General features: G+C 33.3%; 1 protein-coding gene and 2 long non-coding RNA genes across 5 annotated transcripts; 2 read left to right on the top strand and 1 right to left on the bottom strand.

Annotated features, from left to right (window-relative positions):
• Nucleotides 1–28,687: 28,687 nt before the first annotated feature.
• On the top strand, nt 28,688–32,986 carry LOC117682413 (putative nuclease HARBI1). Its single transcript, XM_066066508.1, has 5 exons — nt 28,688–29,379; nt 31,442–31,554; nt 32,321–32,432; nt 32,519–32,642; nt 32,728–32,986. Exons 1-5 carry the CDS (start codon nt 28,962–28,964, stop codon nt 32,984–32,986), a joined length of 1,026 nt encoding a protein of 341 aa, XP_065922580.1. The 5' UTR covers nt 28,688–28,961.
• On the bottom strand, nt 32,685–73,705 carry LOC136270083 (uncharacterized). 3 transcript variants are annotated; one of them, XR_010707755.1, is made up of 5 exons: nt 73,503–73,705; nt 36,486–36,581; nt 35,213–35,370; nt 33,818–33,898; nt 32,685–33,097 (listed from the first exon to the last, which is right to left on the bottom strand). It is a non-coding gene; the product is annotated as an uncharacterized lncRNA (long non-coding RNA). The 3 variants fall into 3 exon arrangements; XR_010707756.1 differs by lacking the exon at nt 73,503–73,705 and adding an exon at nt 37,136–37,199; XR_010707757.1 differs by lacking the exon at nt 73,503–73,705 and adding an exon at nt 36,672–37,082.
• Nucleotides 73,706–84,587: 10,882 nt separating this feature from the next.
• On the top strand, nt 84,588–128,278 carry LOC117687039 (uncharacterized). The gene is made up of 5 exons (XR_010707753.1): nt 84,588–84,687; nt 86,475–86,570; nt 110,109–110,738; nt 112,664–112,711; nt 127,244–128,278. It is a non-coding gene; the product is annotated as an uncharacterized lncRNA (long non-coding RNA).
• The last annotated feature ends 15,901 nt before the right edge of the window (nt 128,279–144,179 follow it).

The raw sequence follows: 144,179 nt of genomic DNA, 5'->3' as shown, positions 1-144,179 counted from the left end.
CCTTGATGTTGTCACGACAAAATTATATATGCACATCCATGGTCCAACCTTTAAAGCCACCCTGATGCGGAATGTAGCAACCTCATGGAGACTTAAAGTAGGTTTTGATGTAGATGATCATATTGAGAAGGAAACAAAACGTTGGGAGGAAATGCATATTGAACAACTATATCAGGAAAATGTTGTAAAGAAACTTCATGAAAAGTTGCAAAACATATGTGGACCTTTGGCGGAATATTTGATGAAGGGATTTAAAGTCCCTTTCGATCTTGATAACAAAATTGCTAAAGGAGTTCTTCGAAGTGCAGCTTCAATTGCTGGCGGCATTGCAATAAGGGTATTACTACTTGAACCCAAAATAGCTTTGGGCGTTGCTGCTACTGGATTAGTTTTCACTGGTTTAGTAACATTTGGTTACATCAACGACTTTGAAACTGTTTGCGAAAATGCAGTTGACGTGAGAATAGAAAATCTTACTGAAGAAAATATTAGAAACCATCTAAGAGCCAGATATTCAGGAGTGATAAGGCAAAACATGAATAAAGCTTTGACACAAATGAAATTCAAACTTGATGATCTCCAACAGCAAAAACAAAAAATGGAAAATGAAGATACCGCTAACCGATCGGCGATGAATACTTTTATTACCTTGGATGAAATGTTATCTAAGTGCAAAAAAGATGTAAAGGTTATTAAGAAAAAATGGAGAAAAAAAAAATTAATTGAACATTGAACATAATAATATATTTTCAAGATATAGTAATTCACTTGATTGGGAAAGTCTGGTTTAAAAATTTTCCATTTCACAAAATACAAGAGAAAAATGGTCAGCTGTGATTTGCAAAAAAGCCCTTTTTTTTAAATAGATGTAAACTAAACGTAATCGATGGTTGCATTGTTTACCTTGTATACTGTTGTTGATTTCAATAAGCTTTTATTAGGGTCTTCCGTCTACAGCGGAAGACCCTTCTATTATTGTAATGTTTCTTTTTCACTTTTCTTCTTCTTATTAGGGTCTTCCGTCTTCAGCGGAAGACCCTTCTATTATTGTAATGTTTCTTTTTCACTTTTCTTATTATTATTATTATTATTCTTTTTTTGTCTTACAAATTTTGTGCAGGCGATTTCTCGGAGATGACTCGTTCGATTTCCTTCAAATTTTCAGGGCTGATGCCTAGTCATATGAATTTTATACCGCAGGAACAATTTTTAAAAATTCACTTCCGGTCGGAAGTTAACGTCGTTTTACGATTTTTAAAAGTCAATTTTGTTGGCGATGTTTCTCAAAAACAAGTAAAGATAGAGAATTGAAATTTTCAGAGATGATAGATCTAGCAATATCCTCGTGCACCTCGGTCAAGAGAATGTTGGCCGTCACTTCCGGTCGTCACCGGAAGCAAATTTAAAAAATGAAAATTTTCAACTTTTTGTTTAGATATATTTTTTCAAATTAGATGATAATGACCCTTTTACTGATTCAGAATATGTAATTTGTTTTAAAATCGATCAAGGCATTCTCGAGAAATTAAGCGTCAAAGTTCTGAAGCGGAGTCCGAGTAGCTCAGTCGTTATAGTCGTGGACATGGCCCAGGCGACCCGGGTTCAAGCCTCGAGTGCCGCAAAATTTATTTCTCTTTTTTTCGCTTAGATCTATGATTTTATCTTTGAATTGATAAGTTTAATCTTATCTATTCAAAAATTGGACGGAAGACCCACTCGTTGCTCGCAACGAGATCGAATCTAGTTATTATTCTTTTTTTGTCTTACAAATTTTGTGCAGGCGATTTCTCGGAGATGAATCGTTAGATTTCCTTCAAATTTTCAGAGCTGATGCCTAGTCATATGAATTTTATACCGCCGGAACAATTTTAAAAAATTCACTTCCAGTCGGAAGTTATCGTCGTTTTACCATTTTTAAAAGTCAATTTTGTCGGCGATGTTTCTCAAAAACGAGTAAAGATAGAGATCTGAAATTTTCAGAGATGATAGATCTAGCAATATCCTCGTGTACCTCGGTCAAGAAAATGTTGGCCGTCACTTCCGGTCGTCACCGGAAGCAGATTTAAAAAATGAAAATTTTTAACTTTTTGTTTTAATAATTTTTTTCCAATAACATGATAGTGACCCTTTTACTGATTCAGAATATGTTATTTATTTTAAAATCGATCAAGAGGTTCTCGAGAAATCAAGCGTCAAAGTCCTGAAGCGAGAGTCCGAGTAGCTCAGTCGATATAGTCGTGGACATGGCCTAGGCGACCCGGGTTCAAGCCTCGAGTGCCGCAAAATTTTTTTCTCTTTTTTTCGCTTAAATCTATGATTTTATCTTTTAATTGATAAGTTTAATCTTATCTATTCAAAAATTGGACGGAAGACCCACTCGTTGCTCGCAACGAGATCGAATCTAGTTATTATTCTTTTTTTGTCTTACAAATTTTGTGCAGGCGATTTCTCGGAGATGACTCGTTTGATTTCCTTTAAATTTTCAGGGCTGATGCCTAGTTATATGAATTTTATACCGCCGGTACAATTTTTTAAAATTCACTTCCGGTCGGAAGTTATCGTCGTTTTACCATTTTTAAAAGTCAATTTTGTCGGCGATGTTTCTCAAAAACGAGTAAAGATACAGAACTGAAATTTTCAGAGATGATAGATCTAGCAATATCCTCGTGAACCTCGGTCAAGAAAATGTTGTCCGTCACTTCCGGTCGTCACCGGAAGCAGATTTAAAAAATGAAAATTTTTCAACTTTTTGTTTTAATATATTTTTTCCAATTAGATAATAGTGACCCTTTTACTGATTCAGAATATGTAATTTGTTTTAAAATCGATCAAGGCATTCTCGCGAAATCAAGCGTCAAAGTCCTGAAGCGAGAGTCCGAGTAGCTCAGTCGATATAGTCGTGGACATGGGCCAGGCGACCCGGGTTCAAGCCCCGAGTGCCGCAAATTTTTTTTCTCTTTTTTTCGATTAGATCTACGATTTTATCTTTAAATTGATAAGTTTAATCTAATCTATTCGAAAATCGGACGGAAGACCCACTCGTTGCTCGCAACGAGATCGAATCTAGTTATTTTTATTTTTTTTTCCTACTTTGAAACAATAACATTTGTCATTTTTTCATTTGTGCATCTTTATAAAAAAAAAATCGCGACTTCTTCAGATATTGTGTACGTGTAAACTATATATATATATATATATATATATATATATATATATATATATATATATATATATATATATATATATATATATATATATATATATATATTTAATCAATTCTATAACATGATGAAAACAGTGAAAAAATCCAATTACTGTTTTGATATAAATGTCTTTATATTTTTTAATACAATATGATTTTTCAACTATGTAATATCGGTTTTTATTAGTTTTCTATGAGTATTTACATATGAAAAACAACTTCAGTGTGTCGATTTTGTCGATTTTTAAACTGCAAGTAGTTTAGCCATAAAGAAGTTAATTATGATGACAAATATACATTTACTCTAAATATTTGAAACATATGACATAATAATGTGCATTATAATATTATTTTGTCAATTGCGAAACAAATTTAAATTGCTAGATATAACGATACAACATGATATGATCCAATTTTAAATTCCCTAATGCTTTGCTATAGCATACATGATATATTAAAGTTGTTTAAATGAAACAAGTATTTATGGTTTATGGTATGATGTCATAAGATATTGCATTAAAGTATGATACATGTATAATGTGTTTTAGTCCTTTTTTTTCAACTTTGAATTTTCTCATACTTGTCACAAGCTATACAGCTTGTATAATGCACGACAAAGCATGACTACGCTTCAGTATTTTATATGAAACGATAAAATTTTACAATGATATGCTCGCTCCCTATACACTTTCCATACAATTTGTATGGCTTTTCTGTAATTTGTTTTTTAAAATAATATTTATATCATTCGATGACCATTTTACAGTTATATATGCGATACTGACATGTATATCATAAGAATAAGAAATTTCAAAGTATTTCATTGAATATGGATAGATAGATAGATAGATAGATAGATAGATAGATAGATAGATAGATAGATAGATAGATAGATAGATAGATGATAGATAGATAGATAGATAGATAGATAGATAGATAGATAGATAGATAGATAGATAGATAGATAGATAGATAGATAGAATTCACCATATTGGAGCTCCACCTCCGCCCCGACCGGTCATTCGGCCATCGAAACACACACACACACACACACACACACACACACACACACACACACACACACACACACACACACACACACACACACGCGACTTTTTGTAATGTTACTTTAAAGCTGATGTATTAGTTAGCTGATAAACATGACCTTATATGTACATGTTTATATCTACAGGAAACATAATTACCGTGTTTCTGTAAAACTTACCTTAAAGGTTTAACATCAATATGCTCCTCTTTATAAATCACAGAATGGTAAGGTAACTTCCGCGCCTCCTTAATACCAAAGAAACGATAGGCCGGCTCAATATGGTAAACCGTGTCTCCCGGGATACGAACCGTGCCACGGAAAATTCCAAGAACTACCGCGCCGTGTACGTCACTTCCTGGCTCACCTAGTAAGCAGAGGCATATGGTAAATATCGGTTTGGTTAAACTTTGTCAACTTCAATATTACAACACAGACAGTTTGTACATGAAATGTTTTTAATTATATCTTTTTGGAAAATAAGGAAATTACTAACAGCAACGGCAGTTTTTGATATACATGTACGTATATATCAGATTTTTCTAATCATAATGTGTCATTATTTAAAATTCTTAGGCTTTTCTGTTGGAGCATTTAATAATTATATATACATGTATATATAAATCAGTACCTCAAACCCCTGTCACATCGGAGCCGCGTCCCGGTGGGGATACCGTTGTGTCCTTAAATAATGTAAAACGCTAAAGTACAGCGCAGTAGTGTCTCCTACCGCGCTGTAACAACTCAACGTCATCTTTATTTGTTGCGATCGGATCGCCTCGAACATTAAAACACGCCATGCGACGGCGCGCACTTTTAAACTTGCACAAAGAAGGCACTGTGGCTCTGCGTTCTAAATGACACTCTTTGGAAACGGAGTGAGTTTGCCGTGACATCACCGTAGGGGCTATATCAACGCCACGAGAGCTTCGTTGGCGCGCTTAAGGAACGCAGCTACATGTAGTCGCAGTGAAGAAGCAATGATAAGTCAAGCGTTTCCACAGAGACCTCTTGGAATCCTTTGGAATGTCATTGCCTCTCTATTGTGCTCTCACTGTGCATCCACAGCGTTCGAAGAAGTTGGGGGGTTTTTTTTGGCTGCGTTTACACAGCGCTCTCGTGACGTTTCTTTTTCGTTTATTAGCGTTTGTACCACTCTCCAGTGGCGTTTTAGTTGGTTGTCAGCTAGACCACGAAAACTCCAACAATGGCTGTTGTACAATAGCAAGCGACGTAGTATTATCAATTTAAATGTAATAAGTAGTATTTGCGAGCATTCCAAGAACTATTAAAGGACGTAGATATAATTCATACCATTTTGTTTTTATGTTTTTACATATTTTTCTACGTTTTCTAACACTTGATAACGGTTTTTGTCTTTCACAAATCATTTAGAAAATAGTTACGTTCCAATTACGATGTACATGTACATGTACCTTATTTCATCAAAATAAAGCATCTTTTTTAACATAAGATTTATTTACCGGTTGTAAATTCTTGTTTGTTTCAGATTCCCATTCAGTTATACAGATTAATATTTATAACCTACCAAAACGTAAAGAGCTTCTTGTGCACATAGTCAGCGCGCAGAGCGCGTGCCGTGACGCGATATAAAAATACTTAGCACGCCATGTGCGCTCGGCGGACTCGAAGCGAGAGCGCAGTCATTCGCCAAGTAGAACTGTGGAAATACAGTTACATGCCGCGAAAGCCCCGTAGAAACGCTTCGGTCGACGTCAGGACGCCATGACATCTTTATTTGTTAAAATTTTCAAATGATAGTGTACATTTTTTTCTGATCCTAAGGCGATTCGATGCATTTTACAAACCCGTGAACACGCAGCAGGGACGCAACTTGGTGTGACAGGGCGTGTACCAAAAAAATAAAATAAGTAAATAAATATAAAAAAAAGAGAAAAATATTCGGTATAACTTCAAACTTTGTTTACAATATTACCTTAATCCGCTTGTGTTAATATTTAATGGCATATTGAAGTATTATTAAACTTTTAAAAATATATATATATTGTGTGATTAATGGCCACTCTATCTATATTCTAAAAAACGGATTGGTCCATCAAATTATCACATTTAAAAGATGCCAATATGGCATCATGTTCACTTACCCCCCCCCCCCCCCCCCACCCCCAAACCTCCCCCTTTAGATGAATAAAGTACACCCCTCAAAAGGGGGAATGGGGAGAAGGTTGTTCACGACATGATACACCCATGAGTTTGTTTTTTGTTTGTTTGTTCTAGGCTTTTTTTTGGGGGGGGGGGGGGGGTTGTTTGTTTGTTTGTTTTTGGCAGGGGGGGGGGTCTAATATGTGACTAATATGCAATCAATCACGAAAGGTCGCGTACATTCGCAGGTTCTTAGTACAAGTAGCAGGTATTGAAGTCCGATTTGTTATTGAAGTAGAATAAGCGATATATGGATAAAATAACTCGTCATGGTGGAAAGGAAACAACAATTTGTATTTAGAGTGTGATAAAATCAGGTCAATTAAGCGAACACGGATATCCCACTTTCACACATCAATGAAGCACTTAAAAATCAATTTAGAGAATGATCCGAAGTGAAGGTGAAAGACCACCCGGCCAGGGTGACACCGCCATTAACAATGACATACCAAGACCTATACAATTTTATCCTTTATCGTTTTTTCATGATAGACCAATGTATATATAAAGTTCATTTACACTGGTGATGGAGAATAACCCCCCCCCCCAACCTCTCCCCAAGATTATCAAATGATCTTTATCATTTGAAACATATGTATTCTGTATTCTATTTCAATATTAATTTCTTTATCACATGCTTGTGAATGTATTTTCAATTCGACGTAAAAATTTTCAAACTAAATTTTTATAAAAAAAAAATTAGTAAAACAAAACCTCACCCTTCACTGTCCCATCATATATAAAAGATTGATCCACGGGGTCGCTTGTTCCATTGATGTGGGTCTGGGTATGACTCTTTGTGAACAGAGATGCCGAGGGGGACAAAATCAGGTGGAAATCCCTGTGAGTAAAAAAAAAACAATCCCAACTAACATGATGTTAAACTAAAGGAAATGCTTAAGTGGTGCATGAATCTATAATATAATCAATAATGATACAATAATCAACGTTCGTCAATTTTGCATTGTTTTACAATTTTGCAAAATTGCACTTTGCTACGCAGATAAAATGCAATTGGTTTTATCAATTAATTAAAAGTAAAAATACATTTTAATTTGCTTTTATTCTTTTTTTAAATTCATTTTTCTGTACGGTTTATCTTTATATTTTAATTAAGCAAACTGCTAAGCAAGAAGATCCGTATCAAAAATAGGGATTATTTGATAAGTTTGAATTCGCTCAGCTTAAAGTTCGCCCGCCGACAACAGGAGCAAAAGGTGCAAAAATGAAATGGGGGCGAATATTTTCCAGTATTTGCAGTGCGTTGGTAATGTTAAGATAACGGAAAGGCGTGACTGTTTGGTCAGTAATCGTGCTATAATTGAAAGTGCGTTTTGTGAAAATATGATAGATGTTGTTAACGCGATTGTGTATTGTGGGATTTTGTACTAGAATTGTAGCAACGCACTTTGAGAAAATAATGCACTTTGAAAAAAAAATCAAAATGCGTTTATTTTTGTACCAAGGAACTAACATACATGTATATTATTTGTTTAATTAGTAGTTCTTGCTTTTTTTATCACCCGCAACCGGGTTTTAATAAGACGACCATACAAAACTGATTTTTACTTTTGGCAGCATAAGATTTAATAGTCAATTTAGAAAAAAATCACTTGTCCCTTTGATTAGAGTTTGTTTTTTTTTAGCTTGACCCATACTTGCGAGGTTTAAATCTTTTTTTTCTAATTGTAGCCGTACACTAAACAAGTTTTTTTTAATTGTAGCTATCGGAGCCTTCTTGTACATGTATTGTGCGTGAACTGTATTTCAAAAGGCCTACTGAAGTAGCTTGGGAATGAGGTTATAAGGTTACAGTGACCAAGCGATAATTGCTCTTAAAGCTTGGTCTAGAAAAATGTACTTTAAAAATAGCCAAGGTGACCTGATATATAGATCCACTGTAGAATAATTACCAAAATCAGGTAGTTATGAGAATGACTTGGGTTAACTACCTGCGTTGGGTAATTACTCGACCGTGAATCTATACATCAGGGCACCTTGATTTTATTTTCTAAAAGTACATTTTAGCTGTGTGTGTGCTTTAATCTGCAATCAAAATTAAACATACCTGTTGAGTGCTTTGAACTTGAGCTCCAGTGGTGTGGTCCCTAATGTCCGTTTTGTCCTCATGTGTCTGCTATGGAGACTCCAAGTGTCGTAGTCCAGTTCATCATAATGTTTGATATAGTCGTCTAACGTCCGCAGTTCTGTGAATAATGACAAAGTTAACAAATGTGTGATATAACGGTTTCTTGTTAGTCAACAAAAGCTATTGACAGATACATGCAACTAAATCTTGATTGGATGAATAGGCTCGTCAATTTAGTCAAACAGGCATGCAGCAAATATTTCTTTTAAAATCAAAGTAAAACGTAGTTGCCCCCACTCTGCATCTTGCAAATTATTTTTTAAAGTTTATTTATTTATTTATTTATTTATTTATTTTGTAATTAAGATACGACATGAAATAAGCTAATTTTGGGCAAAAAATTGGGGTAATTTATCTTTATTACTTCTATAAAATATTTGCTAGATATGGCAATACACATCGACAGACATATCAATAAATTGTTTTTCAGAATAACATTATTATATCTTTATATACAAACTATCTCGAAGTTTAGTTAGTCTGTGCTGAAAATTAGGAGGCTAAAGTAACAGTACTCTAAGAATATTGAGTTATGAAAATTGTTAATTTTCGCTTGAAAACCTTCAGCCACAAAATATAATCCCATAATTAACTTTTCTTTAAATATTTTTTTTTGTCAATATGATTTATTTGGCATTGTAAAATATAAGTATATAAAAAGAATCAATATATGATGCAAAATTTTTAGATTAGAGGTGACATAGAATAGTTAACTCAAAAGAAAGGAGCGGATTTATCCTCTTTAACACACACTGAAGTTTTCTTTTTTTTTTTACCAAATGCAAAAAATGGTAGATTTTATTTGTTACTTATATTGCTTTTTGTTCATACTCTAAGATTTACTTTACCTGTACGGCATGACACCAGAAGACAGGTGATGAGGATACCCTGTAAATTCCACATCTCATTGACACCCACAATGAAGTCTTCTTAACAAGTGACTGCTGGGTCTCTTTTCACTAATAACCATCTGTTTATCCTATACATAAGTATAGTTATTCCTTGTGGAACGACCCAGTGCGGACAGTTGCTGAATTCCCATTGTTAGCCCTACTATTGTCGTTTTCATTTATTTCCTTTTCCTGCACTTCATTGGCTTGACCACCCAACGCCAATCGTTAATAGCAAGACCCATAGTACGAAGTAATTCAGTTTAATTCAAAGGAATCATTCTTTAAGCATTACGAAGGAGTTAATTTTGGTCGGGGTGTGGTCAAATCCTCAATAAATTCCAGACGGGCCTTATGATAGATTTTATGATATTTAGTATTAAAATCACGCTGCACAGTAATTTTAATTATTGCCAACCTTTCTTCTTCATGTTGTTTCCTTACAAAACAACTGATACCATGATCCTAAAAATCGTTAAGCATGGTTATTTCAGTGGATACAAAAAAAACATATAGTATAAATTCAATGCTTATCTTTGGAACCTTCTGTCTTATAACAAACACAACTGTGCATAAAAATCATCAGTCTTCGACAATGCACGGTAATTGATTTGTCCGCACAGTCTAGTATGAGCGACGATACCCTAAAAAAAGTATCCACCATTGTTACAAAGCACATGGAAAAATAACGCACGCACTTTGATTTTTTAAAAAGTATACTGCCATTCACTATAAATCTTTGGGTTTAGGTTTCTGTAAAGTTTAACAAATATAAAAAAAAGCTATACATATTTACTTGCGAATACTTTTTAAAAGGTGTTTTTGTTTTTTTTTTCAAGCCGTATGACTTTCAAAAATTTATAAATTAGAATTTGGACTTTTCATAAAAAACAATACTTGTTAATATTGACATTTTTTTTAAAATATTTAAAAGTGCCCATGAATTACCGTCCTTTTAACGGCTTTAGCCATGCAGCTAAACTCCTAAGGCCTTTGTGAACAACGGCATTAGTTCTACTTATCTGTCAACTAACATTAAGCCAACAACATAATCGACCACATCAAATAAGTATCATCGACAATCTGAAGGCCATATAAAAAAAATAGTTTCCACTATGATGCACAAATCAAAGATCCGGATTAGCAATGCGTGTTATAATCGACTTATTTACATAAAATCATAGAAATTTGTCAAATATTGCAAAAGTTCAATGATGCCTTGTCAATATTAAGGGTTGCGTTTGACTTTTTTTTTATGTCATTCAAAATCACTGTTTTTATCCAAAAGAGACAGGGTTAAACTAAATATTGAGAGGATTTTTTTTATTTTACACGTGAATCATCTACGATTTCAATGTTACTACTAAAACGATCAGTGCAAAATTAATATATGTTACTTGTATTGTTGAAATTGTTATTTTTAAACACTTTTTATAGAACATAAACAACAATTGGCTATCTCATAAAAATAACGTTGAACTTTTGCAATGAATAATTTCATATACAGCTGTTTTAGCATGCCATGAGATACAAGGCTACTGCGATAGTTGTGTTTCGGTAAACATGTAAGGAACTGATCTATAAACTTCATCATTGTTGTAACCAGGATAAGTATGTATTCATCTGAAGTTGAGTATGTCTTCAGCATTTTTTTATGTCTTCAGGGTTTTGTGGATCTTTTTCCTTTTTTTTTTTGGTTTGTTTTTTGTTTGTTTGTTTGTTTGTTTGTTTTTTTTTTTTTGGTTTGTTTGTTTTTGGGGTTTTATTTCGGTTTTGTTGTTGTTGTTGTTTTGATTTTTTTACACATAGTAGTTTATTGGTGTTTTAACCTAGCTGCATACTTTTTTTCAAACAATGTTCAAAACCTATTTTTAAACGGTAAAAGCTTTTTGAAATGGTGTTATACTATTCACAGAAAGATCGACAACTGTTTATTCCACGTTAATGTGATAACCTATTTTTATTTTTCGTTGAAATTTTCATAGGATGGATCCTATATCATACAAATACTTTGTTTTTAAATACCTACATAGTAAATGCAGAATTAACTTTTTTTAAAGCTGCTTGGTCCGATTTTTTTGTAATTACAGTATTAATTTTTTTTCCATACATATCATTTATCTTAGAAAGTTATGGACTTTCTCCTATTTACACCAGCAGAATCAGTCTCCTTTCAAAGTTAGAAATATTCAAAGTAAATAAAAATAATTTCTCTTTGGGCAAACGAAAAAACAAACCAAAATGCATCACGGGAATGTTTAGAAAAGGAAACCGCTTGGTTTCGTCCCCCGAATGATTGGGGTTATTCAACCCGCATAATATGCATCGATTGTAAAGAAAGCAGACTGTGGAAATATTAGCGAACAAAACATACACATGTTTATTTGTAATTTGTCTGATCATTTCGACCTTTATTTAGAGCGATGTCAAAGTCGTAATACAACCATACCCGTCTCGTCGTCAGGGGTGAAATTTAACACGAGGCGAAATAACGCGGTACCTTTTAATGTCGTTTGTTTTGTTAGCAAATTTTGTACGTATTTTTCTTCATTGAAATTTGGCATAACTCACGGGTAAAACTACTGCAATGTCTATATTATACATATACTAAGCATAGCCATCGTTTAAAAGCGTGCATAAAATTTGATATAAAATCGGACCAAGCAGCTTTAAGTCGCTGATTAAGTTACATAGTAAGTATGTTGTTTCGACTTAGTCATAGGAAAAATACAACCTGCAATTCAAAAAGTGAAACATTTAATGGTGAAATAACAAATATGTAAAAATTAAAAACAAATATATATATATATATATATATATATATATATATATATATATATACATATATATATATATATATATATATATAAAGCGTGAAAGTTATATGAAAATTTATCTTAAAATTTAAACATACACTACTTAAAGAGATGAAATAAACACATAAGTACAGTCGCACCTATTGTAATGGCCACTTTTAATCAGCGGCCACTCGCCATGAGCGGCCAGTTTCAATCCCGCACGTTTAGTTTTTCACTATATTTTAACTGATTTAAGCGGCCACCTGTCGTACGCGACCAGCGGCCACTGTTTTTAGGTCCCGTGGTTTCAACATGCCTGTTTTCAACGGCCATTTTGTCTGTTTTTGTCACATAACTTTTATCTATGACAGGTGACCCCGTATCGAAAGAAGCCAAACTTTGAAAGCTGATAATTTAAAAATGATTATCAATTGTATTTATATTTAAATATTGAGACAATTTTGTTTTTATCATATTGTCTCAATATTTAGATATCAATACAATTGATAAACATTTTTAAATGTTTTTGCAAAAGCGTGTTGCCGCTGTATATAAGGTCCGCTGCAGTATTAACACATTTAATTTTTCTTTCTGTATCATATTTCTTAAGTAGAAAACATAAATAAACTCAATCAAAGTGAGTATTTTGTTGAACAGGTGTTTTGAGGAAAAAACGAGTTTAACAACATGCTTATAAATGAGTTTTTATAAAAAGGTGACTTCTGTTTAGGCGGATATTGTCATTTATATAAAATGAAAGTGTTAGCGATAAATCAAGTTAAAAGGTTAAAAAAATATTAGGTCAATATCTTTTGTAAAGTAAAATCTATTTTGAGACATTGTTTGTCATTTCTTATCTCTATGAGAAAGTCAATCAGTAATAAACTAGATTTAAAACACCTAATTTCTACGATCAACCTACAACCCAGTCTACTTGGTAATTCTTGGTTGAAGCTGGAAGTGATGAGTGTTCCCCAACCTTCCACAAAACAACACGCTGTTTGCCATCTGTTGATGTCATACTAAATCGCCAATAGACGGGAGAGTTTGTCGGAATCGTCCTAGTTCCGTTTTCATCGCCGATATATCTGATAGTCTGTACTGAAACATCTGAATTTTGAATGAAAATGTTGTCTGCCTCTCTGACGCTGACAGAATCTTCTTCTTCATAAACTACCAAACGGAGCGAACACCCGCGTTGTAAGGCAGTTTTCCGGTTAGCTTTGGAACCTTGTGTGGCAATGCCGGTGCTGGAAGTAGTAAGTACTCTTGACCACGGTCTCGACTCAACAAACCACGTGGTTTCTTCATCGCCACATCTAGTGTATTTTAGATGAGAGATTCCAATACTGTTGTGTACTGTTGTAATGCGACCTGTCGTTGAAACAGATGACCAGACCCACGAAACATTAGTTGGCAAGTCATATGCACGACGCGTTTTGGTATATTGTCCCAAAAGTTGTGCAGAAACATAGTCATCTTTTATAAAAAGGTTATCTGTTTCTACAACATACTCTTCAAGGTGGATTTTAACTCGCACTCTTTTGCCTGCCAAAACAGCTTCAACAAGATGGTCTAAAGACCCGTTTAAACTATTTCCAAAGAAGTCGTTAGTGTACGTTTGTGTCCAGCAATCGTCCACAATCCACTCCATACTGGCGTTCTCCAGACTTCTAAGCCGGTTTGTATGCTCCCCAACAAACCATTGAGAAGTCGGAATAGAGCCTGTGGTTGACCATATCGTTAACCACCAGAAAACTCTTGTTGGGAACTCGTACCCCTCACCCACTTTGATTTGTCCGAAGCGCCATGGGTATTGTCCGTGTATAGACCAGCTATCACTCGACACATCAACTCTAGTTAAACTGGTTATAAATCCATCTTCTGGATTAAAAACTTTAACACTAGCGCCATTGTATACTGCCTTTTCCAACAGAGATCTTTCACCACATATTCTCCCGCCCGTATACGTATTGCAGAAGACACGTCTCTGACCAGGCTGTGATCTACATATATATTGAAAGTGACATCATAATTCAATACTTGACATGATAGAGAAACTGAAATCCGAACTTTGATTTTTAAGCATATGCATAGCATCGGGTAATATTTGGATACTTACCTTACATACCATTCTATATCAGCTCTCCCCGTTTCCCGACCTCTATTCACCAACAGACCATTTAGATACGTGTAGGTGGCCAGTTGTACATACTATTAAAAATTCCTAGCGTATATCGCTATCAAAATCGGTGTTTGAAAGCGATCGACTGAGTTGAAAAAGAGCTTGAACACAAACATTGTCATTTTCAGTCAAAGTGGCTGACTGTATTGATGTGAAATATGTTTTTTCATTAAATGAGATTCTGATGTCATCTCCAGCTACTAAACGATCGACAAGATCTTGTTTACGTCCGGTGATTGCCGTTCCGTTAGTACTAGTTTTAAGAACAGTTGACCATCCACCACTACATCCTATAACAAAAAAAAGAACATATGGATCTTGCATATTAATTCATTATCATGATGACTTGTGACCCTTAAAATTTTACGTTATTATCGTCAGAATAAACTGCTTCAACGTTTACACACTAGTACTGCATATAGGGTAATTTTAGCCTCGTATCATTACATGTAAACTTATTTTCATGATTTTTATTTGTTAGGAGTTCTGTTAGTCACGATCATTTTTATAATAACTGTATACAAAGTTGTTCTCGCCCTGTGTCATGTTCGCTCTTCAAATCATGCAAACAGTTTCCCACATTCTTTAATTCATGTCCTTAGAGAAATTCCTTTAAAGAAGATAGTGTAGCTTACAATTTTGATCCTTGAATAATTGCTACTTCATTTCAAGTTTATCGTCTTTGTTCGTAGTACTGTTCTGAAAATCTGGCCGAGCACAATTGTCATACATGTAAAATCAATGTATGCTAAACATTTTTTTATACACAAAGTAAGAGGTGGTCGAAACTTTCAGGCTTATCTGAAATTGATGAATCATGACATTGTCTCTTAACAAGATTTCAGACTTTTTTTTTTTTTTTTTAACAATTTAATGTCAAGATTAAAACGGATACCATGCTGTGTGTACATTTCCGCACACAAAAGGTATTCATTTGTCAACAAGTATAATTGTAACATACTATCTTTGACGAAAGTCTGTTGAAATCCTCCATACTTTTCTTTTCTTTTTTCTGCACAAAAAAAACAACAAAGATAACTTTATTATTTTCTTAAACAAACATAATTGGGGGCAATGTTGGTGTACGTGCATAGTTAAAATCAGTTTCATTCACAAAACTCGTTGTATTGATGGGATACATCAGTTTTAAGAAGAATTATTGTCCTTTTATGCACAATATTGCCTTAAAAAAGAAACAAACTAATATTGTTTATATTTATTTTTCTTTGAGAACATAAACTAGAATGTTAAGAAATATAAGTTGCACGTTATTGATTTTTCATATGCAAAAGAAGATAAACTTTTAAAATATACTTTTAAACTTTAGCATAATTTGTGTAATTAGAAAAAAGAGCGTTACCTTTGATGTAGAGACCAAGCACCGTACAGCAAGCGATGAATACAACAACACACGTAACAGCGAATAAGATCTTTAGACGTATCCCATTTTAATCTGAGTTCTACTTAAATCTGTAAAAAAGATAAACAAAATGTAATTTCAAACACCCACATTACTCAGTTATGAACAGATACTTATACTATATAATGACGAATCAAAATATGTATCAAATACATGTTATTTCAATCAGATAAACTCGAGTTTTTGTTTGAATATTTTACAATAAAACATCAAAGATTTTGTTTAACAGAAAAAACCGTATTACATGAAAATCAGCGTTAAACACAGACAGACGCAATTTATTGAAACGTTCGCTGACAGTCTGTTATCAAATTATGTCAACCATATAACTATAAACTGACTATTGCGAAAATAACATTAAAGAAATATATCCTTTACATGTATCTAACGACTTTTAAATATTACAAAGGTTCTTTCCGCAATATATTCTTACTTTATTTTATCGACATTAACATAACTTTCGTTCTTAACGCTGATTTCAAAAAATTAAAAGGTAATGTCCAATTTATTTTTCTTTTGTTTTTCCTATACTAGCACCTTAATTCTTATAGATATAGGCGTAATAAGGCAAAAAAAGGCGTCACATTTTAAAGCTTGATTTAAGCCTCAATAAAACAATGTCCGCGTTGTCTATTTTTATAAGTCGCAAAACCTTTATTACATAAATATTTTAAGCAACTTGAGAATTTCGCTGCAAAGACCCATATGCATCATGCGTGGACGTACACTCAAAGCAGAAACTCGATCGTGATACCCACATGATACAAGTATGTTCATGCCTGAATATCTTATTAATGAATTGAAATTTACAATAAGACGGTTTTAAAAAAAGATATCCATTTTTTATTTATCAAATTACTCGGAAATAAACAAGCCTTGCCTAAGACATTTACGAATGGGTTTTTTTTTCTGCATGCCAGATATTCACAACAGTATAAATTTAACAATTTTATCCGAAAAAAAAACATGAAATCTATGACTAAATTCTAAAATGAAACGTCCTTACTTAAAATTATAAAAAAAGAAATTAACTAAACTCCCATATTGTGTTTCAAAATGTTATTAAGAAATTAGGCGTGAAGGAAAATTTTAAATTTGAGCTTGAGTTTTAACACTAGGCAAGGCCACGTGAGGTGATTGTAAAATGCTCTAAAATCCAAAGTCTAAAATTTGTCATTGACAAACACTTGTTTGTTTAAAAACGGGTATACAGATTAAAAGTCATGTAGCCACTTTTCATTTCGCTCTTTTAGATATATATCTTGACATCTCATGTTAATAACAAACACGTTGGTTACAATCTGTTGAATTCATCCTATGGTATAGATAATTAGCTGTTATCATAAACGTATTTTTTTTTTTTAAAATAAGTCGCCATTATTTAACTATATCTTTAAATAAACCGCAACTTACGTTCAGGGTTAGGTTTATCGGAATTCTAGGTCTGAAGGGAAGAGAATCTAAATTGTACAAGCAAGTCAAATGATATTTTGAAAAAAACCACATTTACAGGCATAAATGTTTTACGTGAGCATATCGCTGCACTTTAAGACCTCTTGCGTGAGCCGACACTATAAGCCAAACTCGATTATTATACATTGATTTGTGTCAGGTGCATATGCTAGTTCTACACCTGACCAAAAAGGCCTTTGGTGTGAAAGCAGACCGATAAAAAAAGTAAGAAATCTCGATTTCTTTATTAAATTAATAGCAATATAAATTCATGGTTTACGGATTCACAAGATTTGCATTCTGATTTAACTAATATGGTCCATGCATATACATTAATTAGCCATGCCGAAACTTAAATTGAATTTACTGTAGCTTTTATGTTGATTAATATTTTACAACTTCACGTAAGGGACTGTAAATGGTGGAATAAAGTTGAGTTATAATTTCATGGTACACTCGATTAAAAGAAATTTAAAAAAAGATCAGATTGTTTAGATTTTCCTAACATTTTTCATTAAGAGTTTCTTTGCTTAAAATAAAGTATTATACGTTTCCTACATATGACATGAGATAAAAACTATTTGTTATTAATATACGTATAACTAGAAGCTCAAAAATTATAATTGAGTATTCAAATAAAAATAATGTATTTCCTTACCTCTGTTTTGAGTGTCAATTTCTTGCGAATTTGACATGTTAATTTTTTGGCTGATTCAGTTACATGTAAAGATATTTTTTGTCACTCGATATTTAACAGAAAATAGCAATGTGTACTTGTGACCTGCAGCTAATCCCTAATCAAGGAGATAAACAAAGTTTTACATCAAAGTATAGCGAACAAAAATATAAAATCAGTAAAGCACCGGAAAAAATATTGCAAAAACGAATAAAATTTGCATGTTTCATTACAATTTGCATAATTGCTGCGAAATGCGTCAACATACCTTTGTAAAAGAATAAACAGTGCATTCCTCATCAATAACAAACTTATTTATCCAACTATTATTTATCTATAAAAAAGGAGACTGATTTTAAATGCCGAACTCAAACATAGCAATCTAACTGAAAGAATTCACAAGAAAATGTGTATCTCAATTTAATCACTGCTTTATTGAATTTGACTCCTTTGATGTGTTCTTCTATCCCTGGATCAGCGACCCTTCTGTAAAACACTTATCGCCTGAGATGAATCCAAATACTAATGTACTAGATGCAGTAAACAAATATGTTAGAAATAAATGCAATATTTTCATTCTGGATGACCCCGTGTCTACGTATGGAACAAATATCTTACTGTAAGAAAGGCTAAATATCCTATTTTTTTTTCTTTTCTAATTCTTCTTAGATGCTAGGGGCCCGTTTTACAAAAGTTCGTAACTCATTTACGGAATTGGTCGTAAGACTAAACCTGCGGTTAAGGGCGTTTTATAAAAAATTGAGACTTGCAGATTACGACGAAAATCGGTTGTAAGTCTACAGCCACACAGCAGCTACCCTGAGCCCCATGTTTTGTTTTAATCATTAAAAAAATCGTTGTTACTCTGGATTATAACATTATTTAACATGGGGCCTTTTCAATGTATTAAATGATAGAGAGAAAGAAAAAGCTAAACGAGTTTTTCGTGATAATAAAAAATTCTTAGATAATCTTAACAATAGATACATTATTCTTCCTTAAAACTACGGCCAACCGGAAGTTACCATCAGTCCTAAGTTTTGTCCTAATCATTCAATGTCTCGTTGGTACAATTGATTATAAATTAAAACATAGGGTCTTCTTCTATTTTTAATGTATTCAAAAATAGAGTGAAACAAAACTGTGATACGAGTGTTTCGAGATAGGAACAATTTTAAGATTACCTTAAAAAGGAAAGATAATGAACGATACCGACTTCTAAGTCTTCTTTCACCTGTTTGCCCGAAATCTATCAACCTTTAATTTTTGCGAAAAATATTACAATCATATTATAGAGTATTAGGCTGTTCTTGAAAAGGTGCAAAACGATGATACGTAATAACTGTCCCATATTTGTTCAATTGCAAGATAGGTTAATAAATATGTGTTTATAGATAAACTAAAACAAGGTGGTTATTATAAATGTTTAATTAAAATAAAATAGAAAAAATATACCATGGTCTAAAGGCACTTTCAATTTGGGGCATTAAAATGGAAAAAAAAAAAACCCACAACAATTTCACTCACTGCTCGTGTTCCAGCTAACACACGTTCCTGCTTTTTAAAAAAAACTGTTTCGGTTATTTTGTTCTCAACAATAAAACATGGATAACCTTTCAATCATACAATTGTTTTATTAAATTATTTTTAATGTTTAATTTCTAAATATTAACAAAGAAGAACAGATAGATCCAATATGAACAGGCAATGGTGGGGGGGGGGGGGGTAATTGCAGTGACTGTTACATGTACAACAACAACGACGACAACAACAACTCGTCCCTTTAAACTCTGTTCGTGTGTTTTCACAATCTCTTAACGTAAATAGACCTTTTCATAATTTCACGTTTCTTAATATGTGGATTTTCTCAGTTTTTTCATTAAGTTGCCAGAGCAAAATAAAATAATAAGACACATACATGTATATACCCCCTGCCATAGCGACTCTTTATTACGTGAAAGTGACATGATATATGATTAAAGATGGAGTTGAATGTTTTTCTTAAATATACAGTCAGTTTCTTAACTGTGTCAGTAGACATTTTTTAACATTTTATACATCATTTAAACGCTTTATGATCTTTATGGTCGCACCCTTCAGTAAGAACCTGTACACTATACACTACATTACTGTTCTGACTCCGCCCTATCTTCAAAATCCGAAAGGTAAAATTGCGTTATTATGAATTGAACACACGCACTTAATTATTTTATAGTTTTCTTTAGTTAACTGCTAAATAAGTTATCTTAAGTATTATGTTTTCCTAACTAGATATTTTACTTAGTTGAGGGGTACAATTATGACTTTAAGACAAAATATTGGAATTCTTAATTCTATTGACACGCACATAATAAATTCTCTGGAGATATGTACGGACAGAAATAAAAATGATTGAAGTTTGTACACATATTATACCAAATGTGTGATTTTCATTTTAAACATACTAGTAATATGGGTGTGGCCACTTGTGAGCAGATGCCTCGGCTTATTCCCAAAGGTTCTTTAAAATCTGATTTCCATCTGTGTTTATAACTTGTAAAGTAAAGACATGGGACAAATATACCATGAACATATTTAGCAAAATCCATCCAACCTCGCGATTTTTTTATGGAAACTAAAGTTCAGCTCAGTTTTAACCCTAATACATCTTTCTACATGGTCTCCGATGGAAATCCTTCCTTTGTTTCTATCCTTGTAAGCTTGATTCTCTCTCTTTGTCTTTGATAAAGCTGTCAAACTTAAGGATATGCCCCTGTTTCTCTTGGCGTCGCCATTGTTGTTGATAGACCTGTCTCATTATTTATTTAAGGTGAGGTTATTTAAATCGTTTAAATTTTGTTACAGCAAGTTAAAAAGATTTAGGTATTGTTTCCCTTGTATTTTTGTTATGCGATTGACTAAGATATATTCATTTATGTGGAATTCCTATATATCTTTAAATAGAGTAATGAAGAAATATATCAGATCTTGGTAATGTTATCCACTTAAAGTACCCCATGTTATCCTTAAAAGTAAATCCCTTATTTGCACACCTAGGAAGAGCTGGAAAGGGACGAACGCCTAAAAAGTATATTTATTAAGAACTTACAAATAACAAAGAACAAAATTCTTTAGGTCAATGTAAAAAGTTAAAAATCAATACACGGATGATAAAAAAAATAGTGCTAATAGACAATCTTCATTTACAGATTCAACGGATAAGATTCCCCAAAGTTTGATAATACAGTTATTAATTTAAAAAAAACAAAAAAACTTGTACATGTATTTGTCAAAAATATACCTTATAAGGTTTTACAAATCGGTATACGTAAGCCCATGGCGGGACAATTTAATAAAACGATTTCAGTTACTATCACCTGGCTCTAGGTAAAAGTAAAAGTATTAGCGATAAAGCGACGCTGTTTTAGATGTAGTTAACAGTTATGCGACTTAAATGTAGTTCCTATTGAGCTAACAGTCAAACTAAATAGCAAAACAGTTAGGGTTTGACTTTTGTTAACGATTAATGATTGTTTCTATGAAACGGAATTTTAAAGATTAAATTTATGATTATTTTTTGTATTATAAGAGTGTTTTTGTAGACCAAATTTTTATAGACCAGAGAGAAAGCACAAGACTTATTTCGCTGAAAATCATCCTGAAGATGCCCTTTTATTCTATAATGAAAGTTCTTTAATAAGTAAACCTCTATAATTTAGTAGCGAGTCGATAAAATATGAAGTGTTTTATTGTGTTTTATATATAGGTCTTCAACAATAAAAAAAAATGCAGCTATTTCATGACATTTATATTTACTGTAACTTTCCATTTTCACATGTTTTGAAAGATCGTGACATTTATTGTTTAATAGTACACGTATAACCTGACCAAGCCGTTTATTCCTAGGTAAACGTCACGCAATTTTGAACAAAAATTGATATTTAGGTATAAAATTAAAATTCTAAACTTAGTTCTTAACCTACAATCCAATCCACTTGGTAATTTTCTATGGTAGCCGAAAGTGACGAGTGTTCCCCAACCTTCCACCAAGCAGCCTGCTGGTTTCCGTTTGTTGACGTCAAAGTAAATTTCCAATAGGCAGGGGACTTAAACCGCCTCGGAATCCCCCCACTTCCGTTTTCATCGCCGATATACCTTACATACTGTACTGCGACTTCAGAGCTTGGAATGGATATGTTATCGGCCTCTATAATGCTTTAAGAATCTTCTTCTTCGTAAACTACTAAACGAAGCAAATATCCACGTTGTAGAGAAGAAATCAGGTTAGCTTTAGATCCATATGTAGCAATGCCAGAGCTAGAAGTGGTAAGTAGCTTTGACCAGGATCTAGATTCAACAATCCACGTGATGGATTCTTTGTCATTCGACGTCATTTTGTTAATAGTGCTTCCAATATTGTACCTCACTGTTTCGACATCACCTGTTGTTGATGCAATTTGCCAGACCCAATACACATCAGTTGGAAATCCATATGCAGCATTTTTTGAATATTGTCCTAAAAGTTGAGCAGAAACCTGACCATTCCTTACATAAAGATTATCTGCTTCCGTTATATACGAATTGATTTTAACTCGGACTCTTTTGCCTGCCAAAACAGCTTCAACAAGCAGGTCTAAAGAACCAGACATTTTTTGTCCAAAACTGTCATGACTATAAATCCGTGTCCAGCAACCATCCACAAGCCACTCCATGTTGTCACTATGGCCATAACTTACCCGGCGGCTACTGTGCTCCCCAACTAGCCATTCAGAATTTTGAATTTTGCCTGTATTTGACCATATCGTTAACAGCCAGAAAACATGTAGATTAAAACCTATTTTCAATTGTCCAAGACGCCATGGGAATTAACCGTATACAGACGAGCTATCACTTGACACTTCAGCTTTTGTAATTTTGGTTATAATTCCATCACTTAGGCATAAAATTTGAACACTAGCGCCATGGTATACTGCGTGCACCAACTCCTACTTGTCACACATATCTTCACGCCTGTATACTGTTTCTGACCGGTCTGTGATCTGGATTTAGATTTAAAACGTCAATGTTTTTAAATTTAAACTCCGATAGTGAAAAAGAAAATGCCATTAGAGTTTTCATTTTTTAAACATGCATAATATCGAAGTTTACCCTGATACGTACCTTACATACCATACGACATCAGATGTTGATGTTTCTCGGCCCTTATTGGTATGTTCACCACCAGACCATTTAGAAATATGGACGGTGCCAGTTGTACATACTTTCAAAAACTCCCAGTGTATATCGCTTTCGAAGTCGTCATATACACGACTAAGTTGGAAAATTGCTTGAACACAAACATTTTCATTTTCAGTCAAGGTGGCTGACTGTATCTATGTTAAATATTTATTATCGTTCAATGAAATTCTGATCTCATCTCCAGCTACAAGACGATCGACAAGGTCTCGTTTACTTCCAGATATTTCTGTTCCGTCAGCACCAGTTTTAGCGATGGCTGTCCATCCTCCATTGCATCCTATATTATTTTATCCCCGATTAGTAGTAATTTTTTGACATGTTTAAGGTGCATTGTTTTAATAAAAACATGTAAAAAGAAAATGCCTTTAAGACCCATTATTTTAGAGACCATCTGTATAAAAGAAAGCTAAGAACACGAACCAAGGATTGATATTTGACATACGTTCGTTTCGGCTGGGCGTGTTAATTTTAGAAAAATATTTCATTGTGAATAAGCTACGTAATATGATATCGTGTGCAACATAATAAAACATGTGGATGTCCCTGACCCTTCAGGCAGTCACGTTCCGGCAGCTTTTCGCAAAAAAAAAAAAAAAATATTTATACTGTTTTGCATAAGCAAAGCGTTGCTGTTTCAATGGTCTACATTCACTTGAATCACCTGATATATAACTCGGGAAAATATCTGAAAAATAATTGTCCTTTTCAAAAACATCATTCGTAACCTAAGAACAGCACACATGCCGTATATCAGGGTTTTTCTTCGCGTGTATTCAATTTCATCTTTGTTCGCAATGATTTCTGAATCGCGGAAAATTTGATGCAAAGGTTTGTTTTTATAATATAGTTCTTTCTTTCCTGATAAAGTAAACAGTTATGGAAGAGTACAATGATCTGTGTTCAGTTCGTTTAGAGTAGAAATTGCGGGATCGGAGGACAAGCAGCAAATAACAGGCATGTAAGCCTCGTATTTTAATTGACAAGGTAAATAAATCGGTCGCTTTTCTTGCGTCAACCGATGCCTTATTATACTTGAGCTACTGCTATATGTAACGGTACATTATTTATTTCTCTAAGACTGTTTGCGTCTTTAAAAATATTTATCGGTAATATTGTTAGCATTAAGAAAATCGCGTGAATAGATTAATTGTCCGAATGTTTCATTATAAAGAGCGGCAATTAGATACTTTTACTATCTGACTTCAGAGGTTTAAACAATCTTCAATTATATTTTCAGTATGACAGTAGGTTTTTATGGACCAGAGGTAAACAAGTTTGATCTTTTTTCTTCTTAATTGAAAGAAATGCAAGTATTTAAAAAAGCAAGAGAACTTATAAAAAGCGATACAATAAAGCATTAGTACTTCACTCCTTTTTCCATAACATGTTTTGTTGTCGAAAATCAAAGTCGATGATGTCTTATTTCATTCTAAAAATCGAACGGAAGACCTCTTCGTTGCTCGCAACGAGATCGTCTCTAGTTACTATCTTTTATTATTCGAAACCCGTGATTTAAAAATATTATTGATCATAAATTCTGGGGAATGCAAAACATGTTAGAATTTTGCAGCGTCAGTTGACCAACAGATAAAAGGGGTTGCGTGACATTACATATACAGTATGCGTATACAGAATTTGGGTGGTTACCGTTGGGGTGGGTGACCTGCAGTGTGACTTGGGGTCACAAAGTATACAACGTTTACAAAATACATCAATGAAATTACCTCTTAATGACATCCTTTACCCTCGATAAAAAATCAACTAACAAACAGACTATAACCAGGTATAGTCATGGAATGGGGATAGTAATTGAAAACACAGCTACAGTAGATTTTATACATACATCTAGTATTTTTGATTTTCAAATCGGTAAAAAAGTGATAGTTTAAATGAATTTAAATTTTAAATCATTATAGCAATGATATGAAGATAAAATTTGTGTGTTTGTGTGCATAGGTAAAAATCTTCTTTACGCGATATGTGACACATTAGTTATACCTCTACATGTAGCTATGTTTAAAACTAAGAACGTTGTGGTTTTCAAATCTCTTAGAATTTCATATATTTTGATTTTAAAATGTCACAAGTCAAATTTACAAGCACCGGTTGAGCTGAACCCAGCATACCCACTGAGCAAACTCCGAGCGGCATATTACATCAGACCCCGATTCCAGAAGCAGAAGCAGATTCCTATATTGCATCTAAAAATGATCAAACGACTCTACATGTGTATTTGAAATATAGAAGGGATAAGCTTAAGAGTGGTAAGAAAAAGATGGATGTGAAATACAGATTCAGAGCAGACGGTAACTTTACAAAAAAGAAACAGAACTCGGGCGTAACCATATTCTAATCTTCATTATTTTAATGTAAATCTGTCGGTAGACACACACACATGCTACATCATTTTATCCCCGATTTGTAATAATTATTTTTGAAATGTTCAAAGTGAATTCTTTTAATATAAATATGTAAAGAGAAAATGCCTTTAACGACCCATTATCTTAAAAACCATATGTATAAAAGAACACGAACAAAATATTTTTTGACATACGTTTTGGCTGGGCGTGTTCATTATAGATAAAACATTTCATTGTGAATAGGCTACGTAATATGATATCGTGTGCAGCATAATAAAATATGTGGGTGCCCCTGACCCTTCAGGCAGCCACGTTCCGCCAGCTTTTTGCAAAAAAAAAATGTTTTGTATTAGCAAGTCATTGATGTTATAATAGTCTACATACCTTCGAATCAACTGATATATATCAGGGGAAAATATCTCAAAAATAGTTGTCCTTTTGAAAGACATCACTTGTAACCTAAGAACAGCACACAGTTTTTCCCGCGTGTATCCAATTTCCGCTTTGTTCGTGACGATTTCTGAGTCGCGGGAAATATATCAGCATGAATTTGATGCAAAGGTTTGTTTTTATAATATAGTTATTTCTTTCCTTATCAAGAAAACATACTTGGAAGAGTATAATGAACTGTGTTCAGTAAATTTAGAGTAGAAATTGCGGAATCGGAGGACAGGCGACAGATAACAGGCATGTTAGCCTCGTAGTTTGTTTAATTATCCATTGACAAGCTAATTAAAACGGTCGCTTTTCTTGCGTAAACCGATGTCTAATTATACTTGAGCTTCTGGTATATCTAACGGTACATGATTTATTTCTCTAAGACTGTTTGCGTCTTTAAAAAAAATTATCGGTAATTATTTAACATTAAGAAAATCGTGTAAATGGTTTAATTGTCCGAATGTTTCATTATAAAGAGCGGCAATTAGATAATTTTACCATCTTACTTCACAGGTTTAAACAATCTTGAATTATATTTTCACTATGACTTTGAAATAGTGAAAATTTGATTCGTGTACATTTTATATACCGTTCTAGGTTATGAATCGAGGAAAAAACATGACGCGGAAAAACCCTATATTCGGTATGTATGCAAGGTCTGTGTCTGTATGCTTTTAAAAAATCAAAATAAATAAATAAATTAAAAAAATATAATAATATTGAATCAGTAACATGTACTCAAGGTCATATAAAAAAGAAATTACGACTATAAGTTTTGGTGAAAAGATAAGAGTATATAAATTTTACATCATCTGGAGCATTTGATTATTAATATTGATATTTTTAATATTGCAAGGCAAATTTAAACAAGCACTCGCCCAAACATCAAATAAGACTTGGTCATTAAAGGGGAGAATGATCACTGCCTAAATTCACAAAAGATAAATGTCAACTAGGAACAAACGGACTCCTCTTGAACTTAACTGCTATGTAGCTAAGTAAAAACTCTACCCAACCCAAAAGCTACACCGATGCATTTTTGAGGTCAAAAGCACCGTTTAAAAGGGAAGAAATACAACTCAAACCAGAACCAAAAGAGCCCGAGAAAGAATAGATATCAATTGAAAGCTAAATAAATAGGCATTATCCAGCATATTTCTCTTTCATCACCGGTATCCCTATAACTCCTATATAAGCCGCAAACCTCTTAAAACAGTTTTATGTATTTCGCTGTAGAGGTTTCAGCTGTGTTGACGCACATCTTGCTTCGCATTATTACTCCGTTGCCACGAAATTAACAAGTTTTATGCAATTTTCAAGCAAAGAGACTGCTTACTTAAAATGAGGTCATTATATTATATTAAAGAGGCATGGTCAAAATTAGGGTCAAAACATATTTTTTTCGATTTAAATGTCTTTAATGCTTCAGTAAGGCATATATTTTCCTGTGACCAAAAGCGCTAAAGCTCGCCCGAGCTCGAAAATTACGGTTAGAAAAGCGTCGTGATTTTTCAAGGTTTTCTTTTAATATCTCTTTCCTCGATAGTATTTTGTTAAAATATTTAGAACAGATAATCTTTATAAAGTCAAGAGCTTTCCTGCGACCTCAAAGAAAAGGGGCTGATCCTTCAAATTAGGGGCTGAGGGGGCTCTTAAGTCTTTTAATGATAACTTTTTACCGTGAAATATTTTGTGATACGTTTTAGAAGCAATTATGTTCATTTTAAAGTTATTCACCTACATATGACAATCATTTACTCCTATGTTACGTAATTAGGGATTTTAAGGGGCCAAAAGTCCAAAACTTTGATGCTCAATATCTCAAAATGCAGGAAAAGTTTGATAAGCAATATTAAACAAAAGATGGTCAAAATATTGAGCTTAACAATCTGCAACCATAATTTCTTTGTTATACGGTTCCTAACAGGAGTTACAGGGTTGGCCCCTAAAGCGACTCTCTCAAGATATTTCGAGAACGGTACAAAATTTGTAAACTCTTGTTGAATAAAATGTGTTTGAATTGACAAAAGCTTTCATTTGAAATCATGAAATAGGGGTAGCCCTTCAAATGAGGGGCTGAGCGGGGTCCTAAAGTCTTTTAATGATAACTTTTTACCGTGAAATATTTTGTGATACATTATAGAAGCAATTAGGTTCATTCTTACGTTATTCACCTATACATGGCAACTATTTACTCCTATGTTACGTAATTAGGGATTTTAAGGGGACAGAAGTCAAAAACTTTGATGCACAATATTTCAAAATGCAGGCAAATTTTGAAAAGCAATATTGAACAAAAGATGGTCAAAATATTGAGCTTAACAATCTGCAACCATATTCCATATTTTGTTTTTGTTATGCGGTCCTTAAAAGGAGTTACAGGGTCGGCCCCTCAAACAACCCTCTCCAGATATCTCGAGAACGGTACATAATTTGTAAACACTTGTTAAACAAAATGTGTTTGAATTGACAAGAACATTTTTATGACATCAAAAAGGGGCTGGCCCTTCCAATTAGAGGCTGAGGGGCTCTAAAGTCTTTAAGTGATAACTTTTTACCGTGAAATATTTTGTGATACGTTATAGAAGCAATTATGTTCATTCTAACGTTATTCACCTAAACTAGACAATCATTTACTCCTATGTTACGTAATTAGGGATTCTAAGAGGCCAGGCTTCGGGGCCACCAACGCTGAGATTTTCTCAAATCTGAGATTTCTCAGAAAATTTGAGTTTTTCTCACCAAACTGTGCCACCAAATAAATTTTTTCTCAAACTCAGACTTGTCTTTGAGTTTTTTCTCAAATTTGAGATTTTTCTCAAACGTGCGTGCCACCAATGTTTTTTCTGACTCAAATGAGAAAAAAATTTGAGATTTCTCAGAAAATCTTGAGATTGGTATATAGTAACCTCAAATAAAATCTCACGTGAATTCACTCATCCAAAATGGCCGTCAGACGACGTCTGCAACGTCGACGTCGACGTAATCTTGGCGTTCCAAGGCGGATCCAAGACAGATCTAATCCACTGGAAGGACTCAATGACAATGAAATATTTGAGAGATATCGGTTTTTCCCTGCAACTATATTTTTTATTGTTGACATACTGAAAGACAATCTTCAGTTTACTAGTAGAAGAAACAACCCACTCACTCCCCTCCATCAAGTGTTGGTTTCGTTACGATTTTTAGCAACTGGGTCATTCTACATAACAATTGGCGATACTTTGAGCATATCAAAAAGCACAGCTGGCAGGGCGGTAAGACTGGTGACGGAATTGTTATGTAGAATGACCAGAAGATTCATCCGTCTTCCGTCAAGAGAGGAAATTGTAAACATCAAGGCTGCGTTCCACAAGATTGCCGGTAAGAAAGTTGTCTGCATATCTGACCATGACCTTAAAACTTTATATGCATCTTGAGCCCGACTCTTTTTAACATTTTTGACGAGAAAAAAATGGCCATATTATGTATAAAATAAACACATTCATATTTCATTACACTTCTTTTTATCATATATATCAATACATTGTTTTAATTCATACAACATTTTAAACTATTTAAAACATTGATAAATTGTAATGAAAACAGAAAAGAAGTTTATAGATCATATCCTACTGTAAAATAGTGCAGGGGTGGGTCAATAACTTTTCAACCTTCTTCTCTTAAACCATAAACAAATAACGTAGATGACTTTGCTTAAATATGAGAAAAGAAGTTTAAGAGAGAGGGAGCATTTAAAGTTAAGTCAATCTAGAATATATTGTACAAGCTGTATGGCATGTCAAACGTTACAACATATGATCTTTTCCATTTGTATTATATAAATATGTATTTGTAATGTACCATTTTCTATTTGTAATGTATAATTTTCCATTTGTATTCTATAATTTTCCATTTGCATTGTATAAATTTCCATTTGTATTGTATAATTTTCTATTTGTTTTGTATAATTTTCCATATAATTTTCCATTTGTATTCTATAATTGTCCATTTGTATTGAGTAATATTCTATTTGCATTGTACGAGTTTCATAAGTATTCTATAAATTTTTATTTATATTCTCTAATTTTCCATTTGTATTCTATAAGAAGATGGGTTAATAATATGGCGCAACTGCTCATTTGGTTTAGTCGTAAAATACAATTCCAAATTTAACATGCAATTAAATAAATTTGGAATGTTATAATACAAGTTTACAAAAGGGTGATTTTTTACTATATTCACTTTGAAATATTTCAAAAAACAATAAGAAAAAAATGAATACTAAAGCTTTGGTGGTATCGAACCCACAACCTAAAAACCCAAATTCAATAAATTTACCTAACGTCTGGTGCTCTAACCACTGAGCCATATCATTTACAACAAATTGCGTTGTTTAAATGCTATATAAGACACTGCCCACGGTTTTACAGACTAGTGTATTATTTTACTAGAACGTTCAATTGTTGGGCTACAAAATGACATTTTAACAGTGGGTCATTCCTCCACATTTTTGTTGATAAAAATCGGTATAAATTCCAGTAAACCGCATTTAGACTATGACAAAAATATGGAGCTCAGACCCACTCTTGAAAGAGAAGGCATTAAAGTTTTAAAAAATGACACTATTTGGAGGTTTTGACGAACATAGGTCAGTTTAAATCAACCTATTACATGTATTTAAAATATTTAAGGGTTACAAAGCGATGTTACGTTAAATATACACTGTTTATAATTATTATAAAAATTATCAGATTTAATGATATTTAAATTTTGGGGTATTTAATCATTCCTCATATGGGCATTTTACATGCCTTATTAATCCAACTTCTTTCATTGTTTTCTATATTTTTCAATTAGTATTATTTAATTATAGAACAAAAATTGAAAATTATACAATACAAATGGAAAATTATAGAATATAAATGGAAAATGATACAATACAAATAGCAAATGGTATTTAATCATTCCTCATATGGGCATTTTACATGCCTTATTAATCCAACTTCTTTCATTGTTTTCTATATTTTTCAATTAGTATTATTTAATTATAGAACAAAAATTGAAAATTATACAATACAAATGGAAAATTATAGAATATAAATGGAAAATGATACAATACAAATAGCAAATGGTACAATCAAATAATTATTTACAAAATACAAATGGAAAATTATAGAATACAAATGGAAAATTATAGAATACAATTTGAAATTTATATAATACAAGTGGAAAATTATACAATACAAATGAAATTCATACAATGAAAATGGAAAATTATAGAATACAAATAAAAAGTTAAACAATGCAATAAATATTTATACAATACCAATGGAAATGATTGAGTATTGCAATGTCTGTCATGCCATACAAGCTGTATCATCATGTTTAGGAACCATATTTTTTTAAATGGTTAACAATTTATTCATATAAAACTAAATTGCAGGATTTCCAGGCATTGTGGGGTGCGTTGATGGAACAATGGTCAAAATAAAAGCTCCCCACGTCAATGAAGCAGACTACATTTGTCACAAAGGATATTATGCCCTTAACATCCAGGTGTGCATGATTTTCATCACGTGACATGATTTTCCTGTCACTTAAAGAGAATGGGTGGTCAACAAAATAACCATCAGTTCATTCTTAATTTTTTTACTTAAATGATCTTTTCTACTAAAATGACAAAAATATCATGGTTTTTAAATTTCTGTTAGCCATATTTTTATGGAAAATGCCGTTAAGAAGCCTTATCTAGAGCAACAATGAATTATTGTGGTCCTGTACAAAAATTGATTTGCTAAATATTCCGTACAAGAGAAATATTTTCTTTGACAAAAATTAATGATTTTTTCAAATATTATTTATCATAAAAGTTCAAGTTATATGAAGACTTATCATACTAGCAGGTTTTTGCAGCAAAATAAAATTCTAAAAAATACAGCTCATATTGCTTTAAGTGACAAAAAACCCATATACATGTACTTTAATTACATTTTAAATTTGGACATTTTCCTATATTCCAATATAGAGCTCTCCTTTAAAAAAAAATTAATACAGTCTGAAATGGCCATGACCATCAAGCACCCTTAATAAGAGTCAAATTGTTCTCAAAGATTTTAGATTTCATAGCATTATTGTGCAAATTGTTTTGTTACATGTTCAATTCTGAAATAAAATAAAAGGAAAAAACCATGTCAATTTTGCTTGCAAAAGAATTTTGCACTGAAATAAGTTGTTTCACCCCTGAAAAAGAGACTTTGAATAAGCTTTATATATTGAATTATGATAATATAATAATTAAATTAACATTGTTTATAATTAATAGATGACATGTGACCCTCGATTCAGAGTAATCGATCTTGTAGCCAAGTGGCCTGGAAGTGTTCATGATTCCAGAATATTTCGCGAGTCCCAACTGTGCAAAATCATGGAAGAAGGTATGTCCATAGCAAATAAAACTATCATTTAGACATTAGTTGTCTCTCCATTCCTTTCTTTTATATAATTGTCTATATTATTTTAGGTCAAATTCAAGGAACTCTCTTAGGAGACTCGGGATACGGTTTAAAACCATACTTGATGACTCCGTATATCTCCACTGAAACAGCACCATCTCAAAGATTTAATTCAGCTCATTGCAGAACCAGGCAAGTACGCACACCCATTACCTCTAACAATCTACCAAATACGACACATCATACTTTATTTTCTTTTTTGTCTTTCTGTTTTAAGGGTTACAATTGAACAGACATTTGGTGTTCTGAAGAAAAGGTTTAATGCGCTCCACACGGGTCTTCGAGCCAATCCTGAGAGAGCGTGCAGGATGATTACTGCATGTGTCATCCTGCACAACATTCGCCTTGACAGGGGAGACATTCTTAGAGATGTTCCCCAGATTCCTGCTTCATTGGTGGCCCCTGATTTTGTTATTCCGGAGGATGCTGTTGGAAGAACGGTGCGGGATCACATCAGAGACACCTATTTCTCGTGAAATGTATTCAACGCTCGAATTTTTTCTACAGTTTAGTGTTTTCCAGTCTTAAATTCTCAATTTCAAGCTCCTGGATGTTCATCTTCCTTTTTCTTGATGACTTACTTGTATCTAAAATAAGTTTGATTTATGTTCATGATGTATTGTTAAATGTTCACATTTTCAATGTTCAATATTAAATCATGTCTTAGTGTTCAATCAAATTTATCATCATTTAACATTATTGATTATCTTTTACTGTAATTCTTATCATCTTGCAATCATTCATAAAAGACATGGTGAACATGTATTTAATAAACATTTATGTTCATGATAGCAAGTGACCTAGTTTTATATTTACATTTCACATATTTTTTGCATGTAAAGTATGTGGAAAGCTACTGCAGTTAATAACACTGTAACACACACAGGGTACTGAAAGGTTAAAATGATAAGTTTAATTGTGACTGCTGTAAAATGCAACCTCACAAGTGAAAATCAAAGTTCACGTATGTGGCTGCTACAGTGGCCCTTCCATTATTTTGAGCTTACCCTTAAGATTAAACAGAAATTTTGAGGTATAAATCATATTTGCAGACAAGGCAAGAAGTTAAAAAACAACAAGCCCATGGGCCACATCGCATTGAAGCATTGTAGTTCTGGAGAAGAAGATTCTTAAACATTTCCATATAATATATTTCTACTTTTAACTTTTAACCCATCTTTGGTCCCCAGTATTAGTCCAGGGGTCACTATTTTAAAACTATCGAAAAATCTTAACCACTCTATCTTTGGTACCTAATAGCATTTACTTAGGTATTTTGTAGAACATGTCATATAATTGTGACGTACCTTTACTTTCCTCACAACGCCCCTTTTCCATTATCTCTTCCTTGGTAATTTCTTCCCTAGTTACTACCTCAGCGACAGGTTCTTTACAATAAATTGAGATAAGATAATAAATCAAGTAATAAACATTGACTATAAATACTGTTTCAATTATCTTTGATCAAGTTATAATGAGACTTATGATTTATAAAGCCTTTCAAGCCCTATTGAATACTGATAGGCTTTATTATTGTTGTTTTCTATCATTCAGATTCTCATAACCACAAGAAACAAGAGGCCAATTGGCCTTAACGGTCACCTGAGTAGCATATATCCCATACACAAACTTGTCATGGAGTCTCATATATGCATCTACCGGTAATTAATTAGGTTTCATACTGGAGTAGAAAAATTATAAATTTGTAATGAAGACCACATTTCAAAAAGAGCTAGGAAACCTATAATTTTGGTGAAAAATTAAAAGATCTAGTCTACAAAATCATGAAATCAGTTTTCCTGTCAGGTGTGTGGGAGTAAAGAAGATAATTTTTAACGTTGTATGCATTAACATATATACATCCATTTTTGTCCTGCCCTAGAGTCAAAACCCATCCTTGAGGGGACAAGAAAATTTTAAGTTCAGTAGAGGACTTCCTGGTAAACATAATTATTAGTCAGTTTTTTTAAACAGATGTGTGAGAATAGAAAAGAATTTTTTTTAACATTATATGCATTAACACTATATTGCCACATTGCCCCCCCCCCCCCCTTCATGTCCTGAACCCCTGACCCAGGGGCCATGAATTTCACAATTTAGGTAAAGGAGATTGTGGATATCATAACCATGTACCGGTATTCAGTTTTTTGCCCACATGTGTGGGAGTAGAGAAGAAGATTTTCTAAGATTTAATACATTTTTACTATTTGGCCATATTCGCCCCACCCTAGAGCAAGAACCCCTGACCCAGCCGAGGGGCCATTAATTTCACAATTTTGGTAGAGGGCTTCATGGACATCATAACAATGCAACCAGTTTATTCCTCACATGCATGGGAGTAGAGAAGAAGATTTTTTGAAAATTTGCCTTTTTTTGCATATTTGGCCCTGCCCGTGGCACCGCAGGGGTGGTAGAGCCATGAATTTCACAATTTAGAGTTTTCTTACCATAGAGATGCTTCACACCAAAAATGGTAACGATTAATTAGCCTAGTAGTTTTCAAGAAGTTAAAAAACGTAAAATTGTTAACGCACGACGCACGGCGACAGAAGAAGACCAATTGCAATAGGTCACCTGAGTGACTCAGGTGACCTAAAAATGCAGAACAGTTGATAGTATTGCATAAAGCTTTAAACGAATATCAGATACATGTATTACTAGATATCTTTCTAAATTATATCTACATTTGTTTTTACTAGTACCTGATAAGGCTGAGGTGTCATTACACCCAGAGAGGCCATCTAATGATGACCTACCCTCTAAATTCTTTAGCATGGCCTTCTCTGATGCTGAGGGAGATAAAGGTTTAGGGCCACCACCTGTCTTTGGTCTCTTGATTTCAGACAGCTTTCCTTTTTTCCTATAGAATAATGAAAACGTTCAATTCTGTATGAACTTTTTCGTGACGTCACAATGTTCATAGCATGCACTAACCGCTTGTCGCTTGGATTATTGTAAACATAAAATCTCAAGTTATATCAGTTCTAAAAGGTTTGTCTTTTTTTAACGTAAATATAAGTAATAATCAGCAATGTTAAAGCTGTTTGGTCCGATTTTATATCAAATTTTATGCACGCTTTTAAACGATGGCTATGCTTAGTATATGTACAATAATAGACATTGCAGTAGTTTTTCCAGTCAATTTTGCCATATTTCAATGAAGAAAAATATGTACAAAATTTGCTAACAAAAAAAAACAACATTAAAAGGAACCGCGTTATTTCGCCTCATGTTAATTTTCATTTGTTAATTGTAGCACCTCATTTGATTGTCTAAATAAATTCATATACATCTATACCGTATTACTTGCCTACGTCACAATCAGATGCATGTGCGAAATGTATTAATTTGCTTGATGTTACTAAATAATGGGCCTTATTTTCTGATTTTATTTGTAGAAAGCTAAGTTATATGGAAATAATTTAATTCTGGTTTTATTTACAGTAACTTCACATATTTCTATCTTTAAAAATGATACTGATTCTACTGGTGTAAACATGTGAAAGCTAGTCTATAACTTTTAAGTAATTTGTTTGCCTGAAATTTTTGACCAAGCATCTTGAAAGAAAAAAAACAATGTGACGGAGATATAAATTCATTACACATCAGAAATGCATGTTTCAACAATGCAATTAATATTTTCTTTACCAGTATGAAATCATAAAAGTCTGAGAACTGTCTGGGTTCAATCATGTTAACTGCTGTATAAATGTACTGTTCATCCTTGAACATAATTTATACTACTAGTACATGTATACCAGTATATATCCAAGAATCTTACAAAATATATCTTTTTTTTTTAGTTTGTTCTTAAAAAAAAAATTTAAGAAATAAGGTATCATTTTGGATGCATGACGGGATATTATAAATACAGGTTGGTCACATAATCAAATCCCATAAAGCTTGAAGGGCGCTACTTTGACCTCTTGACCCATAATTGTACAGTGTATATATACAAATACAATATATACATACAAGAATAAGTGGTTTGTTGTACATTCCTCTCTGCTTTAAGTTGCTGTATTGTTTGGCAGCCTCTCCACCTGTTCTCAGCACTCCGAACCACTGCTCCTAAAATGTTATATAAATAATCTGAGTATTGCTCATTCTTAACATTATGCTATGGATTTTGATTAAGAATAAGAATTATCTTATTGATACCTATCTTTCTCTCTCTCCTCTTTCTCTCTCACACACACTAACTGTAATTTGAAATGTTTTTACAGTAATCAAATATATTATTTAAAGACTATAACATTAATGTATGACAAAAATTAGTTGCACAGCTTTGAAGATGATAATGTGACTACTGCTTACTCAATGCCAAATTAGCATGATTAGATTTAGGGCAGTATTATTTACTACCAAGCGCAAATTAAGTCAATCTTGAAGATTTCATATATATACAGTGAAGAAAAAAAACTTATCGCTATTTTTATGATGACTGGATTTGCATCTTTGAAGTAAACATCTCACTCCAAACTCGCATCGTAGCATTCAGTCGCCTAATTGTTCTATAAGAAGTTATTTCCGCGGTCAATAAATAAGTAAACAATCACTTATGTATAAAACAAGGTATATTATTATAAAACGACTACAAAAGGCCAACACAATCACCAGCAGACCTTCTCGTGGCTTCTCTCGCAAGATCCCGGGAAAAAGAGACGGAATCCCGCGAAAAGGACGCAGAGCCCGATAAAAAATAAACGGAAGTTAACCCCTCTCCCAATACACTACATATATTTATCAGTTGAAGCCATATGACACCTTGGGAATTCCCTGAAACAAAACAACAATTGAACTTGGAGAAAAAGATACCCGTTCACCGCCTGGGCAACTTCCCTACATGCAACATCTTGTCAATCTTCCCTCCCCAGCACCCTTTAATTTTCCAAATAAAATAAAATATTTTCCCTCAAATACACCTATTTTTCTTTCCAACTCTGTCCAGTTTTTTTAGGGTCTTCCGTTTCCAACGGAAGACCCTCTTGTTATTCTACGGTTTCTTTTTCTTTATTAGGGTTTTCCGTTTTTCAACGGAAAACCCTTCTGTTATTCTACTGTTTCTTCTTATTATTTTTTTTTTTCCCGCAAATTTTGTGCACGAGATTTCTCGAACATTTTTTGTTCGATTGCTATGAAACTTTCAGGGTATGTAGATGATATTAATATCTCTAGACGTTTTTTTCAAATTTTTAAAATTCACTTCCGGTTATGAGTTATTGCCCTTTAATTGAAAATTGGGGGGTCTTTTGTCCAGAGTTGATCTCGGGAACTACAGATGATAGATGCATGAAATTTGGCGAAATTGTCGGTAACATTTTATAATTTTGCTGGCATGAAAATTTTGGTAATTTCTTTGTTAGTTTTTGAGCTATTTGTCGCCAAAGTTTAAGATTTTTTCGGGGCTGAAATTTTGTTGCTTTTTGTATTATAACCTTTAAACTAAAAATATTTTGTTAATACATATAGAACAAAAGTTGTTTAGAATAACGAGAGCTTTCATTTAAAATTAAGAAAAAAGGGCTGGTCCCTATAATTAGGGGTCAGCAGCTCATACACGTATTTTTCTGATAGCAAAAATCGTTATCATTTTATGAAAAAAAATTAATTTAGTTATTGTTAATATATTAAATAATGTCATTTGGTATCAAATTAAACAAGTTCTGTCCTATATTTTTTTTCAAATTTCATAAAACAAATATGTGAGAATCGTACATGAACGAGTTAATATGTCTACATAGACACACAAGCGAACAAATGCCACATTAAGGCCCAGGCATTTACTGCATTACGTTGTGTTGCGTCTTAGATAAATTGGTGTGATTCAATTTCATTTTTTTCATCTATATCATTTATGAATTCAATGAACACACATTATTTTAACGTTCTATGTGCAACTATTTGTCGGGGCGCCCCTGTTTGTGACCCCCGCGCGCGCGCGTCGAATGTAAACAGTAACGAACGGCATTGTAGAAAAGAGAGAGCCGTAATGCAGAAGAGAAGTTGTGTATTCTTTCGGTGTACACATGCATTTTCAATTTGCTGTGAAACATATGAACATGCACAGGGAACAATACTACATATTTGTTTAAGGAGGATATTTTTCTCGTGTGAATCGTTTACGAGGAAATTCTGACAGCCACACTTCTGTCGACGATCAGCCGTTGATAAGCTACGAGTAATAAAGGAGAAAAGATGGACATTAAAGTGTGTGATTTATGTGGATGTTACTGAAGAAGGTGAGGCTTTTACTCCTTTTAAAGTTTCTTGTTAACTGGTTAAAATTTAATATATAGTATAGATGTACATGTAAGTACATGTGTACGTGCACACTGTTAGATGTTTTTGTTATGGTGTGGGTGTTTGTTTACTAACGTGTAATTTTTACATGTTTCATGGGTGTTTAGACTCGCTCGAGGTTCATGGGGGACTGGAAAGGGTAACTGAATTTATCTATTTAAAAAAATAACAGATTGTGAATTTTCAACTCAAAATTCAAAGCAGGGTCTAATTAGAAACATATCATATATTCTTGTGCAGAGGACTCCAAATGTAGTCATGAATACCCTGTAGACATAACTTCAAGTAAATAAAATTGTATACTTCAGACTTCAGAGTTAAAACATGACTTTAATATCTTTATGATGCCGATCATTGTATCATTATATAAAGAGGTATAGCAGACCAACGGGTACCCGGTACATGTACTTGTACATGTAGGTTACAAGTAAGAACTATGCCTACCATTCTACCAGTTCACATAATTTTTCTTGTTTAGCAGTTATGATGTGTACTTAAATTGTCCTTGTTAATGTTTTAAATGTAATTTTTTATTCTCTTTTTTTAATCTGACTACTGGCAGTACTGGCGTGCGAGCAGTTCTCGCCGAGGACCATTTCTCGCTGGTGCACTGTTACATCATATTTTCGTATATAATTTTATGTGTTGATAAAATGACGTAACAATGCACTGGTGAGAAATGGTACTCGGCGAGAACTGATCGCACGCCAATATTGATTAATTACAGACAAAAACTGAAGGTTGCGAGTGTTATTTTTAATTGAACAACATTGTTTAAAATAATTCTTTATATATGTGACGATCAGACCGGTTTGAATACCAGTGCCAGATAGCTCAGTTGGTAGAGCACCTGACTAGAGATTCAGGGGGCCCATGCAGGTTCAAATCCCTTCATTATTTCTCCCATCCTGTTACAATATTGGTGTTGTGACCAACCCCTGGAACTAACAGGTTAACTCGATCCTGCCAGGGATGATCTTCGAGGGTGAAGATCATTTAAGGGGGAGGAATGTGACGGTCAGACTGGTTTGAATACCGGTGCCAGATACATGTAGCTCAGTTGGTAGAGCACTTGACTAGAGATTCAGAGGGCCAGGTTCGAATCCCACTTTGTTCCGTCGTTATTTCTCCCATCTTTTACATATACATGTATATCAGATATATGACAGATGATTAAGGTCATCACATGTTTTGCAAGATGCAATAAGTGTTAAAAACCTTTACTTTACAACAGAATACATTTAAGTGAATATTTATGTTTCTTGTTATTATTTGGTGTGGTTTTCTTGACAGTGTCGCATAAACAATTTACCCGCTCCTAAAACACAAACTTTCTTTTTGTGGATTCAGCTTACCGCTGATTGGCTGCTGTTGCAGCAGACAAATAAGATATGCACGCACAAAACACAATGAACTTATCAGAGAATGAGTTGAGTTTATTTAAACTGTTGGAATTTGGGTATTTTTTTTTAAAATGTATACTTGTGACAAAACATATATGTGGTACATACAGCTGTAGCTTTATGAAGAAAATTTTGGTTAGACCATATATACCTATCATGCAAGTAAATGATATTTACAAAAAACTTGCAATTGATGGCGCACGAAATATACGCTAGTTTTATAAAGATTGACATACATGTAATGTACCACATTCTTTGAAAAATAATCTATTAAAAATTCTTCATTAAGTTTACTCATACATGTTTTATGCTTATTACACGTAGTATTGTTTTTAAAACATGTAATTTATAAGAAAATAAACAAAAACCCTCGCTAAATTTATTTGCAAACAAAAAATACACAGTAGAATTGATAAAAAATGGTATACCAGAAGCTAATACCAGTACATGTACTTTGACGCTGTTCGGTGGGTAATATTCGTTTGTAATTTACGAATTGAAATATTGACTGTTGCACTACAAGTATGGTAATAAACTCTCTCTCTCTCAAACTCTCTCTCTTTCTCAATTTGATAAGTGTTTATACCTATGAAAATTTTTTAATATTATATTATGACTTGATATGCAAATTTTTGATCTTGTACTGCCTAAATGTTATGTCATGTATTGGGATATGTCATACTTATTACACTGCATGGTCAGTGTATTTTTTACAGAAATACTATGCATATGTTAATGTAAACACAGCTATTACTAGTACATGTATGTAAACACAGCTAATTATTTTTTTTATTTATTTCAGCTCAAAACAGACTCTTGTTACCACATGGCTTTTACCTTGTGCATTATTCCTTGTGTTCTACTGACTATTTACTGGTAATTCAAATTAAATCCGATAATGCATGAACAATAATGGAACTTGAAGAAAGCATCATGCCATGTTGTGGTTTGTGTTTGATAAGAAATTATGAAAACAAAATTAAGGCTGTTTAAAGAAATTCATAATTGCTGTGAAAATTTGTTTTTCAATAAAAGTATACAATTATGTTTCCTTTATTTTTTATTTCATAAAGATATTTAGATGTGTTTACATAATTGAAACCCCCCCCCCCTCTATTTAATTGTCTGCATTAAGATTACATGTAGGATATGTAAATGTACATTTGACTTTGAAATAACATCTGCTATGATAATTACTTTTGAAATGAACAAGAAACAACCTATTTCTACCTTTCTAAGGTATATATGCATAAAAAAGTAGAAAAACATGTCAAATTTGAACATTTTTCATTGAAATCAACTCTGTCTCCAGCTACCTGGGTGTGTTTGAATTTAATTCTAATTTAAGGCAGATGTCTAACTTGTAGGTTGTAACTTACTGTTTTAGCATGGTTAGAAGAAGACTAGAAATCAGAATAGATTAGATATTCACTAAATATGATTGTTAGCTTACTTTTTTCATGAAAACAATATAAGAAATCACAAGCAGGACAGCTGTCTATTTGTTAATTAAAATGGTACAAATCATACAATAAACAAATAAAGATCACATTTTAGAATCATTGATGATTGTTTTCAAATATGTGTGAGAAATGACTCAAGGAAATTGCCACATGTTTCATAAAATTAGGTAAAACATTTCAAACCATGACTTTTTATGAAAATCAAAAGATTGGGGGGGGGGGGGGGGTATACATGTAAGGGTATTTCTAAGTGATGTGAAGCTTTTATCATGATTATATCATGTAGGCATATGTTGTATTGAATAAGGTTTCTTTTTAAAGGTGGTTGAACAAAAGTTGACCTCTAAAAGGTCAGGTAAAGATGTTTTACGATGGAGAACCCTGTAAATCTGTGTTTACTAATGGGAATTGGAAATGGGGGGTTCACTTAAATGGCCATATTTTTATTAAACCTCAATGGAATTGGCAATATGTGGTATTCTTTTTCTCAGAATTGCATTAGCTTTCTTATTCTAAGACAAACCGTCTTTTCATAAAAATGTTAGTGTACTAAGTTAAAGATACAAGGAACAGTTTCGGATAAAGTACCGTCAATATTTTTGTAAAATTGAGAGTGACTGTACTTGAAGGTTTATCATTGTTGCGTAGATTCATGAAATGAATTTTAATGATTACCAATAGTTAGAGGGATGTCTCTTGTTGGAATCGGTAGGCAATATTAAGGCCCCTAATTTTAAGTACATGAGAAGCAGAAATAAATTGTGAAACTTGCGGCTATGACAGATATGTTGACTTTACAGTGAAATTGAAGGTTACAAACGGGAGGTTATATAACATGAAATGTAGGTGGATGGGATATTATATGCCTATTTAGTATTTACTGGGTATGAGGACAATAGCAAGTTTATTGTCCCCCAAGACAGCAAATATTTAATGAGGCAAAGCCAAGGGAAATAGTAGCTGTTGAATGGGACAATAAACTTGCTATTGTCAGAATAGTCAGTTAATTGGTATTTCATTATACAGAAGAAAACTTTATTTGTCAGCGATGCAGAATTTCTTGATGATAAACAAATTAGAGTTAAATCAAACTTTGTATTTAATGCGGCGATCTTATTAGGTCAGAGGTGTTCCGAGTTTAAGGTGATATGGGACACTTCCATGTTGTGACGTATTGTTTATCGAAATAAACAATAAAATAAAGTGTAATTATATAAGTACATGTAGTTTCTTCTCAAAAATGGTCACCTAACTCCTTAGCACAGTGGGTTAGAGGGTTTACTAGGAACCTGTAAGTCATGAGTTCGAATCCCGCTGGGGTTTTTACAATTTTTACCTTTTCAAATATTTTTAAAAGCTATTTTTTGGTTAAATATTGTAAAATTTGAAAATTCTAAACCGGTGAAAAGTTTTCAATTATATAGTACTTTAATCCACATTAATATCGACAGATGTCCCTACCACCTTAAAAAGGAGGGAAATCAAATTCTGCTAATGAATGGTTTTGATGACTATTCACCATGGGCAGATAGCATGGATACTATTTTAGATAAAAAGGCATGTTTATGCGGGCGCCTTCTAGTGATCAATTTGTCGGTCTGTCCATCCGAGATGGCTTGACAGGAGCATAGCTTCTCTCCCCTTGGCCCAATCTGGCTCATACCTCATCCACAGGGTTCCTTTGGTTGAAGGATGTGCAGTGACCTTGAACCATGTTTTTAGGTATAAGGTTAAGGTCATAGCAGAATTATATATATAAAATCCTTGTCTGGGGCATATCTTTTTTCCCTTTGGTCCAATCTGGCTAATACTCACAGAGTGTCTCTATGGTTAAACGATGTGCAGTGACCTTGCATGAAATTTCTAGGTAACGGGTGAAGATCATATCGGATCATGCAAAAATCCTTTTTTGAGAGCATATATAATTTCTACTAACCCCTATTTGGCTCAGACTTCACATAAGCAGAGCTTTTGAGTAAAGGGTGAAAGGGTGTGTAGTGACCTTGAACCTATTTTCAGTGAAAAGAAACTGTGAAGGTCATAGCAGAATTATATTTTTAAAAATCCTTGTCCGGAGTATATCTTCTCTCCCTTTGCTCCATTCAGCCTCATACTTTACCCACATGATGCCTTTGTTCAAAATATATGCAATGACCTCAAATGATATTTGTAGATGAAGAGTCAAGATCATATCAGATCACACAAAAATCCATATTTTAAGAGCATAGATATACTCTCCTTTTAGCCCCTATTTGGCTAATATTTTACCTTTACAGAGTTTATTGGTGAATGGCGTGCAGTGACCTTGAACCAAGTCTGTCAATGTGAAGGTCATAGCAGATCTTTTTAAAATTATGTTTAAATAGTAGATTATTTTCCAAATATGCTTAATCTTGGTCAGATTGAACAAAAATGCATGTATGTTAGGGGGAATGAAATTGAATTAAAAGTTCTATGCCAGCTGGAAAAATTTTAAGTTATAGGTCAAGGTCAAAGCAGAATTCTCTGAAATAACATAAGCGGGGCGCTTTGAAATGTTCACCATTTCAATGTTGTCTGGTTCATAGTAATTTTACATAGAAAATATTCACAGAAGTACAGTAAAGTAAACTTAACATCGATAAGTTTCTGACAATTAATGACGCAACGAGCACACAGTACGAAAGGTCAACCTTTTGAAAAGCAGTGAAGAGGAAAAGTTGCTCAGAATTATGTTTTAAACAAAATTGATTTTTTACATAAATTTTAATTTTGCATTCTGGGTTAAGAAAAAAGATGTTAGTTCAAGGTAAAGTAAACTTGTACCTAAAATGAAATCAAATTTGTTAAGTAGTACTTAAACACGTTGTTTTTTTTGTTAAGTCGTTCTTGAAATGGTTAAGGGTTTTTGGTTAAGTCGTACTTAAAAACATTCGGACCATGTTAAGTTGTACCAAGAATCATTCGATTTTTTAAAATCTTTTTGTACTTAGGTTTCTTTGTTACTAGATAAAGAACTCTGCTTCTTAGACGTACTTCTAGCGTTGCTTTCGACATTAGCGGAAAACCCACTCGTTGCTTTGCAACGAGCTTTGCTCTAGTTAGGGTCTTCCGTTTCCAACGGAAGACCCTCTTGTTATTCTACGGTTTCTTTTTCTTTATTAAGGTCTTCCGTTTCCAACGGAAGACCTTATTGTTATTGCTTTGTTTCTTCTTCCCTATTATTAAGGTCTTCCGTTTCCAACGGAAGACCTTATTGTTTTCGTTCGGTTTCTTTTTCCCTATTATTATTATTAAGGTCTTCCGTTTCCAACGGAAGACCTTATTGTTTTCGTTCGGTTTCTTTTTCCCTATTATTAAGGTCTTCCGTTTCCAACGGAAGACCTTATTGTTTTTCTTCGGGTTTTTTTTCTCATTCTTCTCCTTTTTTTTTCTTACCGATTTTGTGTCAGCGATTACTCGAAAACTGTTTGATCGATTTTAATAAAATTTGCAGATCTTATTGACATTAGTTTAAACTTGATCGGAAATTTTTTTGGTTGATGACGTCATTTCCGTTTTTGAAATATCGACGTTTTCTTGATTTTCAGAGTGTCGGCTTGTCCAAGAGAGTTATCAAAAACTATAAAAGATATCAAGTTCAAAATTTCAGGAATGATAGACATAAGATTGTAGATATGTAATAAGGCATTAATAAATTTCAGGCACAAAAGGCGCTAAAGCTCGGTAGGGCTCGAAAAATGAGATGAAAAAAGCGTTGTGATTTTGCTTGGTTTTCATAGATTATCTTTTTTCTCACAAATATTTTGTTAAGACATGTAGAAGAACAAAAATTTATATTTACAAGATCTTTTGTTTGACTCCTAGAAAAAGGGGCTGGCCCCTCAAATTAAAGACCTAGAACCCTTCAAAGTTTTCACTTTATAACTCAAAAGCGGTTAAGATTTCGATATGGCTGTCGCGGCAAAAGTTGTTCATTATGATCTTATTAATGTCGTCACAATAATATTTTGTTCGGGTATTGCGTAATATGAGTGTAAAAAGCCAGACTTGTTACCATGTATTTGTGTTTTATTTGGCAAATAAACGGGGTATTTGTGCGTATAACTGACATAAAGGGTACCGGTTTACACACGGAAAGTGTTTAAACATTTTAGTTATTTTCTAGTGAAACACATTATGGATAAAAGAACTGTTTCTATGCAATGCATTTGAGTCGCATTTAAAATCTAGCTGTATACCGAACTGTGTATGTTAACAATTACGTATCCGATCCCTTGCCGCAGCCGAGGAAATAGGTCACGAATGGACTAGCGAGCGGTCTGCCGTTATCTAATACACAAGATTTGCGTCTTGCTGTAATGCACACATGGTTTTTTTTATGTAGCTGCAAACACAAAACTTCCGATTTTAATGATTTTAATAGTAAATAAAAAAGATTATACCTTTACCTAATACCATAGACAGTGTACTAGCTTGCATTCGGAAAGTGTTTAAACAGTTTAATTCTTTTCTAGGGAAATATATTATGTGTATAAGAATTGCTTCTATGCAATGTATTTGAGTCGCATTTAAAATCTTGCTAGCTGTATTCCGAGCTTCATGTATGTAAACAATTATACGTATCCGATCCTGGCCCGTGGCCGAGAAAATAGGTCGCGGCTGGACTAGCGAGCGGTCTGCCGTTATCCAATACACAAGATATACGCATTGTTGTAATGCACACACGGGTTTATTTATGTAGCTGCAAACACAATGAATTCAGATTTTAACGATATTAAAGAGTAAATAAAAAAAAAGGCTATATTAATACCTACGAAGTATTTCTGTTTTGCTCTCGTAATTAAAAACAAAAATAGATAGTATGGCTGTCATTGAAAAAAAGGCGTTCTTTGTGTTCTTGTCTATGTCATGAAACAGTTTTATTGTTGGAAAATAAAATTCAGTTATCAAACTGCAAACGTTAACAGTTCAAACCCACCACGTTAAGTGTACATTTTCATAACACGGGCCGAGGAGATGCCGCGCTAGTGGACAGCCGATTCACTGTAGGACACATGCTTCTCGTGTTTATACGTTATCACACATTCCAATGCCCATTGATTCGTTGTTATTTTCATTTCCAACTATATTGGTTAACGATGCATCAAACCATTGATTTAAATCATAGTTCGTATAATAAAGGGGAAAAAAAGCTGCCATCAATGAATATAATACAATTGTACGTTTTACAGTTGTACGATTTGAAATGTAAATAAATTCACTTGTGTCCGTTTGTGACATTTTGCTGCTGAGAATTAAATGCATTACACTACCAATTTCAACAAAATATAGGCGATATTCACATATCTATGATAATGTGATACTTCATTTGGCTAACAAAATATTAGAATTTTTATAAGTTATGAGAGAGAGAGAGAGAGAGAGAGAGAGAGAGTTAAGCAGGATGTAGTAAGTAAAAGTTGAAATATATTTAAAAAGCGTTCGAGATAAGGCAGCTTAAGAAGTCCAATGTTACATGCTTGCGGTAGGTACGGGCACGATAAAACAAACCATTTTTAAACAAGTTGAGGTTTTATTTACATTCAGGCCGTAAAATAATAAGGGTCACAATATTGGTATAACCTCTTCTAAGTGGTAGTCAGATTCATTAAAAAGCAAACTCATTGCTGATTTTATTCATTTATAAATTAATTTTTTTTTATTCTGAAAGAATATGTGAGTTTTAAAAATGTAATGTACATGTACATTCATTGTAAAAGTTTTGACTGTATTCGGACAGTTGAAGATCGAGTAGCGAACACTAGACTTAGTAGATTAATTGTCTAATACAAATCGAATTGGCTTTAAAATTTGCATATTCAAGCACACTTAAATAGTTTATTCATAAATTATATATAATTATATTAATAAAAACGTTTGTATGCTGTATTATGTATTTGCTGTCTGATTAGAACTGTTCTTCCCCAAAAAGAAGCGCTCGGCGATCGCGTAAAAAACGTTCTGTAAAGTACAACACCTGATTGGAGTACATGCTTATACATAGGCGTCGGAACCGGGGGGGGGGGGGGGGGGGGGGGTGGGGGGGGGGGGGGGTTAGCCTCCCCCCCATCTTTTTTTGCAAAGTTATACCTAACCATTACAAACATAGCCTGATAGAGGGTTCAGCCCCCCCCCCCCCCCCCCACACTTTTTCTCGCAGGAAAGATTATTGTTCCTAAATATACATTGAAAGACAGAAGTTGGATTCAGATGCAGTCCAACCCCCCCCCCCCTACGGATTAGGATTTCCATGATTTTGGGAATTACTTTTTTCTCAATATTTCTGAGGATTAGTCTAGCCCCCCCCCCCCCCCCCCACCCCCTTTCAATTTGCTTCCGACGCCAGTGTTATATACAATTTTTTTAAAATGTGTACGTTTAACTAAGCGAAATTGTAGATGTCATGGAGTCAATAGGCAAATCAAATTCGCCAATCAGGCAATATCAGTTATCTAATGCCTATGACTGATAATTTTACAAGGTAAATTAATACATGTAAATATGAGTTTTAAAGCACTCCCTGCTCCCGTGTTAAAGCTCCCGTTACCTGCATTCTTTTATTAACGATTTTGTGCACACATTTATTCGGAAATGGCTCAAATTTGTTACACGGGCCCGATAAGAAGATGAAAGGATGACCCCTAAAATTTCTTTCCCAAATATTTCAAGAACGGTCTCAAATTTCAAACACTGGTTGAATAACTTATAACTTAATTTGTACAAATTTTATGTGCATGAATGACAATGTTCCTGTAACTTAACAAAAAATGACACTTTTTGAAATGTAAAAGTTTCTGAATTCATCATTAAAATTAATAATGTTAGACGGCCCATGCAGCAAGTTTTTCTAGTCGAGTCTTTCGTTCATCAGCGCATCGATTGTGAACATTTCAGCGGGGTTTGAGGTTGCAACAAGAGGGTGAAACGACCACGAATTTTGACAGATTTGTCTTTGTACAAATTTATAGACGTATTTAAACGGAAGTGCTCTCCTTTCAACGTTAGAAATATTCAAAGTAAATAAAAATAAATTTGGGGCATACAAAAACCCCCCAAAATACATCATTGGAATGTTTAAAAAAGGAAACCGTTGGGTTTCATCCTCCGAATGATTGAGTTTATTCATCCTGCATGTTTTGCAATGATTATAAACAACGTAAACATCAAAACTATTAATGAACAAATGTACACTGCTTTATTTTTGTTTAAATAGTCATGCTGTATATTTTATATGTTATAATAGATTATATAAAAGAAAACAGATGTCAAAGTCGTAATACAATCATACTAGCTTCGACGTAAGGGGCCAGTTTAAACACGCGGCGAAATAACGCAAAACCCTTTTATGTCGATTATTTTGCGAATACACAACAAAACTTGTCTAATCCGGCGGAGGGTGGTTCTGAAAAAAATGGCCGGATTAGGCAACATCCGGTTTGGAGGATATTGTTGCAAATTAATTTTAGTATTTAATGCAGTAGGTCCTGATCGTGTATTCTTGCAAAATGTTCAATTGTTCTGAATTATATTAGATTTCATCGATCTTATTTACGGTACAAATTTTCATTTTAAATATTTTTTTTCAAACAATAAATCCATAACGGAATACATACGATGGAAATCCTTGAATTAAATCGTCGTTATTGATAATCTTTCAAACATCCGATTTACCTGAAAAGTGCATGCTTAACCGTAAATTGTTAAACAAAACATTAACAAGTCAACAGGTGGCTGAAATACCTGATGGCGAGAACTGTTTTGATGCAGGGAAACAATAGATAAATATTAATATAAATGAGAATTTTTTATAAAAAAAAAATTGAGCATTTTGACAGAATAATATGCAACTCTGTACGTGTAGCCATGCAACGGAGATAACAAACGATATCGGCAGTCTTACTCCCGCAGTATCCTAAATCACGGCCTGAAAAAAATTGGGTGAACTATAATCTAATTATCCAATTGCAATTCATAACAAGACTTTACGGTATTAACTGAAAAAAGTTGCTTCTTTGGATCTATATTAACAGTTGTTTAAATCAATAGCAACGACAGAAAAATTGGTCAATAATTGAGCATTAATATCTCGCAGAAGGTCGATCGATCGATAAGTGGACGGACTACGGGAGATAACTCTCACTAATAATATGCAGTAGGCTTTTTCATTGCGCCAGTTAACAGAATAGATAGGATCCGGATTGCACAATTTTTTTTTAAACAAAAATTATGGGAAAATGTCAAGGGGCTGAATAATGTCGCCGGATTGGGCAGCATGCCGTAATAAACAACATCCGGATTGAACGAGTTTCAACATGTACATAATTTTTTCATTGAAATATGGCTTAATTGACAGGGAAAACTACATGTACTGCAACGTATATTATTGCACACATACTTAGCATAACCATCGTATCCAAGAAATCTATTGATTTTAACATGTGTTACGTAATTAGGTAATAACGTTTTTAGGGGTCAAACTTCATTTACAAATTACCATTTTTCCTTCTTAAACATTCACAGGATCGAAAACAGATTTCCTACGGATATTTATAATGGGGAATCTTTCCTCAATTCGGAAGTCTTTTGGAATATCTAGCACAATTTTTTAAAGTTATCATCCGGGCTTTATAATGGCTGATGCAATGCAAAATCCCCGTAGACGTTCTTTTTTTAGCCGTGTATTAAAACCTGACAAGCTAGAGGGGGCGTTTCAAAAGGGAAATCTTGGGATTTTTTCATACTATCGAATGAACATCGTCTGAATCAAGAGATATTTACAAATATCAAATAATTTAAGAGAATGTGTGGCAAAAATATCTTGGGACAGACTTTAGGTATAATACGTTTATATATCCTTACAATATAATGATTTTCTCATGCGTTACCTAACTAGGGATATTAGGGGCCAGAGGTAAAAAAGTTTAATCTTGTCTATTTCAATTGAAAGAAATGCAAGTATTTAAAAAAGCAACGTAAGAGAACTTATAAAAAGCATTACAGGTAAGCATTAGTACTTCACTCCTATTTCCATATCATGTTTTGTTGTCGAAAAGTAAAGTCGATGACGTGATTTACCTTTTAAAAATCGGACGGAAGACCTCCTCGTTGCTCGCAACGAGATCGTGTCTAGTTAGGGTCTTCCGTTTTCAACGGAAGACCCTCTTGTTATTCTATTGTTTTTTTTTATTAGGGTCTTCCGTCTCCAACGGAAGACCCTCTTGTTTTTCTTCGGTTTCTTTTTATTATTATTTTATTTTTCATTTTTTTTCTGACTCCTTCTCGGCTTTATATCTCAAAAAGTTTTCTTCCGATTTCAATGAAATTTTCAGATCTTTTGTAAAGTAACCGTGTCTCAAAGATGATAAAGTTTCAGCATTTACCTAACTTCCGTTCAAATTTGGCGGCCATTTTTAAATTTAAAAAAGGGATTTTGTCCGGAAGAAATCTCCGTAAACTTTAAAGATATCGCTTTGTAATTTTTACTGATGATAGATGTATCAATTCTATAATGTACTGGGGGGTTTAAAATTTTGTTCATTAATTTTGCTCAAAACCGGAAGCAGTTCCAATTTTTGAAAATTTTCATTTTTTTTAACAAAATAAGACAATACTTCAGTCTTATAGAACTTGCCATTGTGAATTCAAATCTGAAATCCGTTTGAAAATTGGACGATGCATTACAGAGATATCGGGGTTTAAAAATTGATCTTTCCGGAAATTTTGATTCCGCGTCCTTGGTTTAAAAAATAGCGTAATGTTCAAAGTAAAATTAATTCGTACCAAAAATAATTGTTAAGTCGTACTTGAACACATTCGGATTTTTTTGTCAAGTCGTTCTTGAAATCAGAAAGGTTTTTGTTAATTCGTACTTAAAATCATTCGGATTTTGTTAAGTCGTACCAGGAATAATTCGATTTTTTCATCTTTTTATTTTAGTTACTCTTGTTGTTGGTTTAAGAGCTCTGCATATTACAGGAACTTCCGGCTTTACTTCCGACATTAACGGAAGACCCACTCGTTGCTTTGCAACGAGCTTTGCTCTAGTTATTATTATTCTTCTTGTTTTTCCTTCTGACTTCTTTTTTGCTTTATATCTCAAAAACTATTCAACCAATTTTCAAGAAATTTTCAGGGATTATTTAAATTTCTTGTCCCTTGAAGCCTTCAAACTTTTAGTCATTAAGTCACTTCCGGTTTCTAGTTACATCATTTTAAAAATTTTCAAAAAGTGATTTTGTCCAGCACTTTTCTCGTAAACAGTTGTTTATAAAGACTTGAAATTTTCTGTGATTGTAAATCTGCGGATTGACTTATGGCAAATGTACAGAAAAAATTATTTTGTCACTTCCGGTCGAAACCGGAAGTGAAACAAATTTTTCGAAAAAATGAATTTTCTGATCAAATCAAAAACGAATAAGTGTTTTGTAGAGCTTATTAAGCTGAATCTAACACTGAAAGCCGTTTCAAAATCGGACGATGCATAACAGAGATATCGGGGTTTAAAAATTGATTTTTCCGGAAATTTTGATTCCGCTTCCTTGGTTTAAAAAATAGCGTAATATTCAAAGTAAAATTAACTCGTACCAAAAATAATTGTTAAGTCGTACTTGAACACATTCGGATTTTTTTTGTTAAGTCGTTCTTGAAATCGGAAATGTTTTTGTTAAGTCGTACTTAAAATCATTCGTATTTTGTTAAGTCGTACCAGGAATAATTCGATTTTTTCATCTTTTTATTTTCGTTACTCTTGTTGTTGGTTTAAGAGCTCTGCTTCTGACAGGAACTTCCAGCTTTACTTCCGACATTAACGGAAGACCCACTCGTTGCTTTGCAACGAGCTTTGCTCTAGTTATTATTCTTTTTCTTTTCTTCTGACTCCTTTTTTGCTTCATAACTCAAAAGGTTTTTACCCGATTTTAATGTAATTTTCAGAGATTTTTGCAAGTTGGCGTCCCTTAAGAATGTTAAAATTTTGAAGAGAACGTCACCTCCGTATTGACGTGACGTCATTTTTAAAAATTTCAAAAAGTCATTTTGTCCCGGACTTTTCTCAAAAACGCTTTAAGATAGAGGCTTGAAATTTTCAATGCTTATGATTTGTTCGATTTACCTCTGTAATAAGGCTGGAAATGAAAATCTGTCACTTCCGGTCGAAACCGGAAGTGAAACAAATTTTTCGAAAAAATGAATTTTCTGATCAAATCAAAAACGAATATGTGTTTTATAGAGCTTATCAAGCTGAATCTAACACTGAAAGCCGTTTTAAAATCGGACGATTCATTAAAGAGATATCGGGGTTTAAAAATTGATTTTTCCGGAAATTTTGTTTCCGTGTCCTTGGTTTAAAAAATAGCGTAATGTTCAAAGTAAAATTAACTCGTACCAAAAATATTTGTTAAGTCGTACTGTAACACATTCGGAATTTTTTTGTTAAGTCGTACTTGAAATCGGATGAGTTTTTGTTAAGTCGTACTTAAAATCATTCGGATTTTGTTAAGTCGTACCAGGAATAATTCGATTTTTTAATCTTTTTGTTTTAGTTACTCTTGTTATTGGTTTAAGAGCTCTGCTTCTTACAGGAACTCCCAGTTTTACTTCCGACATTAACGGAAGACCCACTCGTTGCTTTGCAACGAGCTTTGCTCTAGTTATTATTATTAAGGTCTTCCGTTTCCAACGGAAGACCTTCTTGTTATTGCTTTGTTTCTGTTTCCCTTATTATTATTCTTTTTTTTTCTTACGCATTTTTGTGCACGCGAGTTCTCGGGAACGGCTTGGCTGATTTTAATGAAACTTTCAGAACAAACAGATGTTGATCTGAACCTTATTGGAAATTTTTTACATTGATGACGTCATTTCCGTTTTAGAGATATTGACTTTTGTACGATTTTTAGAGGGTCGGCTTGTCCGGTGTTTTTCTCCTAAACGAAAACAGATATTTGATTCAAATTTTCAGGGTTTGTAGACCTATGTTTGTGGATATGACAGAAGCATTTTCATTGTTCTGTGACGAAAAACACCGAAGCTCGTCTGCGCTTAAAAATTGAGATAAAAAGCGTCATGATTCTTTTGTGGTTTTCTTTGAATATTTTTTTTCTCAAAAGTATTTTGTTAAGACTTATAGAACAAAAAAACTTTAAAAAGTCAAGAACTTTCATTTGACATTAGGGAAAAGGGGCTAGCCCTTTAAATTAAGGGCTGAAAGGGCTCTAAAGTATTCTAATTATATCTTTTTAATGTGAAATATTTTGTTATACTTTATAGAAGCAATTATGTTCATCGTAACGTTATGTACCTATACATGACAGTTGTTTACTCCTTTGTAACGTATTTAGGGATTTTAAGGGGCCAGCAGACCGAAATTTTGATCTTATATATCTGAAAATGGAGAGAAATTTTGAAAAGCAATGTTGAACAAAAGATGCTCCAAATAATGTCGTTAACAATTTGCAACCATTCTTTTTTTGTTATCCGGTCCCTAAAAGGAGTTTTAGGGTCGGCCCTTAAAACGATCTCTTCCAGACATCTCGAGAACGGTACATAATTTCTGCATACTTGTTGAACAAAATGTGTTTAAAATGACAAGAGCTTTCTTTTTATATCACGAAAAAGGGGCTGGCTATTCAAATTAGGAGCCGATAGAGTTCTAAAGTCTTTTAATCATAACCTTTAATTGTGAAATATTTTGTAATACATTACGGAAGCAATTATGTTAATCGAAATGTTATGTACCTATACATGAAAATTGTTTACTCCTATGTTATGTACATGTAATAAGGGATTTTAAGGGGGTCAAAAGTCCGAACTTATCATCAACGTCCCAAAATTAAAAAAAAGCAATTTTAAGGAGCAATATTGAACAAAATACGCTAAAAAATGTAATTAACAATCTGCAACCAAAACTTGTTTGTTATCAGTTCCCACGATCTCTTCCAGATAAATCAAGAACGGTTACAAAGAATTTTTTACACAAAATGTATCGAAATCAAGAGACCTCTTATTTGATATGAAATAAAATGTGGCTGGTCCCTAAATTGGGGATCCAACGGGGTGTATAATCCTTCATCCATCGCTCTTTTAGATCACATCTGCATTTCCTGATATGTTTCGTTGATGAAGATAAAAGGCAAAGTCATTTCCTCTTCTAAAAATCGGACGGAAGACCTCCTCGTTGCTCGCAACGAGATCGTGTCTAGTTATTATTATTAAGGTCTTCCGTTTCCAACGGAAGACCTTATTGTTTTCGTTCGGTTTCTTTTTCCCTATTATTAAGGTCTTCCGTTTCCAACGGAAGACCTTATTGTTTTCGTACGATTTCTTTTTCCCTATTATTATTATTTTTCTTTTTTTTCTTACAATTTTTGTGCACGCGAATTTTCATAAACGGCTCAGCCGATTTTCATGAAACTTTCAGATCTATTAGAGAATGATCTAAACCTGATAGGTTTTTTATTATATTGATGACGTCACTTCCGTTTTTGAGAAATTGACGTTTTAGCGATTTTTAGGGGGGTTCCTTGTCCGTGGAACTTCTCATAAACGATAAAAGATATCGAGTTCAAACTTTCAGGGATAGTAGACAAAAGATTGTAGATTTGTAATTTTATTTTCATTTTGATCTGGCTTGAAAGGCGCCGAAGCTCGCCTGGACCCGAAAATTGAGACGAAAAAAACGTCGTAATTTTTTGTGGTTTTCTTTGATAATCTCTTTTCTGAAAACTATTTTGTTAAGACATGTAATGTAAAAAAAGTTTCTATTTAAAAGATCTTTTCTTTAAAATCAAGAAAAATGAGCTGGCCCCTCAAATAAGGGGTCCAAAGGGCTCTAAAGTTTTTAATCTGTAGCCCTTTACTGAGAGATATTTTGTGAAATGTTATAGAAGCAAATATGTTTATCTCACAGTTATGTATTCAAGCAATGTAATGATTTTGTCATGAATTACGTAATTAAGGGTTTTTAGGGGCCAAAAGTCCAAAATTTCGATCACCCATATCTCAGAAAGGAAAACTATTTTGTAATGCAATACAGAAGAAAAGTTGTTCAAGTTAATGTTCTTAACAAAATGCAACCTTCAAAATTTTGTTAAACGGCCCCTAAAAGGAGATAAGGGATTGGTCCCTAAAACATTCTTTCTCATATATCTCCAAAACGGTAGCGAATTTTTAAACACTTGTTGAACAAAATTTGTTTAGAATTAAACAACCTTTCATTTGATATCAAGAAAAAGGGGCTGGCCCCTAAAATTAGGGGGATCAAAGGGCTCTAAAGTTGTTAATCTATAACCTTTTATTGAGAGATATTTTGTGAAATGTTATAGAAGCAAATGTGTTTATCTCACAGTCATGTATTCCAGCAATGTAATGATTTTATCATGTGTTACGTAATTAAGGGTTTTTAGGGGCCAAAAGTCCAAAATTTTGATCATCCATATCTCAGAAAGGAAAAATATCTTGTAATACAGTACAGAAGGAAATTTGTTCAAAATTATGTTCTAAACAAAATGCAACTTTCAAAATTTCGTCTAAAGGCCCCTTTAAGGATATATGGGATCGGCCCCTAAAACCTTCTTTCTTATATATCTCCAGAACGGTAACGAATTTCTAAACACTTGTTGAACAAAATGTGTTTAGAATTCAACAACCTTTCATTTGATATCAAGAAAAATGGGCTGGCCCCTAAAATTAGGGGGATCAAAGGGCTCTAAAGTCGTTTATCTATAATCTTTTATTGGGAGATATTTTGTGAAATGTTATAGAAGCAAATGTGTTTATCTCACAGTCATGTATCCAAGAAATGTAATGATTTTGTCATGTATTACGTATTTAAGGGTTTTTAGGGACCAAAAGTCCAAAATTTCGATCACCCATATCTCAGAAAGGAAAAATATTCTGTAATGCAATGCAGAGGAAAAGTTGTTCAAATTAATGTTTTTACCAATATTCAACCTTTGAATTTTCTTTAAACGGCCCCTATAAGGAGATAAAGGATCGGCCCCTAAAACATTCTTTTTCATATATCTCCAGAACGGTAACGAATTTCTAAACACCTGTTGAACAAAATGTGTTAAGAATTATATGAACTTTCATTTTATATCAGAAAAGGGGCTGGCCCCTTAAATAAGTGGACCAAAGGGCTCTAATGTCTTTAACCTGTAGCACTTTACTGAGAGATATTTTTTGAAAGGTTATAGAAGCAAATATCTTTATCTCAGAGTTATGTATCGATACAATGGATTTGTACTTTTCCATATTATGTTTTGCTGTCGAAAATCAAAGTCGATGATGTCATATTTCCTTCTAAAAATTGGACGGAAGACCTCCTCGTTGCTCGCAACGAGATCGTGTCTAGTTATTATTATTTTTCTTTTTTTTTCTTACAAATTTTGTGCACGCGATTTCTCAGAAACGGCTAGACCGATTTTCATGAAACTTTCAGATCTGATAGATACTGATCTGAACCTTATAGGTTTTTGATTTTATTGATGACGTCACTTCCGTTTTTGAGAAACTGACGTTTTTGCGATTTTCAGAGGGGTGGCTTGTCCCTCTAAGTTCTCCTTAACTATAAAAGATATTGAGTTCAAACTTTCAGGGATAGTAGACGAAAGATTGTAGATTTGCAATTTTATTTTCATTTTGATCTAGCTTTAAAGGCGCCGAAGCTCGCCTGGACCCGAAAATTGACATGGAAAAAACGTCGTAATTTTTCGTGTTTTTTTTTAATTATCTCTTTTCTGAAAAATATTTTGTTAAGACATGTAACGTAAAAATAGTTTCTATTTACAAGACCTTTCTTTACAAATCAAGAAAAAGGGGCTGGCCCCTTCAATTAGGGAACAAAAGGGCTCGAGAGTCTTTAATCTGTAGCCCTTTACTGAACGATATTTTGTGAAATGTTATACATGTAATAAGGGATTTTAAGGGGTCAAAAGTCCGAACTTATCATCAACGTCCCAAAATTAAAAAAAAGCAATTTTAAGGAGCAATATTGAACAAAATACGCTAAAAAATGTAATTAACAATCTGCAACCAAAACTTGTTTGTTATCAGTTCCCACGATCTCTTCCAGATAAATCAAGAACGGTTACAAAGAATTTTTTACACAAAATGTATCGAAATCAAGAGACCTCTTATTTGATATGAAATAAAATGTGGCTGGTCCCTAAATTGGGGATCCAACGGGGTGTATAATCCTTCATCCATCGCTCTTTTAGATCACATCTGCATTTCCTGATATGTTTCGTTGATGAAGATAAAAGGCAAAGTCATTTCCTCTTCTAAAAATCGGACGGAAGACCTCCTCGTTGCTCGCAACGAGATCGTGTCTAGTTATTATTATTAAGGTCTTCCGTTTCCAACGGAAGACCTTATTGTTTTCGTTCGGTTTCTTTTTCCCTATTATTAAGGTCTTCCGTTTCCAACGGAAGACCTTATTGTTTTCGTACGATTTCTTTTTCCCTATTATTATTATTTTTCTTTTTTTTCTTACAATTTTTGTGCACGCGAATTTTCATAAACGGCTCAGCCGATTTTCATGAAACTTTCAGATCTATTAGAGAATGATCTAAACCTGATAGGTTTTTTATTATATTGATGACGTCACTTCCGTTTTTGAGAAATTGACGTTTTAGCGATTTTTAGGGGGGTTCCTTGTCCGTGGAACTTCTCATAAACGATAAAAGATATCGAGTTCAAACTTTCAGGGATAGTAGACAAAAGATTGTAGATTTGTAATTTTATTTTCATTTTGATCTGGCTTGAAAGGCGCCGAAGCTCGCCTGGACCCGAAAATTGAGACGAAAAAAACGTCGTAATTTTTTGTGGTTTTCTTTGATAATCTCTTTTCTGAAAACTATTTTGTTAAGACATGTAATGTAAAAAAAGTTTCTATTTAAAAGATCTTTTCTTTAAAATCAAGAAAAATGAGCTGGCCCCTCAAATAAGGGGTCCAAAGGGCTCTAAAGTTTTTAATCTGTAGCCCTTTACTGAGAGATATTTTGTGAAATGTTATAGAAGCAAATATGTTTATCTCACAGTTATGTATTCAAGCAATGTAATGATTTTGTCATGAATTACGTAATTAAGGGTTTTTAGGGGCCAAAAGTCCAAAATTTCGATCACCCATATCTCAGAAAGGAAAACTATTTTGTAATGCAATACAGAAGAAAAGTTGTTCAAGTTAATGTTCTTAACAAAATGCAACCTTCAAAATTTTGTTAAACGGCCCCTAAAAGGAGATAAGGGATTGGTCCCTAAAACATTCTTTCTCATATATCTCCAAAACGGTAGCGAATTTTTAAACACTTGTTGAACAAAATTTGTTTAGAATTAAACAACCTTTCATTTGATATCAAGAAAAAGGGGCTGGCCCCTAAAATTAGGGGGATCAAAGGGCTCTAAAGTTGTTAATCTATAACCTTTTATTGAGAGATATTTTGTGAAATGTTATAGAAGCAAATGTGTTTATCTCACAGTCATGTATTCCAGCAATGTAATGATTTTATCATGTGTTACGTAATTAAGGGTTTTTAGGGGCCAAAAGTCCAAAATTTTGATCATCCATATCTCAGAAAGGAAAAATATCTTGTAATACAGTACAGAAGGAAATTTGTTCAAAATTATGTTCTAAACAAAATGCAACTTTCAAAATTTCGTCTAAAGGCCCCTTTAAGGATATATGGGATCGGCCCCTAAAACCTTCTTTCTTATATATCTCCAGAACGGTAACGAATTTCTAAACACTTGTTGAACAAAATGTGTTTAGAATTCAACAACCTTTCATTTGATATCAAGAAAAATGGGCTGGCCCCTAAAATTAGGGGGATCAAAGGGCTCTAAAGTCGTTTATCTATAATCTTTTATTGGGAGATATTTTGTGAAATGTTATAGAAGCAAATGTGTTTATCTCACAGTCATGTATCCAAGAAATGTAATGATTTTGTCATGTATTACGTATTTAAGGGTTTTTAGGGACCAAAAGTCCAAAATTTCGATCACCCATATCTCAGAAAGGAAAAATATTCTGTAATGCAATGCAGAGGAAAAGTTGTTCAAATTAATGTTTTTACCAATATTCAACCTTTGAATTTTCTTTAAACGGCCCCTATAAGGAGATAAAGGATCGGCCCCTAAAACATTCTTTTTCATATATCTCCAGAACGGTAACGAATTTCTAAACACCTGTTGAACAAAATGTGTTAAGAATTATATGAACTTTCATTTTATATCAGAAAAGGGGCTGGCCCCTTAAATAAGTGGACCAAAGGGCTCTAATGTCTTTAACCTGTAGCACTTTACTGAGAGATATTTTTTGAAAGGTTATAGAAGCAAATATCTTTATCTCAGAGTTATGTATCGATACAATGGATTTGTACTTTTCCATATTATGTTTTGCTGTCGAAAATCAAAGTCGATGATGTCATATTTCCTTCTAAAAATTGGACGGAAGACCTCCTCGTTGCTCGCAACGAGATCGTGTCTAGTTATTATTATTTTTCTTTTTTTTTCTTACAAATTTTGTGCACGCGATTTCTCAGAAACGGCTAGACCGATTTTCATGAAACTTTCAGATCTGATAGATACTGATCTGAACCTTATAGGTTTTTGATTTTATTGATGACGTCACTTCCGTTTTTGAGAAACTGACGTTTTTGCGATTTTCAGAGGGGTGGCTTGTCCCTCTAAGTTCTCCTTAACTATAAAAGATATTGAGTTCAAACTTTCAGGGATAGTAGACGAAAGATTGTAGATTTGCAATTTTATTTTCATTTTGATCTAGCTTTAAAGGCGCCGAAGCTCGCCTGGACCCGAAAATTGACATGGAAAAAACGTCGTAATTTTTCGTGTTTTTTTTTAATTATCTCTTTTCTGAAAAATATTTTGTTAAGACATGTAACGTAAAAATAGTTTCTATTTACAAGACCTTTCTTTACAAATCAAGAAAAAGGGGCTGGCCCCTTCAATTAGGGAACAAAAGGGCTCGAGAGTCTTTAATCTGTAGCCCTTTACTGAACGATATTTTGTGAAATGTTATAGAAGCAAATATGTTCATCTTACTGTTATGTATCTAAGCAATGTAATGATTTTTCCATGTATTACGTAATTAAGGGTTTTTAGGGGCCGAAAGTCCAAAATTTCGATCACCCATATCTCAGAAAGGAAAAATATTTTGAAATGCAGTATAGAAGGAAAGTTGTTCAAAATGATGTCCTTAACAATATGCAACCTTCACAATTTCGTTAAACGGCCCCTTTAAGGAGATAAAGGATCAGCCCCTAAAACCTTCTTTCTCATATACCTCCAGAACGGTAACAAATTTCTAAACACTTGTTGAACAAAATGTGTGTAGAATTAAGTGACCTTTTATTTGATATCAAGAAAAAGGGGCTGGCCCCTTAAATTAGGGAACCAAAGGGCTCTTAAATCTTTTATCTATAGCCCTTTACTGAGGGATATTTTGTAAAATGTTATAGAAGCAAATATGTTTATCACACAGTTATGTATCCAAGCAATGTAATGATTTTATCGTGTGTTATGTAAATAGGGGTTTTTAGGGGCAAAAAGTCCAAAACTCTGATCATTCATATCTCTGAAAGGAAAATTATTTTGAAATGTAGTAAAGAAATAAAGTTGTTCAAAATGATGTTCTTAACAATATGCAACCTTCAAAATTTCGTTCAACAGCCCCTATGAGGAGATACGGGATCGGCCCCTAAAACCTTCTTTCCCATATATCTCAAGAACGGTAACAAATTTCGAAACATTTGTTGACAAAATGTGTTCAGAATGAAATGACCTTCCATTTGATTTCAAGAAAAAAGGGCTGGCCCCTTAAATTAGGGGATCAAAGGGCTCTAAAGTCCCTAATCTATAGCGTTTTACTAAGAGCTATTTTGTGAAAGGTTATTTAAACTGAATTAGGTATAATACGTTTATATATCCTAACAATATAATGGTTTTTTCTTGCGTTACCTAATTAGGGTTTTTAGGAGCCAGAGGTAAACAAGTTTAATCTTTTCTATCTGAATTTGGAGAAATGCAAGTATTTAAAAAAAGCAATAGAAAAGTTATAAAATGTGATGCAAAAAAGCATAAGTTCTTCACACTTTTTTCCATATCATGTTTTTTTTTTGAAAATCAAAGTCGATGATGTCATATTTCCTACTAAAAATCGGACGGAAGACCTCCTCGTTGCTCGCAACGAGATCGTGTCTAGTTAAGGTCTTCCGTTTCCAACGGAAGACCTTATTGTTTTCGTTCGGTTTCTTTTTCCCTATTATTATTATTATTATTTTTCTTTTTTTTTCTTACAAATTTTGTGCACGCGATTGCTCAGAAACGACTCGACCGATTTTCATGAAACTTTCAGATATAATAGATAGTGATCAAAACCTTATAGGTTTTTTATTATATTGATGACGTCACTTCCGTTTTTGAGATATTGACGTTTTAGCGATTTTTAGAGGGGTTGCTTGTTCCTCTAACTTCTCCTAAACTATAACAGATATTGAGTTCAAACTTTCATGGAATGGTAGACAAAAGATTGTAGATTTGCAATTTTATTTTCATTTTGAACTGGATTGAAAGGCGCCGAAGCTCGCCTGGACCCGAAAATTTAGTTTTAAAAAATGTTGTATTTTTTTCTTGTTTTCTTTGTTTATCTCTTTTCTGAAAAATATTTTGTTAAGACATGTAATGTAAGAAAGGTTAATATTTACAGGACCTTTCATTTGATATCAAGAAAAAGGGGCTGGCCCCTTAAATTAGGGGACCAAAGGGCTTTAAAGTCTTTTATCTGTAGCCCTTTACTGAGAAATTTTTTGTGAAATGTTATAGAAGCAAATATGTTTATCTTACAGTAATGTATCCAAGTAATGTCATGATTTTATCATATGTTACGTAATTAAGGGGTTTTAGGGGCCAAAAGTCAAAAATTGTGATCACCCATATCTCAGAAAAAAAAAATATTTTGTAATGCAATACAGAAGAAAAGTTGTTCAAAATGATGTTCTCAACAAAATGCAACCGTCAAAATTTCGTTAAACAGCCCCTAAAAGGAGTTGAGGGACCGGCCCCTAAAACCTTCTTTCTCATATATCTCCAAAACGGTAACGATATTTTAAACAGTTGTTGAACAAAATTTGTGTAGAAATAAATGACCCTTTATTTGATACCAAGAAAAAGGGGCTGGCCCCTAAAATTAGGGGACCAAAGGCCTCTAAAGTCTTTAATATGTATCCCTTTACTGAGAGATATTTTGTAAAATGATGTAGAAGCAAATGTGTTTATTTTATAGTTATGTATTCAAGCAATGTAATGATGTTATCATGTGTTACGTAATAAAGGGGTTTTAGGGGCCAAAAGTCAAAAATTTTGATCACCCATATCTCAGAAAGGAGAAATATTTTGTAATGCGGTACAGAAGAAAAGTTGTTCAAAATGATGTTCTCAACAAAATGCAACCGTCAAAATTTCGTTAAACGGCCCCTAAAATGAGTTAAGGGACCGGCCCCTAAAACCTTCTTTTTCATATATCTCCAAAACGGTAACGATATTTTAAACATTTGTTGAACAAAATTTGTGTAGAATTAAATGGCCTTTTATTTGATACCAAGAAAAAGGGGCTGGCCCCTTAAATTAGGGGACCAAAGGTCTCTAAAGTCTTTAATCTGTAGCCCTTTACTGAGGGATATTTTGTAAACGGTTATAGAAGCAAATATGTTTATCTTACAGTTATGTATCCAAGCAATGTAATGATTTTATCATGTGTTACATAATATGGGTTTTTTAGGGGCCAAAATTATAGAATTTTGATCACCAATATCTCAGAAAGGAAAAATATTTTGAAATGCAGTGTAGAAGAAAAGATACTCAGAAAGATGTACTTAATAAGATGCAATTTTCAAAATTTCGTTAAATGGCCCCTATAAGGAGTTAAGGGATCAGCCCCTTAAACGTTCTTTCCCATATATCTCAAGAACGGTAACGAATTTCTAAACAGTTGTTGAACAAAATGTGTTGAGATTCAATTGACCTTTTATTTGATATCAAAAAAGGGGCTGGCCCCTAAAATTAGGAAACTAAAGGGCTCTAAAATGTTTCATCTGTAGCTCTTTACTGAGGGAAATTTAATGAAAGGCTATAGAAGCAAATATGTTTATCTTACAGTTCTGTATCCAAGTAATGTAATGATTTTTTTCATGTGTTATGGAATAAGGATTTTTTAGGGGTCAAGGGACCATAAACTATGACCAGCTATATCTCAAAAAGGAAAATGTTTTGAAATGCAGTGTAGAAGAAAGATACTCAAAATGATGTACTTTACAAAATGCAACCTTCAAAATTTGGTTCAGCGGCTCCAATAAGGAGGTAAGGGACTGGCCCCTAAAACTTTTTTTTCTCAGATATCTCAAGAACGGTGACGAATTTCTAAACACTTGTTGAACAAAGCTCTTATCCCTGAAACACAATAGTATCTGGCCCTTAGAATGTAGACCCCGTTGTTCTATTCTAAATCATGTTAAGCAAAATCAAGATCTAACATATATCTCAAATTCTAAAATCAGACGGAAGACCTCCTCGTTGCTCGCAACGAGATCGTGTCTAGTTATTATTATTTTTCTTTTTTTTCTTACAAATTTTGTGCACGCGATTTCTCAAAAACGGCTCGACCGATTTTCACGAAACTTTCAGATCTGATAGATACTGATCTGAACCTTATAGGTTTTTGATTTTTTTGAAAACGTCACTTCCGTTTTTGAGAAACTGACGTTTTAGCGATTTTCAGAGGGGTGGCTTGTCCCTCTAAGTTCTCCTAAACTATAAAAGATATTGAGTTCAAACTTACAGGGATAGTAGACGAAAGATTGTAGATTTGTAATTTTATTTTCATTTTGATCTAGCTTTAAAGGCGCCGAAGCTCGCCTGGACCCAAAAATTGAGATGGAAAAAACGTCGGAACTTTTCGTGGTTTTTTTTAATTATCTCTTTTCTGAAAAATATTTTGTTAAGACATGTAATGTAAAAATAGTTTCTTCTTACATGACCTTTCTTTTAAAATCAAGAAAAAGGGGCTGGCTCCTCAAATAAGGGGACCAAAGGGCTCGAAAGTCTTTAATCTGTAGCCCTTTACTGAACGATATTTTGTGAAATGTTATAGAAGCAAATATGTTCATCTTACAGTTATGTATCCAAGCAATGTAATGATTTTTCCATGTGTTACGTAATTAAGGGTTTTTAGGGGCCGAAAGTCCAAAATTTCGACCACCAATATCTCGGAAAGGAAAAATATTTTGAAATGCAGTACAGAAGAAAAGTTGTTCAAAATGATGTTCTTAACAATATGCAATCTTCAAAATTTCGTTAAAGGGCCCCTATAAGGAGATAAGGGATCGGCCCCTAAAACCTTCTTTCTCATTTATCTCCAGAACGGTAACAGATTTCTAAACACTTGTTGAACAAAATGTGTTTAGAATTCAGTGACCTTTTATTTGATATCAAGAAAAAGGGGCTGGCCCCTTAAATTAGGGAACCAAAGGGCTCGAACGTCTTTTATCTATAGCCCTTTACTGAGAGATATTTTGTAAAATATTATAAAAGCAAATGTGTTTATCTTACAGTAATGTATCCAAGCAATGTATTGATTGTATCATGTGTTACGTAATTAAGGGTTTTTAGGGGCCGAAAGTCCCAAATTTCGATCACCCATATCTCAGAAAGGTAAAATATATTGAAATGCAATACAGAGGAGAAGTTGTTCAAATTAATGTTCTTAACAATATGCAACCTTCAAATTTTCGTTCAACGGCCCTTATAAGGAGATGAGGGATCGGCCCCTAAAACCTTCTTTCTAATATATCTTCATAAGGGTAACGATTTTCTGAACACTTGTTGATCAAAAATTGTTTAGAATTAAATAACCATTCATTTAATATCAAGAAAAAGGGGCTGGCCCCTAAAATTAGGGGACCAAAGGGCTCTAAAGTCTTTAATCTGTAGCCCTTTACTGAGAGATATTATGTGAAAGGTTATAGAAGCAAATATGTTTATTCCACAGTTATGTATCCAAGCAATGTAATGATTTTATTATGTGTTACGTAATGAAGGGTTTTTAGGGGCCAAAAGTCCAAAATTTCTGTCCCCCATATCTCAGAAAGGAAAAATATTTTGTAATGCAATACAGAAGAAAAGTTGTTTAAATTAATGTTTTAAACAATATGCAACCTTCAAAATTTCGTTAAACGGAGATAAGAGATCGGCCCCGAAAACCTTCTTTCTCATATATCTCCAGAACGGTATCGGTTTTCTAAACACTTGTTGAACAAAATGTGTTTAGAATTAAATGACCTGTCATTTAATATCAAGAAAAAAGGGCTGGCCCCTCAAATAAGGGGACCAAAGGGCTCCTTAGTCTTTAATCTGTAGCCCTTTTCTGAGAGTTATTTTGTGAAAGGTTATAGAAGCAAATATGTTTATCTCACAGTTATGTATTTAAGCAATGTAATGATTTTATCATGTGTTACTTAATTATGGGTTTTTAGGGGCAAAAAATCCAAAATTTCGATCACCCATATCTCAGAAAGGAAAAATATTTTGAAATGCAATACAAAAAAAAAATTGTTCAAAATGATTTTCTTAACAATATGCAACCTTCAAATTTTCGTAAACGGTCCCTATAAGGAGATAAAGAATCAGCCCCTTAAAACTTCTTTCTCATGTATCTCCAGAACGGTAACGAATTTTTAAACACTTGTTGTCAAAATGTGTTCAGAATTAAATGACCTTTCATTTAATATCAAGAAACCTTTTTCTTGATATTAAATGAAAGGTCCCTTAAATTAGGGGATCAAAGGGCTCTAAAAAAATTATCTATAGCCCTTTAATGAGAGCCATCTTGTGAAAGGTTATTAAAGCTAGATTAGGTATAATAGGTTTATATATCCTAAAAATATAATGATTTTCTCTTGCGTTACCCAATTAGGGTTTTTTGGGACCCGATGTCAACAAGTTTAATCTTTTCAATCTTCATTGGAAGAAATGCAAGTATTTTAAAAAGCAATGTAATAGAACTTATAAAAAGCGATACAATAAAGCATTAGTAGTTCACTCCTTTTTCCATACCATGTTTTGTTGTCAAAAATCATAGTTGATGATGTCATATTTTCTTCTAAAAATCGGACGGAAGACCTCCTCGTTGCTCGCAACGAGATCGTATCTAGTTATTAAGGTCTTCCGTTTCCAACGGAAGACCTTATTGTTTTTCTTCGGTTTCTTTTTCCCTATTATTATTATTCTTTTTTTTCTTACCGATTTTGTGCACGCGATTTCTTAGAAACGGCTGAACCGATTCACGTCAAACTTTCAGATCTCATAGGTATTGATCTAAACCTTGTTGGAAATTTTTTTGAATGATGACGTCACTTCCGGTTTTGGGATATTTACAATTTAACGATTTTCAGAGGGTCGGTTTGTCCGGGGATAAACTCCTAAACTATTTGAGATATTGAGTTCAAACTTTCAGGGATTGTAGATAAAAGGTTGTAGATCTGAAATATGGTACATATATTTGTTTGTGACCAAAAGCGCCGAAGCTCGCCCGAGCTCGAAAATTACGGTTGAAAAAGCGTCGTGATTTTTCGTGGTTTTCTTTCAATATCTCTTTTCTCGAAAGTATTTTGCTAAAGAATGTAGATCAAAATAACTTTATAACGTCAAGAGCTTTTATTTGACATCAAGAAAAAGGGGCTGGCCCTTCAAATAAGGGACTGAGAGGGCTCTAAAGTATTTTAATTATATCTTTTTACGGTGAAATATTTTGTAATATATTATAGAAGCAATTATGTTCATTATAAGGTTATTTACATATACATGACAATCGTTTACTCCTATATTACGTAATTAAGGATTTCAAGGGGCCCGAAGTCCAAAACTTTGATCCTCAATATCTCAAAATGGAGGAAAATTCTGAAAAGCAATATTGAACAGAAGATGCTCAATATATTAAGCTCAACAGTATGACACCTTAAATTCTTTGTTGTGCGGTCCTTAAAAGGAGTTACAGGGTCGGCCCCTAAAACGACCTTCTCCAGATATCTCGAGAACGGTACAGAATTTCTAGACACTTGTTAAACAAATGTGTTTGAATTGACAAGAACATTTTTTTGACATCAAGAAAAAGGGGCCGGCCCTTCAAATAAGGGGCTGAGAGGGCTCTAAATTCTTTTAACTATATCTTTTTACGGTGAAATATTTTGTTATACGTTATGGAAGCAATTAAGTTCGTTATAAGGTTATTTACCTATACATGGTATAATTTGCTCCTATATTACGTAATTAGGGATTTCAAGGGGCCCAAAGTCCAAAACTTTGATCCTCAATATCTCAAAATGGAGGAAAAGTTGCTCAACAAAAATTTCTTTGTTATCCGGTCCCTAAAATTAGTTACATGTCGGCCCCTAAAACGACCCTCTTAAGATATCTCGAGAACGTTACAAAATTCCTAAACACTTGTTGAACAAAATGTGTTTGAAATGACAAGAGCATTCTTATGAGATTAAGAGAGGGGTAGATAGTATTTCATACATAATTCTTAGATCCCGCCTCCATTTCCAGATATGTTTCGTTGACGAATATTAAGGGCAATGTCATTTCCTCTTCTTAAAATCGGACGGAAGACCTCCTCGTTGCTCGCAACGAGATCGTGTCTAGTTATTATTATTTTTCTTTTTTTTCTTACAAATTTTGTGCACGCGATTTCTCAGAAACGGATAAACCGATTTTAATGAAACTTTCAGATCTGATAGATAATGATCTAAACCTTATAGGTTTTTGATTATATTGATGACGTCACTTCCGTTTTTGAGAAATTGACGTTTTAGCGATTTTTAGAGGGGTCGCTTGTCCCTCTACGTTCTCCTAAAGTATAAAAGATATCGAGTTCAAACTTTCAGGGAAAGTAGACAAAAGATTGTAGATTTGCAATTTTATTTTCATTTTGATCTAGCTTTAAAGGCGCCGAAGCTCGCCTGGACCCGAAAATTGAGATGGAAAAAACGTCGTAATTTTTCGTGTTTTTTTTTAATTATCTCTTTTCTGAAAAATATTTTGTTAAGACATGTAATGTAACAAAAGTTTCTATTTACATGACCTTTCTTTTAAAATCAAGAACAAGGAACTGGCCCCTCAAATAAGGGAACCAGAGGGCTCGAAAGTCTTTAATCTGTAGCCCTTAACTGAACGATATTTTGTGAAATGTTATAGAAGCAAATATGTTCATCTTACAGTTATGTATCCAAGCAATGTAATGATTTTTCCATGTGTTACGTAATTAAGGGTTTTTAGGGGCCGAAAGTCCAAAATTTCGATCACCCATATCTCGGAAAGGAGAAATATTTTGAAATGCAGAATAGAAGAAAAGTTGTTCAAAATGATGTTCTTAACAATATGCAACCTTCAAATTTTCGTTAAACGGCCCTTATAAGGAGATAAGGGATCGGCCCCTAAAACCTTCTTTCTAATATATCTCCAGAACGGTAACGATTTTCTGAACACTTGTTGAACAAAAATTGTTTAGAATGAAATAACCCTTCATTTAATATCAAGAAAAAGGGGCTGGCCCCTAAAATTAGGGGACCAAAGGGCTCTAAAGTCTTTAATCTGTAGCCCTTTACTGTATTATATCATGTGAAAGGTTATAGAAGCAAATATGTTTATCTCACAGTTATGTATCCAAGCAATGTAATGATTTTATTATGTGTTACGTAATGAAGGGTTTTTAGGGGCCAAAAGTCCAAAATTTCTATCCCCATATCTCAGAAAGGAAAAATATTTTGAAATGCAATACAAAAAAAATGTTCAAAATGATTTTCTTAACAATATGCAACCTTCAAATTTTCGTAAACGGTCCCTATAAGGAGATAAAGAATCAGCCCCTTAAAACTTCTTTCTCATGTATCTCCAGAAGAAACCTTTTTCTTGATATTAAATGAAAGGTCCCTTAAATTAGGGGATCAAAGGGCTCTAAAAAAATTATCTATACCCCTTTAATGAGAGCCATCTTGTGAAAGGTTATTAAAGCTAGATTAGGTATAATACGTTTATATATCCTAAAAATATAATGATTTTCTCTTGCGTTACCCAATTAGGGTTTTTTGGGACCCGAATAATAATTTGTTATTAATTATAGAAGCAAAAATATTCATTGTTGGGCTGTTTATCTATACAACACCATACTTAAGTCATATGTTACGTAATTAGGGGTTTCAAGGGGCCAGGAATTCAAAAATTTGATCATTAATATCTGAAAAAGGAGAAATATTTTTAAAAGCAATGTAGAACAAAAGTTGCTCAAAATAATGTTTTGTACAGTATGCTACCTTAAATGTTTTTGTTTATGACCCCATTTAGGAGTAAAAAGGTCGGCCCCTAAAACACATTTGTACGTATATCTCAAGAACGAAGAAGCAAAAATGTTGTTTGTACATCTGTTCATCTATACAGTACCAAACCTAAGTCATAAATTATGTGATTAGGGGTTTCAAGGGGCTATAATTCAATATTTTGATCATTAATATCTGAAAAAGGAGAAATATTTTGAAAAGCAATGTAGTACAAAAGTGGTTAGAAATAATGTTTTTTTACAATATGATACCAAATATTTTGTTGTTAGTGGCCTCGGTAAGGGGTTAAAGGGTCGGCCCCTAAAATACAGTTGTTTAGATATCTCGAGAACGGTTGACAATTCATGAACACTTCTAGAACAAAATATGTTTATATTAGCAAGACCTTTTTTTGACATCAAGAAAAAGGGGCTGACCCTTCAAATTAAGGGCCTGAAGGGCTACCAAGTCTTTTTATAATAACTCTTTTCTGATCAATAATTTGATATAAATCATAAAGCAACAAAGGGGCTTTTATAAAGCTTAATTTAAACTGATATCCGTTTTAAAATTGGACGATGCACTACAGAGATATTGGGATTTAAAAATTGAGTTTTCCGGAAATTTTGATTCCACGTTCTTGGTTAAGGAAATAGTGTTGTGTTCAAAGATAAATTAACTCGTACCTAAAATAATTCGGAAATTGTTAATTCGTACTTAAACACATTCGGATTTTTTTTGTTAAGTCGTTCTTGAAATCAGAAAGGTTTTTGTTAAGTCGTACTTAAAATAATTCGTATTTTGTTTAGTCGTACCAGGACTAATTTGATATTTTTCATCTTTTTATTTTAGTTTTTCTTACTATTGGTATAAGAGCTCTGCTTCTTACAGGAACTTACAGCTTTACTTCCAACGTTAACGGAAGACCCACTCGTTGCTTTGCAACGAGCTTTGCTCTAGTTATTCTTTTTTTTCTTTTTCTGACTTTTTTGGAGCGCTATTTCTCAAAAACTATCCAACCGATTCGCACAAAATTTTCAGGAAAAAAAACACATGATCGGCGCTACATTTAATAAAATTTTTAAAAGATGACGTCACTTCCGGTTTCAGATATTGACGATTTTGTAAATTTTTTAGGGTCATTTAGTCCACGCATCTCCTCCGAAACTAATCAAGATAGAAGCTTGAAATTTTCAGGGAGTGTAGATGAATGTATGTAGATGTACCCCCATGCTTCCAATGATGAAAATTGCTAAAGGCCTCCAAGCTCGCCTGAACCTGAAAATTGGCACCAAATTTTTTCACGAAATTTTTGCACATTTTCTGTGATATCTTTTGATGTATAAATATTTTGTTATAAGATGTAATGCAAAAGTTGTTTCAAATTACACGGGCTTTCGTTTGATATCAAGAAATAGGGACTGGCCCCTCAAATTAGGGGCCAAGAGGGCTGTAAAGTCTTCTTACAATAACTCTTTACTGAATAATAATTTTTTATTAATTATAGAAGCAAAAATGTTCATTGTTCGGCTGTTTATCTATACAGTACCATACCTAAGTCATATGTTACGTAATAAGGGGTTTAAAGGGGCCAGAATTTCAAAATTTCGATCATTAATATCTGAAAAAGGAGAAATATTTTGAAAAGCATTGTAGAACAAAAGTTGCTTAAAATAATGTTCTGTACAATATGCTACCTTAAATTTTTTTGTTCATGACCCCATTTAAGAGATAAAGGGCCGGCCCCTAAAACACATTTGTAAAGATATCCTAAGAAGGGTTAACATTTCGTGAACACTTGTTGAACAAAATATGTTTATATTTGCAAGACCTTTCATTTGATATCAAGAAAAAGGGGCTGGCCCCTCCAATTAGGGGTCAAGAGGGGTCTTAAATCTTCTTACAAGAACTGTTTACTGAACAATAATTTGTAATTAATTATAGAAGCAAAAATGTTCATTGTACAATTGTTTATCTATACAGTACCATACCTAAGTCATATGTTACGTAATAAGGGGTTTAAAGGGGCCAGAATTTCAAAATTTCGATCATTAATATCTGAAAAAGGAGAAATATTTTGAAAAGCATTGTAGAACAAAAGTTGCTTAAAATAATGTTCTGTACAATATGCTACCTTAAATTTTTTTGTTCATGACCCCATTTAGGAGATAAAGGGCCGGCCCCTAAAACACATTTGTAAAGATATCCTAAGAAGGGTTAACATTTCGTGAACACTTGTTGAACAAAATATGTTTATATTTGCAAGACCTTTCATTTGATATCAAGAAAAAGGGGCTGGCCCCTCCAATTAGGGGTCAAGAGGGGTCTTAAATCTTCTTACAAGAACTGTTTACTGAACAATAATTTGTAATTAATTATAGAAGCAAAAATGTTCATTGTACAATTGTTTATCTATACAGTATCATACCTTAGTCATATATTACGTAATTAGGGGTTTCAAGGGGCCAGAACTCAAAACTATGATCATTAATATCTGAAAAAGGAGAAATATTTTAATAAGCAACGTAGAACAAAAGTTGTTCAAAATAATTTTCTGAACAATATTAAACCAAAACTGTTGTTGTTAGTAGCCCCGGTAAGGGATTAAAGGGTCGGCCCCTAAGACACATTTGTACAGATATCTCGAGAACGGTTTACAATTCATGAACACTTGTATGAAATATGTTTATATTAGCGAGACCTTTTATTTGATATAAAAAAGGGGCTGGCCCACGAATTAGGGGGTACAAGGGCTACTAAGTCTTTCTATGATAACTCTTTTCTGAACAATAATTTGATATTTATTATAAAGCAACAAAGCAGCTTTTATTAAGCTTAATTAACAACTGAAATCCGTTAGAAAATCAGACGATGCATTACAGATATATCGGGGTCTAAAAATTGATTTTTCCAGAAATTTTGTTTCCGCGTCCTTGGTTTAAAAAATAGCGTAATGTTTATAGTAAAATTAACTCGTACCAAAAATAATTGTTAAGTCGTGCTTAAACACATTCGGATTCTTTTAGTTAAGTCGTTCTTGGAATAAAAAAGGTTTTTGTTTATTCGTACTTCGGGTTTTGTTAAGTCGTACCAGGAAAAATTCGATTGTTTTCATCTTTTTATTTTAGTTCTCTTGTTATTGGTTTAAGAGCTCTGCTTCTTACAGGAACTTCCAGCTTTACTTCCGACATTAACGGAAGACCCACTCGTTGCTTTGCAACGAGCTTTGCTCTAGTTTTTTATCTTGTTGTTAGTATCTAAAGAGACGCTCTCTACACTCATTTCACATTCGCTCGCCATATTTCTTAATGAAATGATTAATATTTACATGCAGACAACTATCAAATGTGACTTCAGTTATAATTTACACATGTAATTTACATAAATAACGCGATAAACAAGAAAATGAAAGTAGAGTAGACTTACCCGATCGACGCCATTTTTCCTGAGAGGCCGCTTGCGGTAACGAAAATAAGCTGAGATTTTTCCGTAAAACTCAACTCTCGTGAGGCGACTCTGAGAAAGTTTGGTGGCACGCCGTTTTAGCAGAATCTCACCGGAGTTAGAAATTTAAGATTTGAGGCTGAGATTTGAGCTGAGATTTTTACATGTTGGTGGCCCCGAAGCCTGAAGTCCAACACTTTCATCCTCAATATCTCAAATAGAGGACAATTCTTGTTTGGACCTAACCACAAATCATCACCGCTGACAAGACTTAGATCTTGAAAATAACAGATAAATTCGGTGCACTTTATGCTGAACCATTAATTTTCAAGGAAACGTATTCATAAATACCGTGAAAATAGTCAGATTTTAAATAGTACGAATAGTTTAGATATTTTTTGTAGTCGTATGTATTCCTACGCCAGAGTTCAATTAAGTCTACTTCAACCGAACGCTCGGCTCTTTCCGCAAATCTCAGACGAACAAAAAGTATCTCTTGGTAGTCAGAGATTCACGAAGACAGCCGAGCGTCTGGTTGAACGAGACTCATGTGTACAATTTTTAGAAATTTTTCGATTACTGATACATAGTTTGATGGAATTAATTCTACCTTTAAATATAACACAACATGATTCATATGGGGTTCTCTTGAAATTCTTGTCGGAAAAGTTCGAGAATTCATATTATAACATGTGCGTAATTCAAATGCATATTAGAAACTACTTACCATGCAAAAAAACATATCGTTGATTTTAAAATTAATAATAATCGATAAAATAAACTCCCGTCAGGCCAAAAGTCCAACATTTTGATCACCCATATCTCAGAAAGGAAAACTATTTTGAAATGCAGAGCAGACGAAAAGTTGTTCAAAATGATGTTTTTAACAATATACAACCTTCAAAATTTCGTCAAACGGCCCCTCTTAAGAAATAAGGCATCGGCCCCTTAAACCTTCTTTCTTATATATCTCTAGAACAGTAACGAATTTCTAAACACGTGTTGACAAAATGTGTTCAGAATTAAATGTCCTTTCATTTGAATCCAAGAAAAAAGGACTGGCCCCTTAAATTAGGGGATCAAAGCGCTCTAAAATCTTTTATCTATAGCCCTTTAATGAAAGCCATTTTGTGAAAGGTTAGTAAAGCTATATTAGGTATGATACGTTTATATGTCCTAACAATATAATGATTTTCTCTTGCGTTACCAAATTATGGTTTTTAGGGACCAAAGGTAAACAAGTTTGATCTGTTTTCATCTTAATTGAAAGAAATGCAAGTATTTAAAAAAGTAAGAGAACTTATAAAAAGCGATACAATAACGCATTAGTACTTCACTCCTTTTTCCATAACATGTTTTGTTGTCGAAAATCAAAGTCGATGATGTCCTATTTCATTCTAAAAATCGAACGGAAGACCTCTTCGTTGCTCGCAACGAGATCGTCTCTAGTTACTATCTATTATTATTTGAAACCCGTGATTTAAAAATATTATTGATCATAAATTCTGGGGAATGCAAAACATGTTAGAATTTTGCAGCGTCAGTTGACCAACAGATAAAAGGGGTTGCGTGACATTACATATACAGTATGCGTATACAGAAGTTCGGTGGTTACCGTTGGGGTGGGTGACCTGCAGTGTGACTTGGGGTCACAAAGTATACAACGTTTACAAAATACATCAATGAAATTACCTCTTAATGACATCATTTACCCTCGATAAAAAATCAATTAACAAACAGACTATAATCAGGTATAGTCATGGAATGGGGATAGTAATTGAAAACACGGCTACAGTAGATTTTATACATACATCTAGTATTTTTGCTTTTCAAATCGGTAAAAAAGTGATAGTTTAAATGAATTTAAATTTTAAATCATTATAGCCATGATATGAAGATAAGATTTGTGTGTTTGTGTGCATAAGTAAAAATCTTCTTTACGCGATATGTGACACATTAGTTATACCTCTACATGTAGCTATGTTTAAAACTAAGAACGTTGTGCTTTTCAAATTTCTTAGAATTTTATATATTTTGATTTTAAAATGTCACTATTCAAATTTACTAGCACCGGTTGAGCTGAACCCAGCATACCCACTGAGCAAACTCCGGGCGGGATATACATCAGACCCCGATTCCAGAAGCAGATTCCTATATTGCATCTATAAATGATCAAACGTCTCAACATGTGTATTTGAAATATAAAAGGGATAAGCTTAAGAGTGGGAAGAAAAAGATGGGTGTGAAATACAGATTCAGAGCAGACGCTAACTTTACAAAAAAGAAAGAGAACTCGGGCGTAACCATATTTTAATCTTCATTATTTTAATGTATATCTGTCGGTAGACACACAAACATGCTACATCATTTTATCCCCGATTTGTAATAATTATTTTTGAAATGTTCAAAATGCATTCTTTTAATATAAACATGTAAAGAGAAAACGCCTTTAACGACCCATTATCTTAAAAACCATCTGTATAGAAGAACACGAACAAAATATTTTTTGACACACGGTTGTTTTGACTGGGCGTGATCATTTTAGATAAAACATTTCATTGTGAATAGGCTACGTAATATGATATCGTGTGCAGCATAAAAAAACATGTGGGTGCCCCTGTCCCTTCAGGCAGCCACGTTCCGCCAGCTTTTTGCAAAAAAAAACGTTTTGCATTAGCAAGTCATTGCTGTTTTAATAGTCTACATACCTTCGAATCAACTGATATATATCAGGGGAAAATATCTCAAAAATAGTTGTCCTTTTGAAAGACATCACTTGTAACCTAAGAACAGCACACAGTTTTTCCCGCGTGTATCCAATTTCCGCTTTGTTCGCGACGATTTCTGAGTCGCGGGAAATATATCAGCATAAATCTGATGCAAAGGTTTGTTTTTATAATATAGTTATTTCTTTCCTTATCAAGAAAACATACTTGGAAGAGTATAATGAACTGTGTTCAGTAAATTTAGAGTAGACATTGCGGGATCGGAGGACAGGCGACAGATAACAGGCATGTTAGCCTCGTAGTTTGTTTAATTATCCATTGACAAGCTAATTAAAACGGTCGCTTTTCTTGCGTAAACCGATGTCTAATTATACTTGAGCTTCTGGTATATCTAACGGTACATGATTTATTTCTCTAAGACTGTTTGCGTCTTTAAAAAAAACTATCAGTAATTATTTAACATTAAGAAAATTGTGTAAATGGTTTAATTGTCCGAGTGTTTCATTATAAAGAGCGGCAATTAGATTCTTTTACCATCTTACTTCACAGGTTTAAACAATCTTGAATTATATTTTCACTATGACTTTGAAATGGTGAAAATTTGATTCGTGTACATTTTATATACCGTTCTAGGTTATAAATCGAGGAAAAAACATGACGCAGAAAAACCCTACTGGCACTGTACCAGTTATCGGCTAAAATTTAACGTTTTCTTTTCGTAATTCCTCATTTCTTGATATTTTGAATAAAACTTGACATACTTTAAAAAGTGAACTCCTTATTTATCAATCTGTTAGTTTATATCATTATTTAGAACCCAAAACATCTTTTTTTTTGTGCTTTTTAGCGCGCCCCGATTTTGCCGAGTTTTTACGATTTACTGTACCAGTAATCGGCTTCGTGATAATAACATATAGTAAAGTCCGTGTTCATGTCGATTTTATACTCTGCTAAATATAAGTTTGAATTATGCCCCTTGTGGGGTCAGACTAAAGTAGTCGGGGTCATGATACATTATAAACAAAACTCATAAAATTATTCGTTTATTACCAGACGGTAATACACAAAATCGTAGACTATTCAAAGCATAATTATGCAATCAGGCGTTCAATTGCGCTTCGAATCTGTCGGAAATTTGTGAATTCCTTTTGTTTATACATGTTAAATGTATTGATTTTATATGTGAAATCAAAGAAGGGATATAATAACGTATCACAAAGAGGTCATATGCAATTTTTAACTTATTTCGTCACTTTCCCCATAGCTGAAAGTGCAAAGATGTAAACTCAGCGGTAAACAATGATCGTTTATGCTCATGTATAAAACATATTCAAGAAAGTTTTCAAGCAAATTTACTTTTCTTTATTCGAATAAGGCGACTGAATTAAAATATATTGGATTGTTACGTGCTTTAAACCCGAACTCTCAGTTTAGCCGATAACTGGTCTTAGCCGATAACTGGTACAGTACCAGTATATTTGGTATGTATGCAAGGTCTGTGTCTGTATGCTTTTAAAAAATCAAAATAAATAAATAAATTAAAAAAAAAATAATATTGAATCAGTAACATGTACTCAAGGTCATATAAAAAAGAAATTACGACTATAAGTTTTGGTTAAAAGATGAGAGTATATAAATTTTACATCATATGGAGCATTTGATTATTAATATTGATATCTTTAATATCGCAAGGCAAATATAAACAAACACTCGCCCAAACATCAAATAAGACTTGGTCATTAAAGGGGAGAATGATCACTGCCTAAATTCACAAAAGATAAATGTCAACTAGGAACAAACGGACTCCTCTTGAACTTAACTGCTATGTAGCTAAGTAAAAACTCTACCCAACCCAAAAGCTACACCGATGCATTTTTGAGGTCAAAAGCACCGTTTAAAAGGGAAGAAATACAACTCAAACCAGAACCAAAAGAGCCCGAGAAAGAATAGATATCAATTGAAAGCTAAATAAATAGGCATTACCCAGCATATTTCTCTTTCATCACCGGTATCCCTATAACTCCTATATAAGCCGCAAACCTCTTAAAACAGTTTTATGTATTTCGCTGTAGAGGTTTCAGCTGTGTTGACGCACATCTTGCTTCGCATTATTACTCCGTTGCCACGAAATTAACAAGTTTTATGCAATTTTCAAGCAAAGAGACTGCTTACTTAAAATAAGGTCATTATATTATATTAAAGAGGCATGGTCAAAATTAGGGTCAAAACATATTTTTTTCGATTTAAATGTCTTTAATGCTTCAGTAAGGCATATATTTTCCTGTGACCAAAAGCGCTAAAGCTCGCCCGAGCTCGAAAATTACGGTTAGAAAAGCGTCGTGATTTTTCAAGGTTTTCTTTTAATATCTCTTTCCTCGATAGTATTTTGTTAAAATATTTAGAACAGATAATCTCTATAAAGTCAAGAGCTTTCCTGCGACCTCAAAGAAAAGGGGCTGATCCTTCAAATTAGGGGCTGAGGGGGCTCTTAAGTCTTTTAATGATAACTTTTTACCGTGAAATATTTTGTGATACGTTTGAGAAGCAATTATGTTCATTTTAAAGTTATTCACCTACATATGACAATCATTTACTCCTATGTTACGTAATTAGGGATTTTAAGGGGCCAAAAGTCCAAAACTTTGATGCTCAATATCTCAAAATGCAGGAAAAGTTTGATAAGCAATATTAAACAAAAGATGGTCAAAATATTGAGCTTAACAATCTGCAACCATAATTTCTTTGTTATACGGTTCCTAACAGGAGTTACAGGGTTGGCCCCTAAAGCGACTCTCTCAAGATATTTCGAGAACGGTACAAAATTTGTAAACTCTTGTTGAATAAAATGTGTTTGAATTGACAAAAGCTTTCATTTGAAATCATGAAATAGGGGTAGCCCTTCAAATGAGGGGCTGAGCGGGGCCCTAAAGTCTTTTAATGATAACTTTTTACCGTGAAATATTTTGTGATACATTATAGAAGCAATTAGGTTCATTCTTACGTTATTCACCTATACATGGCAACTATTTACTCCTATGTTACGTAATTAGGGATTTAAAGGGGACAGAAGTCAAAAACTTTGATGCACAATATTTCAAAATGCAGGCAAATTTTGTAAAGCAATATTGAACAAAAGATGGTCAAAATATTGAGCTTAACAATCTGCAACCATATTCCATATTTTGTTTTTGTTATGCGGTCCTTAAAAGGAGTTACAGGGTCGGCCCCTCAAACAACCCTCTCCAGATATCTCGAGAACGGTACATAATTTGTAAACACTTGTTAAGCAAAATGTGTTTGAATTGACAAGAACATTTTTATGACATCAAAAAGGGGCTGGCCCTTCCAATTAGAGGCTGAGGGGCTCTAAAGTCTTTAAGTGATAACTTTTTACCGTGAAATATTTTGTGATACGTTATAGAAGCAATTATGTTCATTCTAACGTTATTCACCTATACTAGACAATCATTTACTCCTATGTTACGTAATTAGGGATTTTAAGAGGCCAGAAGTCCAACACTTTCATCCTCAATATCTCAAATGGAGGACAATTCTTGTTTGGACCTAACCACAAATCATCACCGCTGACAAGACTTAGATCTTGAAAATAACAGATAAATTCGGTGCACTTTATGCTGAACCATTAATTTTCAAGGAAACGTATTCATAAATACCGTGAAAATAGTCAGATTTTAAATAGTACGAATAGTTTAGATATTTTTTGTAGTCGTATGTATTCCTACGCCAGAGTTCAATTAAGTCTACTTCAACCGAACGCTCGGCTCTTTCCGCAAATCTCAGACGAACAAAAAGTATCTCTTGGTAGTCAGAGATTCACGAAGACAGCCGAGCGTCTGGTTGAACGAGACTCATGTGTACAATTTTTAGAAATTTTTCGATTACTGATACATAGTTTGATGGAATTAATTCTACCTTTAAATATAACACAACATGATTCATATGGGGTTCTCTTGAAATTCTTGTCGGAAAAGTTCGAGAATTCATATTATAACATGTGCGTAATTCAAATGCATATTAGAAACTACTTACCATGCAAAAAAACATATCGTTGATTTTAAAATTAATAATAATCGATAAAATAAACTCCCGTCAGGCCAAAAGTCCAACATTTTGATCACCCATATCTCAGAAAGGAAAACTATTTTGAAATGCAGAGCAGACGAAAAGTTGTTCAAAATGATGTTTTTAACAATATACAACCTTCAAAATTTCGTCAAACGGCCCCTCTTAAGAAATAAGGCATCGGCCCCTTAAACCTTCTTTCTTATATATCTCTAGAACAGTAACGAATTTCTAAACACGTGTTGACAAAATGTGTTCAGAATTAAATGTCCTTTCATTTGAATCCAAGAAAAAAGGACTGGCCCCTTAAATTAGGGGATCAAAGCGCTCTAAAATCTTTTATCTATAGCCCTTTAATGAAAGCCATTTTGTGAAAGGTTAGTAAAGCTATATTAGGTATGATACGTTTATATGTCCTAACAATATAATGATTTTCTCTTGCGTTACCAAATTATGGTTTTTAGGGACCAAAGGTAAACAAGTTTGATCTGTTTTCATCTTAATTGAAAGAAATGCAAGTATTTAAAAAAGTAAGAGAACTTATAAAAAGCGATACAATAACGCATTAGTACTTCACTCCTTTTTCCATAACATGTTTTGTTGTCGAAAATCAAAGTCGATGATGTCCTATTTCATTCTAAAAATCGAACGGAAGACCTCTTCGTTGCTCGCAACGAGATCGTCTCTAGTTACTATCTATTATTATTCGAAACCCGTGATTTAAAAATATTATTGATCATAAATTCTGGGGAATGCAAAACATGTTAGAATTTTGCAGCGTCAGTTGACCAACAGATAAAAGGGGTTGCGTGACATTACATATACAGTATGCGTATACAGAAGTTCGGTGGTTACCGTTGGGGTGGGTGACCTGCAGTGTGACTTGGGGTCACAAAGTATACAACGTTTACAAAATACATCAATGAAATTACCTCTTAATGACATCATTTACCCTCGATAAAAAATCAATTAACAAACAGACTATAATCAGGTATAGTCATGGAATGGGGATAGTAATTGAAAACACGGCTACAGTAGATTTTATACATACATCTAGTATTTTTGCTTTTCAAATCGGTAAAAAAGTGATAGTTTAAATGAATTTAAATTTTAAATCATTATAGCCATGATATGAAGATAAGATTTGTGTGTTTGTGTGCATAAGTAAAAATCTTCTTTACGCGATATGTGACACATTAGTTATACCTCTACATGTAGCTATGTTTAAAACTAAGAACGTTGTGCTTTTCAAATTTCTTAGAATTTTATATATTTTGATTTTAAAATGTCACTATTCAAATTTACTAGCACCGGTTGAGCTGAACCCAGCATACCCACTGAGCAAACTCCGGGCGGGATATACATCAGACCCCGATTCCAGAAGCAGATTCCTATATTGCATCTATAAATGATCAAACGTCTCAACATGTGTATTTGAAATATAGAAGGGATAAGCTTAAGAGTGGGAAGAAAAAGATGGGTGTGAAATACAGATTCAGAGCAGACGCTAACTTTACAAAAAAGAAAGAGAACTCGGGCGTAACCATATTTTAATCTTCATTATTTTAATGTATATCTGTCGGTAGACACACAAACATGCTACATCATTTTATCCCCGATTTGTAATAATTATTTTTGAAATGTTCAAAATGCATTCTTTTAATATAAACATGTAAAGAGAAAACGCCTTTAACGACCCATTATCTTAAAAACCATCTGTATAGAAGAACACGAACAAAATATTTTTTGACACACGGTTGTTTTGACTGGGCGTGATCATTTTAGATAAAACATTTCATTGTGAATAGGCTACGTAATATGATATCGTGTGCAGCATAAAAAAACATGTGGGTGCCCCTGTCCCTTCAGGCAGCCACGTTCCGCCAGCTTTTTGCAAAAAAAAACGTTTTGCATTAGCAAGTCATTGCTGTTTTAATAGTCTACATACCTTCGAATCAACTGATATATATCAGGGGAAAATATCTCAAAAATAGTTGTCCTTTTGAAAGACATCACTTGTAACCTAAGAACAGCACACAGTTTTTCCCGCGTGTATCCAATTTCCGCTTTGTTCGCGACGATTTCTGAGTCGCGGGAAATATATCAGCATAAATCTGATGCAAAGGTTTGTTTTTATAATATAGTTATTTCTTTCCTTATCAAGAAAACATACTTGGAAGAGTATAATGAACTGTGTTCAGTAAATTTAGAGTAGACATTGCGGGATCGGAGGACAGGCGACAGATAACAGGCATGTTAGCCTCGTAGTTTGTTTAATTATCCATTGACAAGCTAATTAAAACGGTCGCTTTTCTTGCGTAAACCGATGTCTAATTATACTTGAGCTTCTGGTATATCTAACGGTACATGATTTATTTCTCTAAGACTGTTTGCGTCTTTAAAAAAAACTATCAGTAATTATTTAACATTAAGAAAATTGTGTAAATGGTTTAATTGTCCGAGTGTTTCATTATAAAGAGCGGCAATTAGATTCTTTTACCATCTTACTTCACAGGTTTAAACAATCTTGAATTATATTTTCACTATGACTTTGAAATGGTGAAAATTTGATTCGTGTACATTTTATATACCGTTCTAGGTTATAAATCGAGGAAAAAACATGACGCAGAAAAACCCTACTGGCACTGTACCAGTTATCGGCTAAAATTTAACGTTTTCTTTTCGTAATTCCTCATTTCTTGATATTTTTGGATAAAACTTGACATACTTTAAAAAGTGAACTCCTTATTTATCAATCTGTTAGTTTATATCATTATTTAGAACCCAAAACATCTTTTTTTTGTGCTTTTTAGCGCGCCCCGATTTTGCCGAGTTTTTACGATTTACTGTACCAGTTATCGGCTTCGTGATAATAACATATAGTAAAGTCCGTGTTCATGTCGATTTTATACTCTGCTAAATATAAGTTTGAATTATGCCCCTTGTGGGGTCAGACTAAAGTAGTCGGGGTCATGATACATTATAAACAAAACTCATAAAATTATTCGTTTATTACCAGACGGTAATACACAAAATCGTAGACTATTCAAAGCATAATTATGCAATCAGGCGTTCAATTGCGCTTCGAATCTGTCGGAAATTTGTGAATTCCTTTTGTTTATACATGTTAAATGTATTGATTTTATATGTGAAATCAAAGAAGGGATATAATAACGTATCACAAAGAGGTCATATGCAATTTTTAACTTATTTCGTCACTTTCCCCATAGCTGAAAGTGCAAAGATGTAAACTCAGCGGTAAACAATGATCGTTTATGCTCATGTATAAAACATATTCAAGAAAGTTTTCAAGCAAATTTACTTTTCTTTATTCGAATAAGGCGACTGAATTAAAATATATTGGATTGTTACGTGCTTTAAACCCGAACTCTCAGCCGATAACTGGTCTTAGCCGATAACTGGTACAGTACCAGTATATTTGGTATGTATGCAAGGTCTGTGTCTGTATGCTTTTAAAAAATCAAAATAAATAAATAAATTAAAAAAATAATAATATTGAATCAGTAACATGTACTCAAGGTCATATAAAAAAGAAATTACGACTATAAGTTTTGGTTAAAAGATGAGAGTATATAAATTTTACATCATATGGAGCATTTGATTATTAATATTGATATCTTTAATATCGCAAGGCAAATATAAACAAACACTCGCCCAAACATCAAATAAGACTTGGTCATTAAAGGGGAGAATGATCACTGCCTAAATTCACAAAAGATAAATGTCAACTAGGAACAAACGGACTCCTCTTGAACTTAACTGCTATGTAGCTAAGTAAAAACTCTACCCAACCCAAAAGCTACACCGATGCATTTTTGAGGTCAAAAGCACCGTTTAAAAGGGAAGAAATACAACTCAAACCAGAACCAAAAGAGCCCGAGAAAGAATAGATATCAATTGAAAGCTAAATAAATAGGCATTACCCAGCATATTTCTCTTTCATCACTGCTATCCCTATAACTCCTTTATAAGCCGCAAACCTCTTAAAACAGTTTTATGTATTTCGCTGTAGAGGTTTCAGCTGTGTTGACGCACATATTGCTTCGCATTATTACTCCGTTGCCACAAAATTAACAAATTTTATGCAATTTTCAAGCAAAGAGACTGCTTACTTAAAATGAGGTCAATGCATTATTTTCAAACAGAATATGCACACAAAATAAAAAAACCCCATACAATTCAAAGACCACGAAGGTATAACAATGCGTCGGTTACAAGATTCAGTTGTGCAGTCAGGTGTAACGAATTCATAGGGTCTATATATATGTACCTGGGTTACGAGATGTGTTCAGCTTTAAGCCGGCATCCTATGTATATTGTTGTTATTTTCCAGCAAGGTACGTTTAGATTTGCTTAGAATTTTATTTAAAATGTTTGATTTTTATTTTTTATCAACATTTTTTCCTTCGTTCTTCCATCGTTTGTTGTTATCTTCAAGCAAATTACCTTTAGATACGTTCAGAATTTTATTCAAAATGTTTGATTTCATTTTTTTCAAATCAACAACTGTTGTTTTTCTTATCTAAACAAATAGTCAGATTTTAAATAGTACGAATAGTTTAGATATTTTTTGTAGTCGTACAGTGCTGCTATCCTGAAAGTTGACAAGGATAGGATAGGATAGGATGCAGGATGCACGATACATGATAGAAATATAAAAGTTAAGTTCTATCCTATCCTATCCTATCCTATCCTGCATCCTGTAGCCAATCAGATTCGAGTATAAATTCCAGAGTTATTTTGCGAAACGAAAATTGGCTAAACAATGTATTTTCAATGTCAATTTAATACGTTTTACAAGTTAAACCATTTAAGAATAATAATTATTTCAAGAACGCGGTGCATAATTAATGCGCGCTAAAATGTCGGCGCTACATCTTTGTCAATTCGTACGCAAGTACAGAGTTACTGCGAGAATTCGTTGCAACATTTGACAACGTCGGAAATAGATTTCTGTATTTACTTCATTTAAAGTATGTAAATTAAAAAAAGCTTGAATTTATAAACGACTAATTTGGCATTTTAAAAGATAAACATGTATACAAGAATCAGACATTGATTCACGTTTAATATAATTTCTTCGATGCCCAATAACAGGGACGCATATTTCTGTCCGATATTAACCTGAACATATCGAATTAATAAATGTTAGCAAGCTATAAATGCTTAAGAATTTATACTTTAAAAATAACTCAGAGTGGTTTAACTATAAACGATATAAACTTCCTAAAGGAATTATTATCGCCGAACGAATCGCTCGAATAATGAGAATTACGCTCAGTTATATGTGATAAGAAAATAATTTGATAAAAATATGTGACTAAACAGTTCCTCAATAAGTGCATCGAAGTTATTTATCTTTTTTTATGCATAAATATAATTAAATCAAAAATCGAATCGCTTACCTGTTTGTTTACGTTATTGTCTCCATCCCCCGTACGATTTAATTTTACCGTAGCACAGGTAAGTAAGTTATCCCGCTCGATGAATATTCGGTTTTAAGATTTAATTTTTCATTTTGAGTACTACATTAATTGATAAAATCATTTTATTTTTAAATTTCGTTTCATTTAACTTTCATTCCTATATTTTGAAAGTATGGGATAGGATAGGATAGGATAGAGCTTATTTGCAGGATAGGATGCAGGATACAGGATATAGGATAGGATAGGATAGGATAGTTTTGTCAACTTTCACGATAGCAGCACTGTATGTATTCCTACGCCAGATTTCAATTTAGTCTCCTTCAACCAAACGCTCGGCTCTTTCGGCAAATCTCAGACGAACAAAAAGTATCTCTTGGTAGTCAGAGATTCACGAAGACAGCCGAGCGTCTGGTTGAACGAGACTCATGTGTACAATTTTTAGAAATATTTCGATTACTGATACATAGTTTGATGGAATTAATTCTACCTTTAAATATAACACAACATGATTCATATGGGGTTCTCTTGAAATTCTTGTCGGAAAAGTTCGAGAATTCATATTATAACATGTGCGTAATTCAAATGCATATTAAAAACTACTTAGCATGCAAAATAACATATCGTTGATTTTAAAATTAATAATAATCAATCGATAAAATAAACTCCCGCGATTAAAAAAAAACCTCCAAAATTTTCAGACGGAACCATACACACGACCGGGTGTACAGGCTTCAATAGGAACGATTGAAATCGACACCGTCACCGTGTGTACAAACACGCAAGACTCAATTACGGTAAGTGTACACAAGGCATATTTAAATTAATTTCACTTCATACAGTAAAGATAGATTTTGTTATTGTTCTTATGCTTCATAAGAGTCTAACCTTTTTTTTTTTTTTTTTTTTTTTTTTTTTTTTTACAAAGAATGAGGTAAAAGTGATGGTTATCTGATGAATACGAAAAACATCTTGATTTTTTTAATATTGTTAAAATGGCGACACGGAAAAAAACTTACAGGTCTTTCAAAAGTGATTTTGATTATTAAAAATACGTTACAATGGACATACCCAAACCTCATAGATCTATATTAACACAATTTAGGTGCGGTGTTCTTCCTATCAGAATAGAAACAGGGCGATTTAGGGGGGGGGGGGGAGAAAGTAAACGATATGCAATGTTTTATATGTTCTGTAGAAGCAATAGAAGACGAATTTCATTTTTTATTACATTGTACATCTTATTCAAAACTTAGAATCGAATTCTTTACTAGTATTGGCTTTAATAATCGATCACTAAAGATGTCAGACTCAGACTGCACTGGTTTTCTCTTATTTAACTTTCCTAGACAAACGGCAAAATTTGTATATTCAGCTTTTATGTGCAGACAATTTATCCTGTATAAAAATAACAATGCGTAAACTTATTATTTGTATATTCATTTTTATAAAGTGACATATAGGTCCGATGGGCCGGGTGTTTATTCACTAAGGTATTATATCATATACATGTATCTTTATTTGTTTATAAAACACATGTCACTATAATAAATCATTTACTTACTTACTTACATTATTTTAGAATGATACAATACACAATATTTTTTTTTCTGTTACTATTATCGACACGCATAACATCTATTACTAATATTTGTTTGTCGTTTGGAGTTTACAACCAATATTCATTCAATTGGAGACAATTTATGTCTTGACCTAGAAAAAAAAATTAGGTCAACTTATGCACAAAACATTGCTCTGCTGCAATCAGACGCTAGGTACTTGTAAACTAAGTGATTGTCAACTATTTATGACAAATGTTGAAACTGTAATGAAGACATAAAGAAGAAAGGAAGAAGGTTAAACTTTTTACCTCATTTATTCTTGAACTGTTTCATACGAAGTATAAGAATATATAAAGTTAGCATTTTCTTATTTTGAAACAAATTTTACTGTGTCCTAAGTACATGTAATCATCAACGCTAACAAGTGTTTTGAAAAAAAATCATACTAACTGAAATATGACTGTCTATTTGGTAAAGGGAATCGAAAATAGAGTTTACTGTTGCCCAAAAGTATTACGGGGAAGAGCTGTTATAGAATTCAGTTCCGGTTACATTACGGGGAAACATAGATTAATGAATACCTTATAATGTGTCTTTAAATTTGTCTTTTAATGAATAGTCTTTTAATCAAAATTGATCTTTTCAATGAGTATTCACACACGACAACTGTCTTGCTATTTTGATAGACATTAGAAAGAAACGATTTTTTTTCCCAAAATGATATCTGTAAAAATGAAAATTGTAAACAATTATTTCTTATTTCTTTTTCTTTTCATTTTAAGGAAATAGCAAAACGCAAAAACAGTATCGATATACATGTATAAGTACATAATCCGTCATCATTTTTGCAATGGGTTTATATACATGACATTTTTTATTTCATTCAACCCACCACCCCCCCCCCCCCCCCCCCCCAATGCAAGTACCTCATCTATTATTAGAACATATTTGTGTGTGAAAGCGGGGTTTATTCACAATTTACTATAATTAAAACAAACATATAATCCATCTCTGTCTTCAACTGTTGGATCATGCTATTCGTGGAGGTCAATGTTTGTTGTTCAAAATAATTTTAATAGATATTAAACAAACACTTGTATACGTTCGTGGGGGATATTAATTCATGTGCAAGGGTTACCAACGAAAATTGGTCCGCAACGAACAATGATGATTCCTCAGAACTAGATCTTTTTTTTCTATTATACTCTGTCTCAAGATACCCTTGATTCACATTTTGCTTAATTACTCGATATTTATGAATATCTCATGGTTCAAACGATATTTATTTATAAGTATGAACAATTGCCAAGAATCTTCCATTAACACATATTGTAATACACGGCTAAAAATGTGAGGTCTACGTGGATTTTGTATTGCAGTAGACCCGGATGATAACGTTGAAAAACTGTGCGAGTGTTCCAAGTGACTTCGGAATGGAGAAAAAATGTAAACATTTCCCATCATAATCCCTTTAAGAAATCTGTTTTGTTTCAGTAATTGTTTACGAGTAAAAAATGATAAAGTGTCAATGAAGATATTATGGAAATTTTCCATTATATCGATTTTAATTGCACTTCTTTCACACACACACACACACACACACACACACACACACACACACACACACACACACACACACACACACACACACACACACACACACACACACACACACACACACACACACACACACACACACACACACAGAGGCACACAAACAGATATATATATATATATATATATATATATATATATATATATATATATATATATATATATATATATATATATGCTCTTGCAGAGATTGCACGTACTGAAATAAAAATCGATATACAGATTTATCATCACAATCTAGATCACTTGATCAAGTTAAAAAAAAATGTTTTGCTACAATCAAGCAATTATTGGTTTTGAGTATTGCCAAGTTACCACAAATACCATGCTAGTGGTGCTGTTGACAAAAGTTGTATCTTTCGGTGGTAGGAGATTTTATATTGACTCTGCGCTGGTGGTGTCATTTACAATGTGGGCTGGACAACAACGAGCACCTAAAATGAACAGAAAGAAATTACATCCTCTTGAATAAGCAAACATCCCACAATCCACAAAAATTGGCCCGCATGCTTTCAAATGATTACACAGTACATTGTGTGTTCATGCTGTTTTATAGGTCTTATAAATCACTCGTCGCTTTAAACAGCTGAACAAATAAAAAAATCTGACCAATTATGGATGTAAGAAATGCTGCAAAACTCATCATTCGTCTTATCTAGATTGCTTAAAATTAATTCATATCAGAAGCTTAAAGGTACTTTTTTCTGGCGCATAAAGTTTATATTGAGCTCTTCAGAGAACCAATGCGTAGCCACGCACGTCATTCATAACCATGACAATATCAATGATGTCACCAATAACCATAGAAACAAACACTGCAACTGGTGTTTTATTGTTTACACCCCCGTCCCACCCAACTTATCTTTATTTTATTGTTCATCCCCTATAGTTGTTCATAATGTTTACCCCCTTTTGTTCTATTATTAATCACTCCCATTTATCCTCACAACTATATAAACATACAACAAAGGATCGCAATCTAGAAAGGTGCTGACAAATTTATGTTATCGAAAATCAAACAGTTAAATATAACATCGTAGAATCGATTGCATAAAGAGGTTTTATCGTCTTTAATGGAAGTTTTCCATGTTAAAGAATGTTTTCGGAACAAAAAACTAAACCATTGTAAATAATAGATTCGATTGCAACAAACAAAGTGGTTTCAGAAGTTGGCAAACATTCTATTGTATGAAGAGTTTCGGTCTCTAATGGGGACTTTCCATGACGTAAACAGTAAAACTTTACTCCTGGCCTTGATAAAAAGGGTCTACAAAAGAGATCTCACTGAATAGAGAATCACTCGACCGAAATACTACAAGCACGAACAAGTTTAAATGTATCTACTCACTATAACCGAAACGTAACAGGTAAAAACATGTCTCAGTGAGTTAGGCATTTAAACGCTTATATATTCACATACTGTAAATATAAATAAATGATGCATACTATTTTGATCTGGATAATAGTTTTTAATTGATAATAAACATGTAAGCAACAACGCATATACTATTTCCTTCCCAAACATAATTTTGTTTTGCATTGCCAAATATATTATTACAGCTTTTGATAAAAAAAAAAAACGCCTTAATCTGTTGTCACTAGCATGTGCAGTATCCATGAAAAAAAATAAGAGAGCAGGTATTTAATTGTAATCTGAGCTAATTTGAAACCTTTTCATTATAGCTTTCATATCTAAATCCGACCCTTGTTTCTTAATATGTTTTAGTAGCGAAACGACCTCAAACAGATGTATTTAAAAGATCAGTATCAAATATGTATCGAGATAATTAACATTCTATAAATAAATCATCATTTCAGATTCATATTGGATAATTAGTCGTAGGATGACGGTCAAAAGGAATGATATATATATTAAAGCTACCAATCATATGAACTGTTTTTTAAGAATTACCATTGGGATCTATAAATGTATTAATTGGGGAGCTGTGTGATTTCAAATTATAACTGTAAAATCTACAGAAGATGTAACATCACCGAGTAAAGTATGGCCTTATAATCCAAGTCTTTAGGTCGGAAAATAACAGGCATGCTTTATTTAACAACCACGCAGTAAGATTTTAATAAAACAAAAACCGACGTTCTTATTTTTTTAAATAACATCAATTGCATCAATAGAGCGTAATCGTAATAACTAAAAGAAACAATGTATTAATGACAATATGATACGATAACGAAGCCACAGTTGTTTATTGTTCGCGTTTCCAGATGAGTAATTGCAGTATTAGGGTTTCAGTCCTATAAGGTAATTCATAAAGTTAAAAGGTATCGACCTCACGATCGAGAAAACTATTTTATTACCAGTTGTCATGACAATACTAAACTATGGTTAGTTTTGCATAAATATCTACAAAACATAAAAATGATGCATGCTATTTAATTTTTTAGACCATGGTCAATTTACAAATGATCATTTATGTTTTTTAAAGAAAAGGAATGTTCGCGGATAAGTATTCCTGTAAATAATGTGGAATCTTTTTTTCGACTATCAAATTTACATCGACATCAGCGATCGACACATATATCAAATTCCTTTCGTTGTCAAAAATGTAGAAAATGCTTTACGAGACAGGACATTTATTTACTTCAATATACAAAAAAGTTTAAACAAGACAAGTTTGAGCCCATTTGACAACAAATGCTAATTTATGCGGATGACATCCACACCGTGGCGCACCTTAATGATGTTCGTTATTTTAGTCTAGTATATATAGCATATACTAATAATGCAGCTATTATGATCTATTTTAAACGAAGATAAACACGTTCATAAATATACATACCTTTTTCTTTATATCGTTTTAATTTGATATAGCTTTATTTTCTTTGCACGTAGAGGAACAGGGTTGAATTATCCTAGGCTAAGTTCAGATACAAAGCTGAAACAGCTCTTGTCATGAATGCAGCGTATCTAGCAACATCCCAATTTTTAGAATTTGGTACATCGCATAAACAAGGACGGAGAGAGTAATGCAGGGTTGTGTTTATAAAACCAACTTGATATGCTAATTTTACCGTGTACATAAACTGTATATATAATGAGTTATAGCCTTTAGCTCTTTTTACATAGGACTAGATAGAGGAAATCTTTAAAAATCTCTTCTCAGAACCTTAATCGCCAGGAAAGCTAAAACTTGTGTGGAAGCATCCTCAGTTAATGTAAAATCAAAGTTGTGAAAATCACGACCCCTAGTGGGATGGTTTGGACTCAACAGGGGGTCGACATTTACAAATGAATGTATAGAGTAATTCTTCAAAGTTTTTCGAAACTAAACAGCCTGGCGATTCTTTAACATTGTTTGGACGTTAGCCCCTGGAGGCGATTCTTTTGCCTCAAAAGGGTTTCAGAATTTGATGTAGGTTTATACATGTATCCCATTCATAAACAATCGTTTACGGTCTTTTTTAAAACTGCAATGCTCATCAAGCTCATTTTATCATACCTATTGTTCTTCAGGTGAGCGATGTAGCCCAAGGGCCTCTTGTTTTTTTTCCCATATATTTTTACAGGACGACATATTGGTAGAGTAGTAAATCTGATACCACAGGGGCCAAGCCCGTTTTAACATTAATTTCAATGTAACCATAAATGAAGAAAGGGGTCGTTTTCTGCAGCCACATCAACTTCTGACCAGACCGGCCATTGTGATAAAAAATTTTAAACTCAATTCCATTGGTTAATATTCCTGATGGTCCGATCAGAATCAGTCTTTCTCGAAGACGTCAAAATGGCTGGCCCTGTCAGAAGTCAATGTGGCTGCAGAATAAAAGTTCAGTTTGGAGAGTATTTAAGGAATTTTATCGGAATTTAAGGATGTTAGTAGCGTGCATTTGATGTGAGATTTTAAAAGATTACTGCGAATGTTTCTCGACTTGTTGCAATACTGCTGTTGTCATATGTAAAATCTCATCGTGAGCCCTGGACCGGCAAATGTCCAAGTAAAAATAAACTGGCGACTTCGAGAGAATAATGACGTATATCTCCGCTATTTTAAGACCCATCAACTTGAAATTCGGCATGAGTACTACTTTTCTAAAAATAATACATGCATATTGCAAGTGTTGTAAAAAAATTGATTTATTAGGCTTTTGAAGCGAGCTGGTAGTTTTTTTTTTATCTGGGTCAGAGTTCGACCTCTTTCTTTATTTATGTTTACATTGAAATTAATGTTAAAACTGGCTTGGCCCCTGCGCCTAATACATTAATTTCTTAATCAATAACAGTCAATATGAATAAATGATATATGCATAAAACGGGGAAGTTAAATAGGGGGATGTGACCCCCTCTCCCAAGTTGTTTTTAATTAATGTGCCCTTTTATCTTATCTTATAAATGGACCTGATGTATTAAAATAAATTTTACAAAATGCAATGTATGTGTTATGTTTGGTCATTTTTACAATGAATCTTATAAACTCAAATCTAATTCCATGGTTTTAATTCTATGGAATGGCATCTTAGAAAAATAAATAGTAAATAAATAGTTGTTAAGGATAACGTTATACGCTATAAGATAAAAAAAAAAATGTAAAAATCACACTTTGCTTAATTTTCTAGTTAGGTCTGCCAACAGTGTAATATTTTAAATATTAATCAAACCAACAAGTTATTGTTATTGTAAATAGAAAATAGCTTTTATACTTAAAGTTCAACTGTAAAAGAAAAAAAAAGGAAAATGGGGTAGGGGGCATCAAAACAAAGAGGATATATAAACAAAAAAGATATTTCTATAAACATAAAATGAAAAGGACTGTGAACGATAGCATTGTCTACCCGCCTAACTAAAAGTCATTTTTTGAAAGTTATCTAATTAAAGGTTTTTCTTTAATAATAATGTAAACATTTATGTATATCTTTATTGGTCAAACAAAGAGAGATAACTTTGTACGTTAGGTTAAAATAGCTCATTTCATAGGAAAAAATAACGGAAAACGGAAATGTTTTTTAAAACACCCCCCCTCCCCTTGAAACAAAAATTCTTTTTGATGGATTTTAGTTATTGTAATATGGCATATTTTTACCAAAGGGTTTGTTGTTTCACGAGGGAGAATATATATGTCTACAGACCGCAATACATTCCAAAAAAGAATTTTGCATTGTAAATTTTCGAAAAATAATTAACAGGTATGAATTAAAATGAAATTTTGCTTAAATATATATCGTAAATATGTTATGATTAAGTTTTTATGCACATATTGGTCGCTAATTGATATTTTCCTCATTCATTGAGACCGGTTTTATGAAATTTTTTAAAGACCCCGCGTTAGCAAAACTTTTGTTTAAACATAAATAATATGATTACAAATTTTATTTTGATATAAGTTGATTAGGATTTGATTATACTTTTATAAGAAAACTTAGTTTTTGAATGTCTGACCGAAATTTCGAAATATTTGGATGTAAAATGTAGGCGGGAAACGGGCGTTAGCGTTCGCAGTTTTTTAAATTCTTTGACATCTTCGGACTTCAATTGCTGCGAGGGAATGATTAATTAAATAAATAATTAAATATTCTTAGCAAAAAGATTTGTTTTTAATCTAAATGCAAATGAACGAAAATGTGTCATAAAGACGACAAATTAATTAAAAATTAAAGTGAGCAAAACGTCTTCAAGTCTCAATTTATTTTATGAATTGTGTCTATGTACATTAGAAGGCATGTAGTTTAAACTCTTGCTCAAAATTCCTTATCAATAGATATATTGAAAACGAGTACCCACGCCACGCAAATGTCATTGTGTGTAAATGTACATTTTTTAAACAGATCTTTAAAGCCGATCATTAAAGTACAGGTGGTAAAAATTGTAAAGTCTTCCTGCATCAATGTTTTTTTTAGTTCGAAGGAATTAGCCAGCCACATGAACATTTCTTTAAGTTTTGTAAGTAAAGTACTACGTTTGTTCATTTTTAGGGTCTTACTTTTCCAACGGACGAACCTCTTAATAGTCTACGGTTACTTTTTTTTTCTTTTTTGGTTTTATTTTTAGGTCACCAGAGTAAACTTTTGTCCGTCGTGCATTAACAATTCTAAATTCTTAACTTCTTCCTTAAAAACTAGAAGGCTGATTGTTACTATTTTGGGTGTGAGGCATCTCTATGGTAAGAGAAATCTAAATTGTGAAATTCATAGCTCAACCACACCCGGGGCGCCATATTTGGGGCCAAATATGCAACAAGCCAAACCAAAAAGTCTTTTCTACTCCCACACATGTGAGGAAAAAACTTGTTGCACAGTTATGATATCCATGAAGCCTTCTACCAAATTAATGGCCCCTGGGTCAGGGGTTCTGGCTCTAGGGTGGGGCCAATATGGCAATATAGTAAAAATGTATTAAATCTAAGAAAATCTTCTTCTCTACTCCTATATATATATATATATATATATATATATATATATATATATATATATATATATATATATATATATATATATATCTGTTAAAAACTAAAGGCCTGGTTACCTATTTACGTATGTTTAAATATTGTCTTCTTTATTCTCAAAAATGACATCTGTATAAATAACTGACTTATAATTATGTTTATAAGGAAGTTTTCCCATGAGTATGGGTTTTGACTTAAGGGTAGGGCCAAAATGGATATATAGGTGTTAATGCATACAATGTTAAAAAATTATCTTCTTTACTCCAACACACCTGAAAGGAAAACTTAATTGATGATTTTGTAGACCAGATTAATTAATTAATTAATATTAATTAATTATTAAATAATTTGATGCATATATGAGACCCCTCGACAAGTTTGTGTATGGGTATATCCAGCGGGCATTTCAACGTTGAAACAACGTTGTTTCAACGTTAGGCATCAACGTTGAATCTACGCTGAAATAAGGTTGCATATGAAATTTGAAAATATAACGTTGTTTCAACGCCAGAAATCAACGTCGATTCAACGTAGAAAATGTGTTGGAATCTGGTTTAAAATATATAGATATAACAATGAAAATAAGTTAAAATCAAGTGATTTTTTGCAAAATGTTGTTTATAAACATATCATCTTTTATTCTGTTGTGCTGTTTTATGTGTTTTGACACTTTATTTTAAAAAATCCAAATGTATAAAATTTGCCTTTATTTAAATCTTGGTAGTATTTGAGTATATCCTTCGCTAAAAAAAACTTGTGTATAAAGTCCTCGTTAAAAAGGTGAACTTAGCATTTCATAATGTTTTAAGTACAGTCAGTTCAAGCATATCTTTTACAACATATACCATAGCATAGCATAACATTGAAATCTCATTGCATAGCATTGGTATCTCATACCATAGCCTATAATCTCATAGAATCTCATTCGTCATAGCATACCATAGCATAGCATACAACATGATTTTAACTCCGTTTTAAATGTTTTTATTTGGGAAAATAAATGCTCACATTGCTGATAATTGATGAATTTTTGCTTTTTATCATTTTACTTCCTTATGTGTGGAACTCTTCTGTGTATAGAGGCGTTTTTGTTCAAATCTTATAGCAACCATAGCATACTATAGCATAGCATTAAGCCCTTCATTTCAATTCCTCATAGCATAGCATACAAATCTCATAGCATTGATCTAAAATCTTATAGCATATCATTAAAATTGAATACCATAGCATAGCATTAAATTGTAAAAAATATGCATGAAATGACTGTAAAGCTGTAGGAATACGATCACAAAGACACCAAGTACACTCCGCCAAATGGCAGCCATGCTTGTTTTCCATGACATAAACCAAAGGATGTCAAAACAAAAACGTAGAGTCCACCATAGTCAGTTCATCATTTGCATTCTGCAGACTGTTTTAAAAAAAATAACTCCCTTTGGGACCTTTTGAATGAACTCGAGAAAAAGGGGCTGGCCCCTAAAATTAGGGGCCAAGACACTCGTAAAGTTTTTTACACATACCTTAAAAACGATCAAAATTTTGTAATGTATTATAGAAACAGTTATTAATCGTAACAATATCATTAAATCTTTAATGTGCTGCATATGAGAAAGCAATAAACTTTGTTAATCATTTTAAAGGATATTGACAATCGCATACATTATCTGAAAGGGATGGTTGAGGGTGGAATTCAGAAAATTCATTGATATTTTAATCGTATGGTTTAAGAATTGAACAGAAGACCTACTCGTTACTGGTAACGAGATCGTATCTAGTTATTACTTATTTACTTATTATTACTTATTATTTCCGTACTGTTTATTAAGGTCTTCCGTTTCCAGCGGAAGACCTTATTGTTTTCGTACTGTTTCTTCTTTTTTTTTTTCCAAATTTTGTGCACGCGATTTCTCAAAAACTGTTCGACCAATTTTAACCATTTTTTTTACAAATGTTTGGACATGATGTAAACATCATACGATTTTGTCATTTTTTTCATAGTCACTACTGTTACCGAATTATCGGCCATTTTCTAATTTTTAACCACCCATTTTGTGCAGCTATAAACTCGGAAACCATAAGAGATATGACTATGAAATTTTCAGGATAGGTAGTCTATAGTTTGAAGTTGTGTACTATTATTTTGTTTTACGCCAGTTGCGCCATTTTCTGGAGCTCACCGAGGCACGAAAATCGGGAACGAATTTTCATAAAAAATTTTCATACGTTTCGATCTGTATCTTTTTATTAGTTGACATTTTGTTAAGACATATATAACAAAAGTGATAGAAAATTAAAAGTTCTTTCAAACTCGATCAAGAAAAAGGGGCTGGCTTTTTTTTTTTGGGGGGGGGGGGGGGCAAGAGACTCGTAAAGTCTATTACAAATTACATAAAAACGATTAAGATTTCGTAATGCATTATAGAAGCAAAGTTGTTGATTGAAGCAATATATATCTGGAAAACTCATTGTCACACCCATTTATTACGTAATTAGGGATTTGTATACATTATCTGAAAGTGTGTGTGTGTGTGTGGGGAGGGGGTGTAATTCGGAAATTGTATCGATTATTCATGGTATGATTTAAAACAAAAATCGCAAGGAAGACCTACTCGTGACCTGTAACGAGATCGTATCTAGTTATTATTTTTTTCCCAAATTCTGTGCACGCTATTTCTCGAAAACTATCCAACTGATCTCGATAATTTTTTCACAGATGATTGGACATTATCTGAATTGTATATGTTTTTGAATTTTTTGTCGTTGTCACTTCCAGTCCGGATTTACCGTAGATTTTGTAATTTTTTACGACCAATTTTGTGCAGAGCTGATCTCAGAAACTATTAGAGATATGACTTTGAATTTTTAGGATAGGTAGACCATGGTTTGAAGTTGTGCACTATATAGTTGCTTTGCACCAGTGGCGCTATTCCTTAGAGCTCGCTTAGGAACGAAAATGGGGAACAGATTTGAAATCAATATTTTCATACGTTTTAATCAGTATCTTTTTATCGGTTGATATTTTGTTAAGACATATAGAGCAAAAGTTATAGAGAATCAAAAGTTCTATTCACCAAAATCAAGAAAAGGGGGCTGGCCCCTTTATTTGGAGATCAAGAGACTCGTAAAGTCTATTACGAATAACTTGAAAACGATAAATATTTTGTTATGCATTATAGAATCAAAGTTGTTGATCGGTACAATATCTGTTTGAAAAAGTCGTCGTCAGGCCCATGTTTGACGTAATTAGGAATTTGTATTCGTTCTTAAAATTTGAGGGGGAGGGGTGTTAATTTTTAAATTGTATCGATATTTCATGGTATCATTAAAAAAAACCGGACGGCGGACCAACTCGTCACAAATTTTGTGCACGCGATTTCTCGAAATCGAAAATATGACTATGACATTCTCATGATTAGTAGTCTAAAGTTTGAAGTTGCGCACTATTATGTTGTTTTACACAAGTAGCGCCATTTCTTGGAATACGTCTGGGCACGGAAATTGGGTAAGAACTTTCATTCAAAATGTTCATACGTTTTGATCTGTATTTTTTAATCAGTTGATAAAAATTGGGTACGAATTTTGTTCACAATGTTTTGTCTACAAGACTTCTCAGAGATGGGTCGATAGATTTTCTTGAAATTTGCAGGAGTGATATATCACAACTTTATCCTTAGGAATTTATTTCATTTTCCAAAGTTCATTTCCTATGGTCCGTTTCTTGTCCCACGTCAAAAATCTTGTGACATTGAGGTCTCAATAATGATTAAGACGTGGGCATTCCGACTTTGTAGGATTAACGACCTATAGTTGTAGATGTCTTCAAACTATTTTGTTTTGTTCGTCATAACTTCCGGTCGTCACCGGAAGGACTCTAAAAATTAAACTTTTTTTTGCATTAATTTTATTTCATATAGAAATGAAGTATAATTATTAATCCTTACATATGTCATCTATCCAATGTTAAATAAATAAAACAAAAAAATTACTTCCTGTGAGATATCTCAAATATCTCAGATAGCCTTTTTTTTTTACTTTTTTTAACTGTTTTATCGACAAGATGTCAGAAAGTAAAGCGGTCAATACAGCAAACTAAGAAAGATGATAAACCTTTGATAGAAAATGTGTTAAACCACTTTCATTTTGTCGACCGTCACTCCCGGTCCTCACCGGAAGGATTCAAACAAATCAAGCTGTTTGAAAGTTTAAGTATTTCTTTGACAATTCTAGTAAAATTGATAGGCAATAAAGTACAGTGGTCTTATATTCATGAAATACTAACTTATTTCACTGAGAATTTCCGTTTGTCCACTTCCTTGTCAATCGACAAACAAGAAATGACTCCACGATACCTCAAATACGGTGACGACTTTAACAACCAAACTTTGTTGGATAATTGGCTGAGGTATGTATCTGTGTTTACCTTATTTTGATTGATTCGTCGTCACTTCCGGTCGTCACTGTAAGCACTTAAAAGTTATTTTCCCTCTTATTTTGTATATTTTACATGGAATGAATATATCAGTTCACGATCTTATATATTTTAACTATACAATGTTAAATAAACAATCTTATTCTACTTCCGGTGAGTTATATCAAATATCTTAAGTAGCTATCCATTATATAAATTTGATATCCGCCAGATTTTAGTCACTGTAAATGATTGAGACATGAAACTGTTATGAATGATAGACAATTGATTGAAAATGTGTTCAACGGGTTTAATTTTGTCAACTGTCACTTCCGGTGCTCACCGGAAGGTTCAAACAATCCATGTTTTTAACTAGTCTAACAGATTTTCTTAGGTGTTTCATCTAGCATAATAAACAGTGATGTACACTAGGCAAATGTACAAGAACTACTAGCTTTTTTCCATTAATCACTTTCGTTCGTTCGTTTCCACTCTAAAGATAAAAAACTACTTTCCCAATGATCTCAGATTTGGTGGATAGTATCGATATTTCATTGTATCGTATAAAACTAATCGGACGGAAGACCTATTCGTTACTCGTAACGAGATCTAGTTATTATTTTTTTTCCCCACAAATTTTGTGCAGACGATTTCTCGAAAACTATTCGACTGATTTCCAACATTTTTTCACAGATGATTAGACTTGATATGAACTTAATACGTTTTTGATCATTTTCTTGTCGATACTTCCGGTACCGATTTATCAGCCATTTTGTTAATTTTTACGACCTACATGTATTTTGTGCACACTAAAACTTTGAAACTATCAGAGACATGAATATGAAATTTCAAGGATAGGTAGACCATAGTCTGACGTTGGGGCTATTGTTTTTGTTTTACGCCAGTGGCGCCATTCTTAGTAGCTCACTTTGGCTCGAAATCTGGGTACGAAATTTGTTCCTCAATTTTTGTCTAAAAGCTTTCTCAGAGATGGGTCGATAGATTTTCTTAAAATTCGCAGAAAAGATTGAATATAACTTTATCCTCAGGAATTTATGTAAATTTTTCCAAAGTTCATTTTCTGTCGTCCGTTTCCTGTCCCGCGTCAAAAATCTTGTGACATTGAGGTATCAATAATGATTAAGACGTGGGCATTCCGACTTTGTAGGATTAACGACCTACAGTTGTAGATGTCTTCAAACTATTTTGTTTTGTTCGTCATAACTTCCGGTCGTCACCGGAAGGACTCTAAAAATTAAACTTTTTTTTGCATTAATTTTATTTCATATTAAATTAAAGTATAAGTATTAATCCTTACATATGTCATCTATCCAATGTTAAATAAATAAAAAAAAATCTACTTCCGATAAGATATCTCGAATATCTCAGATAGCCTTTGATAAATAACTGTTTCGCCCACAAGATGTCAGAAAGTAAAGCGATCAATACAGCAGACTAAGAAAGATGATAAACATTTGATAGAAAATGCGTAAAACCACTTTCATTTTGTCGACCGTCACTTCCAGTCCTCACTGGAAGGGTTCAAACAAATCAAGCTGTTTGAAAGTTTAAGTATTTCTTTGACAATTTTAATAAAAATGATAAACAATGAAGTACAGTTGTATTATGTTCATGAAATACTAACTGTTATTTTCACTGAGAATTTCCATTTGTCCACTTCCTTGTCAAGAGACAAAAATGACTCCACGAGACCTCAAATACTGTGACGACTTGAACAACCAAACTGTTTTGGATGATAGCCTAACGTATGTATCTGTGTTTACCTTATTTTGATTGAATCGTCGTCCTTTCCGGTCGTCAACGGAAGCCCTAAAATAATGTTCCCCCTTTTTTGGTATATTTTACATCGAATGAATATATCAGTACACGATCTTATATATTTTAACTACACAATGTGAAATAAACAATCAAATTCTACTTCCGGTGAGTTATATCAAATATCTTAAGTAGCTATCAATTTTAAAAATTTGATATCCGAGATTTTAGTCACTGTAAGTGATTGAGACATGAAACTTTTGTGAAAAATAGACAATTGATTGAAGATGTGTTCAACGGGTTTAATTTTGTCAACTGTCACTTCCGGTGCTCACCGGAAGGGTTCAAACAATCCATGTTTTTAACAAGTCTAACAGATTTTCTTAGGTGTTTCATCTAGCATAATAAACAGTGATGTACACTAGGCAAATGTACAAGAACTACTAGCTTTTTTCCATTAACCACTTTCGTTCGTCCGTTTCCAGTCTCGAGAGAAAAAAAACTAGTTTTACAAGGATCTCAGATTTGGCAGAGAGTATCAATATCTCATTGTATCTTGTATCATATAAAACAAATCGGACGGAAGACCTATTCGTTACTCGTAACGAGATCATGTTATTATTTTTTTTCCACAAATTTTGTGCAGACGATTTCTCGAAAATTATTCGACGAATTTCCAAACTTTTTCCACAGATGATTAGACTTGATATGAACCTATTACATTTTCGACAATTTTCTTGTCGTTACTTCCGGTACCGATTTATCAGCCATTTTGTTCATTTTTACGACCGATTTTGTGCACACTAAAACTCTGAAACTATCAGAGACATGAATATGAAATTTCAAGGATAGGTAGACCATAGTCTAAAGTTGAGGCTATTCTTTTTGCTTTACGCCAGTGGCGCCATTCTTAGGAGCTCACTTTGGCTCGAAAATTGGGTAAGAATTTTGTTCCCCATTTTTTGTCTACAGGATTTCTCAGAGATGGGTCGATAGATTTTCTTGAAATTTGCAGAAAAGATAGAACAAAACTCTGTCCTCAGGAATTTTATTCATTTTTTCCAAAGTTCATTTTCTGTCGTCCGTTTCCTGTCCCGCGTCAAAAATCTTGTTACATTGAGGTCTCAATAATGATTGGAACTTGGGCATTCAGACTTTGTAGGATTAAAGATCTATAGTTGTAGATGTCTTGAAACTATTTTGTTTTGTTCTTTATAACTTCCGGTCGTCACCGGAGGCACTCTGAAAATTATTTCTTATTTTGCATTTATTTTATTTCACATAGAATTAAAGTATAAGTATTAATCCTTACATATGTCATCTATCCAATGTTAGATAAATAAAAAATTCTACTTCCGGGGAGATATCTCAAATATCTCAGATAGCCTTTTTTAAATACCTGTTTCACCCACAAGATGTCAGAAAGTCAAGCGAGCAATTCACCAGACTAAGAAAGATGATAAACATTTGATAGAAATGTGTTAAACCACTTCCATGTTGTCAATGTCTCACTGGAAGGGTTCAAACAAATCAAGCTGTTTGAAAGTTTAAGTATTTCTTTGACAATTTTAGTAAAATTGATAAACAGCAAAGTACAGTGGTCTTATGTCCATGAAATACTAACTTTTATTTTCACTGTGAATTCCATTTGTCCACTTCCTTGTCAAGCGACAAAAAAAATTACTCCGAGAGACCTCAAATACGGTGACGACTTGAACAACCAAACTTTGTTGGATAATAGCCTAAAGTTTGTATCTGTGTTTACCTTATTTTGATTGATTCGTCGTCATTTCCGGTCGTCACCGGAAGTACTTAAAAAAATTGTTTCCCCTTTTGGTATATTTTACATGGAATGAATATACTAGTACACGATCTTATATATTTTTACGATACAATGTTAAATAAGCAATCTAATTCTACTTCCGGTGAGTTATATCAAGTAGCTATCCATTTTATAAATTTGATATTCGAGATTTTAGTCACTGTAAGTGATTGAGACATGAAACTGTTATGAATGATAGACAATTGATGGAAGATGTGTTCAAAGGGTTTCATTTTGTCAACCGTCACTTCCGGTGCTCACCGAAAGGGTTCAAACAAAGCCATTTTGTACATTTTAACGACCTCTTTTATGCAGAGCTGATCTCAGAAACCATCAGAAATATGACTATTAAACTTTCAGGATACTTAATCTATAGCTTAAAGTCATGCACTTTTATGTTGCTTTACACCAGTGGCACAATTTCTTTCAGCTCGCCTAGGCACAAACATTGGGTACGAATTTTGATTCAAATTTTTAAAGCGTTGTAAGTTGTATCTTTTCATCAGTTGATATTTTGTTAAAACATATATAACAAAAGTGGTATATAATCAAAAGTTCTTTTCACCAAAATCAAGAAAAAGGGACTGGTCCCTTTTTTTAGGGGCCAAGACACTCGTAAACTCTAATACAAATAACTTAAAAACGATAAAAATGTTGTTATGCATTATTGAAGCAAAGTAGTTAATCGTTACAATATCTATCAGAAAAAAAATCATTGCCACGCCTATTTATTACGTAATTAGGGCTTTTTAGGGGCCAAAGTACTTAAAATTTGACGCAATATATCTAGAGATGGAGACATATTTTGTTAAACAATGTAGAAAAGAAAATATCTGTATTGATGATTCTAATCGATTCCACAAATCAAAACACCAATGTCTGTCCCCATTAAGAATCTAGAGAGCTGGCCCCTAAACTATTCAATCATTTGTATCTAAAAAATGAATTAGATAGGTGTAAAAACAAAAATTGTTAGTGTTCGTGGGATCTCTCGAATGAACTCAAGAAAAAAGTGCTGGCCCCTTAAATTAGGGGGCAAGATACTCGTAAAATCTTTTACACATACCTTAAAAACGATCAAGATTTTGTAATGCATTATAGAAACAAAGTTATTGATTTTAACAATATCAGTTTGTAAAACTCATTGCCACATCGATTGATGAGGTAATTAGTGATTTTAGTGTTCTATGTGTAAAAGCAAAATACTTTGTTAAGCATTTTAAATGATACTGACAATCATATATATATTATCTGAAAGGGAGTGGTTGAGGGGGAATTCTGAAATGTCATTGATATTTAAATCGTATCGTTTAAAACTTGAAAGGAAGACCAACTCGTTACTCGTAACGAGATCGTACATGTATCTAGTTTAAAATTCTTTTTTCTCCAGAACCAATTGGTCAGAAAAGCTTTAACTTGCGTGGAGGCATCCTTAGGTAATGTAGGTTGAAGTTTACATTGAGGGTTGGTCGAAAGGACTATATATGATAAGGGCCTAAAATGGCCCCCTAAAATGAACATCATTATTTTACTATCATTCTTTGTTTTCTTAGTACAGATATGTATGTGATGTGTTTACATAATATTCATTTTGGTTCAAGTGCCCACAATTTAGAACAATGACATTGTAAAGACAATCTTTTCCCGCCATTTTTGCATTTTTAGCGTAAAACAGCTTGTTTTCAAGCAGTTTTTCCTTCCGAAAACATAAAGCGCATTCTTGAACAAATAAAATATTTTAATCAGAGATGTATCTAGCCAAGACTAATAAGTGACAAAAAAATTTTCCTTGTTCAAGCATGCGCTCTATATTTCCCATTCGTAAATAGATAAGAAAAATGTCAATTTTTGGCTGATTTTGATTGAATTATAGAAATGGCGTCACTCCTGACGTCAGATACTGCCAGTGAGTGCAAATTAATCAAATAAATAGATGAAAAATATATGTTATATCAACTCTTCTAAAAAATTAGTTAACATTTCATTGTACCCGAAACACTTAAAAAATGGCGAATTAAGGGGGCCAAATTTAACTCTTATCATATCTAGTTCTTTTACAGAGGAATATATAGATAAAACTATTTTAAAAACTTCTTCTCAAAAACTATTCGCCCAGAACTTATATGGAAGCATCCTCAGGTAGTGTAGATTCAGGTTTGTTCAAAACATGATCCCCGAGGGTACGGTGGGGCCACAAATGGGGTTGAGTTTTTACATAGGTAAGTGTAGAAAAAGAATTTAAAAATCTTCTTCTCAAGAACGAATAAGCCAGGAAAACTGTAACTTGTATGGAAGTATTCTCACGTAGTGTAGTTTCCAGTTGTTTAAATCATAATCCTCAGGAGTACAGTGGTGCCACAATGGGGGATGATTTTTATATACATGTAGGAATAGATGAATATAGAGAAAAGTTTCAAAAAATCTTTTACTCAGGAACCAATTGGCAAAAAAAAAGCTATAACTTGTGTGGAAGCATCCTCAGATAGTGTGATCATAGTTGGTCAAGGCATTACCCCTGGGGGTAGGGTGGTCCCACAAGTGGGGGGAGGGTGCACATTTTTACATAGGAATGTAAATAGAAATATCTTCTTTTCGAAAAAAAGTTAAGGCAAAAAGTGTAACTTTAATTGAATCATCTTCTGGTAGTTTAATAAAAGGAGAAATATCTTTAAACATTATATAAAAAGGGATGAATATTATTGGGGAGGGGGGGGGGTTATTGACATTTGGTAATTCTCAGTTCTTTAGAATGCCAATATGCAATATAACTATGAAATCATATAGTTACAACATAAAAACAACTGTAGAAGATTTTAAAAATCTTTTAAAATAGGATCAATTTTATTATATGTCTTGTCTTTATTATGTGATCGATGTGGCCCATGGGCCTCTTGTTGTGTCCCAATGGCGTTTTAAGGGGATTAAGCGTTTTGAAAATTAAGGACCACACCTTTTTACAACGGGAGATAATTGGGAATTATTTAAAAATAAATGAAGAATTTTTTTCTAAAATATTCTCAAGAACCATTCACCAGGAAAGCATCCTCAGGTAGTGAAGATTCAAAGCTCTGAAAGTCTTGACCCCCAGGTGTAGGGTGGGGCCACAATTGGGGGGGGGGGGCAAAATGTTACATGAGAATATATGGAGTTTATCTTTATAAATCTTCTTCTCAAGAACAATATGGCGCGAAAAGCTGAAACTTGTGTGAAAGCATTCTCAGATAGTGTATATTTAAAATTGTAAAATTCAGTCATGACCCCGAGGGTAGGACTGGGCCACAATGGTGGTCGAGTTTTTACATAAGAATAAAAAGAGATGATGTAAATCTTTAAAAATCTTCTCAAGAACCATTTGGCCAGGAAAGCTAACATTGAGGTTGAAGCACTTTAATTAAGTGCAGATTTTTCAATGGTATATTGAACCGACGTAAACAAAAACATGACACGAGCCTTGTTTACATGATAAAGAATTGTAAGCCTTGTATCTGTCTCAAAACCCTACGCCTGACTCTCAAATTTCACATGATCATTAGATAATTAACACTGTAAAATTGAATCTGACTAAAAGCGTGATTATGCCCATTTAATTAGTTATCTGTTCCATTACAAATACAATTATATTTATTCTAAATACCTAATAAATCATCTAAAAATCGTTGTCATCGGGAACACCAACTACATGTGTTTACATCAAATAAAGCGTCTGCATGTTGAGCGCTTTATTTGCAGATTCACGACCATACAACAGATGCGTAATGAAAATTCTTCCTATATTCATGTTGTTACATATATGAGGGATTCGTGGTTATATTTTTTTGTCACGAAATATTAAATCAACCGTATTTTCTTGCTGAAACCCCTGTTTTTGGTATAATATATTATATTTCCCATATATCAATGCTTCATATTTCATTATCACTTCATTAGCATAATAAAGCCATGGTTAGCGCGAACTGTGTGAACAATTTTAACCGTTTTTAATGGAGTCACTTTTTACTAGATAAACTGTATTATACTAGAATTTGCTAAAACATGGCAATGAAAACATAAGCCGGCATCCTTAAACAAAATAAGGACCTTTTCTCATGGCCGCCATCTATTATATTCGTGAAAATATCACAGGTACTTGAGGACAGGATCGAACCCCCCCCCCCTCCCCCCCAGTACATAGACCCCCGGGACTTTATTTTTTTTATTATTAAATTATCATCTTATGACATATTTCTAATCTAATTCATACATTCATTGCCCAAAATTACCGGAAACAAATATTTTTAAAATATCAGACCCTCAACATATATAATACAAGAAGGTTGCTAACTTCGTCTGCCAGCCGAGAGGCACTGCCGATGAATATTTGTTGAAATGTACTATCAAACTACATCTACCAGTAAAAACGGTGACCTCATGTCGTAGCCTGATAATTCCCTTCACTGAATATCTGCATGTCATGCCTGTGTAAATACATTTTAAGGTAAAGAGGACAATTTTTCCCGACTAGTTGCAAGTTTTAAACCGATCCATTTAAAATCAACGGAAGTGAGGTTTTCTCTCGCAAGGAAGATAACTCCGAGAGATTAACGAAATTGCATGGCAAACTCGAAAAAAGAACAATCCATAAGAAGTATGAATTCTAATCAAGCCGCGAAGAACTGAAACTTTTTTTTATTTTTTTGTGGTACTGGACAATCTAAAAGAAAGCACTCATACTGAGTGAATTACAATGGAAGATATAAAAGAGAAAATTAAAAAAAATAATGTTACGAGTTCTCTTCCTTGCGATAAACCTTTACTTCCGTTGGTTCTAGATGGACCAAGTTAGCAACCTTTTTGTTATATATGTTCAGAGGGTCTCATTTTTTAAAAACAGTCTTCATGACAAATTTTTTTCAGCACATGCCCTTCGGGAATGTAGACCCATCATTTAACCCAGCCCATTCAAATTTGTACCTGCCAAACTCGAAATTCTTATATTTACCATTACATGTATGATGCAACCAAAATGAAATAAATGAATAAATAAATAGATGTTTTAAATCAATTTTATTGTATTAGGGACAATGATTCAAATTCTTTCTGGACAGCCCCTCTCAATTTCAAGCTCTGTCATCTCCATGGGCGAGTTCGATCATTAACTAGAGTTAAACCACGGTAGTAAGGAAAATTAACTGTGTTCAAACGCACATTGGTCTATGTCTGGTTAAGAAAAATTAGTAGATGTTAATTGCTACTTATAATTTTACTGTTCATGAAAAAGGACGGACAATACCTTGTAAACACATTAAATCATATGTGTGCGCGCTAAAATTTAACACATTGCATGCTGTGCTAATTAAAAAAAAAGCAATTTTTGAAGGTTTTGCTTTCTGCCGCCATTTTTAAACTACCTGACCAAAGACAAACCAGAGACTCTCCGTTGGTTGGACCACCGTTTCATTTTAGTCCGACTAAAGTGAGTTCGATCTCAATTTAGTCTAACTACGGCGACCGTGGTTTGTAATCGAACTTGCTCCATATCGCTTTATTCACTTTCTGTAATTTAGCAAACGTATTTATACAAAAGGTTTAACTAAACACTTCAATGATTACGATTGTCGTTTATTTGACAAGTTGTACCGAGAATGTAGACTGCACAAAGCAAGTTACGCGAATACCTTGGGTACGATGGAAGAAATGGCAAGTAAACACATAGTACATTGACAGAAAATTTACACATGCCCTCCGGGCATGTAATTTGGCAAATTTTACATGCCCGCCTGCAAATTTACTTGGCCCCGGGCATCGGACTCCCGGGTTATTTCGAAGACTGTAAAAATGTTTGTTTTATGTTATTTTTGGGCAATGGATGAATAATTAGATTAGAAATATGCCATTAAAGGATAATTTAATAAAAAAAAAATAGAGTCCTGGGGGTCTATATATTGGGGCGGGGGAGGGGGGTCGATCCTGTCCCTAGGCACGTGTGAAAATATATATATTGGACCAGTTCCGATTAGACCCAACCTGACACCAAAATAAACCCCAACTATGCCCCGGGTTTACTTGGGATTTATTGCTGGTCTGAAAATATGTGTTTACTTGTGGTTTACTTTAGGAATACGAAATCATTCGTCAAGCCTTATAAGGTGATAATTTTGGTCGATTAAATCAAATTTTAAAGCTCGAACGGCTTGAAAATAGATTTGATCACGCCCCACCGAACTTATCACCTCATTATATTGAAAGAATGATTCTTTATTACTTAAAATTATATACTTTTAAGCCATCGACGATTAAATATTTTGCATTTAATAAGCAAAGCCCGCTGGCGCCTCAATTTGGCGTCATTTTAAGTTATGGGTTATATAGTACAAAATCTGTACGTAGTGTTATCATAGGCAAAGACACTGTATAATGTAAATATTTTTGGTTTACTCAGGCTTTAATCAGAATTTGCTTTTGGGGTCAGCTGTACCCACTGATGTGACGCAGACCAGTGTTTTATCTTACCATCTTACTGCCTGTAATTCCTGCGCCATGTATATTCTAAATACACATGTAGTCTGTTTCATGGGTCTACTTCTGATCGGGGTTTACTCACTGGGTTTAATTTGGGTTTACTTGGGGTTTACTCTGGACATGCTCTATTACAACAGAGACCCCGAAAGTAAACCCAGGGTTTAGTTGGGGTTTACTTTCTGTTAGGTTGGGCCTGATCGGTATCTCTTAATCGAATTGTTCAATTAAAGAATGTATTGCTTATTTTTTTTTTGTAGGTTCATATATATATTGACAGAAGATGTCTTTATCAAAATATGTATCGACCCGAGAGACCACGAATTTCGCCCGCTTAGCCATGATTATATTTGGTCCTTGCACTGATGTGCTGCGTGATGTACTAATGAAAGAGATAAAGCCCGCAGACTTGCCCAATGAAGTAAAATTATTTATTTCCAAATACCCTAAAAACAAGAAACCACCTTTCAACAAACAACAAAAGCAGCAGCTACTTGAACCTTGTGATTATTCAACATTTGACATCACATTGTTATACGCGCTATTACGTAATGTATCTACAATCCCATCGCATTCTACAGGATGGGGAAATGAACCAAGTCCAGAAGATAACAGTGTATCAGCAAACATTGAACGCCTTCGTGAAATAAGAAACAAATACTACGGCCATGCAGCGAATTGCTCTCTTTCAGACGATGATTTTGAACAAATATACACAAAAATTCATCAAATAGTGCAGCAACTTGAGGTTTACCTAGGAACCTCAACAATTCATCAAAATGAACTGTCCAATCTTAAAGGGTGTTCATTGGACCCATATATTGAAAAAATATACATCGACAGATTGCTGGCAGTTGACAAACTCGAAACAACGAATCGTGATTTACAAGGTTTGTAAAATGCATGTAATGAACATATCATAAACTTGGACAACATTAACGCACTTTGAATTTTTTTTTCGAAGTGTAGACCAATATATTTTTTTTTATATCATGACACTTATCGCACTCTGAAAAAATATTTATTTTAAACATTTAAATTCATTATTGTGTTTCTATATAAAATATTTATTGATGTTTCGTTTTCATTGAACCGATACAGCGATCCATTCTTTCAGCAAGGGAGATAATAGCATTAGATGGTATTGAAAAGGACGTTTCTCATGCGCTGATCTATATAATGGATGAGCTTTATTAGAGATCAGACACAAATGTATAGTTTTATGGAACAATTCTTTGAAGGGGATTATCGCACCTGCGTGGCCATTGAATAGAAAAACAAAAAAGATTCAATAGGGCACAGATACAGTTCATATTTCTTCCCTTTTCCAACTCTTTGGGTTATAAAGCGATTGTTCAAATGAATTTAAAACCACATAAAAATATAAACAAAGAATTTTAGATTCGTTTTTTTTCTTCTTAAGCAAGCTAGGAATGTATTAATAAACGTTAAAAACGTTGTTTAAACCAAGTTCATGAAGTCTTAATATAAGGTCGCTAGCTCTTGAATTTAATTCAGTCGTTATCTAAATATCAGTTTTTATGTTGAGTAAAGAAGATCTTTTAGAATCAAATTATGAAAACAAAATTATAAAATGGCTACTTACAATAATTTATTCATCTTTGAAATCTTATTTGTTTTTTCAAAAAAGGTATTTTTATACACAACAAAAATAATTAACGAAGAAGGATATGCTTATTGACATTTATATGTCCATGTTGAAATTTAAAGGCATTTGATTTAGATTTACCGCTTTAAAAAAATCGCATGCCTATACTTAAATACTTAGTCATGTGTCACATTATCTTCAAAGTAGGTAAATGGCAAATATCCATTCCTAAGGAATAAGGAATAATTTTACCACCAATTTTATCTGAAAGTAAAAAAATGACATTTTTTTCAAAGTGCGTTTATATCGTCAATATTTACGCATTTTGATTTTTCTTATTTTTTTAGTGCGTTAAGATTGTCCTAGATTTAATTCACTTTGAATTTTTTTTTCAAAGTGCGTTGTAACATAACGTTATTTACCCTTATTCAAACATAATTGTGACGTCAGAGTTCACGTCTGTTTTGTTTTGCCTTGCTCTTTAAAACCTGTCCTGATTATTAGAACTACGCATTTTTTAACCTTATAATCACCTCGTTCTCGCAGTTAAACATTTCATCTGGTTTTCAAAAGTTTTACTTTGAATTTTGCAATAATATGAGAACCCTATTTCAAATGTTTGGAATAGCATTGCGGTTCGATATTTACTGTCGCCGAAAAGTTCTGACAGATCAATATGCAAGAAAACCATTGTGACGTCACTCGAATGTATTGTTAAAGGGCGATAACTTATGTAATGGAATGTATATATCCGTGTACGTTTTGTTAGCAGTATATATTAAACATAGTTAGGAATTGTTTTTATTTTCAAATGTACAAAACTAGACCGTTTTAAAAGCATTACAATTTCGATAATCTGTTCTGTTGTTTTGATGTTGGATTTTTTTCAATATCGCATGGAATATGTTGGTTAATATTTTGGTAAATCTTGTGTTTCTGTTTCGGCAGTCAAGATTGTTTACAGGCGGCAAATGAAAAACGAGAAAATGAGATATTACAAATCTTGATAACTAATTCCCAAAGTATTGTAAATAATCATCAGTTAAACTCTTTATTAATAAACAGAAGAAAAGGAAATCTTTACGCCTGTATTATATTTTATATTATTTGTTGAATGTAAACGTATACATTGATTAAGTGGTATAAGGTAGTTTTAAATTGATATAATGAGCTTTGGTTATTATCATTTTTTATCATTTTTTTTAGGGAGAATAGATGTGTTGGAAAAAACAACAGTGCCGTTACATTTGATAGGTAAGCTTTTTATCGTTACAATTAATTTCTTTAAGAATTGTGAACAGAAAATCCAGGTGAGAAATACCATACACATGTATGGTGACACTGACAAAACTTTTAGGCCAGTTGAATCATTCAGGTGACATATTGCAATGGGTATTAGTCTAGTCGTGTCCGTCGTCATGTGTTAAACATTTAAAATTCTTTATAGTTCCTTCTAAATATCTGAAAGAAAAAACTGGAAACATGGTTGTGTAGATTATGAAGCTGTACTCCAAATATGTAAAATTTCAGGGTAGGGACTTCATTGTAGTTGTGCAGCTTTATTTGTACAGACAGTGCCTTTACATGTAATAGGGAAGTTTTTTTTATCGTTACAATTAATTTCTTTAAGAATTGCAAACATAAAATCCAGGTGAGAAGTACCATAAACATGTATAGTGACAGTGACAAAACTCTTAGAACAGCGGAATCATTCAGGTGACATATTGCAGTGGGTATCAGTCTAGTCGTGTCCGTCGTCATGTGTTGAAAATTGTAAATTCTTTATAGTTCATTCTAAATATCTGAAAGAAAAAGTGAAAACATGGTTCTGTAGATTATGAAGCTGTACTCCAAATATGTAAATTCCAGGGTAGGAACTTAACACAATGGTTTTCTAGGTGTACTCGCTTTGCTGAGGTACCGGGGAATAAAGGATTTTCAGGGACAGGAAATAAAACCAAAAAATAAAGTCAAAATATAATGTTTATTAATTTAGATTGCAAATGTCAAAAGGTGTAAATTCACAATAAAAACAGTTCTTAAAATTGACAAAGAAAAGAACATAAGATAAAAATATATTTACCTTCAAAAAAAAAATAAACATTAAAATAGGGCCGAAATATAATGTTTATCAATTTTGATTGCAAATGTCAAAAGGTGCCAATTTGCGTTTGTATTGTGATTTTATTTCGTCGGTAATTACAAAATCACGCCCATAAAGTTAATCCCTACACATAAAATATAATTGGTTATTTAAATACTTATGGGCGTGGATATAAGTGGAACGAACAGGTAACAATCATTATAATTAGCGTTAATAACCACTGTTCAAATTATGTAATTAAAACGCTCACAGGTGACAGGTAAGATGTCAAAACAGGTTGAATTATGTAATTAAAATACTAAGCGGTCCCGTGAAGCTTATTTAAATCTGCTCAGTCCGATTTTTTGTTATCCCAGTATTATTTTTTTCCCATACAAACAAATTATCTTAGAAAGTTATGGACTATTTACACGAAAAGCTATTTACACGAACAAAATCGGTCTCCTTTCAAAGTTAAAAATATTCAAAGTAAATAAAAATAATTTCTTTTTGGGCAAACGAAAAAACAGACCAAAGTGCATCACGGGAATTATTAGAAAAGGAAACCGTTTGGTTTCGTCCCCCGAATGATTGGGGTAATTCCAACCCGCATGCTATGCATCGATTGTAAAGAAACCAAACATCAGAAATATTAGCGAACAAAACGTATACATGTTTATCTGTAGCTTGTCTGATTATTTCGACCTTTATTTAATGCGATGTCTAAGTCGTAATACAACCATACCCGTCTCGTCGTCAGGGGTAAAATTTAACATGAAACGAAATAACGCGGTATCCCTTTATGTCGTTTGTTTGTTAGCAAATTTTGTACGTATTTTTCTTCATTGAAATTTGGCTTAATTGACTAGAAAAAACTACTGCAGTGTCTATTATTTTACATATACTTGGCATAACCATCGTTTAAGAGCGTGCAATAAATTTGATATAAAATCAAGCAGCTTTAACAATTGACGTTAATTTGTGATTTTCAGAAATAAGTATTTAAAGATTTCGAAAAGTAATATTAGCTCATTATTAAGTAAAATCATTATTGCGACATTTGAATATTTTACTTTTTTTCCGAATCTTTTTCATTTTAAAAACGTATGTACGAAATAATTTATCTACAAATTTAGAACATACTCTATTAAAATAGCATTTGATATGAATGATATATACACAAAATATACAGGGTAAGTGATATAAAAGAATATAAACAAAATATAAATATATCCACGGAGCATACAATCCTGTGACAGTTGTGCAGTTTTAGTGTACAGACGGTTGATAAATATGTTAACTTTGTCTGTTGAGTAAATACTTACTGCATATATAGGGGAAAAACCCAGATAATTGTTTATATAATGTCAAAATGTAGTTTATGAGATTAGATCATATATGTTGTGCTCACTTCGTTATTACTTCACAATTCATTTAAGTTATCTTTTCCTGTACGTTTTAGGATTTGCGTTGGAAAAAAAGTATTGACATTAATAACATTAAATAATTTTAAAAGTTATTCTGACACATTTTTTAACCATTCATTAATCACCGTTTTAAGATGAACTACCGGCACTCCTGATACAGCCAATTCGTCGGACAAGGAAGAACTCAGACTAATTATCTAAGGAAATGGCATTATAAACATTGGAGTTAAGGGGAAATTGATCTCATAACGGTTCATTGTTCCATGATGTTATAATGAAACAACAATAGAAGAAACAATATTTAAGATTTTATAATAATTAGATGATATCCAACACAAGCGCGGGGATTAACACTTAATACATTAATATGATACAATGCTTAGTATGTTGAACCATATTTTCAGCCTTGATAAATCCCTGAGACTGCTGTTCAAATTTGGATGATTTTTAAATTTACACACGTACATGATCGGTCATCAGAATAAGCATCGTAAAGCAAAGCTATGAGTAATGCATCAACTCCTTCGGCGCATTCCAAACGGCAGATATACCATTTACTGACTAAGTACATCACTGGCTATCTAGTTACCAAAACATTTACAAAAGTCGCTTAAACATACTATTCTGTGTCGACATATCAACTTTTTTCGTCCACGATCGCATCTCCTTGGATGGTTATGTCCAGTTGCATATTCCAGCGATCTCACATAAAAACTAGATTTATTAGGAGTTTTTCTGCACAGTGAATAATATCACAAGCTATCGCATGTATTTTCCTTTCGTTTTCAATTCAGCCGGTTTTGATTTTAACTCACTATTTGTGTTTAATACATTAAGTTTAGCTGAATAGCTCTGCGTCAGCTGTAGGCGCATCCATTTTGAATATTGTTGCTGTTGGTGTCTTGTATTCGTACGCAACGCTTCATTTACATTATTTACAAAAGTTTTTCGGTCATTTTTTTCTTTGATGCGTCGATCAATAGAAAAATTGTTATCTTCATTTCTTAAATCAATATATTAAACTCCTAAGGCTTCATGTGCAGAAAACACTAGTACTACAATTACATGTATGTTGGGTATGTTCTGACCAGGGCCACGGAATGATAAAAAAATTGGTACTTTTTTTTAACTTATTAGGAAATTTATTTTCGGGTAAATTATATAATTAGTAAATTCAATTCAAAATCAACGCAAACTCTCTCTCTCTCTCTATCTCATTATCATTTTGTTTTTATTTCTAAATATCTATATAACCTCCTACATCGATAGAAAACACATTTACATGTTCTGACCATGGCGGCGGATTTTTGTTCACTAGCAATTGAAAAAATTATCGTTCATATTCTCAACTTTGCAGTAAAAAGGGGTTATGAAAATCAGATATCACTGAAATTGATTATGAGAATTAACCATCAGTTTAAATTCAATTTAAGAGCCCACCCTTTTTAAACCTTTATTTTGCTATTAATGGGAAATTAGAAAAGGTATAACCAAGAACTGGGTTAAAAACAAAAACGTGCTCTATCCTAACATGGCTGCTTATAAATTCTACATTCTGACTGATTTACTGGTTTAAGTGTACACCTATATGTTTAGATATGTAAAATAAAATGCTTAACATCATGGGCCGCGTTTGATCTTAGTTTGTATTATATTGTTAGTTTTTTTTTGTTTTTCACTAAGAATCATTCGATTCATATATTTAAAATAGAGTACATATATATGTAGACAATTTTACTCTATAAATCACTCTATATTGTATGTTTTATATCTGTTTTTGAAACGTTAGGGAGTAGCGATCATTATTTAAGTATCCATAAATTATTAACTAAAACACATGATTTCTAAAGTTACAATAACAGTGTGTCTTGAAATTTAGCTCTGTTGAGTGGAAAGATTGATTATAGTTCAAAATATAACACATGTGATTTCAATTGTCGAACTAAGAAAATAATATTGAACAAGGGCACCGCTTAGCGACATGAGTTATTGTGTGAGGCATGCATTTTTAGGAATATATAGTTATGTAAATAAGGAGACAACATTCTACCAACCCTCCATTACTACAAAAACTACTTTTCTTTACCAATACTAGATCTAAATCCAAAACAAAATATCAAGTTGTTGATTTTAACTGCTTACTTTCACTTTGGTTCCGCAGAAAAGAAGCGGAATAAGTAATTGTCAAGTCGTACATAAAATATGTTTAGCTGTTTTTTAACGAAAAAAGTGTGAAGCAAAGTTATATTATTCATTTTAATTTTATCTGGTTTATTTCTTTCTTTAACGTATGAACTTTGTTTACTAATTGATATTAACTCCTCATCTCTGACCTAAATTGTATTTGTTATGAAACATAGTGAGGAGTTATTTCAAAGAGAGGAGTTGATTTTATTATTAGGAGTGAATTATGCACGTGATTGAGGAGTTATTTTAGAGACGTTATATATAAAGGGAGATTGGCTGAAGTTCAGTGCGGGTGGTTTTATTTAGCAGAGTAGTAGGTTAGAATTGCACAAGTTTTGAATGATTTATACATATGTTTCTTGGATTATTACCTTTTATTAAAATTGTGAGAACAACGCTGACTTATTCTTTAAAAAGGAGAAACGTTGAGAAAATAGAAACGCTACAAGTGGTGGCAGCGGTGGGATTCAATTTTAATATTGGTAATTATGGATTAAAGTGAAAATCTTTAAATTATTTGATTAACTTTTGACGTGTGGAATTATTATTATTTTTGGAGGGATTTATTAATGCATAGTGCATAGTGATGGATTATCAAGGACGACAAAGATTTGTGAACTATTATGACATTGTAGAAAATGGAAATCTTATTCTCCTTGGACAAATTAACGTAAGTGACCGACGAGAGTGTCCCAATTGTTTTGTTATGTTCAAGAACAACGAGAATCGTCACTACATTATTACAGCAATCGGAAAGAAAAGTGAATTTTACAAATGTCCGTTCTGTGGCTGCAGAATTAAAGCATTTACAGAAACACGTGTGGCGTACCGATAAACTTTCTGTGAATTCTTTCTAGATTTAGTTGTTTGAATAGTAGTAGAACTTAGCAAGCTGGATATTTTTGTAAGTGCTGTTTTAGTGACACATGTTGTTTTACTTTGTTTGTTGCATATGCAACCAGAAAATAGTGACATGATGACTACGCCTCGAGGAACAACAAATATTCCGCAATCTTCACCGCGTACTGCCGTGCGTCGGAACTTGTTAACGGAATTCAATGAAGTTGATTCTCCTGTGTGTCCGATGTACAGAGAAGATTTGAATACCCCCTGTGTAGAAACAGAACTAGCAACAACCGAAGGTACCGCATATGTGAGCAATTCAACAGGATGGGGACAACTAATAGGATTTTGGTTCGGAGTGATTCCTATCTTTACAACTCTGTTGTATGTTGCCTACCAGTTCTTTCCTGGAGGAATAGTAATGTGGGCTACACGAGAACTGATCATTGTGTTAATGTTTGCGATTACTTTTGTGATATTAATTAGTGTAGTGTATAAATGCTGGAAATCAACTGGAAGATCAGGTGGAGGATATCGACAACGTTCCGTGCGGGGTGCGACTCCAAGAGGTAGAAGTGATTTTCCGGCAACTCCAGAAGTTACTAACCAGACTGAAAGTAGTGTCAACATTCCAGTCAAAAGGACATTTTCCGGAGATGGATCGACTACCTGGACTGAATTCTTCAGATATTTTGAGAACGTTGCTAATTTAAATCAGTGGACTGTACAAAGAAAGAGGGGTGTGCTGTTAACTACTTTACGTGGCCAAGCAGAGACATATGCTTATGGACTTCCAGACAACACCATGGGAAATTATCAGCATTTGACAGAAGCTTTAAATCAGAGATTTGGATATACAGCTCTGAAGGATAGTTACATTGCTGAAGCAAAATTACGCCGAAAACACGTTAATGAGACATTTAGAGATTATGGACAAGCGATTGAAGATTTATTCAGAAGAGCTTATCCTGGAAACAGAGCATGCGTCGATGAAAACAGTTTAAAAACGTTTCTGGATAACTGTTCTGAAAATGAGGAGTTCCGAATGTCAGTTAAGAGGACGAGGCCGAAAACAATTCAGGAGGCAGTTACATCAGCCATGCAAGAAGAGTGTATTCGGTTAGGCGAGGAACGGTCATTGAAAAATTCTAAGACAGTTAGAAGGGATATCTACACAGTCAACCCAAAACAACTATCCCGTGGAATTGATAAAAGTTATCAAAATGGAAAGAATTATAACACCAGAAAGAGATGTTATACCTGTGGATCATTAAGTCATTTGAGAAATCAATGTCCTAGTACAAATTCATTTGCAAGGAGGGAGAATGGCGGAGCAGTTCCCCAGGGAAAAGACGCGCCGCCGAGGCAGTAGGCCATGCGTCGGACGGCTACATAGACTGGCCTGGTGCTAATTCTGATAACGATTCTTCATCTTCTAATTATCAAAGAACCACAACTAATGACAAACTCGTTGATGATGAAAATGGAAGATATGTGACAGAAGAATCTGAAGATTTCCCATCTTGTTATAAAATAAATGCAAGTAAAAACAAGAGAGGATTCTACGTTGATGGACTGATACAAGGTACATTTGTTACGTGGAAGGTAGACACTGGAGCGAAAAATACCTTCATAACAGAAGATATATTTAATAAAATTCCTCCAGAAAATCGACCAGTGCTGGAGCCAGCTAGAAAGAAGTTTGTGACTGCAAGTGGCCAAGATTTATATGTACTAGGAACAGCGCATATGACGTTAAACTTTGATGATTTTGAAACGGATTTAAGGGTATTCGTTGGTAGAGTTTCTCAGAATTTATTAGGAGCAGATTTTTATTCATATTTTAGATGTAATTGGGATCATGAGAATGGGGGATTGTTTGTTAAAGTTCCTGGTAATAATGCTTGTCTTAGACGTACCAACTGGATAATAGCAAGTCAGGACATTTCTGTGCCACCAGGACACGAAGTTGTTATCCAAACGGAATTCACTTACCCGGAGAACAGTGAAGGAATACCAGTTGTGTTATCAGAGTTTCTGCATAAACATAAGTTGCTGGTTGCAAGAACTCTGTTAAACGCAAGAACATTTAACGGATATTTAAGATTGTTTAATCTGGGAAGAGCAGTAGTGACAGTAAAACGCAATGCTAGAATAGCAATATTTTCTCCTGTTATTAAAGTTTCTAATAGTGAACGCCTGAATTCAGAGGAAGTTTATTTAGTGGAGGAAAAGAATCCAAAGGAATTACCTGCTCATTTAATTCCTGTGTATGAAAAAGGTCGGATTTACCTCTCTGATCAAGAGGCAAGTTTATTTAAGAAGTTTCTGCAGAAACGCGTTGCTACATTTGCTGATCCTAATGGACGCTTAGGACAGACAACTTTAGGAGAACATCATATTGTTCTGAATGACGAACGACCTTTTAAGGAGGCATCGCGGAACATGCCTTTATTTAAGCGTGATATTCTGAATAATGAGATTCAGAAATTGGAGGACTTGGGAATAATAGAAAAATCCCATAGTCCGTGGTCATCTCAGCTTGTTTTGGTGCAAAAGAAAGACAAAACATGGCGCGTATGTGTGGATTATCGGAGACTCAATTCGAGAACGATAAAGGACGCATATCCAATACCAAGAATAGATGACAACTTGGACGCTTTAGTTGGATCGATGTGGTTTACCTCCCTAGACTTAAACATGGCGTATCATCAAGTACCGATGTCGGAGAGAGATAAGGAGAAAACAGCATTTGCGACTCCCAGAGGAGGACTTTACCAATATAGCGTTATGCCGTTTGGGTTGTGCAACGCACCGGCGACATTCCAAAGGATAATAGAAAAAGCTCTTTGTGGATTACAGTGGAACATTGCTGTTTTATATCTTGATGACATTATTGTGTTTGGAAAAAGTTTTCAAGAACATTTAGAAAATCTTAATCAAGTTTGTGACAGACTGGACTCAGCAAACCTAAAATTAAAGCCATCGAAATGCTTTTTCTTCAGACAGGAAGTAGAATTTCTGGGACATGTAGTTTCAAGATATGGTGTGCACACAGACCCGAAGAAAATAGAAGCAATTAGGAACATACGAATTCCTAAAAACGTAACAGATTTACGAAGATTTTTAGGAATTATGTCATATTACCGGAAGTTTGTCAAAGGATTTGCAGAAACAGCTAAGTGCCTTCATGCTTTAACTAAGAAAAATGGAGTATGGAACTGGACGCCGGAATGTGATCATGCTTTTCACGAACTTCGAGATAAGCTTATACATTCTCCTATACTTGGATATCCAGATGTAGATGGTGGACCATTTGTGCTAGATACAGATGCTAGTAATGATGCGATTGGTTGTGTTTTGTCACAAATTCAAAATGGTGAAGAAAAAGTGATGCAGTATGCCAGCCGAACTTTGAATTCCCATGAGAAAAACTACTGTGTAACGAGAAAGGAAATGTTGGCTGTTGTTTTTTTTATAAAACATTTTAAACATTATCTTCTTGGACGGGAATTTATCTTACGTACTGATCACGGTTCCTTAACCTGGTTACATAGGTTTAGAGATCCAGATGGCCAAGTCTGTCGGTGGTTACAGCAGTTATCGGCGTTTGATTTCAAAATTATTCACCGACCGGGAAAACGTCACAGTAATGCAGACGCTTTATTGCGTTTACCGTCAAATTATGCAAACGACAGTGAAGAAGTTTGTAGACAGTGCAATCGAAAATTAAGTGACATTTATGATGGAAAGCAGCAATCGCATATACACGAACTAAGGAAAGATATCAGTGAAAGTGGAATATGTGACCAAGAAAATATAATTTGTAATATTGTGAATTTATTTAGTGAGGACCATTGTTCTGAAGTAAAAAGCAAGAAGAAAGGACGCACGGAAAATAGACCAAAGCGAGCCATAAGTGTTGAGATGCCAGTAAACGAGTTATCGTACGAGAACATACGTAAGGCACAAGAGAATGATGACGGAATATTTCCTATTTTAAAGTTGCTTAAAATGGGAAAAGACAAACCCTCGTACCAGGACATTTCACATTTACACCCAGAGTGTAAATTTTGGCATGCACGTTGGGAATTGTTACGAATTCATAATGATGTTTTGTGTATTCTTTGGACAGAAAAAGATGAAAATAGACTGCGTATTTGTACTCCGAATAGACTTCGCGAGGATGTAATGTGGTATTTACACGATGCGCCTACCTCAGGACATATGGGAATTTACAGAACGCAGCAAAGAGCTTCATTTTCATCATATTATTGGCCGGGGATGAGACAAACTGTTCGTGATTATGTGAAGTCCTGTGAAGTATGTGAAGAACGGAAAAATCCTGGAAGAAAAAGACGACATTATATGGAAACCTATACCGTTGGTGGAAAATTTGAAAGAGTTGCAGCAGATATAGCAGGACCATTTCCTAAAACCGCAAATGATAATGTGTACATTTTAGTTATATCGGATTATTTCAGTAAATTTGCGGAAATATTTCCGATACCAAATATGGAAGCAAAAACGATAGCTAATGTATTTTTCCGGGGCTGGATAAAAAGATACGGATGCCCATACGAATTTCACAGTGATCAAGGTGTACAGTTTGAAAGTTTAGTATTTAAACATTTGTGCTCTATGTTTGACATAGCGAAAACAAGAACAACTGCATTCCATCCAAGATCTGACGGAATGGTAGAACGACTCAATCGAACAATTAAAGATATGTTGTCTAAGTATATAAATGTGAAACAAACTGACTGGGACGATTATATTGATTGTGTTGTGATGGCATATAACTCATCAGTTCACGAAACGACTGGAATTACGCCTTTTCGCATGATGTTTGGTTCGGAGATGACTATACCCGTAGATTTACAAACGGAATCTCTGGAAATCGGAAAAGGAGAGAAAATATCGGAAACAAAATATGTGAAAAATTTGTGCAAAAATTTGGAGCTTGTACATAAATTCGCTAGAGAGAGAACTTCGGGAGCAGTGTGCAGACAAAAGAGACATTATGATAAAACAGCTGTGCGGAAAACTTATAACGAAGGTGATATTGTACGGAGATTTCAGCCCAAACAAATTGTTGGCACAAAACTTAAATTAGCTCGAAACTGGACTGGACCATGGATTATTACGAAAAAATTAAGTGATGTGTTGTTTGAAATTAAACATTCGAGAAAATCTAATCCCGTCATTGTCCATGCTGACAATATAAAATCATTCCAGATACGAAAAACAGCAGAGTTAAAACTGAAACACCTCCTCAAATTCAAAGAGATGCCGAGCAAAACTGTCAACACGCCTGAGCTGGATCCCTCCTCAAATTCAAAAGATGCCGCCGAAACACCGCGCGTGGGAAAAGCTAACGCGCCAAAGACAAACCCGAAGTTGTGTATTCCAATTCAAGATCCTCCTCGAACTGACCAACCACGTGATCAACAGACCGTGGGTATGCCTAAGAAAACTATGCGGGGAAGAGTCATTCGCAAGCCAAAAAGATATTATGAAGACTATATTATGTGATAAATGTGGAATTGTTTTTACCAGATTGGATAATTTTAAAAGACATTTCAACCATCAACACAAAGAAAATGTAAACTTATTTCAGTGCATGTTTTGTGATAAAGTTTTTAAGCGAAGAGAAAATCTGCGTAGACATTTTCACAATAGACATTATGATTACGATGAACAGCTGATAAATGATTTTGATTTGTGTTTTTGAACTGTTTATTCCAAAAATCATGGATTTTAACCACAGAATTATTAAAAACCCGGATTACAGTGACATTTCGTCAGATGAGAATGAAGATGACTTTAATCAAGATAGTGACACTATTGCTTATTCTAACGATGAAAAATCTATGGATTTCATCATGATATCAGATGAAGAAGAAGACGATCAGCAGGAAGTGTACGAAGATACTCGTGAGGTTGTTGTGACACGATCAGTCGAACTAAGTATGACCAGTGTTTCGGTTATAAAAGATGGTGAGGTGATCAATGAACAAAGAACGATGGACATTAATGTTTGCGAAAACTTAGATAGAGAAAGTGCGAACATTTTAGCGCAAAGAACTTTGGAGGAAATATCAATTTTCCTAGCGGAACTAAAGAGACGGAATTCAAATCCCGAGTGACATTTTGTATATATGTATATATATTAGACTATTTTTAGTAATTGTATAATATTTTGTTTTGTTTTGTTTATCAATGTTTATTATTGTTTTGTCGGAGTCAAAACTTGTGCAGGGGGGAGTGAAGCAAAGTTATATTATTCATTTTAATTTTATCTGGTTTATTTCTTTCTTTAACGTATGAACTTTGTTTACTAATTGATATTAACTCCTCATCTCTGACCTAAATTGTATTTGTTATGAAACATAGTGAGGAGTTATTTCAAAGAGAGGAGTTGATTTTATTATTAGGAGTGAATTATGCACGTGATTGAGGAGTTATTTTAGAGACGTTATATATAAAGGGAGATTGGCTGAAGTTCAGTGCGGGTGGTTTTATTTAGCAGAGTAGTAGGTTAGAATTGCACAAGTTTTGAATGATTTATACATATGTTTCTTGGATTATTACCTTTTATTAAAATTGTGAGAACAACGCTGACTTATTCTTTAAAAAGGAGAAACGTTGAGAAAATAGAAACGCTACAAGTGCTCAACTAATTGACTTGAAAATAGATAGGATTTGTCCTTTTACCATGACAAATAAGTGTACGAAGTTTTATAAATATCCGTGCAAGTGTTTTCTTTTAAACGTGCTTCCCAGCTTAACACACTGTATACATGTACACAAGCACACGCACAGCAGCGATGTTACAAGTTGCGCGATGGGATAAAAAAACACCCAGTCAAATCTTACACAGGGGATTTTGGGGGCATACACAGGGGGGTACAGTGGCTTACAGGGCATGACAGGGGTGACAGTGGCACACATGGGGTGTGTACTAAGGCTGACAGGGGATTACAGGGTGTACACGGGCTAACATTGGGTGCACAGTCAGGAGATGACAGGGAAAACACAGGGGGTGACAGGGGAAGACATTTTCATACGGACAGGGTTTTTTTTTTTAGAGCCAGTAGTAGATTGTGTATCATTTTTTTAAGCGAGTAACAGTTTATTAGCATTTTTTATCCAAAAATTAAAAAAAAATATTTACAATTTTTGTTTTGATTTTCATATGTTTTTTTTTACCAAAAATATTACTAAGTTTATATGGTCATCTTTGAAATGTATTTAAAGATGAATGATAACTGTATTATGCATAATTGATACCAAATACTTAGCCTGTTCAAAGCTTAAACGGTGTTTCTTGTTTCTGTCAAAAAATACAAAAATGATATAAAACAAGCATTCTGAGAGTATTGCATAAGCAATACACGTCCCCTACCGGTAACCCCTTTGATTGGGAATGGCAAAAGTTTTAGACCCTGTATATTAAATATTCCCTATCATAAATGTAGTAATTGTATAGTATAAAAAAACATGAAAAATTATTATAATAAACAGCAAACAATCTCAGAAATTCATTAAAAAAATACAATTTGAAGCAAAGCAAATTCAGAAGTCTAGTCTATCATTCAACAGCCCAAACCCGATAACGAACCCGATTGTAATAATGATAAAACCCTGCCGTTAAAATTTACACAATACTTGACATCATTTTACAGAACTTATTTGTTTGTTATTAGACATGATAAATGTAATGATACAAATAATGCACGATGTTATTTATTATTTTACTGACCACATAATGTCCTCGTTCATTTAGTACACACCGAGCCCGATAATTAAAAAAATTGGAGTGAAAAAAATTAAATTTCTTGAAATTGTGTTGACCAGACGCTACAAAAGTATAAACTTGGTCTGCTGTTTGATATTTTGAAGCTGCTCAGCAACTTTCACATCATTCTTCAAACGCATGCAGAAAAAAAAACAACGGAAAACTGAAGTGGGACAGACAGACGGACAGACAGACAGACGGACTGACGGACGCAGAGGAAAGCTATAGTCCCCTCCGGTGAAACCGGTAGGGGACTAATAACTTTAACCGAACTGAACTGAATAACTATAGGTGTCATTTTTGTATAATCATTTCTCAAAAATGATTCTTCATCAATTCCTTAAATAGTGCATAGGTGTGTCAAGCCACCTTAACCCTTCTACAAATAATTTAAAATTTTATGGCTCAAGAGATAAACTAAATACATGGGTACGATATGCATACAGCTTTCTACCTAACATGTGAAAGTCATGGCTTGGTGAGGGGTTCAGCCGCTAGTCCTGGACTAATACTACCTTATAGTGAAAATGTATTAAATCTTAGAATATCTTGTTCTCTTTATCCACAACAGGGATTGATAAAGTACATGTATAGTCATGCGCGAATCTAGGGGTGTGGGGGGGGGGGGGTCCGGACTCCCCTGTAAAATTCAAATTTCTTTAAATTACATTATAAAAATAACAAAAATATGCCTCGGACACCCCCTGGCAAACTCAAATAACCGTTGGAATCCCCCGCCTCCTGGAAAAATTTTCTGGATCCGCGCATGATGGTTAAAATATTCATAAAACCTTCTACCTTAATTGTGAAATCCATGACCACTGGCTCAGGGGTTCAGTGTGCATGTGGCCAATATGACCACAAAAGTGAAATTACTGCATTTTTCAACAATTTTCTTTGTAATTTCACAGTCGTGCGAGATAATCTGTATTGTTATTTGTTCATATTAGAGTATTTGTTTACTGTTTTTAAATTGCACATGTATAATTAACTACTGACGAAGGTATAACAGGTTTTTTTTTTATCAAACGGTCACAATGTTTGGTACCTGGAGCGAAAATAAAACTATTTTATCTTCTTCCACTTCTTGCTCTTCAAATGCCCCAAAAATAGACCAATTGACAGGACCATTTAAGGGATGTTTTACTAAGGAGGCCGCCAGGGCATGTAGGCCTCTTGTGTTATTCTTTACAACTTTTTTCAGACACGATCATATTCTATCTTGATTCATACAAACTCGTTACTCATGCGTTGCTACCAAAGCGACTGTTTGTCGTAACTATCAGTATAATCAAGAGTATACTCAATCTGCCCTACATTGTTTTTTTTTATTAATGTTTCTCTACCTTGCATTTCACCTTAAACATATTTTTATCTATTTTTTTTTAAACTCAAGATTTACAATTTGATAACTCGTAATTTAAAAACACAAATATTATTTTTAGGGTATTGGAACAGGCAAATTTCTAAATGGAAAGATGACGACAAAATGTTTTTAGAAACGCATAACTTTACAGCAATGCTAAAAAAAGTTAGAGACCAACCGTACGTGACATTCGTTGGAGCTACGGGTTCAGGTAAAACGGCAACAGCTCATCACATCGCCCTAATACTGCAACGGGAAGGGTACCAATGCTTACCAATAACCGAATCAAGCAAAATTGAGGAATATTGTGATCCAGAAAATAAACAAGTGTTTGTTATAGATGATGTGGTAGGCTCTTTGGGGTTTGATTGGAGTTCTTTTTCTACTTTGACAAAATATAAAGAAACACTTATCAATCCGTCAATGCCAAAAACAAAAGTTCTTATGACGTGTCGAGAAGTCGTGTATAGAAATAAACAAGCATCAAACTCTTTTTTAACTAAAGAGGAAAATGTAGTTTTACTACAAAGTACGGAAAATGCCTTAAATGAAAACGACAAACGTGAATTACTGTCACGGTATCAGTTAGGAAAAGATTTCCTATGCAAAGTTGAGCTGGGATCAACATCACCTATGTTTCCATTGTTATGCAAGCTCTTTTCAAAAAACGACGAGTATAGTGGATACGGTCGATTATTTTTTACATCACCCGTCCCTTATATATTAAAAGCTTTAGATGAAATGAAAGCGGGAAGCGTGATCCATTATGCGTCATTGGTTTTGTTGATGGCTTGGCAAGGCCCACTCTCGATAGATTCGTTAGAAGATTCAAAAAGTTCTGAAAAAAAAGATTTTGAGGAGAAAAAATGTGAATTTCTAAAGGCATGTGAAGTTAGCAGTTTGACAGAGAACTTTATATTCGTGAATGCTTTGTCAGAAATGGAAGGAACATACACCGTAAAGAATGACAAACAAATCAATTTTATTCACGATTCCATGTTTGAAATTATAGCATATCATTTCGGTCGACATTTTCCAGAGGTGATTTTGGAGAACTTGAATAATGATTATATTGCAAATTATATCCAGATAGACACGAGCAACAGTAGAAAAAGGAAAAGAGAAAGCGAAGAAGAAACAGATCAAACCGTTAAAGGCAACCATTTAGTTACGGAACAAAAATCTGTTAATGATTTGTGTATAAAGTTGAAGGAGTCACTATGCCCAATGCTTGCTAAACATTGGTATAGTGCCGCATTAGCGAGGGATTTGTTTGCAGCTTTTGGAAATGTATCTCTGAAACACCGATATGTATTTCAGCCTTTCATAAGGATGATTGAAGACCATCCGTATGACATGCTTCATTACATATTTCTTGAGAGCTTGGAAAATGATAATTTTGTGTATATCACAGTCTATGGTTCCCTTTTAAAGAATATGAAACCGAATCATGCACATGCTTTGTTAACTGGGTCCATGAGTATCAATAAAGGTGTTCTTTTCGGCATTAAGGGGGTCAGCTTTGTTATTTACTATGGACATCACCAAATTCTTCAGTGCATAATAGATCGAGTTATCAAAGAGAAAGAAAACCTCGATGATCTTTTTGAAAATGAATATACAGAAGGATTTGAAATGGATGATAATGATGAAGATTGTGAAGATCCAGACAGTAACACAAATGTAACAGACAGAGATTGTGATACCGATAGCAATTTAGAAAATACCTTTTACTTGAAACAAGTTTCAATGGAACAAATCCGGCTGGTTTGTCTTGGATGTCATAGCGGTGATCTAACCACTGTGCAGATATTGCTAAGACATGTTGATATAAATGCACTAAACATTACAGACAATACATATAAAGAAAACAATCCATTGGCTATAGCAATAAAGCTTGGTCATTTGAAAATCGCAATGGAATTACTAAAAATTAAGGCTGATGTTGATTCGAACATTTTCGAATATTCACCACTTATTGGTGCTTGCAAATATGGACACATTAGTATAGTTGAGGAGTTGATAAAGAATGAAACTGATGTTAATTTAAAATGTAAGAGTCTGAAAGGAGGTTGCATAACACCACTTATAATGGCATGTCAAAGAGGACAACTTCGTGTAGTTGAAGAGCTAATAAAATCAGGAGCCGATGTCAATCTAGCTGGAAAAGAAACACCTCTTACAGCCGCATGTCTGAACGGAAATTTAGATATTGTTGAAATCCTTCTTGCAGCGAAAGCTGATATTAATTTAGGAAATGAAGAGAAGAAAACACCCCTTGAAATAGCGCGTGAAAGAGGACATTTAGACGTAATAAACAGGTTAACAGAAGTACACTAACTTACTCACGGATAATTGTGTACATAATCGCAAATATTACCCGTTTATGTAAAGTTATGTGATGTGCTACATTCAGACGCTAAAAGCAAATAATATCGAACTTAATGGACGATAAAATTTACAAGTCACGGTTACAAATAATGGGAATGAGACGTGATTCTATGAATGTAAGCTGTAGTTTAAGGAACGTTTTTTTAACAAAGGTGTGTCTTGTTACGTAAATTTTCAAATGTACACGTTAAAAAACGTGGTAGGTTTAAGAACAAGCGTTATATTTTTAGTCAATAATGTATGTTCTGTTATATATATTAGCATTTTTTCGAACATGGAAATCTTTTTTTTGGTCAGATTTTGTTTAAAAAAAAGACTTACCTGCACAACAATTTTTACATTATTTACATTCAATGTCTATTTAACCGGGTTTTTCAATGGAAAAATTCGGTTATTAAAATTGTGAAAATGGCAGGCGGGCGGATAACTACTCCTACAGTTTTCAAGAAATAATGTTGTTCTTTTGAAGATATTTGTACATATATCAATGTATAATTGTGCATATATTTCTAGGATTTAGATTTTTGATAATTTATAAAAAAAAAAAAAAATACCAGCTTTTAAACTTTAAAAATATTGCATATACAGTACCTCTATTGTACAATTAACTCCTACAGTTTTCACGATAGGAAGCTGTTCTTTTGCAGATCAATTGTACATATATAAGAGTTGTGAATATTGCTCGGATTTTTATTTCTGATCATTTATGTAAAATATACCAGCTGTTTAACTTAGTCGTTTTCTCGCAGAATATTACATATATGGTATCCATATTGTACGGATAACTCCTCCTGCATTGTTTAAGATAGGAGAGTGTTGTTTTGCAAATCAATTCAACAAATATTACAAATGTGCATATTGCTATGATTTGTGATAATTCATGAAAAAATTACCAACTGTTGAACTTAGTAAATTTTTTGCAAAATATTGCATACATGTTTATTTTAAGAAAAAAGTTCATTTTCTATTATACAAATTAGCATTTCTTCAAACTAAGAAAATATATTTTTTTGTGTCAACTTTTATTAAAAAGAACCCCACATGCACAACAGTTTTTACATGTCTTTACATTCAATATACCGTATATCAGATTTTTTCTGCGTCATGATTTTTCCGCGAGTCAGAGCCTAAAACGGTATATAATATTTACGCGAATCAAATGTTCACTATTTCAAAGTCACATTGTAAATATAATTCAGAATTGTTTTAACCTGTGAGGTAAGAGGTGAAAAGTATCTAAATTGTCGCCTTTTGTAATGAAAAATTCGGATAATGAAACCATTTACACGATTTCCTTAATGTGAAATAATTACCGATAATTATTTTCAGAGACGCAAACGGTCATAAATAAATAGATCCTGTACCTTAAGATATACCAGTAGCTCAGATATAATTAGAGATCGGTTTACACAAGAAGAACGACCGTTTTGAATAGCTTATCAATAGATTATTAAATAAACAACAAGGCTTACAAATCTATTACCTAGCGCTTGTCCTTCGATCCCGCAATTTGTACCTCTTACTAAACTAAACTAACTAAACATAGTTCACCGGACTTTTACTTACCTGTTTACTTTAACAGGAAAAAGAGAACTCTATTACAAAAACAAAACTCTGATCAAATTTACGCTGATTTATTTTCCGCGATTCGGAAATCGTCGCGTACACGCGGAAAAAACCTGATATACGGTATTTTCAAATAATTTTTTCACTGAAAATCTCGACGTTCAATGTTCAATAAAACAAGTCATATTAAATCAGACGTATGAGTACATTATAAATTCATACAGCGATTACTATTGTGAGATTAAATCAGACCGTCAAATTAACCAGCTGTTTAGATATGTATTTTTAACAAACCATAATTTTATATATTCTATCCAGGCTGTGTATGGACACTACATATTAAACGGCACAAGCGCACTAGATATCATATTGTATAGCTGTCTAAACAACGAGGGTTGTTCGGAAATTATTGAAACATTTACTTTTTACTTGAAATTTTATCAAATCAGAATGAACGTAAAGAAAGAAATATTTTGTGATATTACTTTGCTCAATTATTTGTTTAGGTTTCTTCAATGCTGATGCCAAGTTCTACGCAAACTTGTCAGTGAGAAAGAGAAATATTTGTGTTGTCGCAATAGTTTCTGAACAACCCTCGTAATATTCAAATCCATGACAAAGACAGTCTATGATCGCGTTTAAGCGACAAATGAATACAATAATACTCGATACTCATAAATTAATAAATATCCATTGATTGATTGTTTTTCGGTATTAATGCTCAATATTTTTTTTAATACACAGTCCGGTGTGTTAAAAAACATACAGTATCCAAAAGATAAACAATTACTACCTAAATATATAATGACCATACCAGTTAATATATGTATAAAATATGTTTTGAAATAGTTTCCAACATTGCAATTGCAGGTGGAAAAATTTCAAACGCATATTTTAAATCTAAAATTAATGACGTTATTTACATGCATTAACGTTACTTCAAAACTGTTTACTAACACTTAATAAAATACGATATAAGTTATATATCAACATATTTTTATATTCGAGAAAATAACTATGCTTATGTAATGCTATATATAAGAAAAGAGGACACACATATAGAACTCAAAAAGAGATTGAACATTTTATTTTCACATGTGTCTTGTTATTGTTTTATAATAATTGTTTTTTGTGTAAACGATAGTCTTAGTTTTATTTTATCTTATTTTATCACAGTAGTTGAATTTTTGAAAACACTAAATGTATTCTCTTGTTATTATATGAAAATATTTTACTTAGTTATTTAAATCTGAACAGCTAAATGTCACTGCTTGTTAGAAGATTGTTTTATCTTTTAGAACCGTGAACTGTGTAAAATCAAATGACTTTTTCTCTTTCTTTTCAATTTTACATTCCAAGGAATCATTATTACATCGCATATGACATAACTTAGTGTAAAAATATACTTAATCATTAAATGCGAACATGAAGTGTTTATATTTTCATATAAGCGATTGATTTTAAAAAGAGTGACAAATAAGTATTGCATACCTGTAAATAGATTTAAATCATACATTTATATTTACATTTACCAAGTATTATTTTCTATATTTCTTACGGAAACATATAGTTAATTCATAGCTCTATAGAAACAGCCAGACTGAAATCTACACCCACCGTTTATCGATTGGTCGAAATCTACAACGGCTGAAACTTACAAGATACTGACACGAATAAAATGGACACGCCCTGTTTATCAATTGGTCGAAGCCACCAGCAATCTACGAAAAATCACGAACTGCACAAAATATTCATGATGATGACAGACTCAATGTGTCACAGGACACGATTTAACTGTTTCTTTTAGCTAACGTACTTGTGTACATTAACAGTAATTTAGTGAATTTTACTAACTTTTTATAATCAATTTATTAATTAGTTAAGAGAAAGATGTTAATATAAATAATAAAATGCTTTCTTTGATGATTCATGCGGGTTTAGGTCCTGTCACACCACACGGCGTGGTCACGGCGTTGTAAAATTCATGGAATCGCCATAGGGTCGCAAGGAAAATTAAGAAAAAATGTACAGTTTTATTTGAAAAATTTGCAGTTGGAGATGTCACGGCGTCCTGACGGCGACCAAAGCGTTCTTAAGGAGCTCCCACGGCGGGTAACTGCGTTTTCACGGAGCTCTACTTGGCGATTAACTGCGTTCTCGCTGAGTCTCCGCCGAGCGCTTATGACATGCTAGGAGTTTTTACCGCGCGTCCACGGCGTGGTCTTCGCGCTGACTGAGCTCAAAAGACGTTCTTTACTTCTTGATAGGTTAATATTTTGTACAATTGTATGGGAAACAAACAAGAATTTACAAGTAGTAAATAAATGATTAAAAAATTGTTTTGATTTTATGAAAAGATACGTTGTAATTGAAACATAGTTACTTTAAAACAATTTGTGAAGGACTGAATTAAACTCTTAGTAGTCAGGTCTACACAAAAGATCTGTTATTTATTAATTTAGCTGTTAGAAAACATAGAAAAGATGTGAAACATCAGAATCAAATGGCACGAATTCCATCTACATGTGTACGTCTATTGATTGGTCTTGGAATATTAGCAAATGCTACTAAATGAAAAACAACTTGTTCAAACGTTGTGGATGCGCACCGCGAGCGCGATGGAGACGCAGCGAGATCCAAAAGGACTCCGTGAGGTCTCCATACAAGCGCAATTGACTTATCACTGCGTCTACACTGCGTTCCTTGAGCGAGCCGACGGAGCTCTCGTGGCGCTGTTGGAGATCTTACGGCGCTGTCACGGCGACCTCTCTACGCTTTTAAGGCGTGTTTATCAGAACGCTGAGCCACGGCGCGTACTTTGTGCATGTTCAAAGTGTGCGCCGTCGCATGGCGTTCTTAAATGTTCAAGGCGATCCCACCGCGACGGACGAAGAAGCCTTTGAGTTGTTACGGCGCTTTAGGAGACTCTACTGCGTTTACCTTTGTGTTTTACATTATTTAAGGACGCAGCGGGATCGCCGTGAGAACGCAGCTCCGGTGTGACAGGGGTTTTATGAAGGTTGCGATCATTGCAGAAAAAAAGTTCTGCAATGTCGCAACCCTCATATGCCGAATGAATCCCCAAAGAAAGCATTTTATTGTTTAAATAGGTTTCCTAGATCTGATAATATATGATATTATCGTTGTTAACAAACTATGATGCAGAAATACACTATTTGTTCTTCTTTGTGATATATTTTATTTGAAATATTTTAAGAGAAAATATGCATTACACTTGCTTTTTAATCCTAATTAATTTACGGGAAAATATATTTTTTTTATTGTGCATCTATTATATGAACTAATGTTATTCAATCAATAAACGCAAAAACATGTTTAGTTGTAGTTCGTTGTATATTTTAATTCGATTCATGCATTTTACAGGGGAAGAATGTGCAAAGCAAAACCAATGAAAGCAAGACTTAGTTCTTACATAATGACTCTCATTGCTAAAGGTGAATGGTCACGATTTTGGTCACCGTTTATTTCTTTTTATTATAAAAGCATTGTAAAACATTAATAAACGAAACAGAAAACTATTGACCAAAATTGTAACCATGCCCTTTAAGCTGACATCAATTCACGAAAGCAATGCTCTCAATATTACTTCCAGTCGCTCGTCAATCGCAACTGTTATAGGGTTAAAATGTATAAATAAAAATAGAAAAAGTTGCATTCAGTTCTAGTGTAGTCAATCTATCAAAATGAACCCCAAAACTCAAGAAAACTACTAGGCATCTTATTACCATTGAAAAGAAAGGTATTATAATGTACAATATATATGTAAATGATATACATTTCATAAATTTGCGGAAAATAATTTTTTGGAGTGAAAATCTATTTTGGAGTTAAAGTCTATATTGAAGGATTTTTGGAGTAAAAGAGAGTTTTCATTTAAAAGATCACGGAATTCTGGAAAAAATTATACTAAATGAAATTAAATGGTTGTCAATTTATTATGATTTTTCCGTAAAGGATTGGACACATACAACTGATTAAAAGACTTTAACAAGAAATATTGAAACAAATTTGTTATAAAATAAAGTGTTTTTATTAAAAAAATTCGGAAGACTGGAAACATGTAAGGGGCATGGTCACGATTTGGACTAAATTTTAATCTTCCGTTTTAATGGATAATAGTAATTTGCATAACAAAGTTATTCTAAATGTCAACCTAAATTTGAATGTCAGTCGTCTTGGTTAGAGTGAGATTCAGTGTAAACAAAACTCGTACCATGTTTTGTTCACATTTAGGTTCCGGGATGAACACTAAAGTGACCAACAGTAGAAATTGCATTGTTGTGTACATAGTTATCAAGCAAATAAAAAAAAAATCTTATTTAAATGAAAATAAATAGGTTCCAATTCCACTGTCATTGAACTTTAATCTATGACGTCACACCTTCTATTACGGTTGTTTTTATCAGCATAGCATCAGTATATTAACAAATTGTGATCTTCGCTCTAAATAACAAGTTCAAGAAAATTTGAAGGCATATCGATTTGAGACCGTTCCTTTTACCTTTGACTTTCCACTAAATTACAATCTAACCTCAAACACAGCATGTCTGTTGAATTTTTAAAGCGGAGGTTAGTGTCGGAGACGGTGGAATCTCCGCCTACATAAATGCCAAGTATCGTAAGGAATGTCTGCAATAGTTATTTCGACATGGAAGTTTCGACTTGAGATAGAGTATTTGAACATCTCGATTAAAATTATTACATACTTATTTATTTAGCAAAAACTTGAATTGGAAAATTTTTTTTACTCGAGGCTATTTTCAACTTTGAATGATAGAAGATTAACAGCTTTCACATATTTCATGAAAATGCAAATATTCATGAATACATGTATTTATCCTTTATATTGACGTGTGAATCTAAACATATATTAATTTTATTATTTGAATAACAGAAAGGCACTAGTTAGCGTTAGCGTGAACCAAACCGGAATAGATAGTGTGACGTCAAAATAATAATTATTTTTTTGTTTTTAATACAAAAGAGTTCTACATCATGTCAGCCGTACATTAAAGCTTAATTATGTAGTTTATTTTTAAAACAGCATAAACACATGTGATCATTTAAACTACTTTATTAAACAAAGATTAAATATGTTAGACTTTTCTTCCCCTTTAAAAAGCTTTTCTCATTGGCTGGTGCCAATTCATTCATCCAAGCAGAGAGGTCGTAACATAAATAAATAGTAAAGGCTATTATCTCCGCCAAAATATCAACACCGCCACAATTGGAGAGTTGTGAATATTACATAGATAGCTTAACTATTATTCATGTAGTTAATGAAATAGACGACAACGCTATTCAGTGTAATGCAGAGGACCATAAAGCAATTGGCGACTCTATAAATTTCCACGTCTTAAAAAAAACATTGGGTATGTATAATCTTTAAAAATATACATTTTAATAAAACAGTCTGGTAAAAAAGAAATTTGAGCTAAACACATATTGTTTCATTAAAATGATTGAACTGTGGTGAGTAGCATGACAGGGAAAATTACAGTTATGACGATTGAAAATTATTTCAACTTTTGTTTTGAAATTAAATAAATTGTTGTAATTAACACATTAAAAAAAAAATATATATATATATTTTTATTGGAAATTAACAGTTGTAAATCATTGCAAAAAAATACTTTAAAACAAACATTTTATATATATAATACAACAATTGACTGTTCATGTGAAGTCCATACATTAAACAGATAAGGAATCCAAAACCATCCTCTATTTTTGTTGTCCTGATAATGGTTTGAAGCTTTGACTATTTTCCCCAACCGAGGTTTGTTATTCAAAATTCATATTTTTTTTTTTTAAAAGAACGTGGGCATGCTAAGAAAAATAAATTTGATAAATAAATATATTGATACCGATATTGCATTGAACTTGTAAGCTGGATGTTGTTTATTCTGTAAATTAATCATTGTTTAGTAAATATTCTGTTTACAGGTAAAACAATAGTCTTCGATTAAATTTGTATGTTTTGCGGTGACACTGAAGTCATTGAAACAGAGGATATTTATCAGTTACGAACGAAAAGTTGTACTTCTACATTGATTCTTTTAGAGATTGTTTTCAATTAAATTTATGTAAGTAATAAAATAATCACCAAAAATTTAAAATAACATTTTTGAATACAATCTTTTACTTTTTTGTATTTCTCTGACCGACATAATGATTTTAAAACTTCTATTTTTATTTCGTCCCCCGACTCAATTTAAAAAATCTTTAAAACACAAAAAATGTTTATTCTCCTTAAAACGACGTTAACATTTTCATTCCAAAACGATCTGAGTTTCCAACTTGTTCTTATCAGGTAAGGTACGCAGCACGTACTACTGCATACTACCCACAAGGGAACGATCAGCTTCAACTGTTAAATCGAATATTGATCCGTATACAACTTTTTATTAAAACAGCTCATTCTTAAACTTTCTCCATTTATTATTGTGTAGTTTGTGTGGGAATCACAAACGAAGGATTAAGTCGTTGAATATTATTTCAGCAGCTTTTTTTACTTGATTTATTTAAAAATCGAAGGATGAAGTCGTAGAATATACTTTCAGCAGATTTATTTAGGAAACAGTAACGCATTGATGAAAATTTCGTTAATTTGTTCTTTGATATGTTCATGAAAAAATTATATTAATTTCTTATCATTTAATTAACCATTTTCAAGTCACAAAATGTGAAGTGTCATTGAACAAAAATGTTAATAATGTAACTGAAGCGGCGCGTATGAATACACAACAATAGCAGCAACAATATTAAAACTGGATGTGTCTTCATCTGATGCCGAGCTGAACTGGATGAATTAAACAAAAATAGAAAGTTGAAATCTAAACCGGCTGTATTGAAAACGAAAAGGAAATACATGCAATGACTTGTGATATTCACTGAGCAGCAACATTTGTTAAATCTTGTTTCAATGTGAGTTAGATCGCTGGACAAAAATAGTAGATATATCGACAAAAAAAGTACGTACGCGCGACTTTTGCAAATGTTAGGGTATCTAGGTCGCCAGCGAGTTACGTAAAGCTGACATGAATTTATAAATACGCATTATCTCCTTTTTATCTCCGACTACCGCATTATTACTTGGTCGATTTCTATTGTTCTGCTCATTGCTACATGCCCCTTTGTAACACCGAGAGCACTGTTCATGCTTCACCGCAATCAGTTTCATTCACCAAAACACGTTACCTTGGACGAAAAGACGTGTAGAAACGCATTTTGAACAAAAATGATATGAAAACCACTGTCAAGGAATATCCAAAGAACGACGATACAAGACAGACTGAAATCCAGGCACATATACTTCAAAATTCCTCGATAATTGTAGACCGTTTTTCTACCATCGTTATAGCATCGCACATGCGCAAACAACACATTGTGGCAGATCGAGCAATGTCAATGATCGCATGAATTTTCGAGAGTGGGCGTTTTTGTACAAACCGATGAAAATGATGTTACGTTGTTACTTTCTTGGATTATTTATCATTGAGCTATTGTGTTGGATGTAGTGTCGTCGGGGTTTTCAAAAAACGCTATGCACTATGAATGAACGACACACGTGTTCGATGTACATAAGTAAAGTGTGCAAAGTAAGGCAGCACTTTTTGTGTAAAATAATACGGATACCTTGTATTTTTCTTTTATAAGGAATAAATATATATTGTATTTTATTTATTTTTGTGTCCATTTACATTCTTCATTACAAACATTTGACAACAATGTGTAGTTTATGCATTTAGAAGTCCGTGCAACCTGAATGTCTCGATCGGAAATCAACCGACTGTAACTTTCTCGCACGATATATAGACCCCATTGGCAGTAGAGGAGCGATTGAAACTAATATGGTAACCAATTGCTTTTATGAATTCATGTCATGCTTTACCTGTCGTTTGGAATTCCCTAGGAGCGATTGAAACTAATATGGCAACCAAATACTTTTATGAATTCTTGTCATGCTATACCTGTCGTTTGGAATTCCCTAGGAGCGATTGAAACTAATATGGTAACCAATTGCTTTTATGAATCCATGTCATGCTATACCTGTCGTTTGGAATTCCCTAGGAGCGATTGAAACTAATATGGCAACCAAATACTTTTATGAATTCTTGTCATGCTATACCTGTCGTTTGGAATTCCCTAGAGGAGTGGATGCACTACCCATAGCTTTGCTTTACGACGCGCTTTATTCCGATGATCGATCATGTGTATGTGTATATAAAGTAATTGATAGCAAATGTGAACAGCAGTGTTAAGGTGAGTGTACTAATAGGCATTTATGTTCATAGAACCTCATTTTATTCCTAAAACAACCAGCCTCGCCGTAAATGTTGATCGACGCTTCAAGCAGACGAAATCTTTGGAAATGTTTTAATTTTCTATTTTGTGAATTAGTTAATGTGTATTGTTTATTTTTCAAGTTAAATTGTTATTATTTTTTTATATTGATAATGTTTAGTTTTGTATGGTTACAATTTTATAAACACAACATTTTGGCAACATTTTTTTTTATATGTCAGTCTATTTTTCATTTCTTTTTAATCTATCCATTTTCAATTCAATTCAACAATTAAAAAAAAGAATGGCAATACATGTTACACACAGACATATGAAATACTTAATGCCATTTCTTTGTTTGCATTGAATTTATTTGATGTCAATATTTAACATTTCGAGAAATGGTATCCTGAAATATTTTGATCATATTTCAAAATTTTTGAATTGCGTACTACACAGATATGTAACATAATAAAAGTGATAAAGACAACAGAATTTTTTTTTAAATTATACTGACTAACAGATGAACATGTTAATCATTAAGTTAAAATATCGAATGGTTTATGAAATTTTAAGGTTTATAAGTATAACAAACTGCATTTACTTCATAAAAACACTGCAGTGTTATGCGGTTTTAAAACTGTGTTGTTACATCATTTATAAATAAAAATAAAGAAATCATTTTTTTGGCAAAGTATACACAATCCTTTTTTTTTTGTAACATATACGTTGACCTTGTATGTAGTGTTTAGGGAATTGCTTGGTTATAGGATGTTACACAATGTAAGCATTATATACATCTAAAAGCACGCAAAATTTTCTCTGCGATTATAGGAACAAGGTAACATAGTTACCTGTATATTGAATATATTAAATTGTACGCGGACTGTATACCTGTGTAAACATTAACTTGTATGTAACATAATTCGATTTGCATGTATCATTGTTTATAGGGTTATTATATAATCAACATTTACTTAAAACAAAAGTATTATTTTAATTGAACCCGCTATATTTCGTGTGATATTTGATCTCGGGCTAAAATATTCCCGGCGATCGGCTGGGGTGTGCGGTAATAAAATAATGTCAACAAATCGTACGCGGCATGTGTATCTGTGTTAATATTTTTTAAATCGGGACTGCTCAATCACAACAATATGCATTGACTCTTTGTGTTGTTAGAGTAAATAACTCTTAGCACCATATATGTAATATCATTTGATATATCATATAGTTATTAGCAATACCAGACTTTTATTGCATATATTTATTTAAGACCAATTAATTCAATTGGAATAAAAAAAATCATTGCAAAGAAGTAAATTAAGAAATATTTTGGATGGACTATTTTTTTTATGGATCTTCATGTTTAGTTGATGTGTTAAACATTTTGTTTCCTGTTGATATTGAATTTAAATTCATTTTATTTATTTATTTATTTATTTATGCATGACTTATGAGACGTCTTTGTTGCTGCTTATAAAACAACTTGTAGATGTAGATGCAAGACACTTTTTAATGTAACAATGTATATGCGATTGGTACATTGGTACAGCAAGTGTTTTGTGCAAGTCTCATCTTTTCTTAATTTGCATCCTAATCGAAACCTCTTGGGGTTGTCTTGTATGCTTTACCCAGGTGTCCATGACAGGCAAACCAAATCCATTGCACTGGACATAGCATCCAATGTCATGTTTCATTTCACATTACCTTTTCATATTTTGATGTTTTTAATCATATAAATTTTTATGATTGTAACCAAAGCAATTAGTCTGGGATATGTATGGTGCAAACATGTACAATGCACAAATTTCCCATCTAATGAAATGGCTGCTAAATGTTAAAGGAATGTATATATCTGTTCTTGTGAAAACCCATCTTTATACCAAACATAACTTAAAATGAGATTTGTTGTGTTTGAAACTGGGAATAATAAATCAATGAAATATCATTCATTTGTTTTCATTTCAATCTACACCTTTTTTTAGTAATCATTCAAATCATACTGTCCTTCCACAAATTCATTTAAAAATTAAATTTGTTGTTATGACTATTTTAAGTCATAACAACAAATTTAATTTTTAAATGAATTTGTGGAAGGACAATACTGCAAATTCAGATATAACATAAATAATACTGTCAGTAATTCAAATAATATCAAATTAGAACCATTTTAACACGATCTTAGATTTTGAATAGTAGTGTCAAATGGCAATGCGACATAGGCCTGTATTTTTCTTTCCTTGTCACTCGGCAATGGCTCTTTCAAATTAACAAGATTTTTTCGGATTTTTTGCTAAGACCACACATATTTCACTCAAAACGAGCGTCATTTTTTAACTTGTTTTGATGCAAGAAATGAATAGTAACATCAAAGTCAAAATGATTCTACCAGATGTATCAATGATCAATTTTGGAATCATCAACAGTTTTTATTTCATATCAAGGTTTAAGGTTGTGTGGCACACCTGTCCATAATAACGAAATTGAAAAAAACAACACATTATTTAAATCAAAATATTTTCATTGCTTTGAACATTTTTAAAATTTTCAAATTGTACATGTTGTACAATAATTGACCCAAAAATGTTTTTTGAATTTTTTGGGGGAAAGGAAAAGTTTAAAATCCCCATTTGGATTCGAACTTATCTTACATATTCCTAGTTAAATGAAAATCTAACTAGCTGCAAGCTGTTACTGTAGATAGCAAATGTGAAAAAGAAATTATTTTTAAAATTATACTTTATTTTTATTGTTTATTTTGATAAGAGCTATGACACAATAAGAAGGTGTTCCATACCACTTTAAACTGTAAACATATTTAAATCAAAGAAATTAATTCATTTAAATGTATCTTCACAAAGAATATGATTATGAATGAATAGTACTCACTATAGTGTAAACAAGACTGGTTACAAACATTGTATTTGTCCGAAAAGCATATAATATTCAAACATTTGAAAAGATCATTTTAAATTAAACTTTTTATAATTTGTCTGATTTCTCTTCATTTGTCAAATATACAATATACAGGTCATACCTGTTTACTGACACAAGTGAATAGTTCAATACTCGTATAAATAAAATCACTGACTTTATTAGTTAAGGCCGATCAATCTGAATATTTCAGAAATTACATTTGAAACATAGGCATTAGTCACTCAGAGTAACACAAAGTTTAATATTCCAAAGAAACTCAGAAACTTTGTGTCAAGGTGGTCATAATAATTTAAAGCCCAGATGTATTGCCGTCTTTCTCAATCACTTTCGGCACCACTTTGTACAAATGGTCGATGTATTTATTGAACTTTTCCACTGACAAACCATTCCCAAATTCCATTATTCCATTGATAAGTTATTCTTGGTTTCGCGGTCTGCGACGTATGTGGTGCTTCAGTGCTGCCCAGATATTTTCGATTGGGTTCATGTCAGGAGACTGGTGGATTGACCCAGTGGTAAACGTTATGCTCCTTCACCCAGTGTCTTGTTGAACGACTCACATGTTTGGGATCACTTTCCTGCATTAACCTGTGTCCATTTGGGTAGTACTGTTGAATGAAGGTAAGAAGAGTAGTTTCCAAGATCTGCTGATAATAAACACTGTCCATGATCCCGGTAAAAATATGGATCCCAGTGGGTCCTCGTCTGTATATATCTGCCCATACATGTACCTACAATGTTTACAAAAACATAAAATTAATATTCATATGGTCAACATGCATATTAATTTAAGGGACATGGCCTTGATAATATGTAAACAAAGCTCAGGTCATTTTGAATGCTGATAAGAATGTTCCAAGTTTATAGATCTGAAATGAATGTTACAAATGCTTAAAGCAGTTCATGTCTGTTAAAACCTCATGAACAGATAGAAAGATTACCTTGAAAAAAAGGCATTACTGGCATTTACTGGTATACTGAACCAATGTAAAAAAAACATGACAAGAGCCTTGTTTACATACAATGTAATAAATAATTGTGATCTCCGTATTTTGCTTTAGAATCAATAGAAACATGTTTATTACTAAAGCATTGCAAACAATAAGTTTTGTAATTGACTAAAATCATGACCATGCCCCTTTTTTACATATTTTGTGCCCACATTTTGAAAGTCTTTATCTATGGGCCTCTTTACAAATGAATTGTGCAAGTTTAAGATGAATATCATTCCTAGTTTCCTATTTTTACGTAAGCTGATTAACTCTTTTACGTTTGTGTATATAAATGTATAATATACGTGTACACAAGGGTTGATCAAATAGTTTTTCTAGTACCCGAGTAAAGGTGGATTATCAATAACAGAATTTGCTCTTTTTTGTTAGGTTCATGTGTAAATTTCATCAATTTCTTACATTTTGAAGTGCAATTTCATATATTCTGGGCCAACCGATCGTTAGTCAATCGTTGCAAGCCTATGAAAACGAACCAAGTGAAAATGTTGGCCTTCGAAATTTGGACCCCGTTGATTTTAGTTCCTTCAACCATAGCCTACATGTGCATGTACATACAATGTACATGTACTAAATCCACACCCTGTAAATATTTGGAGCGGTCAAGGGAATCAGAGAAAACTCGAAATAGTATAACGTGAGTTTAACGTAATAAATTATCCTCATACAACATTTGGCACGCAGTACAAAAATAACTTAAAATAGGCATATGTACATGTACTTATAAACTCGCATTACGCGAACTAATTCCCAGGATTAGAATAAAAATCCGTAGAAGACAAGCCTGTACAAAAAGGCGGA

This window comes from Magallana gigas, chromosome 1, assembly GCF_963853765.1.
Source record: "Magallana gigas chromosome 1, xbMagGiga1.1, whole genome shotgun sequence".
In the NCBI taxonomy this organism is placed as follows: domain Eukaryota; kingdom Metazoa; phylum Mollusca; class Bivalvia; order Ostreida; family Ostreidae; genus Magallana; species Magallana gigas.
Note: the sequence above shows the minus strand (reverse complement) of the source record. Positions and strands in the feature narration are given on the sequence as shown.

Bases quoted from the DNA above. Each gene is read 5' to 3' on its own strand.
- LOC117682413 (XM_066066508.1), top strand. From the start codon at position 28,962: ATGGCCGTCAGACGACGTCTGCAACGTCGACGTCGACGTAATCTTGGC. The intron at 32,433-32,518 runs GTATGTCCATAG...ATATTATTTTAG, and splicing joins GTGCAAAATCATGGAAGAAG to GTCAAATTCAAGGAACTCTC. The intron at 32,643-32,727 runs GCAAGTACGCAC...TTCTGTTTTAAG, and splicing joins TCAGCTCATTGCAGAACCAG to GGTTACAATTGAACAGACAT.